General features: G+C 39.5%; 4 protein-coding genes across 7 annotated transcripts; 3 read left to right on the top strand and 1 right to left on the bottom strand.

Moving 5' to 3' along the window:
- Positions 1-11,755: 11,755 nt before the first annotated feature.
- Positions 11,756-17,931, bottom strand: LOC118822441 (E3 ubiquitin-protein ligase TRIM47-like). Of its 2 annotated transcripts, none has more exons than XM_036591494.1 (5): positions 17,278-17,931; positions 17,021-17,083; positions 14,014-14,247; positions 13,721-13,889; positions 11,756-12,208 (listed from the first exon to the last, which is right to left on the bottom strand). In XM_036591494.1, the coding sequence occupies exons 1-5, from the start codon at positions 17,845-17,847 to the stop codon at positions 12,180-12,182; spliced, it is 1,065 nt and encodes a 354-aa protein (XP_036447387.1). In that variant the 5' UTR covers positions 17,848-17,931; the 3' UTR covers positions 11,756-12,179. The 2 variants fall into 2 exon arrangements, with proteins under 2 accessions (XP_036447387.1, XP_036447388.1); XM_036591495.1 differs by having other exon boundaries at positions 14,014-14,244.
- Positions 17,932-38,250: 20,319 nt separating this feature from the next.
- Positions 38,251-75,459, top strand: cpeb2 (cytoplasmic polyadenylation element binding protein 2). Its single transcript, XM_036590840.1, is given in 12 exon segments — positions 38,251-39,707; positions 43,411-43,680; positions 54,727-54,817; positions 58,892-58,942; positions 64,141-64,164; positions 64,925-65,080; positions 65,083-65,094; positions 65,311-65,400; positions 66,604-66,722; positions 68,635-68,749; positions 69,320-69,501; positions 70,529-75,459. Coding segments are annotated over 12 exon segments (2,313 nt in total). The 5' UTR covers positions 38,251-38,732; the 3' UTR covers positions 70,757-75,459.
- A 1,670-nt stretch (positions 75,460-77,129) lies between these two features.
- LOC118822819 (NACHT, LRR and PYD domains-containing protein 12-like) lies at positions 77,130-101,021 on the top strand. Of its 2 annotated transcripts, XM_036592119.1 has the most exons (16): positions 77,130-77,467; positions 77,842-77,967; positions 80,964-81,089; positions 82,261-82,374; positions 82,483-82,596; positions 82,687-82,797; positions 84,197-84,254; positions 85,180-85,381; positions 85,481-87,257; positions 88,425-88,598; positions 90,886-91,053; positions 92,887-93,060; positions 94,219-94,386; positions 94,576-94,749; positions 95,975-96,145; positions 97,885-101,021. In XM_036592119.1, the coding sequence occupies exons 2-16, from the start codon at positions 77,864-77,866 to the stop codon at positions 98,045-98,047; spliced, it is 3,798 nt and encodes a 1,265-aa protein (XP_036448012.1). In that variant the 5' UTR covers positions 77,130-77,467; positions 77,842-77,863; the 3' UTR covers positions 98,048-101,021. The 2 variants fall into 2 exon arrangements, with proteins under 2 accessions (XP_036448012.1, XP_036448013.1); XM_036592120.1 differs by lacking the exons at positions 77,130-77,467; positions 77,842-77,967; positions 80,964-81,089; positions 82,261-82,374; positions 82,483-82,596 and having other exon boundaries at positions 82,760-82,797; positions 84,197-84,259.
- Positions 101,022-103,140: 2,119 nt separating this feature from the next.
- Positions 103,141-118,113, top strand: LOC118822826 (complement C1q tumor necrosis factor-related protein 7). 2 transcript variants are annotated; one of them, XM_036592128.1, is made up of 3 exons: positions 103,141-103,530; positions 111,692-111,958; positions 116,965-118,113. In XM_036592128.1, exons 2-3 carry the CDS (start codon positions 111,727-111,729, stop codon positions 117,591-117,593), a joined length of 861 nt encoding a protein of 286 aa, XP_036448021.1. In that variant the 5' UTR covers positions 103,141-103,530; positions 111,692-111,726; the 3' UTR covers positions 117,594-118,113. The 2 variants fall into 2 exon arrangements, with proteins under 2 accessions (XP_036448021.1, XP_036448020.1); XM_036592127.1 differs by having other exon boundaries at positions 103,157-103,530; positions 111,719-111,958.
- The last annotated feature ends 802 nt before the right edge of the window (positions 118,114-118,915 follow it).

Below are 118,915 nucleotides of genomic sequence, written 5' to 3'. Positions count from 1 at the left end.
ACACTTTGAGTGGGCGACAATGGTGTTCTAGAACTTCGAAAACAGTTCTAGAACTGTTTATGAATATAAGAAAAAGTGTTCTAGAACTTCTTCGTAAAACTGTTTTTTAGAGTGCTAGAACTGTTTGTGAATGAAATGGAGAAAAGTTCTAGAACCATTCTTGTGTGGATAAAAACGTTCTATTTACAAACGAAAGAACAAAGTGATCTAGAATCTCTTTTTGAAAGAAAAAGGACGAAAAAGGTGTCCCTAGAACTTCTTCTTGACAGGAAAAGAGTTCTAGAACAAAGAGTAAAAAAGTGCTAGATCTATTTGTGAACGAAAAAGGAAAAAGGCCTAGAACCATTCTGGATGGATGAAAATGTTCTAGAACTATTTACAAATGAAAGGAAAAAACAGTTCTAGAAGTTCTCGACAGGAAAACGGTTCTAGAACTACTTATGAATGAAAGGAAACAGGTGTTCTAGAACTTTTTGACAAGTAAAACATTCTAGAACCATTTATGGATGACAGGAAAACAGTTCTAGAACCTCTTTTTGACAGGAAAAACACGCTAGAGCTATTTGAGAATGAAAGGGGAAAAGTTCTAGAACCAATCTAGGGTGGATGAAAGTGTTCTAGAACGCCTTTTTGACAGGAAAAAAGTTTTGCAACTATCTACGAATGAAATAAAAAGTGTTCTAGTGCAGAGCCCTTAAGGGGCCATGGTTAAAAGAAAAAGCAATGACATTGGGTTCCCTTGCAAATGTTTTGCAAACTCTTGCAAACATGTTGCGTTCCCTCGCAATAATTTTGTGTTCCTTGTGGATTTGGGACTATAAAACTGTAAGATAATTGCAAGGTAAAGCAAAACATTTGCAAGGGAACACAATGCCATTGCAATTGTTTCTGTAATGGTACTTTAGGGGCTCCATACTCTAGAACACTTTTTGACAGCAAAAAAGTTCTGCAACTATTTATTAATGAGATGAAACGTGTTCTAGAACCCCTTTTGACAGGAAAAACAGTTCTCCTAAACTTCTCTTTCACTTTAATAAATTCTGGATGTACTAAGAAGTTCTACTGCAGGGCCAAGGTAAATCGGTTCTTGAGGAGATTTCGGACCTCTTCTTACAGGAGCTGTTATTGGCAGCTACTTTTACTTCTGCCTGGGCAATGAGACAATACGTCTGTGCACCCGCCCCTCTTACTCAACCCATCTCTGAATGTCAACAGCCCACAGTGAACACACACAGTGGAGGCCTACACGCTGTCTTGTGCTTGAACTTGCAGTGTCGTGATAAGCTGCAGTCTAGAGAAACCATAGCCTAATTAGTCAGTGTTGCTGTGTACACTTTATTAGAGGGTGTTATTTTAAGAACGGGGGATCCCCGCCGCAAAGTGCTCGCGCTAGGCACTGTTTACTGTGAGGGAAATTTTCTCTCTAGCCGCAGGTAGCTAGCGCTCTCTTCAAAGGCTGAGTCTCAAACTGAGGAGAGCTGCCTGCTGACTTGCTCTCTAATAAGTCACTGTCTTAGGAGGCAGCTTTATACCAAGAGGAGTTTCGTCTGAGGCTTTCAAGGCAGCCATACGCCACGACATTTGAGTCCAGATTAGAATACCTCATGGGTTTTGGTCAGTCAGGGATACTCTGTGTGAGATGTTTTTATCATTCACATTAGTCAAGGCAATGGTTCCATTTAACACCACAAGTTCTATATAGAACCATTTCATGCTTAAATGGCTTCTTGCCTGGTGAAATGTTTTTTTAAGATTGATGGAAAATGTGTTGCATATGGTTCTACATAGCACTAAAAAGGGTTCTGCTATTGTTTATGATGTCAAGCTTGTAACAATTGAAGAACGCTTTTTGGTGCTGTGTAGAATCATTCTATGTAGAACCATATACAAGAAATATTTCACCATGCAAAGAACCATTTAAGCATGAAATGGTTCCATACAGAACTCATGGCTTTGTAAGAGTGTAGGTCTGGTTTAGTTTGGGGAATAAAGAGATCCGCCACTAACATGTACCGTGGGCGTATAAATTGCTTTTGTCCTGTTTGTCTTTGGATGAACACAGGAACCAAATCCACGTCTTTAAAAGGAAGCTCCCTTTGAAGAGATCATGACTAAGGGTTCCAGTGTAAGGAGTCCATTTTAGAAACTAAAGAAGTTTTTCAGTAAAAGTAAAACTGTAGGTTCACAGGCAGCTAAATCAGTGCAGTGTCTGAACTCAAGAACTAAAGAAACGGTTCACAAAATCAAATCTGCACATTTTCCCTCCTTACTCCCAAAAAAAGGGCCGCGTGATACCGCATAAAGTGTGGCAAAGCTGTTAAAATGACAATATGATAAGATAACTTTTTTGCTGTGTAAGCAGAAATCGAACTTCTCTTTTAAGCAATAAATACAAACTTACAAAAGCACCATTCACCTTTGGGCAAAGTGCAACATCAAAATAAACAAATACCAAAATAGCTAACATCACAACTGCTAGCACATTTTTGTGCTTTGTAAGGCTGTTAGAAAACCAGTTAGCATTCAGCACTCAGCAGCTTTTTCTGTATAGACCTACACAAACCAATAAACATATGTACACTTTTCTTCTGACTGATTCTTTTGAGTTGAGAAAAATCACATTTAAAGTTCTCTTCAGGTTTTGTACCGGAGCTACAAGGCTAATTTAGTGCAACAGACTTCCTTTGCTTTTTAGCAACATTAGCCTCACAGCTCTAAGCTAAAGCTACAGAAGCAGACTCATCATGTCTTGCCTGACTGATCACATTTTGAAGGAAAAATGTTTAAACTTCTTTAAAATGGAGCAGAAATGGGGTAGATGGAGTCGCATTTGTGACTCAACCAAAGCCCGGCTGAGGTAATGTATAGATCTATGGTATAGAATGGGCCTGCGTGCTAATTAGAAAGCTAATGAGAGAGAGAGAGAGGGAGAGAGAGAGATTCCCACGTCTTCCTCGCTCTCTCTTTGTCTTCCTCTCTTTTGTTTCTTTTCTTTTTACTTGTCCTCTGCTTTAACACGCAGCTGTTTGCCTGCAGTGAGAGGCTGTGCATTAGCAGACCCGGGGGGGGTTTGTGTCCGTTGTTAGTTTTCCTCTAGTCCAATCTGTTTACCTCAGATCATTCTCTATAGGTGAGGGCAGCTCTCGTTCACACACAGAAGTGTGAAAACTTCGCCAACAGAGGGTCTGTATTGTGTGTATCCCCGCCGTAACCCAGGGAAGTCAATATTTATCGACGATAAGAGCTGTTAGACCAAATCCTGCCCTCGATGGGAGGAATTTATGTCTGTATTTATGACAGGGTACACTGGCTAATACAGACTGCAGTGTAATGGAGCCGGTCACTGAATTTTATTCCAGGAGGGATAAAAAGTCACCAAAAAGTGGTCGTGTATGAACAAACTGATTTGGTCACTTGCTTTTTGTCAATTGAGAAGATAAAATAATCCAACTTTGTGTTTATTGTGTCATTCCTGTCCTGTTGTGCTTCATTGTCTGGAGTAGACTGTGCAACATCGCCATCTACTGGCAGTGCAAGCTCTTTGTGCACAAAAATCTGCATAGAGTCAATCAGAAGCTCACTTTAGGTCAGTTTATGTGTGAGGCCATTTAGGCCTATAGATTTACAGCAGCGCATCGCCTCTTTGTTTATACAGAGTGGATCCTGGAGGGCCGGAGTGCAGAGCTTGGTGCCTTCCCTGCTCAAACACGCCTGCTGAATCTGCTCATTAACTCATGAGTTGAAAAAAAAGTAGCGTGTTTAGAGCAGGGAAAACACCAAAGCACACAGGCCCACCTTTCACTTTGACACAGTATCACATGCATTTTATTATATAAAATTTATTTGACTTGACCAAGTCAGAACTTTTCACAGTGGTGGTGACCAGACGTCTTGAAGCGTTTAATGCCTCTAAAAGTTACTGCAAAGAAAGTTTTTACCTGAAGTGGTTACAAATTTGTTGCTTGATGCCTGAGACATTGTTTTACAATAGTTCTGAGACACGATTTTGGCCTCCATTGTAGTTATTTTAACCCAGTCTTGCCGCTAAGGTACACGCAGGGCAGTGTAAGGCAAAATAGCACTTAACGAAAACTCATTTTTTCAGATTTATCACTATTTTACCATCAGCAACATTATATATAAAACTCAGAAGACACGTTTAGGATATCTGGTCACTTTGGATAGTGAATAAAATGGCCGTATTTTCACTGTAGGCATTGTGACCCCCGGTTCCCATCACCACCACTGTAAAGAAATCTGGGTCTGAAAGTTTCTCCACAGTGCATTTCACATCAGACCACTTTGAATGACACTGTTTACATCTCAAAGGTTGAATTTTGAAAACATTGTGCAAACTGCATGCCTAAATCATAACACACTTACCACAAACTGGATCAAGTTGTCACTGTATGGCGCACTGTTATCTGTAAAAATGGACTAAAGTCCATTGCATGGTTAAAAACAGTAATAGTAGCCACCTTAAAGTCTGAATTTTGTCCTTACTTTTGTCTATTTAATTATTTATTCAGATAACAGTATGTTATACAGTTTCAGAAACAACATAAGCAAGTCTATCTGAAATCATTGTTTTTTTGATGTCATGAAAAGCAACATATTTGCATATCTCCACCCATTCAATCAATACCAGTTTAGCTCCTCCCATTCACCCTGAAGTTATAAGGAGTGTTTCAGCCTAGGCCCCTTTTTGAACAAGGCACAAACCAGTACAGCCAATCACAGAGATCTTAAAGGCACAGTAACAAAACAGCACGTTTAATTCTAAGAGATAAACAGAGGTTGGAAAATGGTCAAGCGAAAATGTTTAACATGTTTACAAATGTTTATAAATGGACCTCAGAGGGAAATATAAAATGCGAGAAAGATGTATGGGCCCTTTAACAATGAGTGCCTTTCCATGCACATAATAATCCGATAACACTGCACTTGAGTGATCAGGTAATGGGGAAAGACCGGGTCTACATGAGTCAGACAGTTATCAGATTGCTGCTTTACAACTGGCCAATAAACTCACAGAAGAAGACGTGACATAAACATACATAAACTCAAACTTCAAAATGGCTCTTTTTTTTTAAAAACGGGCCATTTTACCTGAAAATATGGACATACATTATCTAGAAGATGGAGAATTTTAAATCCTTCATTTCGTCAAGCATGTAGTTTCAGTGTCACTCCAAATGTGTTTTGCTGTCATCTTGAGGCAACACTGCTGGTTTATTTCCAGCACTGCCTTCTGTTTTCACACATGTGCAGACTGAGAAATCCGAAAGAAATCTGAGTAAGAGTTTTTATGCGCTCTAGACCTTACTCCGATCTAAGAACTCCGGGTATGCTGTTTACATGACTATTTGATTAATCAGATAACTGCAGAAATCTGATTATGATCAGATAATTGAGTGCATGTAAACGCACTCAATGTGTGCGTTGATTTTGGACTGAACTATCACTTTAATATTTTGATACTTTTAATGTAATGTTGTAATACAGATAAGTACTTATTGTGTAGTACATTAAAGACAAACCAGACAGTTTTTCTTCTTCTTTTTTAACTTGTGGTCTTTCCGTTTTCCCTGCTGGCTCTTTCGGGAAGAGTTGTGGCCCAGCGTTGTGCTGGAAGTTTGTGTGGCCTAATTGGAGCGCACTGGAACTAAGCAGAGCGGACTGTTATCTTATCATAGTGTAATGGAATGTGGAAGAAGCTTCTCACACCACTTGAGTGATAACAGAGACAGCAGGGATCACTTCAGAGGGAGTGTTACCTGACACACACACACACACACACACACACACACACACACACACACACACATTCACACACACACACACACACACACAGCCCTCCTCTCTCTGTGTAATCTCACAGCACTCCTCTTAAGCCCTTTAACTCAGTGGAATGAATGCCGGCCCTCAACGACAGGATGCTCACTTCTCAAGCTAACGGTTCAGTCTGGCTAATCATTAACTACGTCAACCCTGTCGCCACAGCAATAGGAGCTTCTGTATACAGCCTGGACCACGTTTATGGTTTCCTCTTCCTGCTCTTACTAGCTTAAGGACCTCTGACCTTCAGTCCTCTTGCACCACTCAATGGCTTTGACACCCCACATTGAAAGAGGTTTACAAGTCAAACCCCCACAAATATACAAAAAGTAGACATTAAAACGTTCATTAAAGCAACAGTTCGGCTAAAAAATCAAATGTACTTCTCTTTTTGTCAAATGTAGTTGATCAGGCAAGACATGCTTGATTTCTGATGGTTTGCTTCTTTAGTTTTGTGCTGGGTACAAAAGGCTAATGTAGCTAACAAGGTTACAAGCTACAAGTACGTCTGCCAGCCTTCCAGGATTTTGGTTGTCCAGGAAAAAATTAGCTCCATTCTTTCATACAAAATGTCATGAAATACAAGAATTTTCATATGTTTCTTGTGAAGCTTGAACCACTTGTGTACCGAGAACAGGTTTGATTGGTTCAGATTAGCCTCAACATCTGGACAATTTAGGCGCTAGTAGGGATGGGCGGTATGACAATATTTTATCGTTGTCACGATAAATTATGTCACAAAATGATTTTTGGGTATATTGTGGATATCATCACTACTTAAAGGGGAACTCCACCAATTTTTTCAAAATGCATGCTAAATTAAATGGTTCAGATGTAAACAAAGTCATCCAGAGTGGTTTGGTGTGAAGTCAGAAGTGTTCACAGTGGTAGTGATAGGAACCAGATGTCTGAAGAGTTTAATGCCTCTGAAAGCTCCCTCACAGAAAGTTACTACACAAAATGGTTATGAATATGCTACCTGATGCCTGATTGTTTTGTGATAGTTTTGTGATACAGCTTTGACCTAAAATGTCTTGTTAACCCATTTTAATCTATTCAAGGCAAAGGGGTACATACAGGGCATTGTAAGGCAAAATAGTCCCCTCCAGAAAACGTATTTTTCAGATTTTCTGCTATTTTACCATCATAAATTTTGCATATAAAAACTTTGAAGGCTCTAAAGGTTCACTGGTGTTTCTGGATGATAAATAGACTTAGAACTTTAGACCTTGAATCCAGATTACAATCCTGGATTTGTAATCACTGGTGATTAACTGAATTGAAACGGCCACCTGGTGTCATACCTACCAGCAATTACTAAATCCAGGTACAGGAGATTGGCTTTAAGGTCCAGACCCCTGATCTGGAGTAGTTCCATTCCATATCCTAACAAACTCTCACCATCCCATTATGAGAAATCTGTTTCTGCACAATTTATCAGCCCCCTTCTCCCTCTTTCATTTCAGTTTCTGATCAAAGGGCCGCTGTTTTTCAGATATTATTGAGATGGTGCATCATTCTCAGCACTGCAGTTACACTTACTTGGTAGTATGTGTGGTGCTGGGACGAGTGTTTCAGACCCAAGAGCAGTACTGAGGTCCAAAACTGACCGATAATGAAGGACTAGAGGATGGCTAACACAAACTGTGCATCAACAGATGAGCTCTAAACATTCACCAGAAAAACAGGCCAAACTGTAGGTGTTCCTAATAGTGTTGAGTTAGTGTACAGTGGGCAGATGGTCTCAGATCAGCCCTCTGAAGGACACTTACACACCAGTAATGGATAACATGCATGTTTACAGATACTTTCCATACTGTGTTTATGTTTATGATGAATCGAGCAGAAAGGCACACAAGCATGGAGAAAACATTCGCTCTCACACAGAGATAACATCACTGCACAGTCTGTTGACATGAGCGCTTAGACGCTTCCAAAACTAGACGCTCACTCAAAGACTCCCTCTCTCTGGGGAAAGAAGAGGAGACACTGCAAAGGGAAAAAAGCTGGGAGAAGCCTCAACTGAGCACAGATGAAAGGCCTAAGCGGAGTGGCGTGCCAGTGTCTGACTTCATTTCATTATCCAATAAGAGCGGAGTTTGGTAGAGTGCAATTTCAGCTCATTATCCAAACAGGCTGCTGCATGACAGCGATGAGCTGAGACTGCAGGCTAAAATATCAACTATAAACACATCTCATACATACACACACACACAGGCACACACACACACACACACACATATACACATACATACACACAGACACACACACACAGACACGCACACATAGACACACAGACACACACACATACACACAGACATGCACACATAGACACACAAACACACACAGACACACGTATGCACACACACATCAACACACACATGCACGCATACACAACCTGGTCCACACATACACATGCACACACACACACACACATGCACACACACACACACACACATTCATACACACTTTGGGGTCCAAAAGTCTAAGACCACCAGTGAAAATGCTTTCATTTTGCATTCTTTTCTAATGTAATGCAAGTTCTTCATTCCAAATGATATTATCAGCATTACAATCTGAGTGAAAAGTAGAATCTTTTTTATATTTACATGAATTTCAGAATTTCTGCGTCCATTTCGCTTTAATGACTCTCTCGAGCTGCATGGACTCCACAAGTTCGTACAAAAGCCTCTCATGAGCAGATCAGATCCACCTGAGAGTCGTCTTAACACGAGCCTCACTGGAGGAGATAAGACTCACAAAAACATCTGATCTTTTTTTTACAAAGGCCTCAACATCAACGCCACAACTTATATTTTGCTTCATTTAATGTCACCTCAAATAGTGTTGAATCATCAATATTTCTTTTTCACTTTATCTGCTAAAACTGTTTTTTGTTGTTTATTTGAAGGTTTAAATGAGATAAAATGATTTTCTATGTGGTCACAGAATTTTGTACTCCACTGTACACACAAACACAAACACACACACATATACATATACACATGCAAACACACAAACACAAACATACACACACATACATATACACACAAACACACAAACACAAACATACACACACATACATATACACACAAACACAAATATACACATATATACATGTTAACATACACATGCACAAACACACACAAATGTAAACACGCACCTACACACACACACACAGTCTGGTAGAGTCCATGCTTTGGCGGGTCAGAGCTGTTATGGGGGCATGCAGAGGACCAACAGCATATTAGGCAGGCGGTCATAGTGTTTTGGTTCATCAGTGTATATGTGTGTACAGCATGTTAGAGACTGAGTAGAAAGCTTTCAGTATAGACTGTAAATAGATGAAGAAAACAGTTGATATTTACTATAAGAACCTTTTAGTTCAGGCTGGTCAGGATAGAATAATCTGCCATCTCTTTTCGAGAATCACACACATACAACTGCACAAAAACACACACACACTGAATGAGTTTGAGAAGTTTATATCTTTCAGACATCAGGTATCCCTGTGAGACATTCAGGCTTTATGAGATTTGTGCTGTGGTTGTCATGGGGATAGTTGAAACACTGTACCACACTTTGTCCCTAAAGTGCACCCGTCCAGGAAACGGCCCATAAAGACTTCAGAGAGATGTTCCAACAACAACATCCCTGACTGGACTAGCGTGCAGACAACGGCACACGGGTTCACGAAAAAGTTTAATATGCACACACGCGCATGCAGACACACATACACGCATGCAGACACACTAACACACACAGCGGTTTGCTTTCATACAATGCCAGGAGAGGTAACACTAATGTTCTATATTATATGTATTATTATAAGTACCTGTGTGTAATAATAATATTAATAATATTTACTGTACTGTGAAAAAGTCAGAGACCACCTTTCACTTTATTTTATCTTCAGTCAAAACAGTAATTAAGTACAAGTTATTGATTCTTCAGAGTCAAAAAAGCAGAAAACATATATTTAACAGAAGTTTACACAATAGCCTCGACTAAATATAATGCCATATTGTTCAGTATTTAGTATGTCCACTCTGCCTTTATTACAGCTTCCATTCTTTTCAGGAGACCTGCTGCTTGAAGAAATCTACAGGAATATTTTTTCCACACAAGTTGGTTGCATTTTCTGCTTCCCACTATCCCAGTAATCCCAAACAGATTCAATGATTTTGAGGTCTGGTCTAGGCCGGTCAGTTCATTGTTCTAAGGACACCAGCAGCTTCTTTTACTTTACTTGCAAATGTTCTACTTTGTATCTATTTCCTTTTGTTAGTAAGAGCTTCTTAACAGCTACACATCCTTTCAGACCCATAGCGCTTGGAGCTTCAGTCCATCCTCTCTCAAAGAACTATGTCTGAGCACTTCACTGGAACTGAGGTCTGGAACCGTATGAGCAGCTTGTTTAAGGCATGAATGCAGCCAAAACTGACCATATAGCACCTGCTAGCACTATACTAACATTGCCAACAATTAATCTGGGCCTGGGAAACTGCCCCAAACTGTGCTAGCTAGATCTGTATGTGCTGCTGGGCTTCGTCCATGTAGACAGCAACACTGACATTCTTCATTCTACATATGGAAAGACTGTTTTTCTTTTTGCTTATCTCATGATCACGACATATTTTCATCTGAAATGTAGGACCATGCAAACCTAAATTGCTCAGTCCTGAGATCGTTCAGCTGTGAGATATTTCGGGGTCCTCAGAGAGCTAGAATATATTGTCGCTGTCCTAAGAAAAACATATATCTTAAAAACAGGTCCACAAACTTTTAATGCAAGTTCTTATAAAGAGGTTTTCATTGCAAGTGCTTTTTGGTCCATTCATCATGAAACATCATGATGAATGAAGCACACAGTGTAAAGGAAAACTGCCATGTTTAAATGATATAGAAAAATAAAAATGGGTAAAAATGGAGATGCATGATCTTCTTTGGACAGCAATGATATACAAGTATTAATTCTGATCAAAGATGTATCCAAGAGAGAGAGTCCACCATCATCAGTCAGCCGTCATCAATAAAGCAACAATAATGCTTTATGGTAAAAATCTGCCATCAGGGCAGTTACCAATCAGTTATGAGAGTCTGATGACACTGCGTGCAACAATTAGCATATCTTGCTGTGATTTTTCTTTTCACATTTAAATACATGTATATATGTACGTGTTGTAAGCTATCTTATACAGTGCTGTCTGGCTAGCTTACTTATCATAAGACTCATATATAACCTGTAATGAATGCAACCTTAATGAATAAGTTCTATGGCCTGTGTGTTTAAAATGTTTTCTTAATGTTGTGCACTGAAAAAAATGATGCATTTAATTTACTTAATTATTCAAATAAATAATTTCCTCATTAATGACTAAAATATATTACATCAAGACAGTTTAGTCTTGCAGTTTACTTTCAGTAATAGGAAATATGTGGAAATGATGGACTGATTTAATTATGTACAAAAAAAACAATGAATTTAGGTGTCATTTTAATACAGTAAGACTCTTTTTTGTTCTTAGCAGCATGCCACCACAGTAACATCTCTGGGTCTTACATGACCCCCCTTTCTAATAGTTCTACTTAAGCCCCTGATTCTAATACTAGGCTTGTTTCACTAATGACTTCAGCTCCACAACAGACATGATTTTATTAAGTTAAACTGTGTATCGTGTGTTTGTATGTTTATTTATATGTTGTTTGTATGTTGTATTTATACCCCACCATGTTGAGTACCAGGATTTTATAATATACGTCTATTCACACAGACACAAAGCCATTACATTAAAATGACGCTGCAAGGCCTCTTTTATTGTTCGTGATTACGATCATGGAAAAGCTTACAACCCTTCTGCACAGCAGTAACACATATATTGAGCTTATGTCACCCTCTAGTGGTGTGTAAGAGAAAAAAAATGGCAAACCAAGGAAAAAGAGTGTCTTTCACGATTGTTTGAATTAATTACCAACAGTGTAACTATATTAGTTTAAAAATCAGCTTGAAGAACATTAAATTGAACAGAATCACATATCAAACCCAATTACATTGATGTCAATAAGAATAATGAATGAAGTATAAGAATAATCCCATAGAGCTATAATGTAAATATGGCTAAAATGTGCAAACAGAGGACACGGAAGACATTAAATACACTTAAATCTCCAAACATTTGCAGACATCCCTGCTATACTCCCAAGAGTAACTACTGAGTCAGTCAGTAACTGACCTCACTAATGCTCTGGATGCAATCAAATTCTCACAGCGATGTTCCACCATCTAGTCTAAAGCCTTCCAGTCTTTGTCCCTGTTCAGTCCTCTATAGAGTCTTCTTCATTCATTCTGGGAAGGGAAGGTCTTTATTCACTGTAAAGAGAAGTTAAGATCTTGTTAGCTTTACTGTTGTGTGTTCCAAGAACTCAGGAGATGAATAAATACTGCTGCTTTCCTATTGTTCAAGTGACATTACATATATACAGTACAGTGCAAAAGCCAGAGACCACCCTTCATGTATAAAGCCCTCCTTCTTTTATGAAGTATGAAGACTATTTTACCATGGCCTATTTGTTTTACATTTTTACAGTGCCTTTCATCTTTTAAATCAAGGAAATGTGTATTTAACAAAAAATACACAGAAGCCTCAACTGGGAGCACGGGAGGCGTGGCCATGCAAAAAAGGCCATGTGAAGAGGCTTTCGGGAGGTGCCGTGCTCCCAGTGAGAAGAAAGACTTGTTCTGATGTTGTTGTGGACGTTACTAGTGTACAGTGTTATTTGTGCTACTCTGAGCTGGACTGTGGGACCTGCCTGCTATCCCAGCAGCTTGAGTAGCACTGGGCAGTGGTTCTCCATTGTTGTCCGTTCAATAAAAGAGCATGAACAATATCTCCCGTGTCTTAATCTACGCCAACGCCACAGTATTAAGTGTTGCATCATTTAGTTTGTTGATGCTTTGGTTTTGCTTTCAGTTTTACAAAGAAATCTGCAGGGATAATTTTCCACGTTTTCCCATTTTTCCAAGTTTGAACTTTGAAGTTGGTTGTATTTTCTGCTTCTAACAACCCAAGTAATTCCAAACATAACATTCAGTGGGGGTTGTTCTAAAAACCATCAGCTTCTTTGTTTCTTGAGTCCTATTTTCTCTTTATCCTTTAATCATTTTTTTCAACTCCTGTTTTGGAAAATTTTTTCTGACCTTTGCAGGTCAATGACAAATAAGGTTTTCAAATTGACAGTCTTTAAAAAGGACATGATGTGTATCTTTATATTTGCATTTATATCTAAGTGCATTTTACATCTTAAACAGTTAGTGTTATAAAAGCTTTTAATTGTCTATTTCTATTTCTTTAAACACTGCTGGTCTGGTTGCACCATTTGACTTACGGTTGTGCCACCTGACTTTTCAGACTAATTTCAAATTAAACAGGCATATACTTAGACGCCCACATAAATATTTATCCTCGAACCTGAGTTTCATACCTTATTTTCAAATAAATAAACATTAAAATAAAAATGACACATTTTTATGGCTCTCCCGAGCTCAGACCACCTGACAGGGAAAACTGAACTGTTCTATTCAAAAATGACATTTTTTCTGAAATGTGTGAAAGGGCTACTGACTTTGGTATTGCACCATGAAGGCCACTTGGGGTCTTCTTTAACAAGCAATACACTTACCCCTCTTTTCGTAAAAAGCATGTCATATATATGCACTGAAAATTGTTTCGAATAAAAGATATTGTCATGCCAGGGACCCTTGCACAGTACCATACAGATTAGACAGTGAGAGCTAACACTCTCCAGGAAAGCATCAAACTTGTGTGGAGACTTCAAGAACAGATTTGGTCCCTAATCAAGCACAAATCATTACCCAACAAACCTGCATCTTGTATATTATCAAACTGTGCAGCAATTGCAGACATCACTGCATTCCGCAGGGAACTCATGACCTCTCTGATGTGAGAGTTGAAGTTTGGTTGATGTGGGTCAGGAGCCCGGGGAATTGAAACGGACCGCGCTGTTGGCAGCAGGGGAACATTCGTAGGGAACTGTGGAAAAAAGAGACACTTTTCCCAACAGCAAAGAAACAAAAACACTTTACATACCTTACATTTATTTTACTGTTCGTGTGAACTACACAAACAACACTAATACCAGCGCACAGTAGCCCACCTGCTGTAGCTGGAGGTAGTTATGTGTGTCCGAAAGGCCCTCCAGCATTTTATCTATCCCTCTTAGATCACTGATCTCTCTTTGCAGCCTCTGTACTGCACCCGCTGCCCTCTGATGGACTTGTATCTCTCTGCTATTGATCATTGTGTCCACTCCTCTTTTCCACTTTTCTATGAATTCAGTTAAGTCGGTGAAGGTCCTGGCATTGACTTGTTTCGCCATAGAAGCTGACTGCTGTTGGACAGACCACAGAATCCCATTTTTTGAGACAAGGAAACAAGGCAATATGACAGACCACAGAACAACAGCTGAAGAAAGAAAGAGACATGAAGTCACAGTTCACACATATTAGCCTTGAAGTGCTTAAAATTGTAGAAGAAAAAAGGTAATGCAGTCAAAGGCAGACTTACTGTGTTACACATTCACTCTTTGTTGAAGCCATACCTTAAATGTAAAGCAGCGACACCTGCTGGAGGTTTTATGTTTGGTCTGATATGCTAAGGGTTAATAAATATGGTCCCATTTTTGAGCTGGGATAGGTAACGTGGAAGGTGCCAAAAAAGTCTAGATGTAAGCTTTTTCTAGGCGTTCCATGTTATTTAATCTTGAGGGCTGTTGAAAACCTCTGTAAGAGTGCCTAATGGTAGAGACATGGAATTATTTAAAGGGCCTACCTTTTCTGTGTGTCTTGAATTTACAACATTTGTGAGTGTTTAAGTACCAAAAATGGTAAACCGTGTTTTTACCTCATCGTGGAGTTCCAGCCCACGCATTGTACAGTAAATCTGTGCCCAGATTTAAAAGTGCCAGGTATGGGAGTTGCTTTTAATGACAAGAGGCCAGAGCTGCTCCATACAATCAGCTTATACTAAGCTGGTTTTGGGTTAGTTTGAGTTTAGCACCTGTAGCCAGATAGCTTAGCATTTGTCACCAGACAGCTAAAAACAATCTGTTTACTTTTTAAATTATGAATATTACAAAATTCATGGCCGTGCTGTGCGTGCGAGAGTGCTGCTTTAACCAGCTGGTAAAAACAGCTAACCTGGGAAACTCGCTTTCTCCCACCATCCCATGACAGATTTGCAAAGTGTTCTACTGTTTGTCAAGTGTTTGTCATGTTCTAACCATAAAGCATAGTTTAAAACCAGAGGAACAAAAATCAGCCTTTAAACTTCGAAGAAATAATGATTTGACATTTATCAGGATAATTATTGATATCGACTAATATGAATTTTTTTATTTTGATAACATTTTTGGCCATATCGCAGTCAATACACAATGTATGTAGTGTTAGTGTGAATGAAAAGTTTGTTACTTTTGGGGTTCCAGAGGTACAGAGCCCTGGAGGGGATGGAGAGAAAAATAAAAAATAATTTGAGTGAAGGTTTTGCAGTTTTCTTTTACTCATAGTCACAATTTTTTAATTTGTTCCCACAATTAACAATTCAATCTCTCGTTTTTTTTTATTCTGCGTATGTTTTCTGTACTTTGTGAGTACAATTTTAAATTCGTGATCACAATTTCTCAATTTCATTCTCTCGTTTTCTCTTAATCGTGCTCATGTTTTTAATTGAAACCTTGTTTTTTTTTGTTTTTGTTTTTTATTTGTGCGCAAACAAAATAAATGTAGTAGACACAGGCCATTATTTAACAGCTTCCTGAGACTGCCTGACAGGTTTTGATGTTAGTTTGATGAGATAATGGACAGAGATGCTGATCAGGTCTGATTCTGATTTGGGGGTGTTATGAAGACACTGTAGCTCATCTTCAGAGCAAACGGCCCACAGATTGATCAGTGCAGTTGCAGTTTGGTGGTGAATTGAAGGTAGAAATAAACTACAATCACAATCTTCACTAAACTGCACTTTCTAATGATTATATTTAACAGAATTGAAGCCGCAGCGCAGCCACTTAGCCCTGTTTCTGCTCGTGAGTCAAGCTGAGGTGTTAGAGACCATCACAGAATTACAGGAAGAAATGTTCAGCATCAACGTTTCAGCAAACTCAAATTAAACAGACACAGAAACCTGGGATGAGGTCAAATGGCGAAAGAGTTTAACAGATCTATAGATTAGGTATATTAATGTGAGGATGTTGAAACGCTGAACTTTTCTTCGAGTAGTTGTGTGATGGTCTCTAACACCGCAGCTTGACGTGGGAGCCGAAATAGTCCTAAGCGGCTGCACTGCGGCTTTTTCTCTGAATAAAAGAAAACATGCGTACGAACTGCGAAACAAATCCAAGTATAATGTGGAGCGGCCCATCACTAATTTTGGCCGAGAATTGATCTTGTGATGCCTGGCGAATGACCTTAAAGACCCTGAGGACATAGGTAAAGTTTTGCCTGATGGACAGGACTGCACAGGAATCTTGCGTGCCTTTGCTGGAGGTTTTCTTGCAAATTTCAGTGGAAGTGTGGACTTGAAACTGACAAAGTTACATTTCATAAGGATCCTCTCTTCAAAGCCCCACCTCGCACAGCACAGTCAGGCAAAGACCATGTTCACAATCTTGAACGGGGTGTGGTTCTTCCTGGAGGCATCAAATTTGGGTGTGTCTCAAAACCTAAGCTGCTTTCCATTCCATAGATTTTACAAATCTATGAAGCTGTTCTGTACATCTCAGAAACGTTTCAGAATCTATCAGTGCAGAGATCATACATTTTCTCATTTATCTCCAGAACTTCTTCCAATGCTTATGCTAGGCTCCTCTTTTCTCCTGATGAGTGCAATTCAGAAACAATTCAGAAACTTGGCATCCAAGATACTTTACTCCTCTAAATACTAATAAGTTATAAAACAAAAGTTTCTTTTGGGAACTAAATTTATACGTACCTTAGTTGCTAATTATGCTAATTATCCAGAGGCATTCATGGCAAGTAGATAAAATTAATGAAGGCAAACCACTACAGATGGACATACAGGTTTTTGGTGTACATGCTTGCAAATTTTAAAGCTGTTCTTTTTTTGTTAGCTAGGAATAAATACGATGAATGAACTATACTTACCCCAGGATGGTTGTACTGATGTACCTGTTTTTCTTTCTCTTGCGTTATCCATCTGATGTATTTCTGGAGATTCATTGATGATATTGAACATTTTCAATAAAATAAATAAGTAAAAAACAGTAATAAACATTTTTATTCAATAAACAACATGTCTTTTCTCTGAAGCTTTTTGTTCAAAACTTCTTTTTAACATTCATGTGTAAAAAAAAAAATATATATATATATATATATATATATATATATATACACTTCCCTACCTGCCTTTCTATTCTTTCTTGCTCCCATGTAAGAACAATGTGCCCTTTGTGCTGGTCTGCTAGACAACCAAGGCAAATGCACTTCTGGTCAACACGACAGTAAAGGTCCAGGAGTTTGCTGTGCTGAGGACAGATAATGGCCTCCAGCCCAGGCAGGGCATCAGTCAGAAGGTGTCTCTGTAGGCCCACTGATGTACGGTGAGGCTCCACGTGGCATTCACAGTACGAGACCATACACTGCAGACAGGACTTCACTGCTTTGTGCTTTGTTATGCTACATATGTCACAAGGCACTTCTTCAAGCCACCCGGTAAAAGGAGAACAAGGTCTTTCAGGCTCATGTCTTCTCCCTCTTTCGACCATTTCAGCAAGTGAGGTGTTCTTCTTCAGTAGAACGTCATGGCTGATAATGCTCCGGCAAGTAGGGCAACTTCTGCTTTGCCTCAAGTATGTAGAAATGCAGGAGTTGCAGAAGTTGTGTCCACAAGGAGTCGACACCGGCTCATTAAGCAGACTCTGGCAAATTGCGCAGTCCAGCAAGCCATCTTCCACTGTGATGGTAAACGCCATTGGAAAGCAGTGAAAGCTTGTGGGCTAGACTCCACCGTATATAACCAGACGCCAGCACCCCCTTCTTACACCTGTTTTACAGGAAAACGGAACTCACAGTCACTGTTCCGTGTGTCACGCGGTAATTATGTGGGTTGTTGGAACACATGCACAGTAGGACAGCATGACTGTGCCATATGAACAGGAAAGTTGAGTGTTACGAGCGCTAGCATTCATATTTCAACCAGTGGCCAGTCTCCTCATTTGTAACGTCTCTGATGTAAACAGCAACTGTTTGTGCTGGTTGTATGTGTTTCCATGCATATTACCATTCAGGAAGGGATTAATGTTGCCAATATACGATTCAGCCATTGGTAACTGGTTAAACCATAAGGCAAACACATTACAAAACCAACAGAAACATTTAATGGTTTCTATGGGTTTGTTTTAGCCTAAACCTTAATATTATGCTCAGTTTAAGCCTGCTTAGGATAAAGTTTTATTACACATGTAAGTGTACACATAAAGCCCCCGTATTAAGGGTAAGTTAACTGAGCTATATGTGGACATAACCCATTAGCTTACCGAGGCCACATAAGCTGTAGTTTGCGTAATATCGACCCTGTGAATCGCTATATGTGTTTTAGCCTAAAGCTTAAAATATAATGTTAGCCCAACGCAAAATTATCACAAAATTATTGGAAAGCCACATAAAATGACTGAAATGTTGATTAGTCTAAAACTCACTAAGAGAAACCAAAGCAAGTGTCGGCGCATGCGCTGAATGGCACTGGCTTGAACCTGCTGGAGTGAAACTGCTGGCGTGAAACTGTGACTCTGCGGCTCTGCAGACAGATATTACTGGGGGAGTGCTCTATAATGCAAACCTGCTCTACAGGGACGACAGTACATGCACGTCTCAGAGATTTATATCAGTATACCATCAGAACATGGTGCGATTTAGCATCATTATCTCCGGTTTCATCGCTGAGGTGTCAAAACAGCCTCAGTTCTTTTAGGTAAGAAGACGTGGGAGGAAGAAAAGAAAAAAAAAAAGGGAGGGAGTACTCACTCACATTGTATCTCTACAAACTCTGGTCTTACAGACTTTATATAGTTAACCCATTTTAACTAGAATTTTACAAATTTTGTCATCTTCAGTCTAATAGAAAAAGTCATTTTTTCCATTAGATTATTTCACCAGGTTTATCCAGTCATCCAGTGTAGGAGGATCAGGAGACAGCCACTTCCTTGTTATAACTTTTTTACTTGCAATTAATAGAATATTCCATAAATATTTGTCTGATCTTGCCACATCAAAACCCAGTACCCCTAGAAAAAGTGTATCAAATTTACAGGGGAATTCTAAACTAAATATATTTTTCAGTACTTTGCGCAAGTCTTAATATTGAGCATTCCCAAAATACATGCCAGTGACTGGCTTCCTGCTCCCACACATCCTCCAACAGCCCTGATTTTCCGCAGGTTTTTTGCTTTGGGGTAATAAAAAATCGAGTAACACACTTCCACCCAAATTCTCTCCAAACATATGAATTAGTACATTTCCACTGAAGTCACATAAATACATAATCTAAACCGCTTATCCTTCTGGGTTGCGGTGTCCGCTGAAGTTCACATATCTTAATCCATATTTCACTTGAAATGGTAATACTGCTCTCTTTTTCCCATTTTTGCTTTACATACTCTGTCGAATGTCCTTCCTTTACCGTTAAGGCTTTATACATTTTGGATATGATTCCTTTGTGAGCCTCAGACTGATAAGCTCTGATAAACAAATGTAGTATTTCATCATTAATACTGTTGAGTGTATCATCTTTAATTGTTTTATCAAAATAAAATGTCGTAACTGAAGATAAAGGTAAAAGTCCTGATTTTCAATGTTTCTTTTAGAGACGGAAAATCTCTCAGTCTGATATATAATATTGCAGTACGCTGTTATACCCTTTGTCAGCCAAATTTTGAACCTACTATCCAGCTTATTTGGTATGAACTCAGAGTCATAGTTGCACCATCGAACATTTCACTTAAATTGTATTCTTTTACTACTTTAGTCCAAATTTTTTATTGGGTTTTTATCCAAAGATTCCCTATGATGTCTACTTTTTTAACTAAATCACTATTTCCTATTATTGCCTGAATAGGGGGGTTCTTTATCAATGACGATTCTATATCCATCCATCTTGCTTGATAAGCAGGGTTGCATGCAAAAATTAAGGGTCTTGTCTGAGCTGCAAAGTAGTACTTTTTGAAATTTGGTAAACCCATGCCTCCTCTGTCCTTTGGAAGCGGCAATGTCCAAAATCATATTCTTGGTTTCCGTCCCTGCCATATATACCTTGAAATGATTTTGTCCCATTCTGAAAAAATGTTTGGAGGGATTTTGATGGGGAGTGCTTGAAATAGAAAAAGGAGACATGGAAGTACATCCATTTTTATAGATTCAACCCTTGGGTTGAGGCTAAGAAAAGGAATCAAGCTCCGTCTTTGAATATCAGTTTTAATCTTAGCAATAAGGGGTCCAAAATTAATCTCAATTTAGACAATTTAGAAAGGTCTTTGGGTAGATTAACTCCTAAATATTTTAATGAATTGTAATCCCACCTAAAATGATATTTTTGTCTAAGGTATTTTGGGGGATCATAATTAAACGTTAAAACTTGAGTTTTCTGAACATTTAACTTGTATCCTGAGAATACACTGTAAAGTTCTATCACTTTCATTAACTCATGCATATAGCGCCAGTTTGTGTTCATCACCCTTTATGGTAATACCTTTTATCAAGGTGTCTTGTCGTATCCATTGGGCCAAAGGCTCTATGTACAAAGCAAAAAGAAAGGAAGACAGAGGGTAACCTTGTCTCGTTCCACGTTCCAAAATAATAGTATCGGACAAGTTACCATTTATTTTTATTCACGCGGCTGTTCTATTATACAGTGCTTGGATACTTTGGATAACTTCTTCATGAAACCCAAACCTATTTAAGACTCTATAAAGATACTTCCAACTCACTAAGTCGAAAGCTTTTTCTGCATCTAGACTTATCAAAGAGGCTTCCAGATTGTGCTGTTTTATATAATTAACAATATGCAAGGTACGTCTTATATTATCATGTGTTTGTCTATGTTGAATAAACCCTGTTTGGTCATATCTTATAATCTGGGGGAGAATCTTCTCAAGTCATTTGGCTACAACACTTGCATATAATTTATAGTCCATGTCAAGAACTGAAATTGGTCGATATGATCCGCATTCGAGTACTATCTTTTCCTTCCTTAGGGGTAACAGTAATAATTGCCTCACTCCATGATGGGGGCATTTTCCCTTGAGTCAATGTATAATTGCAAGCTGAAAGAAGATTTGGTAATAACTCTGCCTTGAAAACCCTATACCATTCAGCTGTAAATCCATCTGTACCGGGAGATTTATTTGACCTAAGGGGTGAAATAGCTGCATTTAGCTCCTCTGGTGTTGTCTTAGCTTTTAAATCTCTGTTCTGTTCTTCTGTTAGAGTAGGTAGTTGGCAAGAGCTAAGGAATGCGTCAATCTGTTCCCCATCCTCGGAATGTGGTTGTGTATATAGTTTTTCATAGTATTTTTAAAGGTGGGTTGAATTTCATCCCATTTGTATAGCACATTTTTCGATTTGGGGTCTCTTATTTTATATATAGTATTGTCTGCCTGGTATTTTTGTATTATGTTCTCTAAAAGTTTGGCTGATTTTGGTCCTGATTCATAATATTTCTGTCTAGTAAATACTACCTTTTTTTCTATTTCTTGAGTGTATAATATATTTATTTCATTCATAATTTTAAGAATTTCTGACATGATATTTGGGTGTTGTTTTTCTTTATGTTTAATCTCTAAATCTTTTAATTTAACATTCAATTCTACTAGTTTCAATTGCTGCATCTTCTTTTTAAGAGCACAGCAACTAAGATTTTGCCTCTAATAACTGCCTTTAAAGCATCCCATAAGATCTCAGGTTCAACTTCACCATTATCATTTTCTTCTAGAAATACTTTTAATTCTTGTTTCATTTGCTCTTTGAACTGGGGACTGTTGAGAATACTTGTGTTTATTCTCCATGTTCTATTTCTAGGGCTATTATTAAGCAGTACAGACATTGAAATCGGTGCATGATCAGAGAGGTCAATATTACCTATATCACATCGTAGTATTTTGTGTCTGTCTCTTTTATAAATAAAAAAATTAATCAATTCTTGAATACACCGAGGGGGGGAATGAATAATGAGTGTAGTCACGCCCAGTTGGATAACAGTCCCTCCAAAGATCCACTATTCCCATTTCCTCCATTAACATTTTTATTTTTTTGTGCAGTAGTGTTATTCTTTGGGATGTGTTTGTCAAATCTAATTTCAGACTGAGATGAATATTCCAGTCTCCTCCACATATCAAAATACCTGATGCATCAGCCATTAGTCCAAACATTTTCTGGTAAAACTTAAGGTTGCTACCCAGGGGAGCATATACATTCAATAATGTTAATTCAACACCCTCTATTCTTCCAGAAAGTAAAATGAACCTCTCTTCCTTGTCTTTAATTTCCATAAATTGTTCAAAGGGGATACGGTGAAATGTTAATATAGCCACACCCCTCCTGTGACCAGATTTATATGAGGAAAAAGAGATTTTTGAAAATACCATTTGTTTTAGTTTCTCATGTTCAGAAGCACTCAAGTGGGTTTCCTGCAAAAAAACAATTGATGCTCCTTCTTTCTTCATTTTGGTCAAAGTTTTGCTCCTCTTAGTAGGGTTGAGTACTCCATTAACATTAAAAGAAATGACTTTCAATTCTGTGTTAGCCATGAAGTCTCCTCTATAATATCGTCAACACTCCTTCTCTGAAACACAGTTTGCCAAAATAAACCATTAGGCACCTCCCCTTTAGCTTTCATGAACAATAAAGCAATGTAACCTAACAAAGACATAAATGAGAACATCGTTAATCACACAAACTCTGTCAACACAATGACTTCCAGTGTTGAGGTTCGTTTTAAAAGAACCTTCTGAGGGTTTGGTGTAGGACAACCCTCGTAAGGGAAAAACCCCTCGTCATTAAAGAGAGGACCCTTGAGGAGAACAGTACAACTTTACCGTTCAACTGTCCGGTTTTTACCGCAAAAAAGAAAATCTCGACATTTGTACTGTCAAGTGAAAAAAAACAACACACAGAAGTGTAACTTGAAATGTTTACGTATATAAGAAAACAGCAGCGACTACCGAACTCAGTCACTCACGCACTGGTGACCTCCGTCTGAAGCTCTGCAGTTTCTCTTTGTACTGGGGAAGTGGGTCTTCCTCCGATTGGTTGTGTAGTCTACCTTTCCCTCAGCCACTCCGTTTCTCAATGACTTGCCAGAAAGACAGGCTTTCAATATCATCCTTCAGTGCAGGGGGTGATTCCACCAGCTTTACTTGAAATCCTCGCTTGACCATATCCTTTGTGGCCTCCGCTGCACTTTGGTGTAGCCGAGACCCATCCTCGTAGAAGACTTGCAGTTTAGCTAGGAAGGGCGTTTGAAACTTTATTTTCCTGACTTTCAGCACTTTCTTTGCCTCGGCATATTCCATGCGTTTCTTGAGGATTTCAGGGGGTAGTCGTGGTCAATGCAGATTCTTCTGTTGTTATAGGGAGTAGAGAGCCATTTGAGATTCAGTGTAGATATTGGAAGTGGATAACACACTGACACACAAAATCACAATGAACCGTTCAACTGGGCTGGTTTTAGGTTCTGGTGGGCAGGTTTTAGGATCACTTTGGGACGGAGATTTTTTGCTGGACCTGGCAACCCTCGCTTCGTGATGCTTTGAGTGACTTGTGGACAGAACTTCCAGCAAAGCGTAAACAGACAGTATGGTAAATGCTTATACACCACAGCCTGCTAATAAAGTCATGTCATTGCAAAAGTCAGGTACAGACAGAGAACCATAAAGCAGTGCATTACACAGCTGTGTTTAATGTGGAAATCTGTTTTTCAAACCAGCGCTTTGGTAATGCTCCTCGTATGTTCTCCATCCCAGAGAGCAAGCACATAACGGTCTGCTGACTTGATAGGGTCGGCACCCCTCTGACTGCTGGTTCACCCTCAGAGCACCCAGATTATTGTCCTGCACACAAGATCTAACTAGTTTTTAATCTCCTCGTACAGATTTTGAATGCACTTAGACTTTTGTTTCAGCAATTATTGCGAACAATTGAGACGAATGACTAGGTCTAATATAAAATGACTTTGTTAAAAATGTTGCTGACACTGTGCTAGATTGGTCACAGCTGTGTAACTGGCTTTGTGTGTGATATTTCTGTTAAAACTAATTACAAAGGACAATGAAAGAAAGGAATGAAGGAAAAACCAGTTTAATTGGACTGTGAGTGCAAAATGAGAGCTGAAAAATTTTGTCTAACTCTTCGCTTAACCACCAATGAGCCGCCAGCTTTGACATCAGTGGGCCAAAAGTGGCCTGCTATCCTCTTGCTATCTGGGATGCTATGTTAGCATCAAGCTAGAGGGGCTAGCTTGGTGCTATATTGGATTTTCATGTCAGCTCTAGTATAAATACCAACATTTTGAGCTTGAAACAGGTATAAGTAGCATGCTTTACCTTGTTTGTCTCAGTTTTTAAGTAACTCTTTCTTTAAAGGCTTGAACTTGAAGTCTGTCTTTAATAATTGTAGAATTAGCCTGTTAGCCCGACAGCTTTATGCTGGCCTGCTCAGCCTACTCTAGTGATAAAAGAGTAAATTCAGTTAGAAAGAAGATGTAAAGCTAAAGGGAGTCTGTTAGCAGAAAACAGTGGTGTTCAACTGGCGGTTGGTCATCTGGTTGCAGTTTATGGGTGCAGATTTCAACAATACCAACTGAATTGCTGTCTTGCTGTAATTTCATCTTCACTCTGCTGTCACAACAAATTGTCCCAGAACATTTCAGCCACAATCCCAGAACACAGTGGTTGCACGGAAAAAGTGTTGGATATCATTTTATCGTTGATAATTTGATGTATATATTTTGTTTTTATGTAATTTCAATTTATTGTTGTTTTGTTAAAAATTAGAGACCAAACATCTAGATTTCTGATTATTTTGAAGAATGTCTTCATATTTGTGCTCAAGTAAGCTCAGAGAATATATAGACCAATAAAAGTTCACATATGCATATTAATGGACTAAAGACACTTGATATATATACAGTATGTTACGTACTGTTGGAGTAGGCAGTTATGTATTGTGATCTATATACAGTGAACAGTCTGTTGTATGAAAATGCAAGAGATGATAAATAATAAATAAATATTGTTTGCAACATACAAGTATGAATATTAGTGGAGTGGTGTGGAGTTCAGCAGGGTGATGGCGGAGGGAAAGAAGCTGGACCTGAGCCGAGTGGTTCTGGTCCAAATGCTTCTGTATCTCCTCCCAGATGGGAGGAGGTTAAACAGTGTGTGGCTGGGGTGGGAGGAATCCTTGATGATGAGGGAGCCGTGTGCCAATGATGCGCTCAGCGGTCCTCTCCACTTTTTGGAGGGTCAGTGGAGCTGCTGTACCACACTGTCACAGAGTCGGTCAGTATGCTTTCAAAGGTGCAGCAGTAGAAGCTTGTGAGAATCTGAGGAGACAGATGTTCCTTCTTTAGTCTCAGGAAGCAGAGGTGCTGCTGTGCCTTCTTAACCAGGTGTGAGGTGTTGAGTGTCTGTGAAAGATCTTTGGAGATGTGTACTCCCAGGAACTTGAAGCTGGAGACACCGTCTACCTCAGAACCGTAGATTCGGACAGGACAGTGTGTGCAGCTTTTGTTTTTCCGGCAGTCCACAATGAGCTCCTTGGTTTTGTCTGTGTTGAGGGAGAGGTTGTTGGCAGTACACCAGGCAGCCAGGTGCTGGATTTCCTCCTTGTAGGCCGATTCATCATTGCCGCTGATGTGGCCAACCACTGTTGTATTGTCTGCAAATTTAATAATGATGTTAGATGTGTGCAGAGGAACGCAGTCATGGGTAAACAGGAAGAAGAGCACAGGACTCAGCACACAGCCTTGTGGAGCACTGGTGTTCAGGGTGAGGGTGGAGGACATATGACTGCCCAATCTCACAGACTCGTGTCTGTTTGTCAGGAAGTCCACGGGGGTGCTGATTCCCAGATCACTGAACTTGTTGACCAGCCTGGTGGGGATGACTGTATTGAAGGTGGAGCTGAAGTCAATGGACAGCATCCTAATGTATGTGTTCCAGTTTTCCAGGTGGGTGAGGGCAGAGTGAAGAGCTGTGGAAATGGCATCCTCTGTCGATCTGTTTGAGCGGTACACAAACTGGAGGGGATCCAGTGATGGTGGGAGCACTGCTTTCAGATGACTGAGAACCAGTTTCAACAGAAATTGTGTAACACACTAAAATACCAGTATCCATGCACACTATGCAGAAATCAGAGACTTCCCTTTAGTCATTTATCACGAGAGATTTCCAAGGAGTTTAGATTGGATTAGATTAGAAGATAATCCACTTGCATAAGGAAGGAGAAAGCCAAAAGAAAATGAGTGAAAGAACAGGAGGTAACAAAACTGGAGCTGAAAAGTGATTAAAAGATTCAGAGAAAGTGAGACTCCTAACAATCACCTGCAAGACCTTATAGGCACCAACACTGTCCCCATCAGACAAACAGCACTTAAAGCTTTCATCTTTGAGAGAGAGGAGAAAATTAAGCTCCTTCAGATCTGAAAACATCCATATGTGTAACATAAATGTGTTTTCTGTTATTTTCTTGATGCTGATGAATATGAATAACTTGTAAAAAGGAAAAAAAGACAAAAATGGTTCATCCTATTGTTCACCAGCAGAGGGAGACAATGCTCACAATTGCAGCATAACTGCAAACTCTGATTAGGTCACGTGAGAAATCAAATGATACAGTACCCGGTACATGGAAGCTGTAAACTATTAGAACAGTATATATGCACTAAATAGCCAAAAGTATGTAGACACCTGACCGTTACACCTATAGAGCTTGCTGGACATCTCATTTTAAAAAAACATGCACACTAATCTGGAGTTGCACCCACCACCTCCATTAGCAACTTTGCTCAGGACTTTCGAGAGTATCTGTGGAAATATATGAAAAAAGAGCTTGTGTGTGATCCTGGCTCACAATCAACGTTCCAGGTCATCCCAAAGGTGTTCAGTGGTGTTGAGGTCAGGGCTCAGTGCAGCATGCTAAACAATGCCATTACACCTCAATGACTGAATTATGTGGAAAAAATAAAAAAAGTAGTGGAATTACCCTTTAACAGCAGGGCTTTGTGCAGGCCTTCCTGTTATATTTACAGCATGAGTTTACTGTTAAGATATAAAGAAAACAAATATTCGATCAAATCAAACTTTTAATTGTTAAAATTCCAAGGAGAAAATGCTCCCACCTTTAAAACCCATGGTCGATCAGGAGCTTCCTAAAAACATTATACAAAGGAAAAAATCATCGGCAAAATTAAAGCTTTGCTCTAAAGCCTGACGATTCCTCTACGTGGTGTGTGAGGTTACACTTTCTCTAGCAGTGCAGAGCAGGAGTGAGTTTGAGGGTCAGACTGGTGATGTTGGGTCTCCCTCATCAGCTCTGACTGACACATCAATAATGGAACATACGCACACACAGATTACTATATTTTTAAATGTTAATGTTAGAATTCCTCCATGTAAGATAGTATTGCAATTCTTGCGTTGCTGTTTTGCATGATTATGAAAAGTTTAAAGGTAGTGGCCTGATAATACAGGGTTTATGTGTGCGCACAAGAAAGCAGCCATACATAATTCACTATCAGAGGCTTGAGTTACTCGCTGCATTATTTAGAGAGAGAGAGAAGCTTTTTCCTTTGCTTATAGCAGCAGAGTAACTACTACATCTGAGGCAAGTCATTCTCTGAAAGGCTCTTCTTCAGGTCAACAGAGATGCACCTCACTGGCCGGGCCTCTCTCACCGTCAGCACTGCTGTGGGTGCTGTCATGTGAACCATTACGCAAGAAGATAGTGTTCCTGTTGTCCATAGGCAGGCTGCCACTGACTCACTGTCACAGTGACACAAACTCACACCAGTGCAAGAAAAAAGTTTGGACAGTGAACCGGACGAATAACTTAAACTAGAACAGTGTGCTTCCTGAAGAAAATGCAAAGTGATTGTGCAGCTTAAGCAACTGTCCAGTAGTGCTACACACAAAAAGTTGGTTCTTCAAGGGTTCTTTAGTAAAGAAAATGGTTCTATATAGAACCATGGACACTCAAAGAACCCTTTGCATGATTAAAACGTTCTTCAGATTGATGGAGAATGTGCTGTAGATGGTTCTAAATAGAACCTTTTTGAAAAAGGTTCTATATAGCACCCAAAACCCTTTTGCTGCTATCTATAACCCTTTTCAAAAAGGTTCTATATAGAATTATCTATAGCATATTCTTAAGAACCCGTTCATGATGCAAAGAACCCTTTAATCATGCAAAGGGCTCTGTGAGTGTTTATGTTTCTATATAGAACCATTTCCTTTACTAAAGAACCCTTGAAGAACCAGCTTTTTTAAGAGTGTAGGGTATTGCTAGATGGTTTCTGTGGTGTTCCGAGTGGTTGCCAGGGGATTGCTAGATAGCTGCTATAGTGTTCCACGTGGTTGGTTGCTATGCTATTCCAGGTGGTTTCTAAGGTGTTGATAGGTGGTTGCTATGTTACTCCAGGTAGTTGTAATTGTGTTGCTAGGTGGTTGCTATGTTATTCCAGGTGCTTGCAATAGTGTTGCTAAGTGGTTGCTATGTTACTCCAGGTAGTTGCAATTGTGTTGCCGGGTGGTTGCTATGTTATTCCAGGTACTTGCAGTTGTGTTGCTAGGTGGTTGCTATGTTACTCCAGGTAGTTGCAATTGTGTTGCCAGGTGGTTGCTATGTTATTCCACGTACTTGCGATTGTGTCGCTAGGTGGTTGCTGTGTTACTCCAGGTAGTTGCGATAGTATTCCAAGTGGTTTCTCAGGTGTTGCGAGGAAGTTGCTGTGGTATTCCATTTCATTGCTACAGTGTGGCTGTGTGTTTATTACTATTGTATCTGAGATGGTTGCTAGGGTGTTCCTACATGGTTGCTAAGGTGTCCCAGGTGATTGCTAGGGTTTTGCTATGGTATTCCAGGTGGTTTCTTATGTGTTAATCGGTGGTTGCTATGTTACTTCTGGTAGTTGTAATTGTGTTGCTAGGTGGTTGCTATGTTACTCCAGGTAGTTGCAATAGAGTCGCTAGGTGGTTGCTATGTTACTCTAGGTAGTTGCAATTGTGTTGCTAGGACGTTGCTATGGCATTCCATGTAGTTGCTAGGGTGTTGTTAGGTGGTTGCTATGTTATTCCAGGTAGTTGCTAAGGTGTTGCTAGGAGGTTGCTATGATATACCACTTAGTTGATAGGGTGTTTTGGGGGGTTGCTATATTATTCCAGGTAGTTGCTGGGATGTTGTTAGGTGGTTATGGTATTCCAAGTGGTTTCTCAGGTGTTGTGAGGAAGTTGCTGTAATATTCCAGGTAATTGCTAAAGTGTTGCTGTGAGTTTACTGTTTTATCTCAGATGGTTGCTAGGGTGTTCCTACATGGTTGCTAAGGTATCCCAGGTGATGGCTAGGGTGTTGCTATGATTGCTAGTGTATTTCTAACATGGTGACAGAAGTGTGTATAAACAACGTTTGGCCACAAAGTTCTGCCATTCATTCCTTAATTCCTTCAGAAAAATATGGAAAATCTACATCCAGCTAAAAAGCTGTATACAAGCCCACAATCTCACAATCAGACAAAGCCTTCTGGACCTGGTTCAGTGTTGATATCTCAAAAACTGCAGGATGCATTAGCAGACAAAATCTAGCAGAAAATGAAGAAAAAGAAGAATATAAATAAATCAGGTAGCAATAGAATTGCACACTGTATTGCAATGCAAAATAACTAATGAATAGTTGTGTGTGCTTCAGTACCTAAGAACATTCTCACTGGCATTCTTAAACTATTTTTAGTGAATTCTGATATACTTCTATTTCAACATGTATTTTTCTAGTGCACTAAATGCTGACTTGCAATATTCACAAAAATACAGACTTTCCGTATAGTAACTTAGTGATTCTGAAATTGTTCATAATGACAATTTATTTAAAAGCTCTAATTAAAGAAATACTGAAAGGATGTTTTGGTTTATTAGCATTTTAACTGGTTTGACAGAGGCTTCAGAATACAGTATTAGCATGCTACATTTTCAACATAAAACTCATACTAGATTTTCTTTAACACTTCAGGTAAAAAAGAAAAAAATAAGTAGTTTTTACTTGTAATTTGTTTATTTTACTTGTATATCCGCACGTTTCCAGCCTGAATGGAAAATGCATCTTGAAGGCTATTTCTGTTAAACAGACCGAGCCGATGAAAAAAGGCGTTCCATACAGTTCACCCACTGATAGTGTCATTTCGCCCAGCCTTTATCTCCATCCAGAAAACTGACTCGTGGAGTTTTTGTTTCAGACGAGTCCTGAAAGGCATAAATTATGTAGATTTAATGAGGCCTGCTCTCTCCTCCGCTCAGCTGTCCTCTCCGGTGGCACACGGCCAAGAAATGAGAAGTGTTTGTTTGCAGTTTATTGTTTATCCGTGTGTTTGCGCGATAGAAAGAACCTGTTACCCATAATGCACGTCTCTTTGCACCTGCTTACGGGCAAAACGCATATGGAGCAGGGAGACACCTGTCACTGTTGACCCTTGACCTCCAGCTGAAACCCTGAGGTCAGATATGGAGAGACACGAGGAAAGGTGCAATTAAAGTGCGTGTGTGCGCGCAGGTGTTTCTCTAATATAGCTAACTGTATTAGTTATATGGTCGTAATATATCCACTTATTACTGTTAATTTTATTTGTACAGTTTTAGCTTCATCCCCATAATGTTCTACCATTTATTGACGCAGATGTCATGCGATGTAATCTTACACTCTAACAGACACACAGCCAAGAGTGGAAAAACCGAGAGCTAAAACAGGCCTGCTTAAACCGGAGAGGGAGCACAGCTCCTTAAACTGTAGGCTTATTATTAATAATTATTCTGTATCTTCTGTCTCTGAGTGAGTACGTAAGCTAAATTGGAGGTCTGTTCTCTACACTGTAGATGAACAACAGGACCAAACTAACAAATAGACTTCTCTAAACAAATGTGGGAAAAATGAATCCAGCTCATAGTGCATAGCAGGCATGCGGTACACATGAAGACTGATGTGTATTACATTGTTCATATGGTGATGATGGTGGTGGTGATGATGAAGGCAATCTTTCCCTATAGGGAACACACATCTGTACATTTTAATGCACAATTACTGTTCATTTCCTGAATTTAACATATTAGAAAAACATTTTTAACATTTAACATATTAAAATGTGCAAAAGTTATGCCACATTTTTAATATGCATTAAAATATCCAATATCCAAGTGGTGAAAATGATGATGATGATGATGATGATGATTAAAGTGGTGAAAATGATGATGATGATGATGGTGATGATGATAGTGGTGAAAATGATGATGATGATGATGATGAGATGATGACGATGGTGATAATGATTAAAGCAGTGAAAACGATGATGATTAAAGTGGTGAGAATGATGATGAAGATGATGATGATGATAATGATAATGATGATGATTAAAGTGGTGAGAATGATGCTGCTGCTGCTGCTGATGATGATTACTCAGTGATTGGTGGGCTGCTGTGTGGTGAATCTCTCTCTTTCAGTGAAACTCTTGTCACTCAGCTCTTCGTGATTGAGGGGTTGATTATCTCAGCTGACCTCTGACTTCTCCTCCCCTCTGGTCTCTTCAGGAGTCCTCATCTCGTTAACACCCCACACTTGCTGTCTGTCTCACACAAACACACAAACACACACACTTCCTCCTTCACTCCCTACGCCCCCCCCCAGGCATGAAAATGCTAATTTACCTTAAACACCAAACTGCTCCAGTAAGACCTGCACTATTAATACGAGAGAGAAAACTAATCCTAACCTCAGTAACCAAAAATAAATGTTTTTATTTTTAAAAATAAATCATGGAGCTTTTGTTAAACATATATTACAATGTCACTGAAATTATTCTGATTTCTCTCTCTGTTTTTCTCCTTCAGTAATATCAGACACATGTACAGCTCATCTTCACTAGGTTGTGTGTGTGTGTGTGTGTGTGTGTGTGTGTGTGTGTGTGTGTTTGTGTGTGTGTGTGTGTGAGTTTACCATCCTTTTCAGTGTAATGTAATCTGTAGCGAGGCAGGGTGGAACAGGTGCACACAGCCTAACACGATTTCAGTGTGTGTGTGTGTCTGTGTATGGGTGTATATGTATGTATGTATAGAGATAGATATATAGATATAGATAGGTGTATAGATATTATATATCAATATATATATAAAACACTTATGAAAAAAACAATATGTACATATATATATATGTGTGTGTGTGTGTGTGTGTGGAACTGCGTGTACAAAGAGTACCTGTGTGTACTTAATTTGTGTGTGTACTGTGCTTATGTATGTGTGTGTGTGTGTGTTGTGTGTGTCTATGTGTGTGTTTGTGTCAGCATGCTAAGATAGAGGTCTACACTCAGCTGAGCTAAATATGGAAATGATAAAAGAGGGCTACACACTGTGCTAAAATTACAGCCAGGGTGTGTGTGTGTGTGTGTGTGTGTGTGTGCGTATGTGTGTGTATGTGTTCTTTTTGGTTATTGAGGTTAAGATTAAGGCTTTGATTTATTACATGTATATATTAACATATAATTCATGTGGGACATATTATTAGAAATAGATACATGCATGTATAAAATATAGATGGAGTGTATTATGACACATAAACACTTGTATATATAACAAAAATCTATCAATATATATATATATATATATGTGTTTGTGTTATTTCATAAGTGTTTTGTATATATTGTTATATTATATCTATCTACCTATCTATATCTATATATCTATCTATCTATATATATATATGTACATATATAAACATAATGTGCTCCTCAAACTAAGGTGTCACATTCAGTATGTCTAAGGAGTCAGAGCAGCTGGGACACTGAAAAAGACAGGCACCCCCCCACCACCACCATTAGCACACACACTCACACACACACATTTCCCCTCCTCTCCTCTGTTTAAGAAGTGTATACATTGGGTGGGTTGGGGGGGGCACCAGCTGGCAGCCTGCCCCATTATAACAGCCCCCGCACACACACTCACACACGCACCCACACCCACACCCACACACACAACCCCACCCAAAACCTACGCAGGCTAATCACAACCAATGATTGCTCAGCACTGTTCTGTGCCGCCACACCTGCCCAGTGACTAGTGGGATTGTTCCATCTGGGACACAAGTGTGTGTCTGTGTGTGTTTATGGGCCTAACAGCTGAAGGAATAGATGTAAAGTGGGGATGAAAAGATGTAGAGAAGTCTCAGGGGGAAATTGAGGGGTAGAGCGGATGTGGGTGTATGTGTGAAGGAGAGAAATAGAGACATATGTCTTTAAACCACTTGGTATTAAGATGGCAATGCTGCCCCATATTGTCCACACACATTTTGCCTGTGTTGTCAGTACAAACATTCTCTAAATGTTACGCTCTTTTCCAAATGCGGCCTGCTTTAAGCAAATTCTAATCACGATATTTCGTTTTTGTTTTTTGCCTGTCATTTGGTTGCAGAAATCAAATTAGCCCTTATGACCTTATGACAGGTTATACGTTTCTTCCATTGTACAACTTCACTGATGCAACAAACTGAGTTTGCAGATTGAACTGCATTGATTTTGGAATGTTAGAATCAATCATGGCTGATTTGAATGACAGACAGTAATGCATACATTCATTTCAAATGTAAGAATAAAAAAGTGCATTGCTTTATTGCCTCTATTTCAATACTGTGTCATTTTTCCTCCATTCACATTTATGTATTCAGCATGTTTTTGAAAAAATATTCTAACTTGTACCAAAATATTAAAATAATTGATTAATGTCATGGTGAAATCTGAGATATCACGACGCATTGAATCAAGTACCTGAAGAAATCAAACTGAATCCTTGTGGTCAGTGATTTACACCCCATTTTGTTATAAAAGCCAAATGTCCAGCTTTAAAACATTTGCAGTTGGGCTTTGCGTTTTTCATATATTTCAAGAGATTTTAATGAAATTCCAAGTAAAATTCAACAGATTAAACGTGAAATGTGAAAACGTTATTATAAGCCATCGCCACCTTAAAAATGATAAGAAAATGGTAATACATGTGCCTATATAAATATTACGTATGAACTTACTTGAAAAACCAAAATATCTTTCAGCATGAATTTTACGCTGGTATTGTCATCATAACACATTTGTCTTAATTAAATATCTCTAACTGAAATATGACGAACAGATTTCTGTCAGTCTGAGGATTTTTCCTGCAATAAATGACAAACAAACACATTATCTCATTTATCATCATTGAAGAGTAAGGTAATTCTCAGAAGGCAGATGGCCGTTTGGTTATATTACAGCACACTTCTGCTCACTAACAGGATCATTCAATACTCTCTCTCTCTCTCTCTCTCTCTGTGTCTCTTTCTGTCTCTCTCCACCCCCCCACACACACACGCACACACACACACACACACACACACACACACACACAATGAGAAGGCCAGCTGGTCTTTAGTTGTAGGTAAAAACACAGCTATCTCATCTCTATAGGATGACAATGCTTAAATTAGATTGTGTGTGTGTGTGTGTGTGTGTGTGTGACTTTCTTCTATCCTCATCACATTACAGTTGCTTCCCATGCCCATCCGAAATGACTGACGTGATCATCCAGTACGTTCGATTCAAACCTCCAGTATCTCTGGTTTGAACGTCCAGATGTCTGATGTGATTGTCCAGTAGGCTGTATATGAGCTCTGCTTGCTTCCATTTCATAATATGACCTTCATCATTTATATGTAGTAGTATAAAAAATAATACAGATCTTGATATTGTGTATTTATAATCTAACCCCTTCAACTCTAGGCTTATTATTCAGATATTAATCTCAAGACTTATTATTCGGTAATGACTATAAACGGTCCTGTAACTACTGTGAGATTATCTCTAAATCTGTAACATTTACTTGAGTGAGTAACTGAAGTAGCAGCCATATATGGATATATGCCTCTAAGTGTTAAAGGGTCAAATGTAGGGCATTCGTAATCGCGCATGCCACCAATTATTCTGACCAGCAATAGAGTATTTTTTAGTTGAATTAGCTGAACAATAATAAACCACACATAAAGATTCCAGAATACTTTATTGGAAAAAGCCTTTTAAAAGGCCTCATTAGAAACATGTATAAAAACACTACGTGGCAAAAAAATGGGCATGTCCATCAGGCTCTGTTTCTGACTGTACAAGAGAGCACTAAGAGAATTTTTTGTAAATTACCATCATCCAAATGAATTATTGCTGATTTATTGAGAATGTACGTTCATTGATCACAATTTGCAGCAGAACATTGTGTTCAGACTCCATATTGTGGCAGCCATCTTAAATTCTGTGACGCCGTTTCTGTAGACCTAATAGACTAACGCTAACAGTGGGCCTCATTCACCAATCGTCCTTAAGAAGAAATTTCTTCTTAAAACGCGCTTACGCCATTTTCTCAAAGATTCTGATAATCACCAATGTTTTCTTATTTGGGATTTGTTCTTAGGTAAGAACAGAATCTACACATTCAGGAGCACAAAGGTGTGAACAGTTCTGTGGTTTAAGAACATGTCATGAATCTGACGTAGAATTTTTCCTAGGACCTTCCTCAAGAGCAAATTTAAGAAAAAACCTAGAAAGATCTTGGTGAATTAAGCCCATTGATACTAACATTAAAATGTGTCCACATTGGTGTGACCCACATATAATTAAGCTTCCTATGCTTCATTCTAAAACATCAGCAAGTTTCATTAGGGCCCAATTCCTCCCACACTAGCTCCATTTTGCCCAATGCCAGGCTGACCGCCTTTTCATTTGCAAATTCTGATAGGCTTTGCCTGGACTCATCTCATCACTGGAATGGGGGTGGATTGCCTCTATCAGTGTTTGGCTCAGACTGAAGACTGCCCTATCAGTGTGACCAAGCACAGTGCTTATTGCTTTGTAATTTGATCAGTGACACAAAGGGCACTTTTTGATAAGAGCACGCTAATTTGCATCCATCGCCTGCCGTCATGTCTCCTCACCTGAATAAGGGTCATATTAATCGCACATGAGTACCCCGCTCATCTCCTGGCTTGTAAAAAGCTTCACTTCTCTCACTAGCATCTTTCAGTTCTGCCTCACCAGCAGCCATTACAGCCTCTGAGGCTAAACCACCGAGTCTAAGACAAAAGCTACGGTGACCTGGGAGGAACAAACAAGCCCAGCTGTCAAACAGGGTCAGCTCTTTCTAAAACAAAGATGGACGTAAAGGACAAAAAGGGTGTGGAGTGCGAGCCTGCTGTTTAAGCATGCATACACATTCACCTCCTCCACACCCAGCTGCAGTTTAATCTGCTATTTTTAGCACTGACCGTCACTGCAGCGGGCCTGACGCTGAGCTGCGCGTGCGCAGTAGCGGCTCACTCTCGCACCAAGAGCTGCGTGCTAGGAAGAAAAGATGCAGCCCAAAAGAGAAAAGTCTAAAATTGGTACGGATGGGTTTACATGCTTGAAGCAGGCCCAAATAGGCCAATGCACATATGCAAAAATGAACAAAGCCATCCAACCACAACTTGACTTACAGATTTATGAGCTAATTAGCTAGCCTGTGTAGGCCATGTCACATGCTCATTAGGATACAGTGATGATATTAGGGGACGTGTGAAAAAATGAGGCATTCTTGTGAATTTGCATTGGCATCAATGTATTAAGTGAGAGGTATTCTGTGTTTTCCTGATGGGTTGATATCACAGTGTAAAGGGTTCTAATGGTTTAACAAGTGTTCCACAGAAAACCAGTGGTCTCTAATATTAACCATTAGCCATTAGAGAGTAAAACCATCCAGTTTTAATCCTAATGGTTCTAAGCAGGGATGGCTCTCCACACTGAACACAAATAGACTAAAACATCCAACCTTAGCTTGCAGGCTTATTAGGCTAATAGCTAGCCTGAGTGTATAATATGAGCGGAGACGGGATGTTGCCATAGATGGGAACGTGCAAGAAAAAGAAAAGGAGAAGCTCATTATTTTGCATTGAGCAGTTTTATTGCCTTTTGCCACCTCAGGCCTTTGCATGAATGTATTTGCTGCATTTATGCTGCAATCACGAGTGAGTGTGAGTGCGAATGCACACTCACGCACCAGAGTAGTAGGCCAAACTGATAGATCGGTGTTCTATCAGTTTGGCCTACTACTCGATCGGCCCTACTGAGCACGCGCACAGCATTAGTGTAACGTAGTAACTTCGTGTTTCAAAAGTTTTTCTGTGTTTTTTAGTGTAGATTTACTACAGACTCAGCTTAATATTACTGCTTACTCCCTGATAAGATTATTTAGGGTATCAGAATCTTAATTATTCTTATAATGCTGGTAACGTTTTCTGATAAGGTGATTTAGGCTATCAAACTATCCTACCTACAGTTTTAGTTACACACTTTAAAAAGATGGTTCTTCAAAGTAATGGTTCTATTTAGAACCATGAGTTCTGTATAGAACCATTTCATGTTTAAATGGTTATTTGCATGGCGATATGTATAGAACCTTTTTCAAAATGTTTCTATATAGCACCAAAAAGGGTTGTATTGACACAAGCTTGACACCACATGGTAGATGATGTCAAGCTTGTGTCTATAAAAGAACTTTTATTGACACAAGCTTGACATCATCTATCATATGGTTCTATACAGAACCATATACAACACGTTTTCCATCAAACTGAAGAACCATTTCACCACACAAAGAACCATTTAAGCATGAAATGGTTCGTTACATAACTCATGGCTCTAAATAGAACCATTACCTTTACTAACAAACCCTCGAAGAACCATCTTTTTCAGTGTGTAGGTTGCTATAAATATGCATCTAGAGATTTATGTACACACTTAAAAAAGATGGTTCTTCAAGGTAATGGTTCTGTTCAGAACCATGAGTTCTATATCGAACCATTTCATGCCTAAATTGTTCTTTGCATGGTGAAATAGTTGACGGAGAATGTGTTGTATATGGTGCTATATAGAACCTTTTTGAACATGGTTCTATACAGCACCAAAAAGGGTTCTTCTATTGACACAAGCTTGACATCATGTGGCTTTAAATAGAACCATTGCCTTTACTAAAGAACCCTTGAAAAACCATCTTTTTAAGTGTGTAGGGAGCTATAAATACGCACTATGGTGGGACATTTCGACAAGCTGACACACTCACACACACACTGCGGCACGGGGTGCGGGGGCTGCGGGGGCGTAAAAAGAGAAAACGATGACGTGCCGGTGACGTGGTTTGGGGGTTTAATCTGTGTGTGTGTGAGAGTGTATGTGTGTCTGTGCTGCTGCTGCAGCAGATAGAGCCGGTTAGGTGAGGCGGCGAGGAGGGGCTGGCGGCTAAAAACGACATAAAATAACACGAACCCCCCTAAAAATAAGGAGCCGCGCAGAGAAACGATAAGTGACTAAATGCAACCGCAGGGACCGTGATTTGCTGCAAGAAAGAAAAAAAGCGGAGCAGAGCTCCTCCTCTGCGGTGTGTGAGGTGGAGGAAGTTGAGGCAATGCGATAGAGGTCACTGTGCGTTTTTATTGTTGTTCTTTCTCTCCGAGGCCGTGCACGCGCAGAAAGGAGCTGCCTTGCGTTTTTTTTTGCATCGGACGGAAATAAATGGGTGATTACGGCTTCGGTTTGCTGCACACGGCGAGTCTCAGCAGCGGCAGCAGCAGCAGTACCGGCGCGGCGCTCCTGTTCGGCTCCGGAGCCGCTTTCCGCTCCCTGTCCGGCTCCTCCTCCTCCCCGCTGGCCCCACCGGCCTCCTGCCCCGCTCCGCTCTTCTCCGATGATCCCGCGGGGGTGACCGGCTCGCAGCAGCTCGACGGCGGCGTCGGTGAAGAAGGGCAAGAAGCCACTGACGGAAGCCTAGTGTTAGCATTAGCACCGGGCGAACGGGCGAGAGCCGGCGACTTTAAAGCGCAGGCCCCGTTTTGCCCCGCGCGTGACCTTCAGGAGCCACAGCCACCCCCACCCTCATCCACCTCCTCCTCCTCCTCCTCTCCGTCGTCCGCCGCCTCCTCCTCCGTAACCGCAGAGCTCCGGCAGCTGGCGCCGGTGTCTGAGCCCGAGGCCGCGCCGCTCTCTCCCTCTCCCGGTACAGCGCAGCACCTCCAGATGGACTCCGCTCACCTGCTCAGCAGCGGCGCTGGGGTGCTGGCCGGAGGCCTCGGAGCAGGCTTCCCCGGCCTCCCCCACCAGGACATGGCCACCCCCGGAGGAGTCAGCGGCCCGGCCTCCCCTCCTCTCCCCAGCTTCGCAGCGCCTTGGTCGGTTCACACCAGCTCCCCTCCGCCTGGCCCTCAGCCGCAGCCTCCGCCGCCACCCTCCGGCTCCACCCCGAGCAGCGAGCCTGACAGCAGCTTCTATCCGGCCCTGCATTCATCCATGAGCCCCGGCTTCTTCCAGAGCTTCTCGCCCGTGCCGGCGAGTCCGTGCGCCGCCGTCAGTGTGCAGGGCTTCGGCGGGCCCTTCTCCCCGCAGCAGCCGCCGCCGCAGAGCCGCCGCTCCCCGGGTAGCCCCCACAACATGGCCCCGCAGCAGCAGCACGGAGCTTTCCTGCAGCAGAGGAACAACTATAACCACCACCAGGTGAGAAAACCCTCCATCATCAGACCCGCTCAGTCCTCCTTTAGTGGCCGCGAAGGAACCTGCTGCTAATGTGACCAATCGTGGTTGGGCGATATACCGAAATTTCGGTACGTAGATACAGTCCTGACTGAAATGTCCGTGCTGTTCAGTGTTTAAACACGATTCCGACCGAAATAATGTTGTTTTTCTGTTCTCAAATAAAATAACTGGCTAAAAATAATGTTCAAGTGCCATAACGACAGATTCTCGCTAAATTCTTAGCATCCATTATGATTTTTTTGTGAGTTCGCTTCGCAACTATTTTGTAGTTCCCAAGCTGAGACACTTCAACGCAGTTAGATCTGAGCAGGCATGAGAAAGAACCGCATTTCCCATGATGCACTGCGCGCACTCTGACAGGCAAGGGCAAAGTAGCTAGCTGACAACGTGAATATGCTGATAAAACAGAATTTGTGATGGAAAGAAGCGTGTAGGCCTGTAAAGTGTACCGTATTTTACACTGAGATTCTGTGATTGGATCCATTTATTAATTCATTGGTATTTTAGGAGAAGAGCTGAAACTGAAAACCGAAAATTGTTTCTCAAAACCGAACCAAGCTGTACAGCTCTGACTGCTCAGCTCTAGCTAGGATGACTAAGCTCGTTCTTGTGTAACTATGTAATTACTTATGATATAATAATGTAATGATAAGATAATAACCATGTTATTGTGTACACAGTGCAAACCCACATTAGTGTGGTGTCATTGTGTGGTGAATGTAAATGAGGGCAGCCATGCAGGCTCTTTGCTGTTATTATTTTATGTGGTGCGCACTGTGAACTTGAACATCATTTTAAGTATGAAGCACTGACTGTAAAAGTCCAAAAGATGTCGTGATGAAGGTTTCACATGACTTTCCAGTGACCTTAAGGTCATGTGAGTAGAGTAAGCCTGTAATGAGAATGGGGAAAATAATTATTCTTGTAATGATTACGCTGTAGTGCAGGCTTTAGTGGACGCACACTCTGTGCCAATGCTTTAATAGCAGCCATTTTGAAAGATGCTCTCACATCCTCTTATGCTGCTGATCACAGCCAGAAATTTCTGGATGAATGGGAGTCCAGCGGACTGGACCAAAATTACTCCCTGACCTGTTTTCCCCGCAACTATAGAACTACCACAGTCCTGAGATTAGAACAGTTATAATCATTTGGAACAGTGAAGGTGATTAACAGACGCATTGCTAAAGTACACTGGGTTTTCGATTGAGATGAGCGGCCCAGGCCACAGCCTGCGTGTGTCTGCTCTGGAGGATATGGGGGGGAGGGTAAGAATGAGTCACATGATTTTGCCAGTGGTTCATTCACATGCAGTGACAGGTAAAAGAGCGCAAATAGACCTAATATTCTGAATTTGCCCAGCTGATCACAGCAGGACTATTGCTGTATCATTGTGACTTTTGAACAAGACAAATGGGGAAAATCCAGTGCTGCAGTGACACATGCATGGAGAAGTGTGTGTGTGTGTGTCTGTGTGTGTCTGTGTATGTATGTACATGTGTATTGAGAATGCACGAGTTGTGGTTTACTCTTGTAGACTGCAGCAATTCGGAAAACAGCTCGCGCTTTCTTTCCCAACGTCTAGACGGCAACATTATTATCACTCATTCCCACCAAAACACTCATTTTGTCCTCACACACACAAACACACACATATACTCCACTGTCTAATTATACACCCTGTCACTGTAGGTTGTGTAGATGGGTGTGGCAAATGCAAACTGAGGAAAAACACCCACAGTCTTAAGTGTATACAATATAGTCGCTTGAGAAAAATGTGAGTTAAAAAGTTATTTATCTGGTTTATCCGTTCAGCAAAACGCTAATATTAGAATAAATACAAATAACAAGTAGTAGGTACTGATTTTATGAATGTAAATGTGTTTGTTTAACTATTTCCAAACCTCTTCTTGAGGAATCCTGTTACTGTTTATACTCTCTTAAAAATGATGGTTCTTCAAGGGTTCTTTAGTAAAGAAAATGGTTCTATATAGAGCCATGAACTTTCAGAGAACACTTTGCATGATTAAAGTGTTCTTTGCATCGTGAGAGAGTTCTTCGGATTGATGTAGAAGGTGCTGTAGATGGTTCTATATGGAATGTTTTTGAAAAGGGCACTATATAGCACCAAAAAGGGTTCTTCTGTTGTAACAAGCCTGACATCTTAACAATTCAAGAACCCTTTTTGGTGCTATATAGAACCCTTTTCAAAAACATTCCATATAGAACCATGTACAGCACATTCTCCATCAATCTGAAGCACCCTTTCACGATACAAAGAGCCCTTTAATCATGCAAAGTGTTCTCTGAAGGTTCACTCTATATAGAACCATTTTCTTTACTAAAGAACCTAAAGAACTAAACTTTTTTTAAGTGTGTAGTTATTATCCAGTACCTAGTTTGGTTAATCTGTGCTTCGTTAAATTAAATTATGTGTGCTGGAGAATTGAATTAAACAAATTTATGTGATGGCTTGGGGCGTCCAGCAGAAATCTGGAGCCTCTTCTTCTAACCAGCTCACAAGACATCAGCTTCATTTTTGGAAACAAAAAATCTTTAAATTTGTACTGTATTTATGTTTATTGGTATTTATTGTGATGAGGTAGGAGGTGTTACTGAAGGAGACACGTCGACCGCTGAGATAAACGCTTTTAAACTGTTAGGTTCCTAAGACATTTACACAGCTCTCTACTCAACTGTATTCATTATTATGTTAAAGTGTGGACCTGAACTAGTGTTTTATTTGTATGTAGGGTGTGTGTGTGTGTGTGGTGTGTGTGTGTGTGTGTGTGTGTGTGTGTGTGTGTGTGGTGTGTGTGTGTGTGTCTGTGAGGGAGAGTGTGTGTTGTTGGAGGCAGTTAGAATTAGATGTAAAGCTCTAAAGCTTCTTACTGCCGCTCTACAAGCAGACCTACCAGCGGTTACACACACACACACACACGCACACACACACACACACACGCACACACACACACGCACACACACACGCACACTCACACACACACACACCCTCATGTTCACACAAACACACTCACGAAACGCTTGATTCTATTGTGTTTATATTTAGTCACAAATTTTCATCTCTTCACAATCTCTCTCTCCATCTTTCTCTTTCTCTCCCTCTGTTTTTCTCTTTATTTCTCTTTCTGTTCTCTATTTCCTTCTCTATCTATATCTCTCTCATTTCTTTATATCTGTTTTTCTCTCTTTTTCTTGTTCTAACCCCCTCTATCTCTATCTCAATCTCTTTATCTCTATTTTCTCTATCTCTTTTTTTTCTCTCTCTATCTCTTTTGCTGTCCATCTTTCTTTTTCTCTATCTCTATATTTCTCACTCTATCTCTCTTTTTTCACTCTATTTCACTCTGTCTCTCTCCTTCACTGTCTGTCTCTTGTTCTCTATCCCTGTGTTTGTCTCCCTTTTTCCCTGTCTTTCTCCACTCCATGTGTCTTTCTCTCTCACTATCTCTGTTTCTCTCCTTCTCTCTCTCTCTCTCTGTTGCTCTCTCCCTCACTCTCCCTTCCTCTCTCTATCTCTCACCCTTACACTTCTGTTGATTGTCCTGTTCTGTTTATTGCCCATCCCTCCTTCTATAACTCATACGTCTCTCTCTCTCTCTCTCTCTCTCTCTCTCTCTCTCTCTCTCTCTCTCTCTCTCTGTAGCCCCTGATGAAGCAGTCCCTGTGGGGTGGTCATCAGGGCAGTGGTTGGAGCTCTGGTGGGATGTCCTGGGGTAGAGATCATCGTCGTGGTGGGGGCATGGGCGTGCCTGGCTCGCTCAGTCAGATCTCCCCCATGAAGAAGCCTTTCTCCAGCAGCGTCATCGCTCCCCCAAAATTCCCCCGCTCCACCGCCTCACTGGGGCCCAAGACCTGGGTGGAGGAGAATGTATTCCGCACCGACAACAACAGCAACACTCTGCTGCCTCTACAGGTACGAACTCTGGGTATTTTTATTTCTTTACTTTTTTTCCGTTTTTACTTTTTCTACAATTTGTGCACAGCAGTTGTCCTGTATATTGTGTGAACATTTCAGTTATCCAAACTCGTCTTACTGTTCATTTATTAATATGTGTAATATATAATAATATGTACAATATATTATTATACATGTACATTCTGTTCAGTTTTAAAATGGTTCTTCACGCTCAAACATGTCATTTACAAACATAGTTCTCCAAAGAACCATCCCCTGAAAGGTTCTTTAGGGAACCAAAAGTGGTTCTTCTAAGGCATTGCTCCAAAGAACATTTCCTGACACCTTTATTTTTAAGAGTGTTTCTAGTTCTTTTTCTGGACGTTGTAAAGAACTTGACCTTGATACCGAGTGCCAAACCAAAAGTGGCTGTGGCTTAAACCAGAAAAGAGTGTCGGGTGCTGGAAGTGGGTGTATTTACTGATGGTAATTAATTACAGGTTATTCAGGAAGCACTGACATCGATAACGTGCATGCGGAACAAAATGTACACAGCCAGTCAGCAGTCTAGATTTTGATAGTATTGAATTTTAGTACTCAGCTGTCCTGTCAACTATGTTTGTGATTGTTTTAGAATGTTTAGTTGTGCTCTGGCCTGAGGCTTACAGGTTGAGCATTTGAATAGCTAGTCATTGCAGTTGTTAATAACCTAGTTTATAAAGAAAGGATTGAGCTTAATGGCATTTCTGCTTGGTATCTTCTATGGTACCAAATTGATATTGAGAATCATCAAATTTCACTGGTATTGACTGCCAACATTTTAGTATCATCACTGTGATAACAATCTAATATATTAGAGACTTTAAAGTTACACTGTCTAAGCTTTGGTGGAAATGTGGAATTGCCTGCAACGTTTGGTAGAAACATTTTGTAACGCCGCTTCAGTCCCCTTCCCTGAGTGGATGAATTTGATGATTTGAAGGAGTGTTCAAAGAAGGACTTGTCTTCTGAGGATGTAAGTGATGATCTGCTGCTGTCATCACATCTTCATCAGAATGAATAATGTTGATTGTTGCGTTTAAGAACCTAAACATCGAGCTGGACCTTCTATGTTTAGCCTCTACATGTAATGTTACCATGTAAAGGTCTGACATAATCAGTCCTGACGGCTCTGCCTTATTAAATTATTATTTCAGGCTTTACAAGGTGGCTCGCAGCAGCACACGCACACCATATTTTAGCTTTTTTTCCTCTTGACTCAGTAATACTACTTCTTTCAGTTTTACTGCTACTACAGCAGAAACATCTGTTTGCTGTAGTGGCTAAAATGTTTAAGAGAGTTAATTTCACATTTGTATTGTGTGTTGAATTAGGATCCTTCTTATATCAGTTGAAGACATTATTCCTTCACTGAGTTCAGTACAGAATGTTTAAAGACTCTGGTTAATGTAGTCTGTTTGTCATCTCATCATGTAAGCGAAGACTGTTTTTGCTGTCCTTTTAGAGTTGTTGCTTAGTGATTTTGGTTTCCTTGGCTACGATACTAACGCAGATATATTTTCGGTCACCATAGCGCTCCTTCCACACGTCGAAGCCCCTATTTTCTATACTATTGAAAGAGAATATTCAAACAGCATAAATAATTAAAATTTCACTCTGTGCAAGACATGTTATTGTAGAGACTGCACTATTATAGTGAACATACAATGAAATCAGCTTCAGGCTCCTGGACTCTTCTACAGCTTAGCAAAATTTGGTCAAACGGATTGATGATAGCCTATACACTGTAGTATATATGAGGTATCCTAGTACAGCATAGGAAAGAAGATGAAGTGTAGAGAGCGAGCGAGCATGAGGAGACAGGGAGAGAGAAACTGCAGGGGAGGCAGAGCGAGAGTACGTGTAAGAGGATCTTTCAGAGCCTGACCATTGTGTCTGTGGAGAGAAAGGCCACCTCATTTGCATCTCAACCACACATGAGCACCTGTATTCACTCATCTGTATTCATTCAGTCACCTGGATTCACTCGTCTGTGCACGCGCTGTGTCTGTTAGGCAGGAAGAACTGGACGTCGCCTGGGGCTGTTTGTACGTCAGGTGCTGCTGGCTACCACAAAAGCAGACCGGTCTTTAGCTAACGCCTGGTTTTAACACTTGGAGGTAGAGTCGTTATAGCTTTTGTTTTGCTCTACGATTCGGATGCAATTACATAACATTGCTTACATAGCTACTTACATAGTGAGTTATGCAGTGAATTATGTTTACATTGCATATTCTGTATCCACTGCGGCAAGTCTGCACTTGTTTTGATGGAAAAAAGACAAAAACATGGCAGAAATTTAAAGGATGTTTATTCTTCTGATTAAACAGGACTGTACACACAATAATAACCAAGAAATAAAATACAATCAAATTCAGATCATAATAAATAATAGTAATAATTCATTGTTCTACTTGCAAACACAAACAAGCTCCTTGTGTTGTGGAAATGCCAAAAGAATTTTTATTTGAGCCAAAGATCCCAAAGCAATTATGCCTTTTTTGTCCTGCAATTTAAAGGAATTATTTGGCAGAAAATCACTTTTACATGGTTTTCCACTTAACCCAAATGTACTTGAATGTCTGAGACATCTTTGGAGTCCAAATTTGCTTATTTAGTTGACAACTGGAGCGCTGAGGCTGAATTTCCTAGCAAACACTAAAACTCATAAGTCACCCAAATAGCCCAAGGGTGTTTTCACACCCGAATACGACCCAAGTCCACACCCAGGACTAATTGTGGGCTTGTTCGGTGGAGGGGCTCATTGTCACTGGTTTGCATAAGAATTCCATCCAAACCGTGGATCGATTGCGCAATTATGTCACTTTTCTGCGCACAGGTTTGCAAAATGGTTGGCACTAGCTTCACCCGTTTGCTGCTTTTTATTGTTTTCTTTAGATGCAAACACTCAAGCGGTAAAGAGCAGCGCTTTTTGGATGTGTGGCATTTCACCATGCAGGAGCGTCTTCAAACAGTGAGCCGTTTTCATGTTTTTAGCCATGCAGGCCAGCACAAGACATGAAAAGTGAAGTGATGCAATAAGCAGGTACATTACAGAATGAACCAACAAGTCAACCCCACATGCAGAGCTCTGGAAGCGGACCCCAGACCACCGATTTCAGGAGGACCAGAGATCAGTTCTCTGGACCACTCCCAGGCTCAAAAACAGCTTTCACACTTGATCAATGTACCAAACTCGCAGAGCAAGCAGTCCTGAGTCAGGAAAAAACTCTAGTGTGAAAACGGCCCAAATCGTTTTTGCAAAAATGCAGCACCAAAACCACATCCAGGTCTTTATTAAGGTTGCACAGACTTGTCAGTGTGGTTTAGGACACTGTATGACTTACTGTGAGCTACAGAAATGAACAAAACTGCAGGCGACAGCTTTAGACAACAGGGTCTGTATTCACAAACTACGTCACACTGTGTTCTAAACCACATAGGAAAGTCTGTGCAACTTTAATGAAGACCTATATGTGTTTTGAGCAGGTTTTGGTGATGCATTTTTACAGAAATTGTTTGGGATATTTGATTGACTACTGAAATTTAGCCTCATGGCTCCAGTGTAAAACTAAAGAAGTAGTATTTGAACACCAAACATGTCTTGGCTGCTCGACTACATCTAACGGATGAGGAAAACTGGGTGAATTCATTTTTTTTGCCAAACTACTCCTTTAACATATGGTATTGAAACATTAGCTTGGCTATCAGTTTCAGGTCTCTAGGTCTCCCTTCCTTCAAACAGATAGAAGGCTGGTGTTGTATGACTGAGAATAACTGCTAAGATGGCTGCCGGATGGACAAACGTGTCTGTAAGCAGATTTGCTCAGTAGCTCTCTAACTCCAGAATTAAAGGGGAACTTTAAAAAAATTCCAGATAATTACATGGTTCAGAGGTGAACAAGGGCATTCAGAGTGGTTTGGTGTGAAACGCTCCGTTCTAGAGAAAATTGCAGAATCAGAATTGTTCACAGTGGTGGTGATAGGAACCAGAAATCCACCTGAAAGGTCCCTCACAGAAAGCTATTTATTGAAATTGTTAGATATCTGCTGCCTGAAGTCTGACACATTGTTTTATGATAGTTTTGTGATAAAGTTTAGGCTTAAAATGTATTTTGATCCTTTTATGGCGGAGGGCTACACGCAGGGTGTTGTAAGGCAAAATAGTCCCCAGATTTATGACTGTTTTACCATCATCAGCATTACATGTATGCACTCAGAAGACGTTTAGGTTCACTGGTGGTCTGCAAGTTTCTCTGCAATGAACCATTTCACCTCAGACCACTCTAAATGACTCGTCTCAACGACTGAATTTTTTAGAAGTGTTGAAAAAGTGGTGGGATTCCTATTTAATGTGGACTGGAATGATACTGTATGCTTGTTTCCTTTGAACACGTTAACACAGTAACGTGCCTGAGGCGACTTAGCGCCGCATTAATAACAATAGCAGGTGTGGCTTCTCTTTTTGGAGGTGTTGTAAGGAGGGTTAATGCTAGTTTGAGGACCTGTTTTTTAAAGAACTTTTCAGATGCTAACTTGCAAATAAGTATCTGGTTACTCAGACACTCATTGACAGTTATGGACATATTGCTCAGTGTATGTTTAAGTGGATCCATTTTCAGATGTCCCTTTACCTAAGCTTCATCTAGTTGTTATTTAGTAGTGAATGTGCTATAGCTGGTGTAATTATTTTAGTGATCAGGAGTGCTACCATGATTGAGGGATCCAATTGGCTTCTAGCTTATAACTGCATTTTTTGTGAATAATGAGGAACCTGATTCTGGACCGAGGTTTTTACGTATTTATGTGTTCATTGAGTTGCGTGACAGGTGTAACGTACACCATGTTCACAGATGATATCTTCAGCTAAGCTAGAGCAGCTTTTCTCCACCCTGGAGAGTCCTTTAAAGGATCCTTTTAGCTCTGTGTCTGTGACCAAACGACAGGCCGGCTTGTTTTTTTCCATTCTGACGACCGTGCTTCGTCGCTTTCTCCTCTTCCTCGTTCCTGCGCCCTTCCTGCAGTTTAAAATTCCTCACATTCCTGGCGCCTCGCTCTCCTTCCTTCCCAGGGTTCCGTTTGCTTCATGCTCCAGAACCGTGGTACATGAGTCATCATCAGTCTGAGTGAAAGAGAAAAGAGAGAGAACAGCTGGGCAGGAAGGACAGAGCAATTGAAGTTAGGGGTGTACAAATAAATTGATACTTCACGACAGATTGATGTGCATCCATTTTCCGTTATGGTAATATTTAGTAAAGTGTGTGACTTTAATATTTAAAAATATTTTGTGGCTGTTTTCAAATGTAAAAATGAAAGAATTAAAAAATCAATATGTTTTTATTGTAGTCTGTATTCTGCCACAGTGTAAATAGGTAAGCCGGTCACATTTGTGTATTCAGTGTATTTTTTTAAAAAGATTGTACCAAAATAACCAAATCGAATAAAATTGTTGTAAAATTTGAGATTTCATGATGCACTGAGTTGTTCAGCCGGTCACAAGTATTAAATAACCTCCTAATGAGCTCATAGCAATTATTGACCACAGTCATTAGATGTTAAAATCATGTTACATTGCAACAAGCAGGATGTGAACAGGGTAGATCTAATGAAAGCAGTGAAACTTCTATCTTGATGCTGTAACATGTTTACAGGGCATGTTAAAATACTGTGTCCGCTCACCTGTTGCTGGTCATCCTCTAGTTCGTCATTAGTGGTCACAGGACGCTGCTCACAGGACGCTGTTGGCTGGATATTTTTGGTTGGTGGACTATTCTCAGTCCAGCAGTGACAATGAGGTGTTTAAAAAATCCAGCAGCACTACTATGTCTGATCCACTCAGACCAGCACCACACACACTAACACACCACCACCACATCAGTGTCACTGCTGAGAATGACCCACCCCCCAAATAATACCTGCTCTGTGGTGGTCCTGTGGGGGTCAAAGTTGTAAGTGGTGGAAGTAAATCTAATCTCTTTTCGCCATCAGATTGCATCATAAAACTTTAATTAGAGCTTTATCAAAACTGCTCAGATGACAAGCCTCAGCTTCAGTGTGAGCTCAGGCAGGGAGTGTATGTGTGTTTGGGTGCTGTGTGCCTCTCGTCGCTTGCTGCTCAGCTGCTTCTCACTTCTTTATTTTTGGCAACTAGCGCTAATAATGCTAATGCTATCTTTAGCTTCGCTAGCACCTTCCCTGCAGTGGCGTGTGTCTAAGCTCACAGTGAGAGCTGAGTTCTGCTTAAAGCTAAAAATCATTAAGCAAAATCTTTTTCTTGACAAATGTACTTGATTAATTTAGGTTCTTTAGATTTGCACTGAAGTTACAAGGCTAACGTAGCTAACGAGTAATGGAAGCTTCTACCTCACCAATTAGCATCATGCAAACTGCATACTGCAACACACGTTTGGCTCAAACCTTGTTGAGTTGTTTAGTAATCTCAGATAGACTTTCTTTTGTAGGTTCTGACACTATTGGACATACTATTATGCATAAAATAACCCTAAAGCCTAACCCTAAAGCCTAACCCTAAAGCCTAACCCTATGGCTGCTACTACTTAGAAACTAAAGAAGCAAATGTTGGACAACAAACATGCCTTGGCTTACTGACAGCATTTGAATTAAGGGGGGGAAATGTGTAAATTTAATTCAAAGTAGCCTCCTGACAAAGGCTGCTACCTATGGGAGGTCAGATGGCATTCTACAGAGAACTGTGTGCTTGTTTGCTTGCCTGGACACTGGTGTTGGTGACTTTGTGCAATCTGAATATTGTAGTGATTCCAAACAACTGGTCAGCGGGTCTCAAATTGACATAATACGTTTTTTGAATTGTAGAAAATTCTTTTTTGTTTTTTGGTTGGACTTTTACTCAGTTTCCCTTATTTAGTCATGGCCAGTTCCATCCATTAGCTAGGTCTCCCCCATCACACAATATTACCAAGCTGGGAAGTTGAGGCCTAAACACATGCTTCCTCCAAGATGGGTGAATCACCAGCTTATCTTTTCAAACTGCTTCTACAGCAACGGCATTGGACAAGCTTAACATGCTTGTATGAGCTATCTGCCAATTGTGTTATGCTGGCCAACAGACACTGCGTTGGCTAGCGTTGTGTTGAGTTGATGGCGGAGGGCCATCCTAACCACCCAGAGATAACAAGGACAGTTTTGGACTTCCGATCACGGATGGCTGTGGCGTCACCGGAGAACTTCCAATCTCCTGACAGCAGGACTTTTTTGTGAAATATTGAATACAATTTTTTCTTTCTAGGTAGCTGAATACAAGAATATGACCAAATTATGTAGTCAGATATCTGTATTTCTAGATCTTAAACTCAGTCTTTAGCATTACCAGTGACATTAGCCATCATAGCCTTCTGTGCATCCCACTTCTGAACTCTGCTGCGATCTCTACGTTTCCGAGCATGCCAGATTAGCTGATTATTGTGTTTTCTCTTCCTTTTCTGTGTTCAGTTGGATTTTGGCAGTGGGGAAGGGACTTACAGTCAGATTGCGTGATTAAAAATGTACATTGAGGATGCAGTGTTTGAGCCACGCGTGACATATATCTCTATTTCTCTCATTGTTTGTGGACTGACAGCATGGCTAACAAATAGAGCAACCCACTGAGAATTGCCCGCTAGTCCCTCTTGCTGTCCATCCCAGTAGTGGATGTTCTGTACAGTAAACCCTCCTACGTCCTCCATCTTCTTTTGTTTCAACAGTTGCTGCCAAAACATATGATATCAGCCTCTATCTGTGGTCTGCAGCGAGAGAACCACAGCTTTCCACTGCGAGAGATTAATAGCGAATAAGACCGGTACATTTGCCTGGGCTTAAGGGCGTATGTTCAGTGCGTGTGTTCTTTTTTCCCATGGATCTGTGCTAAAGCCGGACTCTAAGCGGCCGATGGCGATGGGGATGGGGAGGGAGTGAGAACAGGGCTGCTGTAATCTGGTATTATCCACCAAAGGCCTGCTGCTCTTGCAAGCAATGCCAGAGACGAGGGCTGAAACATTTGTGATGTTTGAATACTATTTGTTTAAAATGCAGATATTTGAATAAGCAAAAACTTTTAAAAACTCTAACAATAAAGGCTTATTGTTAATTGTCATTGCAATATGGCAGTATTGCGAGACCAGTAACACAGGAGGCTGCAGTATGCACACTATTTTTTTATTGTGTGCTGTTTCAAATGGGATCTTGATAAATCAAGACATTTACATGATCCTGTGCATATAGAAGTGGAACATATTGCAAGGCGTATCTCAATTTCTGTGTGTAGTGATGCTTGTTGCGATATGAGGTTTGTACATGTTGTACAGCTTTACCACAGATATATCTAGACAGCCACCATTGGGTGCTAACACACAACATATGTGGTGTCAGAAAAGCTGCTACTGCAGTGCTGCAGTGAGGAGAGCGTGCAGCTAGTACCGTGCAGGTTTCTGCAGGGCTGGGAAGAGTGCTTGAGTCCAGAGTTCACTTACTGCAGGGCTGTTATTCTAAACCTCTCTAAAGTAGCGACTTTACATAACATTTATGCTACAAAACATTTTCAGTTGATAGTTGCCGTTTAGCTTAGATCTATGTGTGGAAAAAAGGCCTGCAATTTTCTACAGGTCACAAGCATGCTAGCTTTTGGACAGTGAAATTTAACAACAACATTCATTTGGGTGCAGTGAAAGGTTTTGCACTGTGCGCTTCTACAGTGTGAAAAAGTTGACATCAGCGTCTTTGCATTAGCACCATTTACCAATAGCGCAACTGTCAGCTGCACCGACCTCTTTTTTTTTTACATATCAGCGTTCAAGATTGCTAATTGGTAACACTTTACTTGAACCCTGCTACATAACATGGACGTAACCATGCCATAAACATGTTATGGCAGCTGTCATATGTGGTCATGGTTTGTCCTGACAGATTTTCTTCAGTAATATAACAATATATGTCATGACAGATGACGGAATGTTTGATGTCGTAACAGCTTTTGCCATATGCTAATTTTTGCTACAGTAGTTAAGACAACACTAGTTATTCATCATGACATCAAACATTATGACATCTTTTATTGGTAGTTTGACATGTCATGTCATGTAGCAGGGTTCAAGTAAAGCATTACCTGCTAATTTGAGCAAAGTTTAGACACAACATTTTATATGATATTTCCCAACCTGACTGTATATTAACACATAAAAGAGAGCCAGGATGGTACGCAGTCGTTAACAGGTTGGATTAGAGGGTGTAACTTTGTTTACTTTGGTCTGTTTACAGTTTATGGTTGGCGAGTTGCTAACTGCTGCCAAATTGAGGGGTTTTTTTTTCACCAGTCTTTCAGTCTCGCCTTGGTCATTTCTGTTTTGCAAGGTGACAAGCTGCAATTTTCTAGTGTGACTGCACCTTTAGGCTGTATAGCCCAGGCTTATGATGCAGTTATTAATATTAACACTATTTACACACATGAAAAATGTTGGATATCAGCATATTCCCATATCGGAGCATATTTCAAAATTATATTTCAAAAACTTCTATGTAAGTAATGTAAGTCATGCAGTTATGAGAGTGAGAAATTGGAGTGTGGACCCACATCAAAAGTCATGTAGCTTTGGTCTACAGAGTCTAGGGACAGATCAGCTAAACATGCTAACTTGGCTAACACTGAGTGGAAGGTGGCAGACACCAATTAGCATTACAATGTTAGCTTCTTTTTTTGCCTGAACTTGTCCTTCAAGGCTTACTTCTAGACTAAACAGCATTTTCTAAGGTGTGATGTGTATAATTGAATGGTTTCATTCCAAAAATTATTATAAACCACTGTCACGAATTTTCTTTTTCATGATATAAATTGTTGGGAGTAGGTTTACGCATACAAGACATACCAATATGTCTATATTATGATTTAATAGCACCTTTTTTAGAGAAATACACATTGTGTCTCTATAATATGTCAGCTGTTCTTTTCGACAGCTAAAATATCCAGAATTATAATGCATATACAGCATTTTGGAGTAATTTGGAGCAACTCTCAAATTACATGTAGGCCACAATCTGAACAGTGGTCGATAAGCATGGAAAGGAGGCTGTGGACAGTGATGGATGGAACAGTTGGCGAGCTCCTGCAGGCAGAGTGATCAGAAGTAGATCAGCGTCCAGGAACTTTTTGTCCCCGACACTGGATTTTATGTCAGTTGTCATTTCATGTCACGTGCGACGTGTTTATAAATACAGTTTGTCAGTAGAGAGTAGAGAGTCCTTCTCTTCTCCTTGTTTAGGAACTGAAGGGGTGATGTGGGGTGGGTGGGAGTAAACATTCCCCCTGCGTCCACACACATCTGTGGGATTGTTTTCATCAGAGCAGCAGGGGATGCCCTTCTGACATTTATAGCAAAGTAGAAAGAGATGTTACCTGACACACACACACACACAGGCACCCTGTCTGCAGAGTGTCCTAGAGGCCTCCGATTTCTCTCTGCTGGTACCGCACAGTTGGAATGGGATCCACTGCGCTGATGCTTTATAAACACAGTGTGCTCACGTGAACCAGCACGGAAGGAATGTCCCAGCATGCTCTCGGCCACATTAATACACTCCCTGTAATCCTATAATGCTCAGGCGACAGGTCACCATGGTGCGGCTCTGTGTTTGTATTGTGCTAGAACACTGGCTATGTCCAAAACTGTGCCCTGTTTATGTAGTGCACTTATTTGTGAGTCTGTCCTTTTGCAATTGTGTCTGAAAACATTGTGTACTCTTACAATCCCATAATGTACTGCAGTGCACCATGTATAAACCTGTACCCTAGCAGACACAGAACACCCATACAGTGTCGTATCTGACAGACTGTGGCTACTGAGTGATGATCAAACCATACCAAAATCGATTACTTTAATCAGGATTTCTGTTCACTGTAATAGTGTTCTGTGTCATGCTCTAAAGGGAATAGTGACTAGGGAACAGTTTCAAATACAGTGACTGATTTTCTCTCTCTCCTCTCTCTCTCTCTCTCTATTTCTCTCTCTCTCTTCTCAGGATCGAAGCAGAATGTATGACAGTCTTAACATGCACTCACTGGAGAGTTCTCTGATTGACATCATCCGGGCAGAGCAGGACCCTCTCAAGGGTAAGACCCACATCCTGCTTCCTGTGGACTAATAAGCAATCTGTCCAACACTCAACCAAGTAACTCCCAATGTTCAAAAATCTCCAGCCTAGATGGAAAAGTTGTTACATAACATGCTGGATTACACCAAATGTAGTTGGTCAGCCAAGACATGTTTGGTGTCTGAATTTTGCTTTTTTAGTTTTGAACTGGTGCTAATAATCAGTTAGTCCAGCGATTATTATGCGCTTACCTCAAACTGCGACATGTTATTAAATAATCTCAAATAGCCTTGCTGAAGTGGTTTATGACACTGTGGCACATACTGTTGTCTATACAAATGGACAAAAATGTGGGATGATTTGAGAAGTATGGATAAAAATCAGGCTCAGAGATGACTGCTACTACCAAATATGGCCTGTGTTGGCTAATTAGCTACCTCTAGGGTAATTTAGTGTATTAAAGCTACACTATGTAAAATTTAGGGATTTGGAGGTGGTAATGTGTAATTGCACACAACATGTGGAAGAATACTTTGTATTGTAGGTTGTGTTTCGGACCCTCTTCCTGAGCAGATGAATCTGATGATTGCGAGCGCGTTGAAATTATTGAAAAAATAACTCATTCAAACCTTAGTAAGCAACATAATGTTGATTTTGCATTTGAGATCTAAACATCTAGTCGGATCTTCGTTTTGAGCCTGTGCATATGTTGTTAATACGTAAAGACATTTTAATGTGGTCCGAAAAATTCGACCTGACAGCTCTTCAAATGATCATTTCAGGCTTACAGGGTGGCTTGCAGCAGCGCAGACGCACCATATTTTAGTGTATCTTCGTTCTCCTGACCTAATAATGCTACTTATTTCAATTTTAACAGAAAATGTTGCATAGTGCAGCTTTAGGTAATAACATCTTTTAAATCTAGAATGGATATTTTTTTAATGTGGGTTAAGGGGAAAAATTATACAAATTGGAATTGTTTAGTTTGCTGTCTTGTACACATTGTTGACCAGGGCTCAAGAGGTGTGGGTTCTATAGGGAAGCTCATAAAAGGCTTGGCAATTAGCTATAGAGATAATATAGACTTGTGAGAGCGGGGAAAATGGAAAATATTTAAGATGTTCACTAATGTGGATCTCTAAGAGCAATTCTGAGGGCTGCTGTCTTAGCTCAGGGATCTTCCTAAGCCACTTCCTTTGCAATCACAGAGTGTCCTTGTCTGTTGTTCTGGGATTTGAAGCAGAGTGTTAGTGTGTAACATGGGAGTGGCAGAGTGCTGCAGTGCTGCTCTCTCGCCCTCTCTATCTCCATTTTCTCACCCAGTCTGCACGAGCAGATGGAGCAGACATACGGGGCGGCGCTCACTGCAGAGAGAGAGCGAACGAGAGAGAAAAGAATAACAGATTCTAATTCTAAATCAGCCCTACGACTTACTTTCTCCCAGTGTTTGAGATGAATAGTTGATTATATTTGGAACATGCAGTCCTTTGAATGGAGAAGAGAGAATAAGAGAAGATGGGGATAGAAAAACAAATCAAAGCATTTGAAAAGTGTAATATTAAAAGAGACTCTAGAAGGGGAAATGTCTGCCTGAACAGTAATGCTAAAGTAAGCTGTAGCTGTGGGATTAACTAGTATAGCTTGTTAGCTGAGGAGAAAACCGTTGCTGTTGGAACAAAACCTCACATCTTAAGGAAAAACGTTCTGAAACTTTAATGAAAGTAAATGGAAAAATGTTCTTTCTAAGTAATTTTGGACCATTTCTGTTGATCCGTTCATCATGAAATTTTGACACAACATGAAGGGCAACTGCTTTTTTTTCCAAATTATGCCAAAAATGTGAAAAATAACAAAAATAGAGATACATGGTTTTGTCCTGACAGCAGCGAAATGCTAATATAAATGCACTGAAGACAGAAAGAAGCTCTGTGTGAATAATTCTGAAATGACTGAACGGAAAAGTGGATTTGCACTGGAGCTACGAGGCTAACAAGCCTAATGGAAGTCTGTACCACAGCAATTAGCATTGTAAAACATGCCTGAATCATCAGACGCTCACCTCCAAAAGTGTCAAGTTGTTAAATAACGTCAAAGACTTGCTAATGTAGTGTCTGACACTGTATATCTTACTGTTATCTAGAAAAATGGACAAAAGTACATTATTTTCAGGCTCCTACTACTGTTTTAGCTACACAACATACTTCTGTCTATGCTAGCAGGTGGCTAAGCTTTCATTACTAGCTACATTAGCCTTGTAGCTCTTGTGTAAAAGTAAAGAAGCAAATTTCAGTCCATTTCAGATTATTTAACTTGATGTGGCTTCAGGCAAGTGTTTGTGAGGATTTAGGGCAGCAGTTAGCACAATGCTAATTGTGAAGATGCACTGGATATATAACCTACAGACTCTGGCAGCTAAGAATGCGCTAGTGCTAGTCACTGTGTAGTGTAGAAAAAAAAACAAAACAGTGGGACTTGAGAATGACAAGAAGTTTGTTTGCAGTTTATTTAGTCCACAAAACAGTAGCCCATGTGGTGTTTCCAGAAGTTTCAGTGGATAAGCACACGACAGATGGTTTGTGTGTGTTCTTAGAGCACACAGTTTCACAAACACGGTGATAAGAGGTGTTGAAGGACTTCCAGCAGATGTTAGAGCATTTTAAGCGCGTGCTTTCTCTAGTCACCCTCAGAGAGGATGCTGTGATAACAGATTTGCTTGCAACATTTGCGAATGTTGGTGAATGTGGATTGGTGTGTGTATTTAAATATACTGATATCTGGACTGGTCTTAGTATTTGGATATTCAGTCAGGCTTGTAGTGCAGTAATGAAGTTTTATCATGGAAAGGTTTTGTGTGTCGCATCTCAAGCAGCTGATGTTGTGTCTCATGCCGAGTAAACCGATAAGCAGAGCTGTATATGGAAACATTTCAAACAAAAAGAAGACAAATTTGTACAAGTGACAGTTATCGCTATGTATTATGTGTTTTAACAACTGTCAATAGGCAAATATATATACTCATACATCTAAACCACAAAGCTTAATCACTAAATTAACCCAGGTACAGATGAGCTCTCTCAGCTCTCTAGTTACGTGCAGAAAATGAATGTTAAACCTTGCCTTTTTTATACCCAATTTTCTCCTGAATTTAGTCATTTAGTCACGTCCAATTAAACCCACTAGCTAGGCTTCCCCGTCACACAGTGCTACCAGGAAGACTAGCATGTAGTGGTAAAACGCACAAAGCTCCACCTCATCGTTTCAAACTGTCGCAAACACAAGTGATGTGTGGGACAGGGAGGGCCTTACTACCCACTCAGAGAACAAAGCCAGTTATGCTATGGACCTGGCCATTGATGCATATAACATCACTGGGGAGCATCTCGCAATCTCAAAGTAACAGGGCTTCAGATCTGGACCTGGGATCCAGTTTCCAGTCATAGATTTTGTAATCACTGTTGATCTGACTGATTGGCCATCTAGTGTCCTACCACTTACAAAATCCAGGACTGGAAATTGGATTCAGGGTCTGGATTTAAAGACAACTGGTTTGCCCTATCATTTGGAGATTGCAAGATGGTCCCCAGTGACGCCATAGTCATCCTTGGCCAGGAGTCCAAGAGAGTATGATTGGCCTTGCTGTCTCTGAGTGGGTAGAACAACCCTCCCTCTCCCACATCACTAAATGTATTCCTAACCAACATGGGCATCTGTTAGTCACTCTGTAATAACAATATAAAACGTTTTCTCATTGGGATATTAAAATGCCAGTCACGAGCACTCAGTTCAAGCTAATGAAACATCTCTAGAGAAAAAAGAAAGTGGCATTAGAGTGTTGTTGCTGGGCATGTTCAGGCTGGTTTAGTCACTGATCTGGAAGAAAATTAAATATGTTTCTATGGAACGTACCGTGAAGGCCTTTGGAGGATTTAAGTAAGAGGAAATAAGCAGAAGGATTACCCCATTAGATAACCTTGAAGACTTTGTCTTTTATGTTGCGTGAACTCTGGACGTGACAGTAAACACCCATATTGCTCATTTGTCCCTGTGTTTCATGCAGCTCTGTTTGTGTGTCTTGTTTCTCTCTCACGTTCAGGCCGCATGGGATGTCCACATCCTGGTGGCGACGGCCTGCTCATGCTCAATGGTAATTATATCACCCAGTCACATCTCTCTCTGCTCCGTCCCACTGACCCTGTCGTCTGTAATACAATAACATTGTGCTTAACACAGTATCTGTCTCTATTAGAATATTGAATTTTCAGTGTAAGTGGTTAGTAGTTTAATAAGACCATATGTAATGACCAGCAGGTTGCTAAAATGATGAACAAACATAATAATACATGATTGTACCATGTAATTTTACTGTGTATACGTATTGTAGGTAGATATTTCTTAGAAGTATATACAATTCAGACTGCTTTTGTTCCACATCTGACATCTAAGGGACAAGTTTAACCTTTCAAACCCGAAGCCCACAGTTGGTGGGCAGTTTACATGGCTATTTTTAGGCATCATAGCTCAGGAACAGGTTAAACGGGTTAAGTTACAGACATGAAACAGATATCACAATAGTCAGCAGGACTTACTCTGTCTGAGTGGGTACACTGAGGTAAGGCAAAGCATCTGCGAGTGATCCAACTCGAGAAACGACGCAAAATCCACTCTGTACCCTAAAATTATATCTGTTTTTAGGCATCATAACTCAGGAAGGGCTTAAGTGACAGGCATGGTACACACATCATAACAGTCCACCCTTTGCACTGTCATGGGTTCACTGAGGTGTGGCAAAGCATCAGCTAATAATCTGGTTCAGAAAACGACCCAGAAAGTTAACCAACCAAACATGTTTTCATGATTTATCCCACCTTAGATTTTTTGTAGAAAACCCCTTCAGCTGTTCTTCACAGTTTCCCTGAACGCATTTAAACATTTTAGAGAGGACACGTTTCAAGTTGCCACTTAAGCTGGGGTCACTGGAGAGGTTTGTTGATAGGTCCACGCATGCTGTGTTAGCAGTTTTCCACCATTACATTGGTCTTGTGCAATCTCACTGTTTTCTTCTCTGCCCCATTTCTGGTTGCGCCAAAGCCCTTGACGTTGGCGTCATACTTGTTCACCACTGTTGTCTACATTAGCTCTGAAAGCTGTCAGATTCAAGGTGGTTTTGATGTAGTAAAGCTCTGGCGCACATGGACCCAAATTTATCAGACGTCTTAGGAGTAAGAGTGCTCACCAAAGTCATATTGTATAGCTTATCTGCAAACGTGTTTGCAAACTGGTAATATTCTGTTTATTATCAACATTGTTAGCTTTATGTTTTGGTTTATACACTTTTCCACTTAACCCAGATGTAATCAGCCAAAACATGTTTAGTGTCCAGATTTTGGCTCTTTTGTTTAGTGCTGAAACAATGATGCTAATTGCTGTAAACGTATGTAAATGATGCATATCGCATTGCAGTTTACTAGCTTTCTTCAGAACTTTTTCTGGCAAAATACACACCTGGGCAGCCCATTCACAGCATCTAGACCACCCTTAATCTGCTTCCTGCATGGTCCTAAAAACTGTCTAACAAGGGTTCCAAGTGAAACCGTATAACAATGGCACTTTGCAACATTAACGAAACATCTCTACATTGTTGTCGCTGGGCAAGTTCAGGCTAGTTTAGTCGCTGATCCAGAAGAAAATTGACTATATCTCTATGGAACATTCCCTGAAGGCCCTTGGAGGATTCAAATAAATAGAAACAAGCAGGGGGATTACACCATTAGACTGTCTTGAAGACTTTGCCTTTTTTGTTGTGTGAACTCTACACATGGCAGTAAACACCCATGTTTCTCATTTGTTCCTGTGTTTCATGCAGCTGTGTGTTTGTGTGTGTTTTGTTTCTCTCACTTACAGGCCGCATGGGATGTCCACATCCTGGTTGCGATGGCCTGCTCATTCAAAAGCTGGAAGTCAATAGTCACCCAAATTTGCACAGACTTATCGATGTGTTTTAGAGGACAGTGTGACAGTATGGCTTAGTTTACAAGCTATATATACGAAAATTATCCTCCACCAACTGAGCTGTAAGAGATCCTAAGAGTTTGGACGGGCGGGCAATACGCTTTAAGGGATTAGGAAGATAGTAAGATCACTAAGACAACCCGGAGCTGTACCATTAAGAGCTTTGAATGTCATAAGCAAGTCCTTGAAGTCAGTGCGGAACTTAACAGAAAGCCAGTGTCAACTGTAAAAGCCTTGAGTAATATGCTCAAACTATAATAATAAGCACAAGCACACAAATTGCTGCATCCTGAACTATCTGGAGCCTATTTAAAGAGACCGCAGGGCCAGCAGTTACAGTAGTCTAATCAAGTGTTCATGAAAGCACGGACTAATTTATCAGCATCCTGTGGGTTTAGCATGTCTTATTTTGGATTTGCTTCTCAAGGGACAAAATGCAGTCTTTGAGGTGTTACTTATTATGGACTCAGATGATACAGTAGGATCCAGTGTTACACCAAGTAGAGTGAGTAGTTCAGTTTAGGGTATTTTTTCAAACATTTTCTGCAGGGTGTTGTCTACAGCTTCAGTTCAGGCTTAGAAATTGGCTGCATTGTCTGTTTCTCATGATCCAAGTAAGCAAGAGTGGAGCTTGATTTTCTGATGAAAGCTTTAAGTACTGTTCATCAGATGGTGACAGATTTGGTGGTCTGTCAGGCCTTGTGTGGTTGTTAGGAGTCTCATGTTCTCTGTGTCTTTTAATAATTTAAAAAAAATCTTTTTCAGTTTTAGAGAATTTTTTTTTTTTCTCGGACTTTTCCCTTCCTTATGCATGCGAATTGTCTTATATCTGATCTTCAGAGAAATACTAGTACTTCTGAATCTTATAAGTTTGATCAATATGGCCCTATATTGCATTGACTAAACAGATTCACAAATTCACATACTGCGCTGCGTATTCCGGTGTCCTGCTCTCCATTTGTGTGTGACCGTTCATCACTGATGTGCCGCATGGGGCCCTGAAAATGACAAACAACCTTAAAGAGTTCCGGAATTCTGACTGAACGATGGAATGGGAATGTTTGAGAAGGCAGAGCAGCTCCATGTTTGCCTCTAAGTTGTGTCTGGTTAAGGAAAGCGCAGATGGAGTACTTGGCAGCAGCGTGTGCTCAGACAATCCTTGTCCATTTATAGCAGCGCAAAGGACATAGACCAAAACATCTGCTCTCCGTTCACGGTCGGGCCCGGATTGACTGCACTCGCTTTGGGCCTCATAATCCGTCACTGACTGTAGAGGCTGTATTTTTAGTATTTGACCGTGGTTGTGTTTGTGTGTGAATATCATAGCAGCAGCAGCTGTTCACTTTCTTTCATACAGGAAGAGTATACGCACAGACATTAGTTCAGTTCTTTCTTTAACCCCTTAAAATCACAGGCTTATTACATACTACGACTTATTATTTAGTAACTACAGGTGCAAACTGGCTGAACTACTCTTAGGTTACCGAAGTGTGTAATAAAACTTTGGGCCCACCAGCAGGCCCTGGCCATTAAGGGGCTAAAGGAGTTGAAGTTTGAAATGTGCTTCTTTAGTTTTGCGCTGGAGCCGCGAGGCTAATGCAGCTAACAAGTAATGTAAGCTTATAACCACCCATTAGCATAAACTGTTTGAAATTTTATTCTTTAGTTTCCCACTCAGGCTACGAGGCTAATGCAGCTAACAAGTAATGTAAGTTTATGACCTCTCATTAGCATAAACTGCTTGAACTTTGCTTCTTTAGTTTTCCACTCGAGCTGCGAGGCTAAAGCAGCTAACAAGTAATGTAAGCTTATAACCACCCATTAGCATAAACAGAGTGTGTTAGCTAAAAAACAGTACTAACAGCCGTTTTGAAGCCTGAAAAACGTACTTTTGTCCAATTCACTAGATAACAATATGGCAAACAGTGTCAGAAACCACAAAAGCCAGTCTATTTGCGATTGCTTGGTACAGTTTGAAGCAGCTGTGTGATTATTTAGACATGCAGTCATGCTATGCTAGTGTGGTATAAGCTTTCATTACTTGTTAGCTACAATAGCCTCTCAGCTCTAGTGGAAAACTAAAAAAGCAACCTTTAAACTGCCATGGAGGTTTATAAGCATCTATTACTTGTTAGGTGTGTTAGCCTAAAGCTGTAAAGCAGCTTTAGACACTAATGTCTTGGCTCTTCCTGTGAATTTGAAACTCTTCCTTTAAGCGAGAGGAACGCTGGTCATGACAAATGACATTTCACACCCAAAAGTTCCAACCAGGTTATGCCAACCGAGCTGTTTTGCCTGCTTGGTCACATGACTGAGGAAAGCTATACTTATTAGTGGATAAGTCACTTGAATCATCAGCGTTCAATGTGGGTCATATGATTGGCTGGAATGCGTGCCATGGGTCACATGACAGGCTGGGGGGTTTGTGGGGGAAAATGAGAGAGAGAGAAGAGTACAGTGGAATGAAGCATGTCATGTCTAATGCCTGCTGACTTGTTTCATATCAAACACACGTCTCTTAAAGGGCCCACATCATGGAAGGCTAAATTATTTTGAAATGAGTCTGATGCAGTATGTAAACGGTTACGTTTAAAAATGTATTGTTCACTCCAGTACAGTCCGTCTGTAGAAACTAAATTGCAAAACAGCTTAATTAGTTTTTGTGTGATGTCATGAAACCTACACATCTACATATATCCACGTATTCAGCCTATAACAGTTAAGCTCCACCCACTAAAGCTATAAGGAGTGTTTCAGCCCAGGCTGCTTTTGAATGAGGCACAGTACAGTACAGCCAATTAGAACCACACACATACATATATATATATATATAAACAAAGTTTAAAATTACAAGATCAAAAATAAATAGTATTGGTGATATAAGGTGATATAAAGTTGAAAGTTTTTAAAAATACAGAAGATATAAAAACATTATTAATTCAGGTTTAATCCTACAGTTTCTGTACATTTGGTTTACACTGCATAATTATTTAAATGTTAATACATGATGACATAGTTTATTACAGTTACATCATGAATTAGATTTACATTACATTTACATTTGAATTCTATAGTGACAGGTTTGAGTCTGGTGCCCTCTCCTGTTAAAAAAAAAGGCTGCATGCAACGACAGTAACACTTTCCAATGGATTTCTGTGCTACAAATGAGAAGCAATTCACATAAATTTGCACTATTCATTTGTTATCACTGGTGACTTCTAAGAGATTTTGTATGTGCAGGTGTGAGTTTGTCTGTAATCTCAGGCTGAAGTTATGATTAGGTTAGTCTAAAGCTTGTTATAGCTGACTGTACTCTGTTCTGTTTACATGCAGCAAGGAGCTATGGGAGACGACGAGGTAAAGTCCTGTGCCATGCTGTGTGTGTTAGCATGGTTCAAATATGTGCCCTTGTTTTTTGTGTGCTTGTGTGTGTGTGTGTGTGTGTGCTTGTGTGTGTGTGTGTGTGTGTGTTCGTATTAGGCTTGTATTCACAGCAGTTTTAAATGAGAGTGACATCTGACTGTATTAGCCTGCAGCAGATCTCATTGAAATGCCAAATATGATGTGCACTTTGAGTTTCATAATGAACGCCGTCGTGGTGGATAGTAATGAAGTACATGTGGTACTTTCTTAGTATCTGCTATTGAAGGATGAATGTATTTTCTTTTTTTTTTGCTTTTGCTTTTGCTCCACTAAATTTACAGTTCAATATCATACTTTTTAATCCACTGCTTTCTACAAGAGATGAGACAGTTTCACAAAAAGTGCCTCATCGGCCTCCCTAGCCAAGGACAGAGGGAGAGACCATCAGCAATGGACAAATTAAAGGGGAGGAGGAAATTTTTTGCGGGCTGTCACTAGCACAGCTATCACAATCAGTGGCTGAACCATTGAATTATTTTCCCAATCATGGCCTGCGTTACAGGTTTTGCATGAGCAAATTCAGGTTGCAGATGCTGCTTCAGCAAATCAGTCTTGAGTCAGCCGCCCACTTCAGTCAGCTCTTCCAGCTGATTAAGCTTCCAGAATTCATCATTATGTACATATGCCGTATTATTCATGTACCAAGATATGGTGGCACCACCTCACCTGCCTTTCTGTTTTTTCTCATCGGCAGGACGCTCCTCCCTGTTTCCCCTTGACGACGGCCTCCTTGACGACGGGCATGGCAACCAGGGTGTTCCAGGGGTTCTGGGCTCCCCCAACTACCCACATCAGAACGGGGAGCGCATCGAGAGGTTTTCTCGTAAGGTGTTTGTGGGTGGCCTGCCCCCGACATAGATGAAGGTGAGCAGGGAGAGAAAAACACTTTGAGATTTTTCTTTTTAAATATGTCTGATTATGTTAGATGTCTTGCCTTGAGCTTTCACAGACTTCATAAGCTCACTTCTTTTAACATGTGTTACCAAGTCTTATTCTCGAGTATTTGTATGTATTATTTACTCTTTATCTCTTTATTTTGAATGACTCTCTTTCTCTCTCTCTCTCTCTCTGCATATGCAGATGAGATCACATCCAGTTTCCGGCGCTTTGGGCACCTGGTGGTTGATTGGCCGCACAAAGCAGAGAGCAAATCCTACTTCCCCCCAAAAGGTACTTATACATTACCTGCTAAAACATCTCCCAGTGCTGTGCATTAGTTGTATTATTTATAATAAGAATGGAAATTGACATGAAGGTGTAATTAAGGTATTTTTTTAAATTTCAAATGTAATTTAAATGAACAATATTCAAATTCAAGGCTGAACTGAGGTTAAAGTCGGCACCCAGAGTAGTTGATGCCTGTGCATGTTCATGTTAGAACAAATCGCATTAGTAAGTTTTAGGTCTGAAACTGACTTTGAGTCACACAAAATTCTTTCCGAAACTGACCGCAACCAGCTTATTATCACAAAAGTGCCAAATAAAATCTGATATTTACAATTAACTGATTTCAGAGAGAACAGAGATGAGAGTGGGAACTAGGATGTGAGATCTTGAATATTGAACGCGACCCAAGCACAACACATATTTGGGAAATGACGTCCGAACCCAAAGTAAACAGTCAGGTCTCAATTGAATTCAAACAAATATTTCATGCTACAGTCCACGTAGGTCATAGCAAAATGGATCAGCATGTGGAATTGGAGCTTTTATATTACTGAATAAAAGAAGCATTGTGCGGCCTTCATTGTTGGGTGCATCGTGATGTGCGCGCATTCAGAACACAATTATATCTTTAAGGGCTTATTACTGGTATGTTTCATCAGAATAATAATAAAACACTAGAAGTGTGAAGTATATTTATACTCATTTGTGCACAACCCATTCCTGCTCATTTAAACTTTCTGACACAAACAAAATAAAGACAGACAAGTTTTCAGTTTAGCATATCATGTTTTTTTCATGTTAAAGTAAATGTGACAACAGCATTGAGAAAAGAGAGTTAAACAGCAAAAGGCCACACTAGTTCCTCACTGTCATAACTATGTCACTTACATATTAGTTTAAAATTAGTTCATTAAGAAGAGTTAATGAAAGAATAATAACCAAATGAGAAGCCTGCAGTCTGAGAGGTTAATATATGCATTTATTAATTTATAAATATCGTTAAAGTGTATATTGGCATTTGTAATGATAGTTACATAGAAGATCCAAATGCTAAGTAAACTGAAATGAAGACATCTAAACCCATATGAAATACTTCAAACCCATGTGCAGAATTCAAGCCCCATATTGTCTTTATGTCAATACATCAAATCTAAGCGTGCCCTTGTTGCAGCCTCTGACGGTCAGTTTCTTTCTTCTGTTGCCAAGGTTACGCCTTTCTGCTGTTCCAAGAGGAAAGCTCTGTGCAGGCGCTGATTGAGGCCTGTCTGGAGGAGGACGGAAAGCTCTATCTGTGTGTGTCCAGCCCCACCATCAAAGACAAGCCGGTGAGTCCACCAAACAACCACTCTAATAAACTGAGAACCTGCATGTGAGACATCTTCAGCTGCATCCATCAGCCTCAACGATTTGACTGATGTACCACTGATGTTGAGGCGAACCCACTTTAGGTATACAAGCGGTTGCAGTTTTTCAAATGTTCCTCCCTTCTTTAAGAGGCTGTCCTAGTTTCAAAACGGAAAATCTCACTCTCGAGACTATTGCAGCACCACTATCAGTGACCAGTAGCCATGTTAATGACAGATGTAGCAATTGTGAAATTTTTAATTTCGGCTGGAGCGCTCCTTTAATGTAATGATGTGTGGAAAATAATCACCATGACTCAAATAAATACGTTAATACACAAATAAATGAAGTTACAGCGGTCATTTTCCATAGATCACTGGAGTAAACGCTAATCTAATTTGAGCTGTGCCATGCAGCATGCGTGACTGGGAGTCCATGGGGAGTGTAGCTGCATGCATTCCCAGAAGGGATTATATGATATACTATAAAAAAAAAGCAAAAACTGTATTAACCAAAACTGCTTGTGTACTTCATATTAAATGCTGTGTCAGATGCAGCAATACATTTGTCTAACATAATCTATGACATCACCCATGATTGAAATGACTAAAAAGGCAGGTTTATAGGGCTTTTGTTCTTTGTGGTACTACCAATGCTCCTTAATATCATCAAATATCATTTTTTCTGGGTTTTTTTTTATTGTGTTTGAAAACTAGCTGCCCTTTACATTGTGTAAACACTGAACAGACCAATGTTAACAACTTTGTACATTCAAATTAAAGGACATTCCTAACAAAATGAAAAATTGAACCATTGCTGCATCTGTTATATGCCCACTCACCTCCTACAGTGGTGCCACAAACATCTTGGGAGTGAGATTTTCTGGATGAAAGAACAGGAAAACCTCTTTCTAGTGTTGTATACTAAAGGTGGAAGGAACTTTTGAAAAACTACAAACGCTTGGATACGTGAGGGTGGGCTATTTGATTTTCTTTTGGTTGCTGACAAATGCAAAGGGAAGCCAGCCAACTAACTCTGCTTCTTGGAAGTCAATGCATGTCTGTTTTTATTAGGCTCTACATCAGTGGATTTCTTTAACACTGTTAGAGCAGATTCCCAGTGTTAGTATCATGTATTTGCGTAAGGCATCCTGGGGTAGTGAGACAAATATTGTGGAACAAAAACACAAAAAGGAAACCAAACCGATGAGGCTCAGGGATGCAGTGCTGCACTACAGAATATTGCATAATATAACAAATAGCATTAAATGCTAGATGTAGGCCAGAATGCCCCTTTAAGAAAGTTTTCCATGTTTTAATAATAAATAAAGTAATTAATACAACACTAATATAGTATTCATACATATCATACTGTGTATCATAATATGTAGATTTTATTGTACTGGTTATAAAAAATTCTTTCTGCTATTTGTTTGTCCTTCTTGGAATAAGGATAAGGAAGCCACACTAACTTTTTTGTTGATTAGTCAGGGTGTTAATCCTTACATTATGACCTGACTTGTTTTTCTTGCAGTCTACCCTGTAAAAGAATGATTTGATGCTTTTACTTAATGTTAACCTAGCGGCCTTTAAATTTAGATTTATTCAAAATTCAAAATACAGCCCATAAAATGTTGATGCTACCATACTATTAGATATACACTGAACTGTTTGAGGCAGCCAGATTAGTCACTTTTCTATCGTCCCCCTCTTATAGATAGTAGTAATGCAATATGTTATATGATCTGATTGAAGCTTTATTCTTTATTCTCTAATCAGAAACCTTTCTGTTTGAGGCTACGGTAAGGTCTGTTTTCTGTAGCCTCATACAGAAAGCCTGCAGAGTTTTTATTTAGCTCTGTTTGCTATTGAAGTTTATTGACGTGTTATCCAGGTTCAGATCCGTCCTTGGAACCTGAGCGACAGTGACTATGTGATGGACGGCTCCCAGCCTCTCGACCCCCGCAAGACCATCTTTGTGGGTGGAGTGCCACGCCCTCTAAGAGCAGGTAACACCTTTTATATGCCTCAAAACCTGCTACAAGAGTACACCTGCTATAGGATTATGTTAGTTAGTTAGGTGTAACTAAGGGCGTAGACTGAAAAGGCTTTTAAATGGGGAATCACCATTGAAATTATAATTTAATCCAAAACTAGGGTCCAAAAACTACACCATGTCCAATTACAATGTCCAAGAAAGCTATTCTATGTATTTGGAGTGATGTGACATCTTGTGTACCTGTTCCCATTAGCTGGCCTAAGTTAACATTCCTAAAGAAGTAGTTTAGTGTTGTCACTGCTTTAACACACCTGATTTGGCTCATGAAAAGCATGACAGTAAACTGCTGAGTTTATTAGCATAGAAAGCACTAAACTGTAGTGCTACAGAAACTGAGAAACACACTAAGGTGTATATGTATACAGCGAGAATGCTAGAGTACAGTAATTAATGCAACTGGTAGGCTGTAGTAATGCTGCTCTTGAAGTAGGCATTCATATTCTTACAATATTTTTCTTATGTTTTATTCAAATACTTACTCGGATATTTAAACATGGCTTTTGCAATATCTGTCCTCCAGTTGAGCTGGCTATGATCATGGACCGTCTGTATGGTGGCGTGTGCTACGCGGGAATCGACACTGACCCTGAGTTGAAGTACCCAAAGGGGGCGGGGCGTGTGGCCTTCTCCAATCAGCAGAGCTACATCGCAGCCATCAGCGCCCGATTCGTCCAGCTGCAGCACGGTGACATTGACAAACGGGTATGGGAGCCAATAATAGTTTCTGTGTGTTTGAACATGAGCAAATGAAAATGAGTGAATATATACCATAACACACAACGTTAAAGAAGGCTTATAAAAATATCAGCTTTCCAGCAAAGCTAAATTCAGGTATTTCCATTGTCGTTGTTGACTACATCAAACATAAATTCACTGGACTATACCAAACAAATGTGCCAAGCTAGATGCCATTTCTCAAAAGCATTGCTGCATAAGACTGATGTCAAAGCAACTGTCACTTTCAACACTGAATCATTTAGAGCACAGGTTCCCAACCCTGGTCCTGGAGAACCCCCTGCCCTGCACATTTCAGTATTTTCCTTGCTTCCAACGCACCCACTTTAAGTCATGAAGAGCTTGTTAATGAGCTGATTAGTTGGATCAGGTGTGTTGGGAGCAGGGAAACACTAAGATATGCAAGGCAGGGGGTCCAGGACCAGGGTTGGGAACCACTGAGTTAGAGATATAGTCCAGCTTTTTTTGATTCTGGTGGGGGTTTTTACCTTCCATAGCCCACGACAGGGGCCTAGGATTGCATCTATTTCTCGTTGCAGAAAAGTAAAAATTGTAATTATAATTATAATTTTAACATATTTACTGAAATTATTTTGCATATTAACATTATTCAGCTTAAGACATCAGCTAATAAGAGCTAGTATTCTGGCTACATTAGCATGGAAGCATATGGATCTTCGTTTTAATGTATTTTATACCAACAGTTTTTAAGATGTTTTGGAGAAATATGTTGGAATATTCCTTTAAGGCACTGGTCACTAACCCGGGTCCTGGATGTCTACAACCTGCATCTACCCTGCTGCCCAATCTCCATACCTACACGAATGCATCTGATTTAGCCAGTCAAGAACTTCTGAAGAAGTTCATTAGGTGGAGTAGGTGTGGTAGATTGTGGTTGAAACTAGACTCCGCAGGTGGTCTTCACAGTAATGCCAAGTCTTGAAACAAATGTCAAGACACTATGTTGAAGCTAAGCTTGGTCTCTTGCCTGCAGGTGGAGGTGAAACCATACGTGCTTGACGACCAGCTGTGCGATGAGTGTCAGGGGGCTCGCTGCGGCGGGAAGTTTGCGCCTTTCTTCTGCGCTAATGTCACCTGCCTGCAGTACTACTGCGAGTTCTGCTGGGCCAACATCCACTCCCGCGCCGGCCGCGAGTTCCACAAGCCACTGGTCAAGGAGGGAGCTGACCGCCCCCGCCAGATCCACTTCCGCTGGAACTAACAAGCGCATGGAAACACAGAGAGGGTGGCCAAGTTAGGCCAGGCAGCGCTGCGTGTACGGCAAGAAAAAAAGTGCTTCAAGCCCAAGTTATCAGTATAGAGCACCTAACAGTATACAGTATATAGAGATCTATGAATATATTTATCTTTATCTTTTGTAGCAGCCAGACACACTACACGCCTCAGTTTTTGTTTTGTTTTTGGTTCACCAAACCACCCCTACCTTTTGCTCCTCTTCTCCCACCCACCCCCACATCTCAGGCTCAGAACAGAGTGTATTTGTGGTACTTTCATGTTTTTTAAAAAAGGAGATTAACAAAAAAGAGATTGATTTTTTTGTAGTTTTTTCAAATTATTTTTATATGTGAGATTTAAAAAAAAGTAGATATGAGAATGTCTTTTGCTTGGGGGGCAGCCAGTGTGTCCGTCTGTCCGTCTGTGTGCTGCTAACCCCCCCTCTAGTGGGCAAAGTGCGCAATTGTCTCTGGAAAACCCTTGATGACGTAATCTCTGATGCCTGCCCTGGGTCTTCAACCAAAGGTAGCAAAATGATAGGAGGCATGAAAATGAGACATTTCTGCCATAGAAAACGATATTTTTCTCCCCTCTATTGTTTTTATGTGCTCTTAATAGTTAAAAAAGGACGATTCTAAAAGAAGATTAGAGTTCTCTCCATTTTTGACCTGCAAAAAGCGATTAATACCTCAAACCTGCGGATCTGGTTTGTTATTGCTCTATCTGGCAATTTAATCACAAGCTATATGAGACGCTTTGCTGCTATAATTCTGATATAATTGCTAGATGTATAGTTGTGATATCTAAAGGCATCTTTAACGGAATCGTGTGAAAAATCTGAATCGAAATGCAGTGTGCACTCTCGCACGGGCGGAAGAATGGAATGTGAAAAAAACATAAGTGCATGTTTGTTGTCCTTGCATCGTTTGCATGCAGTAGGGTATAGAGGTTTCCAACACGTATAGGAAAAAAAAAAACAGGATTCGTTTTACTGATAAACCGAACACTATGTAGCATGAGAGATAAAAAAAATACATTAGACTCTCAAGTATAAGATAATATCAATAACGGTGAACATTAAGGAATACTAAGTCTAAAATTCTTACTAAAAACCTTTTGCATGCATTGATGTGATAATTTGTTTACATACATTGTTCTATGGAAAAGCGTCATTACTTCTTAGGTTAGCAACTTTTCCCCATTTCGTGTATCAGTGGTTAGTGAAGAAGCCGTGTGCTGTCCAGTGCTCGTGTGTCTCGTCTACGTGTTGTGCGACTCTATTTATGTGTGGATTCAGGTTTTAGTTTAGTTACAACTTAGAGGAAAGTTAGAACATCTCAACATCTTGCCTTTGCCCCACTTAACCACCCCTCCCCTGTATGCCACATGCCCTCACTGGCTAAAAGGCTGCTGGTTTTATTATATACCACTCAAAACATAGTTTTGATCTAGTTATCCCATTACTGTAGGTATGAGTGTGTGGAGGTGATTCTAGAAGGAAGCTTATTCGCCTTTGCGTGAACGGAGGACGCCGCTCCTTCGAGGACACTTCGTCTCTTTTGCTCTGGACCTTGCTGTCCTTCAGTTATCAACACGTGACTGTTTGATAAATGTAAAAAAGAATAATCAGTAGATGTAGATTACAGATATAGGTGGAGATGGACCTAAAAACCCAGGAGAGTTAAGGAAAATGCAACCCAATCAATAACAAAAAATTATGTTTTTAACGTAAGAGTTTTTTGTAATGAATCGTTGATTTTTGTCTGCACAGTTCTCGTTGTCCTGTCCCATCTTATTGTAATCAAGAGCAACTCTGTAGGCAGTGTTAGGGACAATCTTCCTGTAAGCAATGGATGCTGTTCAGTGAAGCAGCGTTTTGGTACTGTATTTGTGTTAGTTTATCTTTAGCTATCTTTCTGTACTCTCTATACTTTGTTTGGCTGTCTTTCTATCAAACTAGCTAGCAAGCTGCTAGCTATCTTTACTATCTTTCCTATTTACACTCTTTGTTTGGCTGTCTCTGTCTGTCCATCTAGTTAAATAGTTAGCTAGCTAACTGCTAGCTATCGTCTTATAATCTCTCTGTCTTGCTGTATCTGTGAGAGTAGCGTGCTAGATATCTAGCTAGCTGCTAGCTGTCTTTCCACACTCAGTTTGCTGTCTGTCGATCTAGCTAGACAGCTAACTGCTAGCTATCTTTGCTATCTTTGCTGTCTGCAGTCTTTGTTTGGTTCTCTATAACTATCAAACTAGATAGTTAGTTGGCTAGCTGTCTTTCTAAACTCTCTAGGTTAGCTGTGTCTCAAAGGCAAGGATGCAGCCAAGGAAGGCTGTGTTTTATGGCCATTACACCAGCTAAAGTGGTCCCCTTTTGTAGGACAGCAAGAATGTGGCCTAGAAATGGGTCCTTCATTTCTGAGAATTCGAAGGCCTAAACTGGTGTATCCTTCAAGAACTTTAGTCCCCCTCAATCTTTCACACGCAGCGCAAAACCGCTCAAAAAACAGTGCAAAGTTAGCACTGAAGAGGAGCTAGCAAGGCCTCTCCTACTTGACTGCAGCCTTCACTTTGAGGAACGTCTAGCTAGTTAGCCAGCTAGCTGCAACATATTGTCCTACACTTTCTTTAGCTCTCTATATCTGTTAGTCTAGTTAGCTGCCTGCTGGCTGTCATCCTAATCTCTCTTCATTTGGCTTTCTCTATCTGTCAGTCCAGCTAATAAGCTAGCTGTTAGCTACCTTCGTGTACTTTCTTTGGCTCTGTGTCTCTTGTGTTTGTGGCTTTGGTAATGTGTTCAGTGCCCTGGCGTGGTGTCCTGAGTATTTGTGATTCGATTGTTTACGTGTCTACTGTTACCACATTGAGATGAGATTTTGTGTGTTTTATTTATTGCTTTCTTTATTTAACTCAAGTATTTATTTGTGGACGTGTCACCCATTCCTAGACCGGTAAATCTTCTATTCTCATGATAACATGCACTACTACTAATATGTACATCCCTGGCGAGCCATTGTTATTGGATTTGAATCTGTTCTACTGTACACTCCAACCGCTAACCCATTTTAAAAGCCAAAAACAAGAAAAAAAAGTAAAAAGCAATCTTTAGCAGTTCTGTCTTTAACTTATAGGGTGTTTTTAATTTTATACCAGATTATTTAATAATCACTTTATTTAACTTATTTGATAAAATCTTGCAAGACCGAAGGCCCGGATTCAGATTCTAGTGATAGTGCTAATCCAGTTATATACTCTGGAAGAGTTGTGGTGATTCGCGGAAATGAACGGTGCCCGAAATGCTCGTTCTATCAAAACGGTGAAGAAACGGTAGCATTAGGACTAGTGAGCTGTGCCCCAAAGTCCATGAAGGAACGTTTCCTGAACTGAGCCTGTCCAGATTGGCTGAAGGAAGTGGCACCCTGTTCATAGTGTCACCATATCCCTTTAACTCTGTACTGTTGATGGAGTTCGTGATCAGTACTGTGTCCTCTTCTCCGTGTGGAACACTGTTGCTTTGTACATGTGTATGTTTTTTTGTTTTTTTTTTTTGGTTTTTTTTTGTTTTTATTTGTACAAAATCATATTTATTTCACTATTTTTGTAGACGGCTCTTTGATTTGGATTGTATTTTTCTATTTCACTTATTCTACACGCTTCATTTCCCCGATTATTTATGATTCTGTTCACAAGCAGGGTTTCTGTTGAAAGATATTTAAAAAAAAGAAAGAAAGCCTAAGTGAAAGCTTTCTTAAAAACACCCATGCAATTTTGTGTATAGTGATATATTAATATATACTGTAGTTGGTTTTAACGTTTTAACATGATTAATATATAAGTTGATCATAGGTTTTATTTTACGGAAGAAAACAACATTGAGGGTTTTTATTCTTTTTCATGGAAAACACTTGAGACTCTCCCCCGGTTGCATCGAGTCCTAGCAGGTCTCTCCTCACTGATGCGCAGAAACTTGAATATAACACATTTTGAAAGGCTGACTAACCTCGAATCTGTGTTGTGACGTGCAATACTGTTTCTAATGTTTGTATAAAAAGTGAGAATTACAGTGTATACCTTTTTAATGCAGATTTATTTTTTTCATTGCATATTTTGCAAATTTCTGATTCACAGTGTCATTTTTTACTGTCAGAAAAAAGATAAACCCCTTTTTTTCATTGCAACTATTTTTAAATCCAGATATCTTTGTACTGATGTAAATGATTGTAGTTATTTTGGATAGCGTTTTGCTAACAAAAGGAGAAACTTTTTCATGCATATTTCTATTTCATTTCATTTTTATTTTATCCTTTTTTTATTTTTCTTTAATAGTAGCAAAACTTGGAATAATTTTTCATATATGTCATTAATATTATTTTGTATTTTTATGTGGAAATATATAAATATATAATTTTATGATGCTAATTGCTAAGATATTATTTTAATTTGAATTATTTTTAAAGCTAAAATCTTTGTAATATTGTTAATGTTACTAGTTTCTAAATCAGAGTTTGTGTATAGATTCCCTCAAGTGGTTTATGAAGTGTTCGGATTGTAATTATTACTGAATGGATCTTTGATATGCAAAATGAATATCATGTTGATTTTTATTTTGGTTTGTTTTGTATTTAAATGGGGTGTTGATTACAATCTTATTTCTTTCATTTCCTGAATAAAGACCCGTTCTGTTCGGACACAGCCGGAGTCCTGACTGCGTTTTTTAATATTTACTTATTTATTAATTTTATTTATTTGGTTTCTTTCAACAAAGCTTTTAACCTGCTCATTCACATCATTCATAATACCTGCTCTGTGGTGGTCCTAACCATTGAAGAATAGGGTAAAAGGGGGCTAACAAAGTATGCAGTGAAACAGATGGACTACAGTCTGTATTAGTAGAACTACAAAATGGTTAATGGAGCTGATAAAATGGACAGTGTGTGTAGAAACAAGGTAGGAGTACTTCATGAAGTGGCCAGTGAATGTATAACACATCATATAGACAATAAGTGCACACACATATATACATAACTGAGTCATTCTCATGAAACCACCTCAATCCATGTCCATAAACATTTGAGTGTTATAATAATAATAATAATAATAATAATAATTTTATTTATATAGCACTTTTCATGCCGGTGGCAGCTCAAAGTGCTTTACAGACAGGTGATAAAACAGTTATAGAAAAGATCATTAGTACTTAATTAGAATCAGAAGAAAATGAAGATTAAATTATAAAATAAACACCACGAGACATTCAGTTTTAGTTAAATGCTAATTGAAAGAGATACGTTTTTAGGTGCTTCGTAAAAGTGAGTACTGAGCTTGACTGTCTAATAAAAGGTGGAATTGAGTTCCACAGTTTAGAAGCATAATAACTGAAAGAGGCCTCTCCATGTTTTCTGTATTTTACAGAGGGTACAGAGAGATTACACAGAGAAACGATATTCACGTCATATAGAAGATCAGTTGGAGCTCTATATGGTACAGCAGAAAGTTTGTAGAGTTCATTTTTCTATTTTAAAGTTTTTGGGGATTTTTACTCTAATTCTCACTACTGCCATGTGTAACTGTTGAGTGTTATTTGGCACAAGTAAGAAAAAACGCAACGTGAGATACAATTCTAAAATAGTACACTTTGCAAATATATATATATATATATATATATATATATATATATATATATATATATATATATATGTATGCGTTGTTGATTTTCTAGGTGAAAATAAGTTTATATATTCTCCACAGAGAACACAATTCTGCACATTTTAATGCAAGGTTTTTGTTTATTTGCTGAATTTAACAATTTAACATATTAATTAAACAATTAAACATAAATTTAGATTTTACGCCCCCCATCCCCACCCCCAGTATGTTACATCCAGCAAAATAAAAATTCATTATTAAAACTCGCGGAAAACCTTATTTGACTGTGTTCTCTGTACAGGAAATGTTAACTTATTTTCAATTGCATACGACTGTACAGATGGTGAAAAGAAAAAATTGTGAACAAAAAAAAATATACATTTATGTTCACATCTTACAGAGAATTTGGTCGCATAAATGTTATGATAAATCAATGTTATATCAATTAAATAATTCAGGTGTATTTTTAATCATTAAGCAGGCATCCACAGTGTTTGTTTGCATGTCCAAAACAAAATTTTAAGTTTTCATTTTTTCAAGTAGGGTCCCAGTACTTATCATGTTCATGAGGGTAACATAAGTTGGGAAATATTGATTAGATATGTTTGTTTGTTTTTTTTGTTTGTTTGTTTGTTTTTTTGTTTGTTTTGGGTGAAGGACTTTTATTCCTGTTGTTATGACGTGTCTGTGTTTGTGTGTGTGATTGTGTCAGAGAGAGAGAGAGAGAGAGAGAGAGAGACTGACTGACTGACTGAGATTTATCTTAAAATCTTAGCGTTAGTAGACGAGCGTTTAAAAGAGACTTTCTTAATAAAACTTTACTCGGTGTAATTTTATCTCTTCCTGGTGTGAAACATGAAACGAAACCGAAACTCACGGAGTAAACAGAGGGAGGAGAGTGAACACAGTGGAGAGTGAACACAGTAAACAGAGTGAGGAGAGTGAACAGAGTGGAGAGTGAACACAGTAAACAGAGTGAGGAGAGTGAACAGAGTGGAGAGTGAACAGCAGCTCGTCCAGCGCCGCTTATCTGCAGTAGGAGCCCAGCTGAGCAGTGAGTGCCGGTTAGCCTTTGTTCACAGTCGTCACTGTCCGTGTTAGAGCTTCATGATGAAGACAGAGGTTATATAACAGACTAGCCTAGCTTACCTTTCACTCAGAGACAGCCTCACAGTCTGTACAGGGACAGGTGTTGGTTACCTTATATTCCTTCACGCTAAGTGCTACATAGAGAGAGTACTGAAGTGGTGTGAGGAGTTTTGGTGTACAGCTGTATCAGAAGGGTCCATTCGAGTTGCACTGTAAACAATGAACTGAGTAAACTGATTGGGGATTTCAGTGTGCCTTCATTGTGTCCGCAGTGTGGTGAGGTTCGTGCTCCCTGAGGCTTACTGTCAATCTAATTTCAATCTAATTTCATTTCAACAGCTGGAGCCTCAGTGAGAGAGAAATGGGGGACGAGAACACGTCTGAAGCAAATGTTTCCTTGGGTTCTGAAGATGAGGATGGAAATAGTTCACTTACAAAACATGACACCCTTCAAAGGGTTGACAGGTAAGTGTGTACATTACTGTGTATGTCCAGAACTTTGTAGACACCTGCTCATCCAGCATTTCTTCTGAAATCAGGGGTATTAATAGGGGGTTTGTTCCCCTTTTACTGCAGTAACAGTCTTTACTCTTCTGAGGAGGCTTTACTGTAGATCGGGGGTGTCCAGTCTTATCCGCAAAGGGCCGACGTGGGTGCAGGTTTTTTATTCCAGCAAAGCAGGAGCTCACCTGATCAGCTGTTTGACCAACTGTTTAAACAAGTGGAACCAGTTGTGCCCCTGCTCCTTTGGAATGAAAGCCTGCAGGCCCCTTGAGGATAAGTTTGGAGGTCCCTGCACTAGATGTTGGAACATTGCTGTGAGGATTTGATTGCTTTCAGGCACAAGAATATTAGTGAGGTCAGGTACTGATGTTGGATGATCAGTTCTGGCTCACAAATCACAAAGATATTGGATGGAGCTCCATCTCTCCAGAGAACTCAGTTCCACTGCTCCACAGCCCAGTGCTGGGGGGCTTTGTACCCTTCCAGTCAACACTTTTCATTGGGCATGGTGACCTTAGGCTAATGTGTGTCTGCTTCTGAGCATCCCATTCTATTGGCAGTGCTCATCTATGGAAATTATACAAGCTGTGTTCAGTTGAACACAGGGGTATTAGCTCCTTAAAGGAGCTGCATTCATTAATTAAAACAGGTGTCTGTTTACTTTGAGACATATAGTGTGTGTAAAGTACTGTGTCAAAGTCAGAGAATACCCTTCATTTATTTAACTTCTAGTGAAAGTGAAAATTGCAATTAAGTACAAGTTATTCATTTGAGAAGATGAGATATAAAGTAATCCACTTGTGTAAAGAAGGAGAAAGCGAAAGGAAAATAATGAAAAACAAAACTGGTAAAAAGTGATTAAAAATGCAAGACCTGGTAGACACCAAAACTGTCCCTATCAGATAAACAGCACTTAAAGCTTTCATCTTCGAGAGACAGGGGAAAATCAAGCTGCTTCAGACCTGAAAACATCCACAGGTGCTTCTGTCCATCCTTCCACTGTGAGAAGACAACTCAGCGCTATGAGTCTGAAAGGATGTGTAGCTGACAAGAAAAACCTCACTGAGAAAAGGAAATAGAAAAAAAGAACATTTGCAGATTAAACAAAATTTTGCCAAACGAAGAAGCTGCTGGTGGTCTCAGAACAATGGATTGGCCACCAGATAGTCCAGACCTCAAAATAATTAAATATGTTTGCGATTACTTGGATTGTTAGAAGCAAAAAATGAAGCCAACTTGTAAAACTTTGGAGGTGTGGAAAAATATCCCCGCAGATTTTGTTTGGAAAAACTGAAGTGAGTCTCCTGAAAAGAATGGAAGCTGTAATAAAGGTAAAGCATGGACACACTAAATACTGAAAAATCTGGTATTATATTTAGTTGTTGAGGCTTCTGTTTAGTATTTGTTTCTGTATTTTTCCTGACAAAAATGAGTAACTTGTACTTAATAATGGTTGTTTTGACTGGTCTCTGACTTTTTCACAGTACTCTATGTCTGTGTGTAATATACACTGATCAGGCATAACATTATGATCACCTCCTTGTTTCTATGCTCATTGTCCATGTTATCAGCTCCACTTACTATATAGGCACTGCAGTAACACTGACGTGATGATGGTGTGTTAGTGTGTGTTGTGCTGGTGCGAGTGGATCAGACACAGCAGTGCTGCTGGACTTCTTAAACACTGTGTCCACTCACTGTCCACTCTATTAGACACTCCTAGCTTGTCAGTCCACCTTGTAGATGTAAAGTCAGAGACGACAGCTCATCTGCTGCTGCACAGTTTGTGTTATTCATCCTCTAGTCCTTCATCAGTGGTCACAGGACGCTGCCTACAGGACGCTGTTGGCTGGATATTTTTAGTTGGTGGACTATTCTCAGTCCAGCAGTGACACTGAGGTGTTTAAAAACTCCAGCAGCACTGCTGTGTCTGATCCACTCAGACCGGTGCAACACACACTAACACACCACCACCACATCAGTGTCACTGCAGTGCTGAGAATGATCCACCACTCAAATAGTACCTGCTCTGTGAGGGCCAATGGGGGTCCTGACCACTGAAGAACAGGGTGAAAGGGGGCTAACAAAGTATGCAGAGAAACAGATGGACTACAGTCTGTAACTGTAGAACTACAAAGTGCACCTATATAGTAAGTGGAGTTGATAAAATGGACAATGAGTGTAGAAACAAGGAGGTGGTCATAATGTTATGCCTGATTGGTGTAAGTGTCAGACATGTATGTATTGCAGGGATTGACAAGTTCTAATAGGTTTCAGGTACAAGTCTCATCATTTTGTGCTTGCAGATTCTGAATAACTGCCTTTGTGTGACCCAAATCTGCAACAGACTCTCATTACTGGACTCTGGACTGTGACTGTGGGACTGCTTGGTGAAATGGTTCTTCAGATTGATGGAGAATGTGTTGCATATGGTTCTATGTAGAACCTTTTTGAAAAGTGTTCTGTACTAGCACCAAAAAGGGTTCTTCTATTATTACAAGCTTGACATCGTAACAGAAGAACCTCCTTTGGTGCTATATAGAACCATACACAACACATTCTCCATCAATCTGAAGAGCGATTTCACTATGCAAAGAACCCTTTAATCATGCAAAGGGTTCTTTAAGTGTCCATGGTTCTATTTAGAGAACCATTTTTTACTAAAGAACCCTTGAAGAAACATCATTTTAAGTGTGTTTTTAAGCAGATTCTTCTGAGTAGTCTTCAAATTTGTTGGTGCAGAATTGAAATAGTGCACATAGTGAAGCTCAGTGGCTTATGTCTCTGCGGTTTATCCGACTGATTGAAAATTGCTTTCATACTCTGATTTTAAATCAGCTGAGGTCTCACAGTTAAAAGGAAACATCAGTTCAGCACAAAAGGACAATTTAAAAATCTGATGTTGTCAGCAATGTCCCAGGCTGAATAAACACAATATTATTCTTACTGCCATCCAGTGTTGATGTGGTCACTCAGGATGAGCGAGCCAGTTCTCCTGAACCCAGCTGTATATCCATGAAGAGCGACTGGTCCATGGATCCTCCAATCACACTCCAGGATGGAGGTGTTACTCCCAAGCAAAGGTAAAGCAATACAGTACATTTCCTGCTTTGCCTATCAGTTTCTTAAAGAAAAATCACATTTGCACAGTTTACCTCTGACCCCACACAGTTGATCAAACAAGTTCAGTGTCTGAAGTTTGCTTCTTTAGTTTTCCACTTGAGCTACAAGGATAATATAGCTAACAAGTAATGAACGATTACACGCTTCCAGTTAGCATAGTGCACGCTGCTTGCCTGAATCATCACATATTTTCCTCAAGCTGTTAAGCAATCTCCAGTAGTCTCTTTTAGATGGTTTCTGACTGTGTATGACTTACTGTTAATTTAAAAAATGGACAAAAGTACATCGCATAGCAGAAGACAGTAGTAGCCATGCTGAAACCTGAATTTTGTTTGTACTTCTGATTTGAGTAGGTCGACGTAGGGCTGGGCAGTGTGATAATGTGTATCTTTACTATAAAGAAATGTGTCACAATACTGTACTGTTCAAGTTACTGAATAATAAGCCTGGAATGTGAAGGAGTTAATAGGCTATTTATATTCATTTATTGGTGGATTATGTTCTTCAAGATTTGATGACCATTTCTTAAATATAAGGCATTCTGGATATTGATTTTATTTGACTTCATTTTCAGTGTTATACAGCTCAGTCATTATGAGATCTACAGCTCTGTTCATTGTCCATCTTACATTTTTTCATTTTTCACAGCTTCCTACCAGTTATTAGAAATCTGTGAAATTGTGGAGGGTTAGCATCTTATTATAATCATTTTATACATGCACCTACAACAAAATTGGTTTTATATTAATGGATATTATTGACTCCAAACTTTTGAAAAGAAGTTTATGGCCCGAAAAGAATTCCACTGTTATTACGGGTCACAGAACCTTTTCTTGGTACTATATTGATCCATTTTCTAGTGTTTAGTAGAGCAGGGAAAATTGCCAGACTTTGCTGAAGGGTTTTGTCAATAACGCTAATGTTGCTAATGCCTAGCCACCAGTTAGCACGATGAAAATGACATTATGCTAAGTGGCAGCTACTGGATTGCAGTTATCAGCAACATTACGGGTGAGCTCTTCCTCTAACCTAAAACACCTTCCACAGAGTTAATGCTACTTTTCAGTGGGCCATGACTTTAAGCTGTAACACAAACATGATTTCCATTTTTCCATTTCCATTTTTGTTCAGTGAAAACAAGATAGACTCAGACGCCCCTATGCCCAGCTGTGTGTCCTTAAAAAGTGACCATTCAATGGATCCACCAATTACAATAAAAGATAGAATCTCTCGCAGTGAGCAGAGGTAATCGCCTATGACTGTTTTTTGCTTTATGGGGGACGTTTTACAAACAATTTTATGCTTATTGCATTACTTGTTTGTCAATGAAGTCATGAATTTTCTGCTTTTAAGGGTCCGCCAAGGGAGAATAAGCTCATCTGTCCCTAGCTGTGTGTCTATGATGAGTGACCAGTCAATGGATCCACCAACCACATTTAAAGAGGGAGTCGGGTCCACAGAACAGAGGTTCCCTCTCTGGCATTTAAACTGTTCTTTTCCTTTTCTTATGTGTTTATTTTATTTTTATATTGAAATGCAGTGTTATCTATTCTTAAGTGTCCGGCAAAGGAGAGCGAGTTCACCCACTTCCAGCCATCTGTCCATGAAGCATGACCGTTCAATGGATGCACCAAGCTCTTTCAAGGCAGATTTTCTTGCTGACCAAAGGTTGTGTAATGGACTGTCCTAATTTACTCACAGTTCAACCCTTAAAATTTTCAGTAGTTGCCAGCATTAACAAACACACGTTGTAAATTTATGGAGATTATTTATACCTCCTAGCTTATTGAAGTAAGCAGAGAGATTCTGCCGAAAGACAGAATTCTTCTAAAGTCTAAGCCTCTATTGCATAATGTTGCCTAAGGACAACAAACCCATTTTCCTCACTACAGTTTGAATAAACCAAAAAAGTTTGTAGACGATACACTCTACAGACAGTCTCCCTCAGAAAAGCAAGTGTTTGTCATTTTTCAGACATCCAGAAATATGATTCACATCTGTTAGATTGTGAAGTTCTTTTTTGATATTCAGTATCATTTAAATCGTTTTTATGTTCTGAGAAACTGCTGAATTATGTTTGTTGCCTTGAAGCAACATTGTGCGACAGTGGAAAGACTTTAGCCAGTAGCAGGTGAAGTGTCAGTTATGCAGCCATGCCATGGAACGTTGCAGTTATTGTTTAATTCTTCATTTAGAATTATTTTTTGTTTAGAAGCATTTTGTGTTTTTGCCTATATTGAAAGCTTATAAAGTATCTAACGTGTATGCAGTTTCAGAGGCTAGAAGCCCCTTCCAGTTCATAATGTCATGTAGCAGTCAGCATCCAATATGTTTTACTAGATTCATTAGTTTTGTTCAGAAAATTAATGTCAATTCTCTTTATTTGAAAGTTACATGATTCTTTATTAGGTTTAAGCACAGTTTTAACTCTCATTTGTGGTTTTAAATGATTGTTAATGTTCAAGAAAACAAAAGACTACTCAACTAGGGGATAACGTGTAAATATGGTTTCTTTGAAAAAAGCATGATATAGTAATATTTTCTGTTTTTTATAGTATCAACAAATTGTGTAGTTACTCAGTTTCATGCTAAACATTTAGATACAAAAATCTACGCGGCTGTAAATCACTCTGTACCATTGCTATCCATTGTTGCACAATGTTGCCTCAAGGCAGCACACCTTTAAAGAAACCCCTTGCATGCATTACTTCTAAAATTTGTTTTTGATTTAAATTTTGTGCAACGGGAAAAAATAAAAACATTATTTTTAAACATTGTTCTCCTACTATGTGCAATAGAAGGTTAAACTGATACCACTGGTGTTTGTAAGTAGAAAAGGGAATATTGTGATTTGAATTTGGTCAAAAATTATTTTTGTGTTGATTGGCCTGAGATCTGGAGAGTTCAGGGCAATGAAGCATCAAAAACCCACTGTCATGTTCATGGAGTCTTTTGATGACAATACTGTCCGTGTGACGTGGTGCATTATCATCCATCAGTGTGGATAAACTGTTGCCATGAAGGAATGAACTTAAGCCATGATGTTTTTTTTGTTTTGTTTCTGTAGAGACCAGCTAGCGAGATCAGGCACAGAGTCTGACTTGTATCTCTCTGCCACATTAAGGGTGAGGTCAGCAAATGCTGTATAAACCGTAAATACATGTTTATAGATTTAACAGGACAGTTTCATTTACCTACATACAGTCCTGTGCAGAAGTCAGAAATCACCATTTATTTATTTCATGTCTGGTCAAAACTGAATGGAATTACGCTGGAGCCTCAACAACTTTTCAGTGTTTAGTGTGGTCACTCTTTGGCTTTATTACAGCTTCCATTCTTTCCAGGAGACTTAATTTCACTTTTTCAAAGAAATCTGCAGGCATATTTTTCCACACCTCCAAAGTTCAGTCTTATTTTCTCATTTTCTGCTTCTCACGATCCAAGAAATCCCAAACACATTCAGTGAGGTCTGGACTCTAGGATGGTCAGTCCATTGTTCTGAGAACACCAGCAGCTTCTGTCTTCTTTTTTGTCTATTTCTTTTCTCAGTAAGGGCTTCTTGACAGCTACACAACCTTTCACACCCATAGTGCTGAGTTGTCTTCTCACAGTGGAAGGATGGACAGAAACACCTGTGGATGTTTTCAGATCTGAAGCAGCTTGATTTTCTCCTCTCTCTCAAAAACGAAAGCTTTAAGTGCTGTTTATCTGATTGCGATGGTTTTGGTTGTGTTATTTTCTCTATATCTTTTCCAGATTTGTAAACTCCTATTTTTTCTCTTCCTTTTCCTTCTTCTTTCTAATACGAGTAGATTGTCTTTTATCTAATCTTCTCATAAACAAAAATGAGTAACTTAAATTTAATGGCCATTTTGTCTAGAAATTAAATAAATGAATGGTGGTCTCTGACTTTTACACAGTACTAGAAGTCCTGTTAAATTATACTAGACAAAATGATCAATTTCTGACTATCCAGTGGAATTATTCTAATGTCTCATATATGTTGGCTGTGGAAGTATCTCCGCTAATGATTTTTATTGTTCATATTAGCTTTTCGAGGAGCGGTTTATTGGTTTTGTGAAGGAGGAGATAAAGAAAATCAGTCGGATTCTGAGCCCAGATTACACAGGAGGCATGGAGATTTCAGAAGAAGATGAGGATGGCAGAGATGCCAGAGAAGCATCTCTAAAGATCGCCATGCACATTTTAAAGGGCATGAAGGAGACGGACCTTGTAGAAAAACTAGTCAAACGTAAGATCTACACTCTTGCTCTTGTGTTTTCATAGCTTACTAAAGCAAAGCACCCTTGTTTGTTTTATAATGCACTTTCTTTCTTTCTTTCTTATTTAGTTGAACGTGTATTCTCACAGCAAAAGAGCTTAAAGCATAGCCTGAAGAGCAAGACCGAGCGGATATTTGAAGGAATCGCCAAGCAGGGAAATCCAGCCCATCTCGACAAAATCTACACAGAACTCTACATCACCGAAGGCGGAAGCGGAACACTCAACAGCGATCATGAAGTGAGACAGATGGAAGCGTCCTATAGGGGTTCAGTGGTGCAAGAGACACAGATCAATTTGGACGACATCTTTAAACCTTTACCAGGGCAGGAAAAAACTATTAGAACAGTGCTGACCAGAGGTATAGCTGGCATCGGAAAAACGGTCTCTGTGCAGAAGTTCATCCTGGACTGGGCTGAGGGAAGAGCCAATCAAGATATCCATTTTATGTTCCCATTGCCCTTCCGAGAGCTGAATCTGATGATTGAGAAACAGTTCAGCTTAGAGGAGCTTCTCCACAGGTTTTTTAAAGAAATGAAAGATTTAGGACTCTCCGTACTCGAAGAATACAAAGTCGTTTTTGTCTTTGATGGCCTGGACGAATGTCGCTTGCCATTAAATTTCAAGAGCAACGAGATGTGTTCGGACTTAACTAAGCCAATGTCACTGGATGTTCTTTTGACAAACCTCATCATGGGGAACCTGCTGCCATCTGCTCTCCTCTGGATTACTTCCCGACCTGCAGCTGCTAACCAGTTGCCTGCCAGGTGTGTTGACCAAGTAACAGAGGTGAGAGGGTTCAACGACCGAGAAAAGGAGGAGTACTTCTACAAAAAGATTAGTGATGAGAGTGTGGCCAGCAGAATCGTCCAACACGTGAGGTCTTCCCGGAGCCTCCATATCATGTGCCACATACCTGTCTTTTGTTGGATCTCGGCCACCGTGCTTGAGAGATTGTTACGTGAAGCCAAGAGCCGACGGGTGCCCAAGTCTCTGACCGAAATGTACACGCATTTCTTGATTTTCCAGACGGTGCAAAGGAACGAAAAGTACACGGAAGGTAATGACATGGATCCTTGCTTGACGAAGGAAAACATTTGTTCACTAGGAAAGCTGGCCTTTCAGCAGCTATGCAAAGGAAACTTGATCTTTTATGAAAAAGACCTGAGGGAATGTGGCATCGATGTCAAAGATGCGTCGGTCTACTCTGGAGTGTGCACACAAATCTTCAGAGAGGAACTGTACCAAAGTAAGGTCTTCTGCTTCGTGCACTTAAGCTTCCAGGAGTATCTCGCAGCCTTATTTGTATACTTAAGCTGGGTTAGCTTCAAAGACCAGTCTCAAGAGCCAGATGCTAACTTTCAAGAGCTTTGTTTAAACTCAACACTTTTTGACCTGCATAAGAGTGCAGTGGACCTGGCTTTGTGCTCAAAGAATGGCCACTTAGATCTTTTCCTCCAGTTCCTCCTTGGCCTGTCCCTGGAATCCAGTCAGAATCTTCTGCATGATCTGCTGACGCAGGAAGTGAGTGCTGAAGAGAGCCACCAGGAAACAGTCCAGTACATAAAGTTGAAGCTTGGTGAGAACCTCAGGCCCGAGAAGTCCATCAATCTGTTCCATTGCCTGCACGAGCTTAACGACCATTCCCTCGTGAAGGAAATCCAAAGTTATCTAAGCTCAAGGAATCTCTCCTCAGAGAACCTTTCACCTGCGCAGTGGTCAGCTCTGGTCTTTGTGTTGCTGACCAGTGATGAGAGGATGGAAGTGTTTGACTTGGGGAAATATGTCCAATCGGACGAGGGATATAAGAGGCTGAAGCCTGTAGCCAAAGCATCCAGGACTGTCATGTTAGTATGATTATCACTGAAGTTATAATAAATGAATACAGTGCTGTGCAAAAGTCAGAGACCACCCTTCATTTATTTAATTTCCTAACTACATAACTAAAAGTTATTCATTTTTAGAAATAGTTCTGAGAAGATTAGATGTAAGAGAATCCACTTGCATCAAGAAGGGGAAACAAGTGAAAAAACAGGCCAAGCCTGGAATTCAGAAAAGATACTGAGAAAATGGGACTCCTTATAACCACTAAAGCCCTTTCACCATCAGATAAACAGCACTACAAACTTTTATCTTTGAGAGAGAGGAGAAAATCAAGCTCCACTCTTGCTCCAGATGTGAAAAAATCCACAGGTCTTTCTGTCCATCCTTCCACTGTGAGTACACAAAGTCACAGTGGAAGGATGGACAGATGTGTAGCTGTCAAGAAGCTCTTAACAAGAAAAGGAAGTAGATAAAAAAACAAACAAAAGCATTTGCAAATCAAACAAAGAAGCTGCTGTTATACTTATTCTTGAAACAATAGACTGACCACTCCAGAGCCCAGACCTCAGTCATCACTGAATGTGTTCATGAGAAGCTGAAAATGCAACCAACTTCTAAGACTGAACTTTGGAGGTGTGGGAAATATCCCTGTAGATTTCTTTGAAAACTGAAAGTGAGTCTCCTCAAAAGAACTGTTTTCTGCTTTTTCTTCTGATGCTGAAAATAATAACTTGTTTTTAATAGCAGTTTTGACTGGAAATTAAAGAAATAAAAGGGTGGTTTCTGACTTTTGCCCAGTATTGTAGTTCTGCAAAAAATTTGATGTACAGATTTTCCTGTCAACCAGCCAAGACATGTTTGGCTTTTAGTTTCGCCCTGTAGCTAAGAGGGTAATGTAGCTAATAAGTAATGGAAGCTTGTACCCCAATTAGCATTGTAGAAAACACGGACATAAATCATGGTACATTAACTTACATGACTCCACACAGTTTGAGGCTATGGTTCAGTTGAGGGGATATACGCTTTCATTACTTGTAGGCTGCATTGGTCTTGTATCAAACATGTCTTGGCTGATTGACTACACTTGGGACAAACTGAGGACTGTGTACATGTAAAATATTCATTTGATGCTGCATTATTTTTGCTGTAATTGTGAAAATGATTTAACTGTGTGTGATTTTGTCTTTCAGATTGTCCTCATGTAACCTTACAAAGGCAATCTGTCATTCACTGGGAGCTGTTCTTGCTTCAAACTCTTGTGCTACTAGAGTACTGGATCTAAGTTATAATGACCTGCAGGACAAAGGAGTGAAGCAACTCTGCAGTGGCCTGAAAAATCCACTCTGTCTGCTGGAGACACTGAAGTAAGCTCCCACAGAAATAATGGCACACTTAGTAAAGATAAAAAGTTTTGGTTTTTAATCACTTAGACTGAACGTTTAAGTGATTAAAAACATGAGTAAACTGAATTGAATGGTAACGGCACAATAATGGGCACCTTTTACCTTTTAGTTAAGTACAACCAAGGCTTGAGACAAGTGGTCATACATGGCTTCCTGTTTCATTGTGGCATAAATTAGGGATGAGTCTGTTGCGAAAGTTTAAAAAATCAAATAGTAAATTAGAATTTTAGCTTGTCTCTAACATTATACATTCGCATAAGAAGCAAGATAGAGTAGTGTGGAGCCTGCATCTTATGTTTTGATCTGAGATTCTTAACTGTTTAGTCCAAAAAAAAGGAAACATAGAAAGACTACTGCGGCCGGCTAAAGGCTACCACACACAGCTTCATGCTGCACTGGCAGAAGTCTCTGGGGCTGGGTAGCAAACAGTACAAAGCATAGTTATAGCACATAAGAATAAAACTTTTGGTGACAGCTAACTTTTAGGTGTTTTCACACCTAAAAATCAGGACCAAGGTCCGAACCAAGGTTCATGTTTTTATTACATTGTATACATTTGATCTGGTTAGTTTTGGTTTCACACTGCAATTTAGCGAGCGGACTGAAGAACTTTGCATGACACACCTACGTCCCATCGTCATCACCTACGTGGGCTGTGTCTCCCTATATGCAAGGAGAGTGCGTCTGACGCCAGGGTGTTGTCAATTTGGTGGGTAGCCATTTCCGTTAGGATGGAGAAAAATGAATATCTCTCTCATTCTCTCTGAAAATAAGGTAAAAGTTTCTGCGTTTTTATGAGCCTTTTCAAGTTGACTTTTGCCTTTTTCGTTGGACAAAATTACAATAACATATTTCATCTCCTCCTCTCTTTGTGTGCTGCCGTGGTTCATTTTTAATTAGAGACGATAGCCTGCCTTAACTTCCTATAATTTATCTGAAAGTCCGAACCATCCAAGAAGTGTTTTCACACAGCGGACGAACCAAACCATGGTTCAGTTTGATCTGGACCAAGACCACCTTTTTGGTCAGACTAAATTTTGGTCTTTGACCACACCTAATATGGTTCGGACCAAACTAAAAGTCCAAAAGTGCAGACCAAACAAAAAACAGTAGGTATGTTTTCAAGTTATAAGGTATTGGGTGAAATATGATCTGGCTAGGCTAATAATGTTAGCTCATGTGGAAACAGACGATTAGAATTTGTCTGTGTATTCGTTTACCTTTAAGAATTTAGACTGGTTACACCTTTCTCTGTGTAAATTCACAAATGAGCATGATTTATCACTTACCCTAGATGCAGTCAAGCAGCCAGGACATTTTTGATATGACACGTGCTTCTTTAGTTTACAAAAGGAGATGCTAGGCTAATGTTGCTAACAAACACTGGAACAAACTCGTCTCCATAAATACATAACGTCTCCCAACCCATTTAAAAGGCGTCCAGATCTTCATTTGCTCCACACAGAAAAATCAATATGAACACACTGTGACTTACCTTAGTCTGTAAATACAAAATAAACGTCTGATTACGATTTTGACAGCCACATTTTTCAGCACAAATGAGCCCCAAACATATGTTTGAACTTGAGTACATAATGCATAAGCTGGACGCTGGACCCACCAGTGACTCGATGGCCTATGAATCCTTGTACGACAGGAACTTTGTGGTGTACTTGTGGCAAGTGCCAGGTGATTACAACTGAGATGGAGTGTCCGCTGTGAGGAACGGGAGCTGGTCTTGAACAAAGATGATAAAAAAGGATGTTTATTCATTTCTAGAGTCAAACCGGGTAAAGCAACGTTTATCAAGCATGTTAGTTGCATATAGCATGGCAGTAGCTAAGTGAGCACAAAATGGACAGCAAAGACAGAAAGTTAACAAAGCATAACTCAAATCCACTTTTTAATCATAGAAATTTACTTGGAACAGCTGTAGATTGTAGAACATCCTGTTTTTCAACTTTCTTGCAATAATCAGGTGAAAAAATGATCAATGCATACACAGATTTTTGCACAATACCTTTACTGAACAGCACTTTTGATACAGAAATCCAGTGGCACGGAAGGTTGTTTGCTCTTCATAAGTCTTGCAATCAACCTTGAACATACTGAACTCCTCTATGACACCAGTAATTCAGAAGTTCATGACTCTGTATATTAGGCCTGTATTATATTAAACACTGTCTTGTTATTATCCTTATGTTTCAATAATATATTAATAATCATTGTTTTCCGTGTCTTGTTGTAGACTTCAGTTCTGTGGAATCAGAAGAGATGGCTGCTCAGCCCTCGTTTCTGCTCTAAAATCAAACCCTTCGCACCTGAGAGAGCTGGACCTGAGCTACAATCCTACTGGAAACGACGCACTTACTGAGCTTTTAGCGTTTCTGCCTGACTGTAGGCTCGAGACACTGAGGTGCTTTGTGTGAACCTTCTCTTGTTTGGTGTATTTGATGTATTAATGTCATTGTTTTATTTCATTTTTAATCAATTTAATGAGTTTAGTAGTGATGAGTGCATTTCAGCCTACACCGAGTTTACAGTTTATTTCGTACCATATGCCTTACATCATTTTAACAAAAACCAACCATATGGATGCACTTTGAAGGTATTCAGTTACTGAAGATTCTCACTGGAGCAGTGATACCAATAAAGTAGCATTACACGATCTGTTGACTTTTTAAGTAAAAAGAACCACCTTAGCATGGAACAAACTTAACTTAAATATGACACATTTTTGCTAATTTGGATGACCTTTCAGTCAGGTTTAAGTAAGAACCTCTTTGATTTCAGAGTATCTTGTAGCCAGCTAGCAGTCCTTTTCTCTTGATTTAGGAATTTGTTTCCACTTTTTTCTTTCAGAACACTTCTAATTCAGGTCGACTTGCATGCACATCATGTTAAAGATCTGCAGATTTTCATAATATTGGAGTCTAGGGACGATGAAGGCCATTTCAAAACCATAATCTTTCATTTCTTGTAGTTCAAGATTGATTTTAATACATGTTTGGATCTTTCATTGTAATATTCAACTCCTACTTAAATTTCGTTACCAACTGTGTAACATTAGCTTACAGAATTAGCTGAAATTCAGTGCAGTGCATTCTTACATCTACCCCTGCAGTGCTTGCAGCACTGGCTGCCATGTATCCCCAAAGAATGGTAGATGCTTAACAGCTGGCAAGCTGTTCTTTTCATCAAATGCTGCTCCTTTTTTCCAAACATACATTTGTTGATTGTAACCAAAGAGTTTAGTTTTTGTTTCATTAGACTACAGTACTTGTTTCCAAAATGCCTCTGTTTGATCGTACTTCAGATCTTAACAACTCTGATGCAATCACAGTTAAAGTTACCTTCTGATGATGCTGTAGATGATGTTTGTCCAACAGCAGTGGGCCAGTGCATCACTATTTGTGTGCAAGACAAATCTTTCTGTAGGTCCTCGGCAGTGATATGGGGGTTTTGCTTTGCATACCTGCGCAGGCTGCAAGCAGATTTTTTTTTTTTGTTTTACAAATCTTGTATTACCCTTAACTTCTGTTTCTTGATGGCATTTCAGACGCTGAAAATTGTTTATTGTATTTTATAGTCTTCTCTTGCTATGTAGATAAGTCAGTTTTCTTTCATTTTAGATCCTCAGGCAGTCACTTAATGAGCTTTTGTCTGATGAGTGTACGACTGTTGTGCACAACACTGAGAGGTTTGAAGGGTCACATAATTTATTACATTTGGCTGTTGTCTGCACTTGATTTGGATTAAGGTCTAAACAAGTCAAATAAACTCTGAGACCTTACAAAAAATAACAGTTGTGGATCAGCTGATTAAGCACTCAAATGTTTGCACACTGTTTTTTTTTAGTATATAAAATGTAGCAAATAAATGGTACATTCAAATTTGTACAAGAATGTCATATTTAAGTTTGTTCCATGCTGAAATAGTGTGAACGTCTGTTAGCTTTGAAAAGCAAAATGAAACTGCAATGTTGAGAATAATATAATAATATCTGATCATTGGTTCTAGGGTGGTCCTTAATTTGCACCTACATGGTAGCTGTTTCAGATCAAATGGTCAGTGAATGTAGCAACAAGTTAGGTGTCAGGTGTACCTAATAAACTGACAACTCTGTATATTATCGCAGTAGAAATTATGTACCAATTACAGGTACAAGGTACAAGGTAAAGGTACAATGAAATAACAAACAAAAACAGTATTTGTGTTTTCAGTGCTTCCTTGTTCTGATCTAATACAGGATCTCAGGTTGCAGTATGACAAAGGAAGGCTGTGTTTTTCTGGAATCGGCTATAAACGCCAAACCATGCCACCTTAGAAATCTGGACCTGAGTGTCAACAGAATAGGGGACTTAGGAGCAGGAGTCTTCTCTGCATTACTGAGCAATGACAACTGTAAAATTGAATACCTGAGGTAAGCTGATAAGACACTTGTTTAGTTCTACGCTCTTATAAAATAAGGGTTCCTAATTGGTTATTAACTTTTATGTACAGTTCTAGGAAAAAAAAAACCTTTAATTGATGTAGAACCTTTACATTATTTTGAAGTTCTTTAAACAATGGAAAGGTTTCTTTAGGAAACCAAAAGGTTCTACTGTGGCATCGCTCCCTTATTTTAATAGTGCAGCATGTGAGTTAAGTGCGTACCATAAGCTGTTGCCTGTTTAGAGCCAGCTCCAATCCTATGAACCATTTGCCATAATAAATATGTAGGTGTTGTGTTGAATAATCTACATAATATATTGCTAATCAGGCTATTGTTTGGTGAAAGTTGCACCAAACAATAACTGAGACGTAAACAAAGTCCTTCCGAGTGGGTTTATGTGAAATGTTTCATTGTAGAGAAACTTACTGACTCAGACTTCTTTACAGCGATATTGATAGGAACCAGGGGTCACAATATCTATAAAGCAAATTTTATTTTATATCCAAAACCACCATCGAAGTTTTTAGATCTATTGTTGATGATGCTAAAATAGTAGAAAATCTGAAAACTAACTTTCTTTGGGGACTGTTTTGCACAACACCCTGCATGTACCTTTCCAGCATGAATGGCTTCAAAAGTACACTTTAGGCCAAAATCGTATTGCAAAACTCATCATAAAACAATGTGTCAGGAATCAGGCAGCATATTCATAACCATTTCATATATTAACTATCTGTGAGGGAGCTTTTAAAGGCTTTAAATATTTCTCTAGAACGAAGCACTTCACATCAAACCACTCTGAGTGATCTTAGTGATTTGATAATGCAGAATTTTAAAAAATCAATGGAACTCCCCATTATGTCTTCTGAAGCTCAGTGACATAAAATAAAGTAATATAATTTTATAGTTATGCTTAGAAAGGTACCTAAAGACAAAGCTACCATATGCTACTGCAGTTTTCTAGGTTTTTTGCAATTGCTGTATTCATCTCACTTTTGCTGGTGGCAGAGTTGTTAATGATGTCTGTCCAGCTCTGAGAAGAATCACTTTTTAAGCTTATACTTACGTCTACTCAGCCTATAATAATCTGTAGGTAAGCCCAGGCTAAATGTTTATTTAATTTTATTTTTAATGATGTTTTTCCAGGCTAGAAAAATGTAACATAACTTGGAAAAGCTGTAAAATTCTGGAAGGTGCATCCACCTCAGTGTCCTGCTGTCTCAAAGAACTTGACCTGAGTGACAATGACCTGCAGGACACAGGAGTGAAACTACTCGCTTATGACCTGAAGAAGTGCAAGCTACAGAAATTAAGGTTTGTGTAAATACTTATTCTTTATATCATTTTATATGTAATTCTGTGTCTATATTTACTTACCACGTTTCTTTTGTTGTTTTTTATTACTTTAATGAATAAAATTTTCATTTACATTTGTTTCTGCTTATCCATGCCATTGAAGATGCTGTTGTCCTTTTATGAAGAGAGATTTGTCTCCCTCTGCAGGCTGTCTAATTGCAGATTCACTGAGAAAGGTTTCTCAGCATTAGCTTCAGCTCTAAAATCAAGCCCCACCTGCCTGAAAGAGCTGGATGTGAGTGTGAACTTTCCTAGCAGCAAGGGAATGAGGGAGCTGCTTTCAGCACTGCAGCAGCAGACCTGTGCCCTTCAAACACTGTGGTAAGTGCTGAACCCGGTAAGCACCACTTCACAGTTTCAGTGCAGCTTAGAAAATGTGCTTGATGTCAACCGTAGTAGCAGCCATCTTAAATACTGAAATTTAGAGTCAGAAATCACATAAGCAAGTCTATTTGAGATGACATACCATTTTTTTTTTCCAGTAATTGTCTTTGCTTTATTTATTTCATTACATTTTTCTTCATATGTTCTGTTAACATTATGGATTATATGTTTTCTATGAGGACATTACAGGTTAACCCCTTAAAATCCCAGGCTTATTACATATGAAGGTTATCAGTCAGTAACTACATGGACTACAGTGCAAACTGGCTGAGTTATACACACATAGACTGTGTCTCAAACCGTATACTACCATACTAAACCGCATTACTTTGGTATAGGTCAGTGAAGTATATGCTATTTGACACACAGCCACAGAGCAAACCCTCCCTGTGTTTGAAAACCATTGCTCATGCATGCCCATGTGCATGTAAAGAAGAAGCGAGAGTGAGAGAGAGGCGTGCAGTGACAGGGCTACAATGACACTTTATGTACTTCAACACATGGAATTCATTTAGAGTGAGACGTTAAAATGTACAGCATCAACCAGACATCGGACAACGGAGCTCAAATTTGAACTGTCCAGTCCAAAGCCAGACACCTGACAACCCTCTAATTATAACTCCACTATAATTACAAGACTTGCCCTTGCAGTCCAACTGGACTCTTTAGTTCATATTAATTTTTTCTTTTTTAGTTTTTTCTGAAGCCTTCAGTCTCTTCTAATAATACAGGGAGATTCTTTTGAAAGAGGCCCTGAATATTCTGTTGTAACTCCCATTAGGATGAAGTAATCAGAACCAAAAAAATATGCTACATACCTTGACGTATGTGTAATCAATTGCATTACATGCAATGCTGGAAGTGATCTCCGTTTTCTGCCAGACACATGAAGGGGTACCAGGGTATGCACCTGGAAGTTGCAAACGGAGGTTAAGCGTCGTGACGGCTGTCCGGTGCCTTCCTCATCACTCCGACGCAGGGGCATCCCGGCTTGTTCGAAGCTCCATATACTGAGGAACACGGTGCACGTTGTTTCGTTCAGATTGCTTCATCCTAGCGAGAGTTATTACAGAATATTCGGGGCCTCTTTCGAGTGAATCTTCCTGTATAAAGACGATTAATGATAACTGTGTATGATCAGAATTGTTATCTGCCCATACAGCGTGGACACTTGCAGCCTTGACTCAGAAATATGCACCTCCTTCTCCACAACTCTCACCCAGAACTCAAGTCTGAGAGAACTGAGTCTGAGTAGTAATAATATCGGAGATGAAGGAGTAAGGTCACTCTTCATTGGACTACAAAGTGGACTTTCACCCCTGAAGATTTTGAGGTACCAGGACATACAGTTCAATAAGACTGCAATCACGTCTTCACATCCTTGTAAATGACCGGAGTAACTCAAAGCCCTGCCCTTACACTGCCTTATTCTTCAAGGGTTCTTTAGTAAAGACAGTGGTTCTATATAGAACTGTGAACACTCAGAGAACCATTTGCAGGCTTAAAAGGTTCTTTGCATGGTCAGCTCGTTCTTCAGATTAATGGAGAATGTGTTGTATACTGTTCTATATAGAAATTCTGCTATTCGGCTATCGTTATGATATCAAGCTATTTCACCATGTGAACAACCATTTAAGCATGAAATGGTTCTATATAGAACTACAGTTCTTAATAGAACCATTCCCTTTACTAAATAACCCTTGAAGAACCATGTTTTTATGAGTGTAAGGCTGGGCAATACCTCCAAAAATAAAACTGTTACAATAGGTTTTTTCATGTCATTCAGTATTGATAATTGTTGGTAGTTACTGTATGATTTTCTTAATGCTTCATTTAAAGAATAGAATAGAAAATTGTACCTTGAATAAAACAAAAGCTTTATTCTGGTATAAGATGCAAAATGAATATACAAAATTACCTTTATTATCAATATAGAGCATGAACAATCTTCATTTTGCATTTTGTGAGACTTTCTTAAGTGAATTGCTTCTGGATGAGTGACCTCTTTGCTTCTGTCTCCTCCTGTTCTGAGATGTTTTCCTCAAATGCCATGGGCTTTTTTACTCTACCTCCATTTCAAACTATGAAAACAGACCTCTGAAGTTGTGCTTCATTTTATAGATGACATTACGCCCAAATAAGGAACCAGGTCCAAGCTGTTTCCTCTTTTTGGGAAAAATGAACTGCTATCGCATTCTGTGGTAAACAACACGATACAAGGCCAATACATTTTGTACCGTGTACATTCTTCCCTCAAATATCGCTGGATCCTCTGAGTTAAAAGGTCTTTAAGTAGTCAAAATGCAAATATTGAAATGACATTACATGAAAGTAAGTCTACCACCAAACCTCAGCACTATTCTATCAATACCAGATACTCAAACTGGGGACTACTACTGCCAAAGCTTCTTAACTACAACATTTGTCAAAGTTTGCTGTTTTGGGTGGAGTATTTTAGTGAGGTTGCCAGTCTTATGATGTCATTTCAGTGCACAGTGTTAGCTTGCATGAAGTAATATTCGCATTTTGACATTTTTAATGACCTCATAATTCAGAAGAGCTGGTGATATTCATGGGGAAAATGTAAACAGCACAAAGGTATCACATTTTCTTTACCACAAGTGCAATTTTTAAAAATTCTCATAGAAAGAAACATTCCTTATTTAGCCATATCAATGACTACAAAATGACAACGCATCCTTAGAGGTCTGGAGCTTGCTTAGCTAACTTTTCGTAAACCTGCACAGCACCACCTAGTGTACGGAAGCACTAATTATTCAAAATTCAAGTCTTTGCTGGATTAAGGAACAGAATGGCTCAATCATTTTATCAAAAATACCTCCAACACTCATTATTGATATTGAGTTAGATAATTATTGCTTTACTATCACCCAGGCCTACCCTACCCCGTACAGAAATCACATCATCCATGACGTAGATCTACACCATTTTCAGCCTCTATCAGCTGGACATTACCATATGAGGGGAACGGTTATGTAACATAGTCTATTCAAATTTTCATGGTATTTTCATGTAACAGTTTTCTTTTTCATCTTCTCTTCTACGTTGCAGGCTCTCTGACTGTTCCCTCACAGAGAGCAGTTGTGAAATCTTGGCCTCCACTCTGAGTTCAAACACCACTGGCCTGACAGAACTGGACCTGAGCAGAAACCACCTCGGCCAAAACGGAGCCGTCTTTCTCTGCTCAATATCGACCGTAAATCTCATACTGTGAGAACGGTCACGAACCCAGAGCTCCTAGTCTCAAGTGCTGGGGAGTTTAGTGTTCTGCACATGTAATATCACTTACCACAAAACATTCATCATCATTCTCTGCTGTTTAAAGCAATGCTCCAGTGTTTTTCACCCTAAAAACTTTTCACAGTACCCAGAAAAAAAACAGTTTCTGCCTATTTTACAGAAGGTCCCTCAATGTGCATTTGTTTCCTCAGTAACACTGAGGGAATATTTTGATGAAAATGTGACCACAAGACCAGAAATGAACTAATTTTTCTGTGTTTTTACTGTGTTTAAACACTACTCTTTATATGACAGTTGTACACGATTTTTTGTTACATACATAATTTTCCGTTTTATCTCGGCGCGGCCATCTTTGTGTAGAGGTGTGAATTGTTTTCACAGCAGGGGGATCTTACTCCTCCCCTTTCACTCCTCATTGCTCACTAGCAGCTCAACACAGAGTCACATTTCATACACAAAGAGCTAACAATGTCAAAATGAATCTGATAACAGAGTGACGGGGAAGAATATATTTTTATTTGATATATAAATCAAAATACCGACTCGATTTTGGTTAAACTGGCAGAATGACCACAAGGAGGCCTGCAGAAAGAGGCTAGTATCTGTCTGCTGCATCTGTGTTATATATATCAGTTACCATGTACAATAATTTCTTTTACATAGAAAAAGAACCAAAACTCAATGACTGAGAATAGAAGCTTTTTGGCCAGTTTATGCAGAACTGTTTGTGAATCCCTCAGTCAAAGATTTGTAAATTTGTAAATATGCATTCTCTTTCAGAGAATGGACTGATCTTTTTTCAGGGAGAGGATCATTTTTTACCATTGTAGTGGAGATGGTGGAGTTTTCACAGGTTCCTGATTGATGGTGCAACTTTATAAGGAACCAAAAGTTACTGGAACTGCTTTTTACTGTATTGTTCCAGTGAATCAAAGATAACACTTCACAAGAACAGCTTTGGTAAGACATTCTTTCATGTCTACCTCATCCTGAAACCTGTATTGTTACAGTGTAATGTTTGTAGTTCATATAGTTACCAAGTACAAGCATTCCTTTACAGAATACAGCAAACCAACGGCTCCTCTTAAAGGAACACGCATACCTACTCGCCTCTTAGACTAGGAAGACTAGGAAAACCCCCTTCCGATGATGTATCTTGAAGGTGGGAGATAAAACAATAGCTGTTTTATGGTGGGTTTTCAGTGGGTGGGCTACTTGATTTTTTTCTTTTTTTTTCTGCTAGCTGGCCATTGCAGAAGGAAGCCAGGTAGCTAACATTAATGCTGAGAAGTTACGTATCTTATTGCAGTTGTATAATTGTAATAACTGTCTTTACATTACAATAAGGATCAAAAGACAATAATTACTTTTTAGATACGTCCACAAGCTCACAGCTAAGGTTATCAAGGTTGCTGGCTATCTGGACACTTTACCTGAATTTGGCTACTTTTCTCTGGCTAAAAGGCTTAAAAATTGTCTCTGGTGTTCATTTTCTTTCTGAATAATGGCAGAATTGGTGGTTGTATTATTAGCCTATAGCTCAGTGGCTAGGCTAGCAGTCAGGATTGGTTGACACCACAGGGATTGCCAAATACTCTGTTGTATTTCCATAAGGCATGTTGGGTAATATAGTGAGAGAACATTGATGAACAGAAACATGAAAACCAGTGAGGCTGAGGGATACAATGCTGTGCTACAGAATATTACCTAACAACAAATAGCATATTAAAAATGAAGTTTTAAGCCGGAACCCTTTAATTGAGTTTTCCGTTCTAAATTTCGGGAATCACGTTAAAATGATCATTTGCGGTAATCAGTGGTAAAACATAGATGGAGGAGGTGGAGATCAGGTTGAAAACGCTGGAGTCGTCTGTTAATCCAAACCTGTCATGAGCTGCCTGTTTTGAGCAGAATTCCCAAGACTGGGACCAGAAACCACTGCGGTGATCTATCTTCAGTCAGAGCTGTCAAGACTGTCTTCTGTTGTGTAGTTAGTTATGTAATGTTGATATCTGTTGATATTACTGTTAGAATTCCCAGACATGTGAGTTTACGTGACGGACTGTCAGAAGATGTTAACGGCTGTCAGACGACTGTCAGTGGGAGATAACTGTGGAAAGCATCTAGGGAATTTCACGTTACATATAGCCAAGAAGCATTATGGTTACTATCCCCTGTGAGCGTTCATGCTGCTAGCTGTAAAAATGTATAAAAGAGATAATGAAGATACAAGTGTAGATTCTAAATCGAATGTTTTTTAAGGATAATGTGGAAAAAATTGTTGTTGATTTATATAGTAACAAAATGCCGCCCCACTACAGGCATGCAAATTTTTATTTTTTATATAAAAACTGTGTGTGTGTGTGTGTGTGTGTGTATATATATATATATATATATATATATATATATATATATGAGAGAGAGAGAGAGAGACAGAGACACAGACACCTAAGCAACTTATTAAAAATCAGTTATCTCAGCAGTAAGTGTGTTTTTACTTGTAAAATTACCATACATCATTATAACAGATGCAGATAGTAAAAATCTTGATATCATGGGAGAAATAAGTCTGGTTCTAAATTTCTCCCAGGTACCCCAGCCATTCCCTCGAAATTCCCTGACCAGCAAGTATTGTTGTATTTACTCTAATATTAATGTTTTTCAGAGCAAAGAAATGTTTAATGCCCAGATAAATGACTTACTCTGATTTTTAGGTGCCTAAAACCTGTGTATAGTACTGTAAATATATAATGTCTCTGTCGGGACAAAACGTTGTATCTCCTTTTCTGGCCTTTTCTGACAAAATTTGAAAAGCTGACCTTCATTTCTGCATTAACGTCCATTAAGTTTAGAAAGTTTTTTCTTTCTCCTGTAATGTTACCATTTTGGAGATGTGAGGTTTTGTGTCAGTGTCATTGATTAAGTACACCTCCTTGTTTCTACGCTCATTGTCCATTTTATCAGCTCCACTTACTGTATAGGTGCACTTTGTAGTTCTACAATTAAAGGCTGTAGTCCATCTGTTTCTCTGCATACTTTGTTAGCCCCCTTTTACACTGTTCTTCAAAGGTCAGGACGACCACAGGACAGAGCAGGTATTATTTGAGTGGTGGATCATTCTCAGCACTGACGTGGTGGTTTGTTAGTGTGTGAGTGTGAGTGGTGTAAGTGGATCAGACACAGCAGTGCCGCTGGAGTTTTTAAACACCAGCTTTTTTGGTCCACCAACCAAAAATATCCAGCCAACGGTGTCCTGTGACCACTGATGAAGGACAAGAGGATGAATAACACAAACTGTGCAGCAGCAGATGAGCTACTGTCTCTGACTTTACTTCTACAAGGTGGCACCAGCACGACACACACTAACAGGCCACCACCACATCAGTGTTACTGCAGTGCTGAAAATGATCCACCACCCAAATAATACTTACTCTGTGGTAGTGCACCTGTATGGTAAGTGGAGCTGATAAAATGGACAATGAGTGTAAATACAAGGTGACTGGTCAGTATATGTAAATATGATTGATGAAAAGTTTCAAATCATGTCAATATATGTCATTTTTTTATACAATAGTAATAAAGATTTAAATATTATAAACTAAACAACATATTTTTGATATTTTATAAAGTTTTTTAAATACAGATTATCTGTTTTCAGATGCTAAATCTACCATCAGAGTGACTTCGCCATGCACTCAGGGGTCTTGCATGCTATAAGGACTTTGCATGTAGGAGAAGAAACCTGATCAGGAATAGAGCATTTTAACCTATTATCTGTAGTTAATTTCAGAATAAACTGATTAGATTAAAAATGACATGAAATAACATTGAGCCACGTTGAGTCATTCCTTTTACTGCTGTGTCTGATCCACTCGTACCAGCACAACACACACTAACCACCACCACATCAGTGTTACTGCAGTGTTGAGAATGATCCACCACCCAAATAGTACCTGCTCTGTGAGGGTCCATGGGGGTCCTGACCACTGAAGAACAGGATAAAAGGGGGCAGAGAAATGGATGGACTACAGTCTGTAATTGTAGAACTACGAAGTTCACCTATATAGTAAGTGGAGCTGATAAAATGGACAATGAGCATAGAAACAAGGAGGTGGTCATAATGTTATGCCTGATCTATGTATGTCAAATATTGAATAAAAATCATCAGTTTTTAAGAGTATGTTTTTTAATTGTAGCACTACTGGTTCTTTTTTCCTCTGTTCCAACTGATCAGATGTCTTAAAAATAAATATTGTGCCATATCAGCCATTGTAATAATTTCTTGAATTATCACGATATTATATTTTTGCCATATCACCCACTTCTAATTTGAGTTATTGTGGAGAAAATTGATTATATTTGACTTTTACAAATTGAACATTAAATACAAAACCTTTTCTTGATTTGTTGCACTTCTTGAGATTTTGTCATTTTATCTCAGTGCTAAAATCTTTGAAGTTTGAAGTTATTAAAACATTTATAGTGCCAGTGCTAAATGCTCAAAAAGTTTATGTACAGCCTTGCGTTGCTCATCAAAACTTCTAATTTGTTATTTTTTGTAACTTTTATGACCATCCAGGTGAAAGTTGCAGATGTTATGTTGCATTCAGCAGTTAGATTATATTCATTGTAACACAGTAATGAAACGTGTCTTTGGACAAAAAATAGGTTAACTTGACCTGACATGTTTCAATAACAAGGTTTTTTCTTTACCTTAATCCCTAATTTTACTGTAATACCTCATTTATTATGACATTCCAGCTCTGGTAGATGTTCGTAACATGTGAGTGCTTGCATGCCTGGTGGGGTTGTCTTCAGCGAGAGTAGGGGATTCAGATGGCCTTATGTTCATCATTCTGGGTACATCACGATAAGTAATGGAAAATATGAGTTATAAGTTACACAGGACGAGCATATTAGCATCACTTCATACATGTCTCTGCAGCCAAACTGGTCTTATATTAATAAACACAGTGATTCCAAACTTTTGAAAGGCATTGTACCTGTATGAGCTCATTGATTCCTTTGAGTCTGAGCTCATAGGTGCTAACAACAGGGATTGAGGGCCTGCCTGTCTTCCTTCCTTGGGAAACTAAAGGAGGAGGAGGGGACGGCTGGAACAAGGAGTGGTGAAAACAACACGCTGAAGTTGAAACATGCAGAAATATTATGAGAAGCGGACAGAAAGAGAGAGACAAGAGGGGAATTATGCTGAACAGACACAGAGAAAGTGGCAGCTGATGCAGTTCTGGGGAAGTTGCCTTTACAGCGTGTGCTGCTCCAACAGATGTTGCAGAAAAGGAGTGGTAGAGGAAGAAAAATCCTACTGGAACTGGAAAGGACGGATAGAAAAGGCTGAAATGCCAGTGATCACATAGATGAAATCTACAACTGCAGGGAAAAAGCACCAGCAGCAGCACCATTGCAGCACCTTGGGTGACTACTTAATCTGAAAAGGTAAGATTTCCTTCAATCTCATAATGATGTGCTACATCTGACCCTAAAGGACTCTAAAAACACTTTGTTGGACATAGAGGTTCCGAGAATTACATTTGGCCAACATATTTTTTCTGTTTAACATTGTTCATAATGGATCTCTACCATCGTTTGGCCTCTTTTCACTTGGCTGTAGATACTGTTAAGTTGGCTGTGATTATGTCCATGTTGTAATAGGGAACGTCCAAGTCAACTGAACTACTCTGAGCAAGGACATAGCTCATTTGGGAATATGTTCAGAGGTTCATTGACCCACATCTTATTTTTTTTGAGTATTTTTTACAACCCTGTTTCCAAAAAAGCTGGGATGCTGTGAAAAATGTAAATAAAATCAGAATAAAATGATGTGCAAATCATTTAAACCCTGTATTTAATTGAAAGTAGTACAAAGACAACATATCCAATGTTGAAACTGAGACAATTTATTGTTTTGTGAAAAATATATGGCCATTTTGAGTTTGATGAATTTTTTAAACACCTTTCAAAAAAGTTGGGACGGGGCAACAAAAGACTGGCAAAGTTGTGTATTGCTGAAACAAAACCACTTGGAACATCTCACAGCTAATTAGGTTAATTGGCAAAAGGTCAGTAACATGATTGGGTATAAAAAAGCATCCCAGAGAGGCTGAGTCTTTCAGAAGTAAAGATGGGGAGGGGTTCACCCCTTTGTGAAAGACTGTACAGGCAAGTAGTGCAACAATTCGAGAAAAACTGTCAATGGAAAATAGCAAAGACCCTGGGGAGTTCATCATCTACGGTACATAATATCGTTAAAAGATTTGGAGAAATCTGTGTATGCAAGGCCCCCAGGTGGCACTGCATTAAAAACAGACATGATTCTGTTGTGGAAATTACTGCATGAGCTCAGGAACACTGCTGTTCACTCAACCATACAAAGAAGCAACTATACGTAAACAGGATCCAGAAAAATCACTGCCTTCTCTGGGCCTGAGCTCATTTAAGATGGACTGAGGCGAAGTGGGAAAGCGTCCTGTAGTCCGACGAATTAAAATTTGAAATTCGTTTTGGAAATCATGGATACTGTGTCCTACGGGCTAAACAGGAGAGGGACCATCTGGCTTGTTATTAGTGCACAATTCAAAAGCCGGCATCCACGATGGTTTGGGGGTGGATTAGTGCACATAGCATGGGTGACGTGTACATCTGTGAAGGCACTATAAATATTGAATGATAAATACTGGTTTTGACAACATTTGCTGCCATCCAGACGTCCTTTTTAATGAAGGTCATGAATGAAGCTTATTTCAGCAAGACAATATCAAACCACATTCAACAGCATGGCTCTGTAATAAAAGAGTCTGGGTGCTAACCTGGCCTGCCTGCAGTCCAGACCTGTCACCCACTGAACACATTTGGCGCGTTATGAAATGAAAAATACAACAAAGAAGACCCCGAACTGATGAGCAGCTGAAATTCAGTATCAAGCAAGAATGAGAAAACACTACAGCAATTCGTCTCCTCTGTTCCCCGAACACGTACGGAGTGTTGTTAAAAGAAGAGGTAATACAACACAGTGGTAAACATGCCCCCGTCCCAACTTTTTTGAAACATATTGCTGGCATCAAATTCAAAATGGGCTTATGTTTTTCAAAAAACAATAAAATTTCTCAGTTTTAAAATTTGGTATGTTGTCTATGTACTATTTTCAATTAAATACAGGGTTTAAATGATTTGGACATCATTGTTTTGCATTTTTATTTACATTTCGCACAGCATCCCAACTTTTTTGGAAATAGGGTTGTATTCCACATCGACTATTTAACCACTTACGTGGTTTTATGTACCAAAAACAGTCACAATTAATTTTTTAAAAATTTTTTACATTTTTTTTTTATTTCTCTGTATCCCTTTAGAACTTTTCACCTGGAAAACATTATTTAAGGTACACAATTAGACCTTAAAACCCCTGTTGTACCTTTGATGGTACATTTACATTGTTTGTACCTTGATGAACGAAAAATGTACCTGCATCATACCTTTATTTCTAACAGTGTAGGCGGAGCTAAACTGCTGTGGGCATATATATGTATTTTTGCTGCTTAGTTTACTCATGCAAAATTTTGGGCACCCCTGGTCAAATGACATGTTTTGTTGAAATAAGTGAACACATCGTCTACAGAGAACACACTTCTGTATATTTGTATGTACAATCACTGTTTATGTGTTGAATTTAACATATAGGGGGAGAAAATAAAATACCTATGCGTTAGAATACCTTGGAATTATCATATTGCTATATGTTTAGGTTTGTTGACTTCATTATGCATGGCTGCATGCTGGCGTAAGCTGTCAGGTTCCTGGTTTAATGTACATACACTACACTGTATATGGCTCCAGTCAATTTAGCATCTAGCGTCTGTTAAACCTGACAGATCTGTTTCTACAGCTGTCATGGAAACGCTGTGTGTTTGTCTCTGTGGACCATGTTCTGCTGTTACATTCTTTCCTTTCTGGCTTACAGCTGTTGGCTGTCATCTTTCAGTGTAATCGCCTTTACAAATAGAGTTTCATTAGCAAGTAACTGAGCGAGTCCCACTGCACTGTTCTGTCCTACATGCTATCATGGCTATGTTTGATTCATTTAGAAGGACCGATGCTGGACACATCCGGCCAAATGGCTGTGGGGTTGAGTCAAGTTGATCTGATTACATCTGATTTTACTACATTTATCAAGGCCGCTTCAATAGAACCTTATAAATTCTCAGCCTTAAAGGCTTATCAGTCATGGAAAGCCAGCAAACTGGAGTTATTCGTAAATTATCAGAGTGTCAAACATTAGCTTGGACTTGCTGGCAACTCAATTTTCACTTTATCACTAAAATGATGATGAATATGAAAATTAACCATTGCTACATCTGTGGTAAACATGCTGGCTCACGCCTACAGCAGGGCCATGAAAGCCTTAAGAGTGAGATTTTCCAGTTTAAAGATTAGGAAATCCCTCTTTTGATACTGTATCTTGAAGGTGAGAGGTATTTGTGAAAAACTGCAGTTGCTTTGGGGTGAAAACATGAGGGTAGGCTGTTTGAATTATTTTTTTTCTAATGCAGAAGGAAGCCAGACAGCTAACATTACAGCTAAGAAGCCGAATATAGCCTCTACATCAGTGGTACATTACTTTATCAGAGTAAGGTGATTCCCAAAGTTTGTATGATGATATTGTGGTGAGAAAACATAAAAAAGATACATTGCCATGCTTTAAAGTATTACTTAGCATGACCCACCAAAGTAAATATTAGATTTAGGCTTTAATTCTTTTTAGGTTTTAATTGAGACTACTGTGTAAAATCCATGTTTAAAATTTAGTAGAATTTTAACCATACGGAATTTCACAATGTACACTTTGATTTCAGAGCTATATCTCATATATTTTGCCTCAGAGAAGTACGTTCTACACACTGAGGTCATGTTGCATTTGGTGATCCTAGTGTCTGTCCTTCACCTTCAATTGAAAAAAGAAAAGAAAACTTTCTCTTTCTGATAACTTTATAGGAAAAGGAAAACATTCTTGACCCCTTTTCACAGTTGCTATACAGTACCATTTCCGCATGTTTTGGAGGTCCTTCAGTTGATCACTTTGATGACATTTCGATGGAAATGAGTATGATTTTTAAAACTGGAAGTGAACTAGATTTTTGTCTTCACTGGTGAACAAGCAAGTGAACATTTTATAAAAAGTGTTTTCTCGAGTTTGAATACGTTTTTTTTTATTGTGAGTGTTTTTTTGATATCAAGAAAGCTGACCAGTGTTTGTGGAGGGGTGTTTTCTCTCCCCTCCCATTTCACTCCTCATTGCTCACAAGCAGCTCAACACAGGGTCAAGACATTTCACACACACAGAGCCAACAGTGTCCTGGTTAATCTGATAACAGAATTACAGAGTTAAATATATGTATATAATTAGTTTGATTACATTAACTTAAAATATCCTCGTCAGCTCCCAAGTGGCGCAACTGTCTAAGCATTGGCCCTATCATCAGGAGATTACAAGTTTAAGCCCTGGTAATGCTACAGCCATTTGTGGCCAGCAGTCAAAGAAAGCACAATTGGCCTTGTTCTCTTTAGGTGGGTAGGATGCCCCCCCCGTCTCCCACCATCACTCGAAAGCTGATGCAACAGAACTGGAGGTTGGTGCTTTCCTCCAAGCACTTTCAGCTGTCCAATTACGTTGTGTTAGCAATAATTGGAAAAGATGCGCCGATTCACTCCACAGGTCTCGGAGGAAGCCTGTGCTAGCTTTTGCCCTCCTGGTGCTGGTAGCCTCGTGTGATTGGGGGAGTCCTAACTAGTGGGTGGAATCGGACACATCTAAATTGGAGAGAAAATTGGGGAAATTAAAAGCCTGTTTCTATTCTGCTGGAAGAATAGCCACTACGGGGCCTGCAGAAGGACAATTCTTGTATATCTGTTGATGTGACTTGAAACGTAAAAAAAAAATTCTGTATGATTTTTATTCATCAGGAAAAATCTTGTAAAAAGTTACATGGTTTTCTTATGACACAAATAATGTATCAAACAACTCAGACCTGACCTAAGGTCTCTTTTGCCTTTCATACATTCCTGAGTAGAGTTACATGGACAATAACACTAGATTCTTGATCTTGATCAGAGGCTTTATACATTATATAACCTGAACTCGGGTCAACCACTGCAAAAGACCCATAACTATGTTTTGCTTTGATATAATTATTGGATCCCTCTGATTCTGGACTGCATCACTAGGCAAGCCCTTGGAAATAATCAACACAAATGCCACAGCGTCAGACAGAGAGGGCTATGAGATCACACGTTGGGAAAAAGATGCTTCTCTGGGGACACATACCAACAAGGAAAGCCCTGAGAATTTCCTCAGAGTGTGTGTGTGGGCAGCTGAGAGTGTGCGTTTGCATTTTATGGGCAAACACATATTCCAGCACACGTCATCATTCTGTCCGTTACAACACACATCTGGCCATCTTGATGTGGCTTGCCAAGCACAAAGTGTGATGTGTAATCCTGTTTTGTCCCAGTGGACGCAAACTTCCCACTGAAAGCAATGTGCTGTTTTATAACAGGAACTAACAGAACAGTGGAGCCATGGCTTATGGGCTTGCATCTGTCATCTGGGCTAAAGTTCTCAGATTATCTCAGAACAGAACCGATGGTATGAGATTAGATAACTGTCTATGATTTATATGGACACATCTATCTAATGCCTTATACCAGGGGTCGCCAGTCTTATACAAGAAGGGTCACTTTGGCTGCAGATTTTACTAAACTTCAAATCCCTAAGATGATCATCAACATCTAATAGCTTTGTCCAGAAAACAATAGGAAAGATAGTTTTGTCCAAATCTATTTGAATAGTAATGTCTTATGAAATTTTATTGCTTTTTTGTGAATATATGCTCATTCTGAAATTACTACTATTACTACTACTACTACTACTACTACTACTACTATTAATATTAGTAGTATAATAATTTTGTAGGTAGTTTGACCAGAGGAGGATGGGTCCCCCCATGTGAGCCTTGGTTCCTCCCAAGGTTTCTTCCTCAGCTCTGAGGGAGTTTTTCCTTGCCACTGTCGCCCCTGGCCTGCTCACCTGGAGGATTTACATTTCATGTTAAAACTTTGTCTTTAATGGATTTCTGTGAAGCTGCTTTGTGACAACGTCAGTTGTAAAAAGCGCTATACAAATAAATTTGACTTGACTTGAAATTGATACATACAACACATTCCAAAAAACTTGCTACAGGACATTTTTATGCTAGGAACATTGTGAACAGCTATAAATTTCACAGTATAAAAAGAAGTGTCCAGGAAAAGCGAGAGTCTTTATGAGCAATGATGGGTCAGAGCTTGCTTTGCCAAAAATGCATCAGCAAAAATTTCAGCTTTTTAAAAATAATGTTCCTCAACAAAGGATTGCAAGGAATTGAGGAATTTCACCCTCTATGGTGCATAATAACATCAAAAGATTCATGGAATTCGGACAAACCACTGTGCATTTAGGAAAAGACCAAAAACCACAAATGAATGGGTTTGCTCTTCAACCCCTCAGACAGCGCTGCATTAAAAACTGGCATGCACTCTGTGATTGACATAACCACACGGGCTCAAGAATATTTTGAAACATGTCAAGAAACATTGTCCATCGCTGCATCCACAAATACAAGTTAAGACTGAACTATGCACAGCATAGTGTCAACAGCATCCAGAAATACTGCCAACTTCTCTGGGCTCAAGCTCAACTGAAATGGGCTAATGTACAGTGGAAATGTGTATTGTGGTCTGATGAGGTAACCATTCAGAAGAAGTAAAGGACCGTCCAGATTGTTACCAGCGTAAAGTTCAAAAGCCAGGGTTTGCCATGGTATGGGGTTATTAGTTGGGTAACTTGCACAACATATGCTGCCTTTTAGGCACTGTCTTTTTCAGAGACATCCATGCTTATTTCAATGTTACAACACCAAACCCAATTCTGTATACGTTACAGCAGCCTGGCTAGTCAGAGAGTGTAAGTGTAAGATTTTAGGGGCTTGGGTCCCCTATGCACTAAATGCCCAATGCAATTGTATCCCATTGCCCCTCTAGTAGTTATATAACTGATCAGAATGGGTTATCCTCCCTATGATCCCTACTGAACACCATTTCTGTGCAAGTCATTACTTCACTCTTTTCTCTCTGGATAAAGTTTATTGTTTTGAGGCATAATCATTGTTTGTCTAAGTTTGGAATGACCAAACTGTAAACTTGGCTCTTTCCCAACATTTCCCAGAGGTTTTGTGATCGACTCTTCATTTCAGTTCAGTTTATATTATTGCAAACTTATTAGTGCTTCTCACAACAGACAGAGGTCAAAAGGCCACTTGTTTCACAGCCTCACAATACGGGCAAAATATCCTATCACATTTATATTGTGACTTTGTGATTTTGTGCAATTGTGATTTGCCTTGCAATACATTAAAAATACAAACTGAACCCTTTAAGTGACAGGCTGGCTTGCATTACTTTTACCAACATTATCTACATTTATTGGATCATGTGAATGACTAGAATTATTAAAGCGTCCATAGAAACACTCACCAAAGAACATTTCTGATTGGTCAGGGTGCTCACAGCATAACAATGCTATGATGTTTTGGAGGGCCCATTTGCATATAAGCAATGATATCAGTAAGTCAATAATGTGATAACAGTTGACAAAAAATGTATTGTGCAGCCTTAGCCTGTTAAAGGAAACTAATCCATGAGATATGTTTGAAAAATGATCATCAGAAATATCAGGACTGAAAAAAGGAGACCCTGTCTTCACTGACCTGCAGTGGGTGTTTTTTAATGTTAGTCTTTGCCAATTCCCATTAAGTCACACCTGCCATATATCTATGGTGCAGGATCATAGACATATATAGAAAACTACATTGCTAATTATGTCACATTGTACACAGTGAAGCTGCTTGGCCATCATGTTGGTGCTCTCTCTCTCTCTCTCTCTCTCTCTGTCTCTCTCTCTCTCTCTCTCTCTCTCTCTCTCTCTCTCTCTCTCTCTCTCTCTCTCTGTACTGCACAGACAAATTCATAGACAAATGAGTGTCTATGGCCGAAATGCGAAACATATTCCCAAAAAATACAGATGTATAAAACAGTGTGGAGAAGAGAATGTACACAGTTAGCTTGGTGCTAACATTATATATTGATTCCTATAGAGATGCAAAATTACCAAAAGTCAGAAGTAAATGAAAAAATTCAGAAGCAAAAGAACGATTCTAAAAGCAAAAAATGAATCAGGAAAATCAGCAAATATAAAAAAATTAAAGCAAAAACTGGCAAAACGAGTAATAAATCTATACCCAAATGAGCGAAAATTATTAATAGTCTTTTTGAGAAAATACGTTTGACTTAACTCTCATTATATTTTAATGCTCAGTATTTTGCTTGTGAATTTTTTTATTTTATTTGAAATTTTTAGCACAAAATCAACTCATAGTTTATGTACAATGTAAAAGCAAAAATGTTCATGGTTGTGATGTCACATACTATAAGTATATATATGAATGTTGTGAACAAACTTAAAGGACAAAGTGTAGGACTGCATTGATGCGGCTTTTCTAATTTACAGGTCTGGTTTGGCTCTGTCCTTTCCCAGGTCTGAAGATGTGGTCAATAGTGGGTGTGATATGTTTGTGTCAGTGTGTAATTGGTCAGCTGTTGGAGGCCAAGGCGAAGGGATCTCAACCTCGATTCATCTGCAGCGTCCCAGGGCTGCCAGGGACGCCAGGAAAGCCAGGGCCTCCTGGGCCCTTGGGGGCCGACGGCCACGTTGGAATCCCAGGAAGAGATGGCAGAGATGGGAGGAAAGGAGAGAAAGGAGAGAAGGGGGAATCAGGTAATGTCACAGCCTAACAGCCTGCACACCACCCTACCAAACCTCTCTAGCAAATGAATGAATTATTTACTGGCATGTGTTCAAATGAGCTCAAGCCTTAGAGGGCAAAGTCACTGTCAGCAATAACAAAACCATGTTGTAATTTGGTATTAATTACTTCTCACTTGTAGTTCTTTGACACACAATAGTATTGTGTTGTGGAAAGAAAAATGTCATTTCTTGACACGTTGGATGCAGGATGTACATAGAATGTTAAAGGGGAATTCCACAGCTTTTTCAAAATGTCTGCAAAATTCACTCGTTGAGATGTAAGGTTATTCAGAGTGGTTTGATGTGAAATGGTTCCTTGTAGAGAAACTTACTTTCTCAGAATTATTTACAGTGGTGCTGATAGGAACTAGGGGTCACAATGTCTACAACACAAAGATAACCGTTTTATTTACTATCCATAATGACCAGTGAACCTACACATGTCTTCTGAGTTTTTATATATAATGTTAATAATGGCAAAATAGTTAAAAATCTATAAATCTATGACTATAGTTATAAAAGCATAGCTTTCTTTGAGGTCTATTTGCCTCACAATGCCCTGCATGTACCTCTCCACCATGAATGGCTTTAAAAGAATACACTTTAGGACAAAACCTTCTCTCAAAGCTAGCAAAAGGCAACATATTCACAACCATTTTATGTAATAAATTTCAGTACCTTTCTGGTTCCTATCACCACCACTGTGACCAATTCTGACTCTGCAAGTTTCTCTAGAATGGAGCATTTCACACCAAACCACTTTCAATTACTTAATCATGCAGAAATGTAGAAAAATCACTGGAATTTCTCCTTAACTGCAGAGATGCTGCTCTAACAATGGTGATATTAACTAGCAAACCATAAAATGCTAATAGAACTTCACATCTTAGATGTGAACAGCACTGCACCATCTTTATTCATTAGAATTAACATTAATGAGAGTTTTTCTATTTCTATTTTACTGAGAAGATGCTGCAAGATTATGACTATTGGATAAATACTCAAACAAAGTTGGGGGGAGTTCATAGAAACAGACTAATCAATTTATTGTATTATTATGAGATTGCATTAAAATTGAATTGTGTATTGTAAATTAAATATATAGCAAAACAACAATAACTCTACATTCTTAAGGGTTAGACTGTTTGCTATAACCATTGTGTTGATCATTAACTGACTCCCAAATTGATCAGTGACTCGTCTCGAACTGATTTAGTTCAGTACTGAATACAAACCCCAAAACGCAGAAAACAGTGTTTGTAAATCAATTTTGACTTGTATTTAAATGTAAACATTACAAAGACAAGATATGTAATGTTTTACCTAATCGATTTCAGTGTCTTATCAACATCGCTCATTCTGAAATATGCCTGCAACACATTCCAAAGAGTTGCAATAGGAGCAGCTTAAGATTAGGAACATTGTGAAATGTTCAGAAACTTCATAAACAGGTGATGCAGTCATGCTTGGATATAAAGGAGCATGTGGAAATGTGTATTGTGGTCTGACAAGTTAACCTTTCAGGTTGTTTTGGAAATGATGGACGTTGTGTTCTCCAGGCCAAAGAAGGTAAGAACGATCCAGATTGTTACCAGCATAAAGTTCGAAAGCCAGACTCTGTCATGGTATGGGGATGTATTAGTGCTCATGGCATGTGTAACAGGCACCATTAACACTGAAAGATACACTGGACCTGACCATCTACCTATATGAGCGTGTTGGACAATCCTTTCCAAAACCACAGGCATTAATATGGAGTTGCCCCTCTTTGCAGCTATAACAGCCTCCACTGTTCAGGAAAGCTTTCTACAAGATTTTGGAGTGTGTCTGTAAGAATTTGTGCCATTCAGTCAAAAGAGCATTTGTGATGTTGGACAAGAAGGCCTGACTCGCAACGTTCCAAATTATCACAAACGTTTTCTGAGGGGTTGAGGTCAGGGCTCTGTGCAGGCCACTAGAGTTCCTCCACAGCAACCTCATCAAAGCATGCCTTTATGGAGCTCGCTTTGTGCACAGGGGCACAGTCATGCTGGAACAGGAAAGGGCCTTCCCCAAACTGTTGGAAGAATATGATTGTCAGGCTCAGCCGAAACCCTGAAAAACAGCCTCATTATCCCTCCTCCACCCAACTTTACTTTACATGGCACTATGCATTCCAGTAGGTAGTGTTCTCCTGGCATCAACCAAACCCAGATGCGTTTATCAGACTGGCAGATAGTGAAGTGTGATTCCCAGAGAATATATTTTCACTGCTCCATTGGCGGCCTGCTTTACACCACTCCATCTGACATTTGGCTTTGTGTGTAACTTCTCAGCTATAAAAACACATTTCATGAAGCTCCCAACTCACTTCTAGTGCTAATGTTGGATTTGGAGCTCTGTAGTGAGTGATGCAACAGTGTATAGGCAATTGTTCTGTGCTATGTGCTTTAGCACTTGGTGTGAGTTTGTATGGTCTACCATTTTGTGGCTAAGCTGTTGTTGCTCCATTTTACAACATTAGCACTTACAGTTGACCAGGGCAGATGTAGCAGGGCAGAAATTTTATCAACTGACTTGTGGCAAAGGTAGCATCCTATGATAGTGTTACATTTAAAGTCATCAAGTTCTTCAGTATCACCCATTCTACTGTCAAGGATTGCATGGCTGTGTGCTTGATTTTACTTTACTTTTTTTTTACTTGCCTAATTTACTTTTAAAGTAAGTCAATGGAGCCAGCCTTTTTTCTGGTCATTTTGGGCCGTTTCTTTTTGTGCATTCATCATGAAATTCATAGACAATGTAAAAGGCAACAGACATTTTCAAATTATGTCAAAAACTGAAAAACTATAAAAATGGAGATGTGAGGTTTTCTTTCGACAACAGCGTTATGTTATAACAGAATGGGTGCATACTCAAGAGTGTGCAGGCACTAGACTGGCCTGCCTGATGTCTAAACCTGTTGCATCAAAAGGAATAGTGATGTGACACACGCCCCTGTGCCAACTTTTTTGGAACATGTTGCTGGCACCAAATTTGGAATGAGAATATATTTACCAAAAACAAACAAACAGACAAACAAAAAAGTCCATAAGGTAAAACATTAGATATACTGTTTTTGTTGTGTTTTCAAATTAATACAGGTCAAACGGAATTTACTAATCACTGCTTTCTGTTTTATAAGCATTTCACATACTGTCATATGATTTGAGGTAGGTACTTTCCATCTAAGCTGATCATGTCCCCATTTAAGACAGCTTGCTCAGCCTTTTTCACACTCTGTCCTTCACAGGCACAGCTGTTCTGGCAATGACCATAGAAAAGCATCACATAAAACCTTGCCTCTCTCCCTGATTGACATTGGCGTAATAATAACGTAATCAAATTTGTTCCTCCGCACTTGCTGAGTGACCTGTTCATCCTTCAGATGATCGTATTTCACGGACAATCTGATGCGTTAAGCGTATATCATTCTGAAACATGTACTACGTCACTTTCAACCACAATCAATCACTGCTGAACTTTTTCTCTCTTCTACATCCAGACCTGCTGGCAGAGCTCAAAGTCCCTCTAACAGATGGGGTTGAGGGATGCTCACAGTTTTTTCTGCTTACATGGTTTATCCTCTGCAAGAGCAACAAACAGGGTTTTGTTATAGAGGAGCTTATAATCTGCTATGATGACTGAAATTCCAGTGTTAGTGTAAGAGCAGTGAAACAGGGATTTAAGGGCCCAACGTTCTGCTTCTCCATGCAATGGGATCTAACTGCTCAATGTGTCCATGAGGGACAGGGATGCAGTCACATCGCCTGCTCAGAGGTGCGGCTAAAATAAGACTCCGCCTACAGACTAAAACTCTTTTTTGTTTTGGTAGTGACATGAAAAAGTGGGGCAGCATTTTTTGAATAAAGTTTTTTTTTTTTTATTAAACTATTTAAATCTTACAACTTCACTTTCAAAAACATCAAAAAGATCTTAAAACACCATCACTGAAACATTGAAAAAATACAAAAAAGATCAGTATTATTTTCACAATTTATTTATTTATTTATTTATTGATTGATTGATTGATTGCCACTAGCTGGCCTGATAGCCAACATTATTGCTATCACATCTGTGTTTATTAGTCCCTGCATGAGTGCATTTTTATTGCCATAGAGGGTCCCCAAAAGTTGTGTGATACATTGTACTGAGAGAACACGAAAACATAAAGAATACAGAATCAATTTCAGTTCTGTTAAACTGATGAAGCTGAGGAATGCAGTGCTGTACTACAGTATTTTACACAGCACCCCAGATGTTGTGACACATGGTAGTTGTAGGTCAGAATGTCCCTGTGACTGTGAAGCTGTTTCCCATATGATAAGCTACAGTAAAAGTACATCACTGCAAATCAATGAAATATTTTGGAAGAACTGGTTTGTTGGCAAATTGGCTTAACTAACCCATCCATGCTCCACCCAGGAATGTTTACTTTTATAGGTACTGTTGGGAGGTTTACAGAACACTGCAAAAATATCATTTAACCTACTAAGAAATTGTAGTGCACAACTCAGTGTTGGTCCAAATAACTCAATTTAATTTCAAATTATATTTACTTTGTATTTCTGTGAAATGTTAATGTGTTAGAGTGATCAGATGTAGTTTCTTCATGTAATTTTCATATTATGATTGTGGTTTTTAAGAGATAAACATAATTTACAGGCCAAGCTGAAAGTTCACAAACTTCAGCTGTTTTAATGTTACTAGCTAGCTAAGTTATCATCATAGTACGGATCCTGTCCAATCCTGTCCAACTTTACAACAATAACCACAAAAGAACATGGAGGTGGAGCATGTAAATAATTTTTTGTCACACCAAAAATTACATATACATTTTTTTGTGTATGTTTTTTTAATTAATACATTTCCTATGTGAATAATGTTCATAATAATCAAAATAATGGCAGAGGCATGATGGGAGTTGTAGTCTAATAGCTGTGCTTGTCTTGTCTCAGGGATTAAAGGAAGAGTGGGGCCAACGGGTAAAATCGGCGAGCGCGGAGAGAGAGGCCCCGTAGGAAAACGAGGCCCAGAGGGTGAAGGTGGCGACACGGGACCCCCAGGACCACGCGGACCCCGGGGAAAGAGAGGACAGAAGGGTCACCGGGGCCTGCAGGGCATCCCGGGTGTGTGCCGCTGCGGCAGCCTGGTGCCCAAATCGGCCTTCTCCGTGGGCATCACCAGCAGCTACCCGGCCGAGCAGGCGCCAATCAAATTCAACAAGGTTCTCTTCGATGAGGGTGGCCATTACAACCCGCAGACGGGCAAGTTCGTCTGTGCCTACCCAGGCATCTACTACTTCTCCTACGACATTACCCTGGCCAATAAGCACCTGGCCATCGGCCTGGTGCAGAATGGCCAGTACCGCATTAAAACTTTCGATGCCAATACTGGGAACCATGATGTGGCGTCTGGATCCACTGTGATGTACCTCAATCCAGAGGACGAGGTGTGGCTGGAGATTTTCTACAAGGACCAGAATGGCCTGTTCTCGGATCCTGGCTGGGCGGACAGTCTCTTTTCAGGATTCCTGCTCTATGCAGATACTAATTACCTGGATACACTGGCAGAGGACTACGCTTAGTAGCAAACAAAACATATCATGAAATAAGCACTATCCTGGGTTAAATTATTTTGGAGTATATTCTGAAAGAGACTGAGCAATTCAGACCATTTTTCCAAATCATTGACACATTTCTGCATAGTCCAATAGTTGAGATATAAACAAAGTCATTTAACTTAAAAAACAGATTTCTCGACAGTGGTGGTGATGGGAACCAAGGGTTGCAACATCCATAATGCAAAACAACCAGTGAACCTACATGTGCCTTCTGAGGTTTTATATGCAATGTTGATGGTAAAATAGTGGCAAATCTGAAAAAAAAAATTTCTTTAGGGGCCATTTTGCCTTACATCACCCTGCATATACCTCAGCACAATGAATATACTTTACACATATGTTTTAGGCTAAAAATATTAAATATTAAATATTCAAAACTAGCTGAAACAATGTATCAGCCATCAAGCAATGTATTCAGAACCACTTTGTTTAATAACTCCCTGTAAGGTACCTTTAGAGGCATTAAATGTATCAGACGTCTGGTTTCTATCATATCCACTGTGAACAACTGTGGCTTCCCCTAGAAGTTTCTCTAGAAGTTCCTCTAGAACTGAGCATTTTACCTCAAACCACTCTGAATGGCTTTGTTTACATCTTAACAGCTGAATTACAAAGACATTTTAAAAAATGAGTGGAATTTCCCCTTTAAGCTGTGCCAGCAAATCTAACTCCATATGAGGCCACAAGACTTTGAAGTCGTTCTTTTTGTGAAAAATTACTCACATCTAAGTCCAAAAATAAAATGATTACAAATGCTTCAATGAGTGGCAGAAATGCTTTTTAGTTTATTAAAGATTAAGGCTTTTACTAAAACACAGCACTAATCTGAGTAAGTTCTCGAGAGGCCCACAAATAAATACGTCAATTTTTATACACCTCTGGGCAAAGGAGGTGTTCACCTGTTCTCCTCCTTTGCCCCTCCCATTTTATTCATCCTGCATAGTTTGGGAACGATTAATTCTCAAAGTGTATGACCTTATTGGTTACCATTATGTCCTAATTAGCATATTCATTTTGGGCCATGTCGAGATTTGTGTGTAAAAGAGCTGTATCGTTCTTCATTTTCCGAAACCTTCGCTCAAAAAAGTCCCCCCTTATTTCCATTCTAGAGATGCGCTCATTAAAAAATAACTGGTTATGGGGTCATACACTTGGTCGGGATTACAGTGGTCAAAGGGTTATGAGAGCCATCTTTTTAGAAAGGTACAGAAAAGTAAAGAAATCCTCCACATTGACTTGAACACCAATAACTTGGACTCAGACTTGAGGTTCATGACTTGAAAAGA

The sequence above is a fragment of the Colossoma macropomum genome, unplaced genomic scaffold (assembly GCF_904425465.1).
Source record: "Colossoma macropomum unplaced genomic scaffold, Colossoma_macropomum, whole genome shotgun sequence".
In the NCBI taxonomy this organism is placed as follows: Eukaryota; Metazoa; Chordata; class Actinopteri; order Characiformes; family Serrasalmidae; genus Colossoma; species Colossoma macropomum.
Note: the sequence above shows the minus strand (reverse complement) of the source record. Positions and strands in the feature narration are given on the sequence as shown.

Coding starts and splice junctions, on each gene's coding strand:
- LOC118822819 (XM_036592119.1), top strand. CDS start 77,864: ATGGGGGACGAGAACACGTCTGAAGCAAATGTTTCCTTGGGTTCTGAA. Junction 77,968..80,963: donor ACCCTTCAAAGGGTTGACAG/GTAAGTGTGTAC, acceptor ACTGCCATCCAG/TGTTGATGTGGTCACTCAGG. Junction 85,382..85,480: donor TGTAGAAAAACTAGTCAAAC/GTAAGATCTACA, acceptor TTTCTTATTTAG/TTGAACGTGTATTCTCACAG.
- LOC118822441 (XM_036591494.1), bottom strand. CDS start 17,847: ATGGCGTTTACCATCACAGTGGAAGATGGCTTGCTGGACTGCGCAATT. Junction 13,890..14,013: donor ACTACCTCCAGCTACAGCAG/GTGGGCTACTGT, acceptor TTTTTTCCACAG/TTCCCTACGAATGTTCCCCT. Junction 12,209..13,720: donor TGATAATATACAAGATGCAG/GTTTGTTGGGTA, acceptor TTCTCTTTACAG/TGAATAAAGACCTTCCCTTC.
- LOC118822826 (XM_036592128.1), top strand. CDS start 111,727: ATGTGGTCAATAGTGGGTGTGATATGTTTGTGTCAGTGTGTAATTGGT. Junction 111,959..116,964: donor AGGAGAGAAGGGGGAATCAG/GTAATGTCACAG, acceptor GTCTTGTCTCAG/GGATTAAAGGAAGAGTGGGG.